This window comes from Sitodiplosis mosellana, unplaced genomic scaffold, assembly GCF_009176505.1.
Source record: "Sitodiplosis mosellana isolate CC-2019 unplaced genomic scaffold, AAFC_SMos_1.0 Smas_scaffold_1, whole genome shotgun sequence".
Lineage (NCBI taxonomy): Eukaryota > Metazoa > Arthropoda > Insecta > Diptera > Cecidomyiidae > Sitodiplosis > Sitodiplosis mosellana.
Window position 1 is genome coordinate 20431755 of NW_022595244.1, and position 144179 is coordinate 20575933.

The 144179-nt window shown below is 35.7% G+C and overlaps 9 protein-coding genes across 17 annotated transcripts; 1 reads left to right on the plus strand and 8 right to left on the minus strand.

Moving 5' to 3' along the window:
* Positions 1 to 1798: 1798 nt before the first annotated feature.
* LOC129565773 (organic anion transporter 3) lies at positions 1799 to 7298 on the minus strand. Its single transcript, XM_055440991.1, has 7 exons — positions 4991 to 7298; positions 4776 to 4905; positions 4590 to 4614; positions 4358 to 4526; positions 3942 to 4267; positions 3730 to 3864; positions 1799 to 3624 (listed from the first exon to the last, which is right to left on the minus strand). Exons 1-7 carry the CDS (start codon positions 5566 to 5568, stop codon positions 3230 to 3232), a joined length of 1758 nt encoding a protein of 585 aa, XP_055296966.1. The 5' UTR covers positions 5569 to 7298; the 3' UTR covers positions 1799 to 3229.
* A 227-nt stretch (positions 7299 to 7525) lies between these two features.
* LOC129565782 (solute carrier family 22 member 3-like) lies at positions 7526 to 13313 on the minus strand. 4 transcript variants are annotated; one of them, XM_055441012.1, is made up of 5 exons: positions 13215 to 13313; positions 9325 to 9930; positions 9096 to 9250; positions 8153 to 8791; positions 7526 to 8024 (listed from the first exon to the last, which is right to left on the minus strand). In XM_055441012.1, the coding sequence occupies exons 2-5, from the start codon at positions 9864 to 9866 to the stop codon at positions 7660 to 7662; spliced, it is 1701 nt and encodes a 566-aa protein (XP_055296987.1). In that variant the 5' UTR covers positions 9867 to 9930; positions 13215 to 13313; the 3' UTR covers positions 7526 to 7659. The 4 variants fall into 4 exon arrangements, with proteins under 4 accessions (XP_055296987.1, XP_055296996.1, XP_055297004.1 ...); XM_055441021.1 differs by having other exon boundaries at positions 9325 to 9926; positions 13215 to 13283; XM_055441029.1 differs by lacking the exon at positions 13215 to 13313 and adding an exon at positions 11993 to 12105.
* Positions 13314 to 13768: 455 nt separating this feature from the next.
* On the minus strand, positions 13769 to 17445 carry LOC129565804 (organic cation transporter protein-like). 2 transcript variants are annotated; one of them, XM_055441041.1, is made up of 9 exons: positions 17372 to 17445; positions 16149 to 17302; positions 15709 to 16066; positions 15472 to 15626; positions 15161 to 15329; positions 14952 to 15095; positions 14644 to 14873; positions 14495 to 14575; positions 13769 to 14385 (listed from the first exon to the last, which is right to left on the minus strand). In XM_055441041.1, the coding sequence occupies exons 2-9, from the start codon at positions 16309 to 16311 to the stop codon at positions 13889 to 13891; spliced, it is 1797 nt and encodes a 598-aa protein (XP_055297016.1). In that variant the 5' UTR covers positions 16312 to 17302; positions 17372 to 17445; the 3' UTR covers positions 13769 to 13888. The 2 variants fall into 2 exon arrangements, with proteins under 2 accessions (XP_055297016.1, XP_055297025.1); XM_055441050.1 differs by lacking the exon at positions 17372 to 17445 and having other exon boundaries at positions 16149 to 17359.
* Positions 17446 to 17975: 530 nt separating this feature from the next.
* Positions 17976 to 23567, minus strand: LOC129577769 (poly [ADP-ribose] polymerase-like). Its single transcript, XM_055465312.1, has 13 exons — positions 22488 to 23567; positions 22139 to 22280; positions 21760 to 22075; positions 21453 to 21648; positions 21078 to 21361; positions 20700 to 21000; positions 20535 to 20631; positions 20292 to 20463; positions 19911 to 20208; positions 19517 to 19662; positions 19002 to 19447; positions 18610 to 18917; positions 17976 to 18543 (listed from the first exon to the last, which is right to left on the minus strand). Exons 1-13 carry the CDS (start codon positions 22596 to 22598, stop codon positions 18478 to 18480), a joined length of 2883 nt encoding a protein of 960 aa, XP_055321287.1. The 5' UTR covers positions 22599 to 23567; the 3' UTR covers positions 17976 to 18477.
* Positions 22962 to 26695, minus strand: LOC129577768 (poly [ADP-ribose] polymerase-like). Its single transcript, XM_055465296.1, has 8 exons — positions 26394 to 26695; positions 26116 to 26257; positions 25715 to 26048; positions 25444 to 25636; positions 25086 to 25369; positions 24714 to 25014; positions 24374 to 24651; positions 22962 to 24299 (listed from the first exon to the last, which is right to left on the minus strand). The coding sequence occupies exons 1-8, from the start codon at positions 26505 to 26507 to the stop codon at positions 23030 to 23032; spliced, it is 2916 nt and encodes a 971-aa protein (XP_055321271.1). The 5' UTR covers positions 26508 to 26695; the 3' UTR covers positions 22962 to 23029.
* A 614-nt stretch (positions 26696 to 27309) lies between these two features.
* Positions 27310 to 87573, minus strand: LOC129566496 (aryl hydrocarbon receptor protein 1). Of its 5 annotated transcripts, none has more exons than XM_055442533.1 (14): positions 87285 to 87573; positions 85438 to 86326; positions 53570 to 53760; positions 39729 to 39850; positions 33435 to 33524; positions 32248 to 32268; positions 31697 to 32183; positions 31407 to 31597; positions 31069 to 31299; positions 30593 to 30991; positions 30386 to 30521; positions 29610 to 30285; positions 29150 to 29299; positions 27310 to 29043 (listed from the first exon to the last, which is right to left on the minus strand). In XM_055442533.1, exons 2-14 carry the CDS (start codon positions 85707 to 85709, stop codon positions 28983 to 28985), a joined length of 3027 nt encoding a protein of 1008 aa, XP_055298508.1. In that variant the 5' UTR covers positions 85710 to 86326; positions 87285 to 87573; the 3' UTR covers positions 27310 to 28982. The 5 variants fall into 5 exon arrangements, with proteins under 5 accessions (XP_055298508.1, XP_055298526.1, XP_055298500.1 ...); XM_055442551.1 differs by having other exon boundaries at positions 29921 to 30285; positions 39729 to 39853; XM_055442525.1 differs by having other exon boundaries at positions 85438 to 87554.
* Positions 76504 to 77644, minus strand: LOC129566522 (protein trunk). Its single transcript, XM_055442564.1, has one exon. The coding sequence runs from the start codon at positions 77503 to 77505 to the stop codon at positions 76732 to 76734; it is 774 nt and encodes a 257-aa protein (XP_055298539.1). The 5' UTR covers positions 77506 to 77644; the 3' UTR covers positions 76504 to 76731.
* A 31325-nt stretch (positions 87574 to 118898) lies between the features above and the next one.
* On the minus strand, positions 118899 to 120870 carry LOC129567393 (putative serine protease K12H4.7). Its single transcript, XM_055444251.1, has 6 exons — positions 120645 to 120870; positions 120342 to 120526; positions 119748 to 120215; positions 119345 to 119680; positions 119116 to 119285; positions 118899 to 119041 (listed from the first exon to the last, which is right to left on the minus strand). Exons 1-6 carry the CDS (start codon positions 120858 to 120860, stop codon positions 118929 to 118931), a joined length of 1488 nt encoding a protein of 495 aa, XP_055300226.1. The 5' UTR covers positions 120861 to 120870; the 3' UTR covers positions 118899 to 118928.
* Positions 120871 to 133554: 12684 nt separating this feature from the next.
* On the plus strand, positions 133555 to 134689 carry LOC129580469 (chymotrypsin-2-like). Its single transcript, XM_055470915.1, has 4 exons — positions 133555 to 133787; positions 133880 to 134171; positions 134252 to 134497; positions 134560 to 134689. Exons 1-4 carry the CDS (start codon positions 133555 to 133557, stop codon positions 134671 to 134673), a joined length of 885 nt encoding a protein of 294 aa, XP_055326890.1. The 3' UTR covers positions 134674 to 134689.
* The last annotated feature ends 9490 nt before the right edge of the window (positions 134690 to 144179 follow it).

Consider the following 144179-nt stretch of genomic DNA (forward strand, 5'->3'; position numbering starts at 1 on the left):
AACGAGTCATCAAAAGAGTAATTGTGAATCAAAAGAACAAACATATAATGCAAATTAAAAACTTTGAAACTTTTGCTGCAAAATTAGACAATTTTTGCCGAGAAAATTTACCATATCTGGTGTTTGTGGGTCATATACTTTTCTTCGTGTCATGCATTGAAGATATTATAAGTTTATTGGTAATAATTTCAAATAATATATTGAAATAAAACAGTGGTTCATTTCATGTAATCAATTATTTCAGAACTCTTTCTGTGGATGTAGACCTTTTGAAACTTACGTTGGCATAATTTGGGCCTTTCTAACTATTCTCACAAGTAATTGACATAATATTTTGCAAGCATGTCCGTGCGCGCCTCCTGCAAGCCAGTTCCTCAGTATGTGAGCACTCATAACCTAAATGATCCAGCTCTCTCTCTCTAGGCCGAGCGAACATGCTTGAAATTTTGGCGTTTTTTTACAAATCATTAATCTTATGTTTTGTTTATAGCTTCGGTTTTCTTTTTCATGGGATGTTTTGAACTAAAATGTGAAAATCATCGAACTCGAACAATCTACCATGGCGTAATGTTTGTTCTTTGTGAACTTTCCGTCTTCATCTCAATCCCAATTATAGCAACGGATGTGGCAAAGAATGGATTTAATGCCTCCAAAATTAGAATAATTTTGTTAATTTTTCCATATGGCCTGATGAATACAATGAACCATATATCATTACTTAGAAGTACTTTGCAGGTTAGTTACGATTACTCTCTCATGTTTTATGTGTGTGTGCAAAACTAAAAATTTATCTGTTGTTTTTATATTCTAGAAAAGGACCCTTCAAATTCATTCGATGCTTAGAACTTCATTCAGATACATTTTACTTATTTACGGTGTAATCTTGTATATGGCATCATTAATCATGTACATCTCTCAATTAGAGACTGCGAATGAGTTTCATCGTATTACCGGTTTTATTTGTTTTCAGAGTAAGTATTTGAAAGTTGCAGAACTTTATTAACTAAAATTAATGCTACAAATTTTAATTCTTACAGACGTCTTATGTGCTTACCACACATTAGTTGGCGAAGAATCTAAAAAACAAAATAGATTGATAAACTTTGTCAAAAAACGTGATTATGAATATTTCAAATATTTTTTTGTGTTTTATATGGCTTTTGGTATTTGTAATCTCTCTATGATTGTCTATTTTCCTGAAAAGCTCCAAATGATGCAAATGGAGAATATAAAAGATCACAGTGGAGCCATATTCTACTTGTTCACCTTATTCTACGGTAAATTATTTTCATTACATTTATAACATAGCATACTCAATTTGTATAATTCTCTTTACACTTTATATTTTATAGTTCGTGACATTTTTTTGAAAGAGACTATGGACCCATGTAAAGATCAGCCCAACAAGCTTAGAATGGTTTTATTCAGATCCGATTTTTAATGAATTCGAATGCGATCAATCAAAATGTGTTTGCCGTGACGAATTATTATGATTAGCGAAACTGCTTTTATCTATAGGTTAGAAATGGGATTAAAGATTTGAAAAAAATTAAATGTATCGAAATAGTGTAGAGATCCATGGAGATTTGGAAAGTCATGTTTTAACTGATAGTGATTTTGTTTGATCACATTGTATTTTCAATCTGTCACTTTGACAAATTCATAAAGATTAGAATAGCTAAATTTACCTTTTTCGTCCTGTTGTCTACCCCCTAGGCTTCCCTGTGGAAAAACCTAATAAATTTAAATTGATTTGCACCCTAAACATATTTGAATCCGAAAATAAACACGCATCTTATTTGCAACATTTTTATGGTGTTTAGTTTATTAATTCAATTTATTGAATCAAATATTTGATGACACATTTTATTCATTCATTATTCACAGCAAATGTATAGATACATAATAATACGTACATGGGCAAGGGTCAGTAAGACGAAACCACACAAAAAATGTTTCCACGGAGCAGAAAAATATATTAACGTCGTTCGATCGCAATGAATTTTTGCATAGCACTAAATTCTTTATTTCCGAATTATAGTACGGTTTCAACTGAAAATCCATATTACTATCCATATTTTCAAATTAGACGCCAATTTTCATTAGACACGATGTATGCTGGTGTCAAATGTGACAAATACTTGAATCAATATGGAAAGAATATTCGTTGCGAAAAACTCAACATGTGTTGGAATTTGACATTTTCAAATATTTTGCTACGTAAAAATCAACTCAGTTTTCTCTGTGCACTTTTCAGGCCTTTTAGTACTATGGAAAATCATTAACTCATTTGGCCCCGCGTTGCGAAAACACAACACTTGGATTTTCCCCACCTGGAGCCATTCAGATACGGAATTTTCGAAGATTTCTAAAGAGGAAATGTGGTTTATCTCAAAATCTAATCTAACTGTTTTTGCGTTTTGGCTAATTTTAATATCTGGGGTGTTGATTGGAGGTCGCCAGGCCCATCTGTTCGAAAATTCGGAAAATTGGCAAAAAAACGTCAAGAAACCCAGGATCTTGGAAAATTGGATTTTTTTTTTCGAAGTAGAGGAGAGGTTGGAATCTATTTTTCCATATTATGCCCAAACTACTAAATACACAACTTCTATTTAGAAATAAAACTTTGTCATATATTTTATTGAAATTCCCTTATATCTGAATGATTATCACATTTCACATTTTTCATGAAAATAAATAGTGCGGTAGAATGGAGATTCCAAATCAGAACTAATTTCATATTTTGCCACAAAAACCCCCATAAAATTGTCAATCACGCTTTAAATTCTTGTTTCGCAATCGGAATGCAAATAAAGGGAAATTTTGGGCAACTTCATATTCTCGGACTATTCTTAGAGAAATGAAATTCTATCGATATGGAATTTAGACTCTATAATAGGTTCGGTATTTTCTCTTCATAAAAAAAAGATTCAGATAAGTATTTCGACGAACTGTACGAAATCCGTTATCGTTTTCGTACGTCGTGCTTAAGGTATTGCGGCCGATAAGAATTAGATAACTTCTTATAATCCATTTATAAATAATCCGAGAAACATGTACAATTCACAATTCGCTTCGTAGGCTCACAACGGAGCAAATGTCGAACGACTCAGCTCATATTCTCAACCATTATCGCTGGTGAGAGCTGGTGCTGGAGAAACATTTGTACGTTTGTAACAAACTTTGGTTTCATCGTAACACAATCGGCATATGAACCGAAAATCATCACTTATACTTTACATTTGTCGCCAGTATTTAGACTATCAAAATTTTTAATTGTGTAAATCTCTGGATAAATTTCTTTTGGAAGATTTGAATGTTTGACGGATGTGGCTATGGTACGAGGACTACTTATTAATGTGCTTATAACTCCACCGATTATGGACATTGTTGAGAATGCGGTTTGTGGAATTAATTGACCATAAACGATTGTTGCACCGATGAATGGACCACCAAGTAACCACATTCTCGCGTAGACAATCGTTGAAAATCCACAGATTTTCTTTTTCTCGCTACCAACCAATTCAGTGGTGCATGTTGTTAAAATGGATAGCGTTGAAGAGATGGCAATCTTGGAAACCATCGATGAGCACATCAATAGGACTACTCTCAAGTCTGTTTCCACTGAAAATATTCAAGAACATGTGAATAAATGAAAAATTAGTAAATGATAATTGCATCTGAAATGATTTGTGAAGGATTGTTTTATGAAAAAAAAGGTTAACTCACTATCCAAAGGAATCAGCCATGCGCTATACGCAATTAATCCTGCGATGACATTGAATAATCCAGTGTACAGCCACTTTCGTCTTGTGTACAGAATTAGAAGAAGGCCACAGAACACACCAAGAATTTCACATAAACCTATTCAAATAAATGATAAATGAAAGAGATGCGTAGAATTTTTAGTTTTAAAAATGAATATTTTGTCCGATTCGTACCTGCGATCATCGTGTTAATCTCTAAATGCTCTCGACTGTAGGCCCGAATGTTCAGTAGCATTCCGTAATAAGTGATGATGTAGATTGACCAACAAATGTGAACACAAATCATGTGTCGAATTGCTTTTGGCCCCTTCCAAAGCGTCCACCATCCAGCCGGCGGTGGTTCATTTTGCATATTGTACGCTTGTTGTCTCAGCAAATACTCCAAATTTGATGGTAAAACATGCTTACGATCGTTCACGATTGCCGATTCAATCAAGATATCTCTTGCTTCATCTATTCTACCGCGTGCGACCAGCCAACGAGGGGAATTTGGAATCCATCTATATGGTTAGAAATGTTTATTATTTTGATCAATATCTTCCAAGTTCTATTTCACTTTGATTTGTGTTTTTGTCGAATACTTAACATACCTCCACAGAATGATTAAAACTATGGTAGGCCATGATATCGCCATATAAAGGTGAGACCAGCTTTGAACGAAACGGGCTAAAACCGGCAGGAGAATCACCCCAACGGACCAAAATGATTCAAACAGTGTTGTTACGATTGTTTTTGGCTTTCCAGATGTTATGTCAGAAACTGTCGGGACGAAGCGTTCATTTTAAAAGCACAAAAATTATACAATGTAACTGAATCACTTACATATCATAGAACCCGCAGTATACATCTATACACATTGGGGGAGAGAGAGAGAGATGTAAAATATTAATGTATGCATACCAATATATCATATTTTATTCATTTATTCAAAGCAAGTATAAAAACACGTACGTATATCGAATAATGTAAATATTAATAGTATTTTATTAGTAATCGATTATATTTTACCTGGCAGCAGCATATAGCCGAAAGACATCGGAAAAAGACATGCAATTCGTATGTGTTCACCAAACCGGTCATATTGCCGCAAAAAATTTGAGTGATCATTCCAAAGAGCATGACACTTTTTGGACTAAAGCTGAACAAATGAATTGTCAATATGAGTAATTTTGCAATGATTATTATCGATCCAAATACAACAACGGTCAAGTGGCAACACTTACTGCTTTAATAAGTACGTGGCGACCAATCCTCCCGTTAGAACACCAAATAGGTGAAAGGATTGAGTGCTTGAAATCAAAATATCTTTCGAACAAACCAAATTGTAATCGGTTACAAGCGACACATAATCGGTATGATGATAAAATCGATCACACGGCACAATTTCACTGTCATTTCGCTCAGGTGTATTCCAATCTTCTGTAATCTGCGAAATTGAGTGAAAGTATTGTTCGGACACTTGATGACTATCGGAATAAATGTTGCAAAAATCGATTTTTTCAAATCCACCCCCATCGATTTGAACTGGATGCAGCATCCGAACCCATGCAGTCTTGTTGAAGTCGAGCATTCGTTCAAATTTTTCTTGTGTCCGTGTATTCAGAACTTTTGACGATGGATGACAAAAAAACTCTCCATCTCTTGGTGCTGGTGCTGTAAAAATGATGCAAGCCATAAACCAAGCCGATGGTATTTTGCACAGGAAAATCAATAGCACGGTTCGCAGTTGCCATTTTCCGAAATCACCATTGATGCGACCGATTATGTCCGCATTCTCGATTTTACAATTTAGATTTTCCATCGAATTTCGATTAGCAGTTGGCCGATGATTTTGAAGATTTTCGATTCCGATTGGGCATTGAGTTGAAGACGATGCTTGTTGGTCGGTATTCAGTAGATCACATTCACTATTACCAGACCTCCAGCCTGAATCCGCCTATATTTTCAAGATGAAAATTTCGATTTATTTCCACAGATTTTTCTCTTTGTTTTGTAATTCTCTTGAGTTCTTTTTTCTCGATTTCAAATCTCATTTAGTGCGATTAGATTTTTTTTTTGTTCAACGGAAAATGTGATGAGTATCATAAATCAAAGGATAGCCTTGCGCAGCGATCACTTCAAAACACGCATTATCGTGCAACAACAACTAAAAAAGAATGCAACAATAAACTTTCTAGCACTTTTAACAATTAAAACAGGAACGAAGCACACAGGTTTGAGTCTACAATTCGGTACGACTGACAAAGAACAACTGAAGCGATATCGGGTTAGTGAAAAGTGTCGGTTTTCTGATTTCTTTTTTCTAAACTTGTAAAAGTAAATACACTGATAGAAAAAAGCAACGGAAACGAGCAACGTTCGCTGTGTCTGCTCACTTCGACCGAGATTGCTTTGCGAGTGTTGGGACTGTGAGCGTTACCCACCATTTAAGTACGGTTTACTTGTTTGTGTAACTAATTAAGCGGAGTAAAGCACAAAGGAAACAACAATATCGATGAAGAATTGTTACGTCTGATCGACTATATTATTGCCGTTCTCTTTTGTCCGAAAAAAAAAAACTGTTTTGCTGCGCCATTGCAGATGGTGTCATATTGTCATGATTACGACTTTCAGGTGCGGATTCGGTCCTTGAATCACGTATAAAACATCTTAACTTATTAATTTAAATCACTTAGCGAAATCGTCCAATTTACAACAATTTTCAACAATTTCCCATTTCAAACGGAATTAATGTGGTGAATAAGGTAAATAAGGTAACAATGATAATAAGGTGGCTATATTCTAATGGTTACTATGCGCATAGAAAAATCCATTCATTCAAGAAATGATATTTTCTTTTTCTTCAAATGTTTATTCATGCCGAAGTAAAGCTGTGAAAATATTTGCTGAAGAAAACAATTTTAAAAGAGTCAACAATAGAAACGTGTAGTGATTGTGAATGGGATCAAACGTTCTGCTTTATTAGTTCTGAGGAAACAGAAATTATTCTGATCGATATTGAAATTCCATTTGAATACATATAATGACAAAGTGAAAATTTGATGCACCTTATTGTGCACAGCTTGCACTGCAAACAGTCAAAGACTTTGTTGATGCGCAAAAAAATGTTTACATCATTAATTAAATCAAAACCACCCACAATCATGCGGTCGAAATTCATTTGATTTGTGCTCGATAGACTTGAAAATTGGCAACTGCTAATTAAATTACGTTCGATTGTGAGACGCTTCTCAGTCGATTAATTATGACGACATTTCTTTTCAGGATTTTAAATTATGATTCATTCCTCTTTCATAAGAAATGAGAACCACGAACGGTCATTCTTGGAATGTCTTCATATTAAAAGATTACTAAAAGAATTAGTGGTTGGAACCAAAAATGATTAGAAGTCTGTGGTCTTCGTGGAATCCACACGGACCATTTGCGTAGCTACTGAAACGTCTCAACGATTGCATCATTCCAATAAATCCCGTTTGAGATTCCACCTCCTATCATTGCATTAGTAAACATCCATCAAATTGATCACTAATTGATTTATATGCAATAATTGAACTAAGTGGCAAATCGGTATCACGTGCACCTTTCAGATGACGCTTTTCGCACGCGTGTTTGGTTCATTTAGCAGTTTGGTGTTCTTTCTTCTTCTCATGTTTCAATGGAAACTTTTTGTGCTAGATCATTAAGACATCCAACCATTTGACATAGCTCACATGAAAACATTAGTTATGAGAATTGAAAATGCACATAGACGATAAATATGAAATTGTAGATGAATTGATTGTCAATTTATTAGTCAAATATTATCATCAAAGTATTAAAGCAGATTAACCTAATCCATGTTATGTTGACTTAAAATCTAAACGTTTCGATTGAAATCTCGTGTGAAAGAAAATCACATATGGGTCGTTGTAACTCCTTGATTGTCTTTAAATACTTCATTTGCGTTTTTGTCGATTTTTGCCAACGATGCGTTGTGTATCCGATCGATGACACAGGAGCAAATGCCGCCACACAATTCAATTAGCCCGAACGCAGCCAACGGAAATAGATTATGCACAAATGTTAAAGCACCAACGAACGGTGCCGTTAGTAGCCATATGCGTGCCCATACCACACACGAAAACATGCATATTTTTTGCCTTGTCGTTGGCACCAGTTCACTTGTACACGTAAATAAAACTGCCTGCGAACAAGTTGTTGCTATTTTTGAAATCATTGCCAATGTCATACCAAGCGCTACGTATGTGGTTTCCGAAACTATTTCGTATGTGTTTTTAGATGTAACAAAAATAAAAAACAAACAATGGACGGTGAATGAACAGAAAATTCTGGATTTGGAATGTTTGTTTGGTTTCTCATTGAGAAAAATGTACGACGATACTCACGTGTGCTGGGAAAAGTGAATCCGAGAAAACTCAAAATACCTGCAATCACATTAAATAGGCCAGAACATAGAAATTTGTGGTTGTTAGCGTTCATAACGATAAACCATGCAGTTAGAACACCAATTATCTCACAACATCCACACACAACGGTGTTTATAATCAGATAATTTCGACCAAAAACGCGAATATTCAAAAGCATCCCATTATAATTTGTTACATCAACGGCCCAAGCGCTGTGCAACGCAATCATCATGATGATTTGCGTTTTCGTCGACCACAACGTTGTCCAGTTCTCTGGTTTTGGGGCCTTTGAATATGTGACCGCCTCGAGCTGAAGGAAACTGTCAAAATTCGATGGCAAACGGGAAGTTCGTTTATTGACTCGCATTGCATAGAAGAGGCAATTTTTTGCCGCACTTATTTCACCATGCGCAAGAAGCCATTTGGGCGAATCGGGAATCCAAAACCAGACTAAAATATATGCAACGGTCGGCAGCGAAATGGCAAGATAAATCGATGTCCATGACCATGATGGCAATAAGTTTGCGATGAGCGGCAACAATATGACGCCAATGCCCCAGAACGATTCAAATAAACAGATCACCGATTTTCGATATTTTCCACCCGTTATATCGGAAACTGAAATAAATGTTTCACAATTAGACGTAAAAATAGATCGGTTATATATATATATGAATGGTGTAAAACTCTTTTCAAAAAGACACACACAATATTCATTGCGATGGCAACAAGAAAAACCAGTTTCACTGATGAATTTTAAACATAAATAAAGATCGACCGGCTTAAAGGCGTATTTGAAATCTTTTTTCATTAGGTTGCAGGTCAGTCACTTGTTTCAAGTGGAAAAATCCACACAGCCTGTTTCTCGAAAGAGTTTTACACATGTCAAATGAATCACTTTAAATGCAATGATGTCACTTACAGATCACCACACCTGGTGTGTACATCAAAGCACAGCAAACAGCGGCCAAATATCGGAAGAAAACGTGTAAACTAAAATTGTTGATGAGCCCAGTTAAACACCCGGAAATAATTTGCGTCAACATTCCAATGAGCATGACATTTCGTGGGCTAACGCTGAAAATGAATAGAAATCAATTGTTAATTCCGATAATAAATGAATATCAATTAAAAGGAAAATTTCTTCTTACAAATCAAGTAATTTTGTTGCTAGGATTCCTCCACAGAGAACTCCACACAAATGGAAGAATTGTGTCACAGCAATCAGAATGGTCCGTGAGCAAATTAAATCGAATTGTGTGACCAGGGAATCGAACACGGAAAAATGTTCGAATGTGTCGCAATTTTGCGTGTCTGATGTGCTTGAGACAATTAGTCGCTGCTGCTGCTGCTGTTGCCATTCCAAAAGTGCCTCCGATCGATTTTTATAAACGCGGCAAAAGTCGAATTGATCGTCTTGCGTCGTAGGATGAGCAATGTTTATCCATTCGGTGTGATTTGCTGGTGTTAATCCCGTATTCGGTTGCTGGCAAAAAAATTCACCGTATTTGGCAAACGGAGCAGTAAAAATGATACACGCCATAAACCAAGCGGCTGGGATTTTGCACAAAAATATAAGGAAGACTGTTCGTCGTTGCCATGGTCCCCATTCGCCGATCAAATCAATTATCGAATATTTGGGTTTCGATGCAGTAGATTCCGATTGTAAATCGCCATTAACTGTCGAGCACATAATTCGTATGTATTTCTCACGTTGCGAATTCCAGTTCACTGCCTCGTAAAAGTGCTCTCACTAACTTTATGAGGAAAATTGAAAAAAAAAAACAGATAAGGAAAAATCGACGCATGTAAAACATCCAAGCTATTTGCATTTCGATTTCTTTGCATTTTTTTTATTTCATTCGTTTCTCCAGAAGCAATATGAATTTATTTGGATCTTTGGCGATGCATGCTGCCCCCACCAAACCAGCCTCACCGTATTCTCCGTTGCAAAAATGCAAAATGTCGGTCGTTACTTGCTTTTAATTGATCAAGAGATAAACGTTTATTTGCTGGTGTATTAAAATTCTTTTGTGGAACGTTTTAAGCAAAAAAAAAATATTGCGTGATTTAAGTGTTCTTTCCAAACACTGTAATCTGTTTGCATTGAAGTATAGGTCATTCGTTTTGGTTGCTGCAATCACTCCGAACGTGGCTCAGTATAACGACGATAATAGGCGTTGCTGTGTGCTTTATTTTTTCTTTCGAATTCGAATCACATGAAATTGCTTAGCCAAAATCAAAGAATTTTGCATACATAGTCGGTAGTCTCACGTGGTCACATGATATTTGACTAGACTTTTTATTGCTTAACGTTGTTATATCTGTGTTAATTGTGTTGCGGAAAAGAGTGAGGCGCATGCTTAATATATGCATAGATGATTTGATAGAAGCCAAAATACGGCTGAAATTTCGAGACAAAAATTGAAAATAATAGGCAAACGCATTCCATATGAGAATATCTCATTTCACTTAATCAATTGATTACAATTTGCGGACAAAATCGTAATTCAAAAATGTTGAACACAAACATAAAATAGTCACTCGAATTGGGTACTGCATCATTTAACGATTTATTTATTTTTTGCATTAGCTTTGCCCACTTTGTACTTGTACTTGAATGTGCAATATAAAAAGAATATTGTGCCTATACAATACAGCACACTCCACACAAATCTATTTGAACTTTTTCACGCAGCTTGCCACGCAAACACTGGTTCCATGCATTTATAGCTTCTAAAATGATTGCAATTAGCAAATAAATAAACAAATACTCGATGCGGATGTAAACTTCAAAAGAATTTACGATTTTTTTTCGTAATTGATGCAAATCGTTTCGGTTAATTTTCAATGGATTAATTGAAAATCGTTGAGATTCCGAAAAAAATGAAATGCGATTTTTTTTTATCAACTTTTTCGAAAGTCTCATCATTTTACTATAGGCTTTTGTAACTAATAGTAACTTCACAGAATTAGATCACTTAAATTAATCATGCATGTTAGCACATTACAGATGGCATGTCTCATGCAGTGAATGAAGAGCACTGAACTTGAATTATTATCTCGCTGAAAATCACGTCTAATTTTCAATATCTGTATGAATTTAATCTTCACTCCAAATTACCTTCAATTCAGAGATATCGTCGTTTGTTATTGCCGCCGTTTTGGATAATATTATGGAATATCACCTTATCAATATGGCTTTAATAAGAGCGAAGTAGTAAAATTCGTTGATTTTAGATCTGATTTTCACGTGGGGTAATTGTTATAAAATATTCTTCGTATTTTCAAGTGATTATTTCAACCGATTTAACACAGCGGATAATTGTCGTTTGAAGATTCAAGTGCTGATAAATAAAAAAGTGAAATGCTGAAGAGGTGCGAAAATTAATTAGATTTTTCGATGAGTGCTTCTATTTTCTATCGTCAATTTGTTTCTCGTGGAGATAGACAAAACTCATCGCAAATCTAGTAACGTGAGTCGACTAGAAGGGTTGCTGCCAAAATTATAATTTATAGTTCGTCGGCTTGAATTTAATTTTAGTTTACAACCCGAAACTTTACGATGATTGAATTTGGGAATCGGGCGAAATTTGTATGTGAACCAAAATTTAATGTTCCCCACCCTAGCCACGACTTCTTTGTTTTTATCTTTTTGGGTTTTACATTGCAAATTTGCTTTCTCGTATATGTTTGGCATATGCTTTGCTTCAAATGTTCTAGCTTTGATCTAAAAAAATTCGATGGATTGCGAAAAAGTATTTGAGCGCTAATTCAATTTTTTGTATCCAATAAGCATCAAGTTTCTTGCTTCCTTACACCGTTTTGATTTAAAACTTCTGAAAAACTAAATCAATTAACGTTAATTTGTTTAACGAAATACAAATCCTTTCGAATGAAAAGCTCAACTCAAGCGACAGCTCGACACAATCTCAAGCTTTATTCTATTAACATCGGTTTTATAGTTATATAGGCCATTAGCCTTGAGTTAATGAATTTTGGCGACAAACGTCGCATCGTTTGAATACATCGTGAAGTTTTCAAACGTCCAAGAATTTGAAGCAATAAAATTCGGTCTGTCGCATTTTTCCGACAGCGTCGTCGGGTGCACTCATGCTACGAGTCACGCGAATGTGTCTGATATGTTTTTTCTATTCATATTTTGAATTTAAAGTTCAATGTCAATGTAATCATTTGTATTCGGCGCAAGTGCCGTTAAATTAGAACGAAGAAGTATGTTTCGAATGCAATCGTTTTCAATCAATCATTTTGTTTAAAACCGTGTTTCTGTTTTTTTTTTTTTATCACAATCAACAAGTTTGTCTGTATCAGTACATTTGATCTGCGTAGAATGTGGAAATGAATGTTAATTAATTACTTGAATATGAAATGCGATTTTGCATCGATAACGAAGGCAAGTCTAATAGCTTCCGAAATTTCCGATTCCTGGGGAAATTCGACAAAAAAAGGGTTCAAAACAAGTGAGAAATGATCGAAACCATTTCAATTGCATGTAAATTATCGTTTATTTGGAACGCAGCCAAAAATCGTAAGCTAAGCACGCGAAAATTCTACACTGCCTCAGCTGATTTGTGCTGATGAAATTCAAATGATGACGTATGCATGCTATTAGGTTTACAATCATAAAACAGCTATAGCACCATAGTATATCGTTTCAAATGGAAACGTCATCGCTTAAGTAATTGATGATAATTCATTCAATAAAACCGTGTCGACGAAATTCATACGACTCACTACGATTTGACGACACAAACTGCGAGCGTATGGGAATTTGATAGCAACACAGTAAAAATTCGCATGAGCTTCCGCACGCGCCAAAAATGCCTATTTATATATCACGCTCACAGTTGTTTCCTACATTTGCAGCATATGGCACAAACAAATGTCGCCACAACGATTTGGCGACTATTCGAAATAATCTATGTATTCACGGGAAACGAACAAAATCGCAAGAAAATCAAAGCAAAATTTATATAGTATCTCTACTAGCTATTGACCATTTTAACGTCGAATCGTTTACCTGGGCAATAATTGCTAATCGGCATATATGAGGTTCCTTTGAGAAAAAGAATCGCGAGTATTATTCCACTGCAGTACATGAATATTCAAAGATTTTCCATTTGTGTCACTCTTACTCTTTACGTTGACGACGAATAAATAGTATTTGATTCAAAGTTGTTCATTTGATGAAGGATGGCGGTCAACTGAACTGCAGATTCGTTACTCCATCGAAACAATGGCCGCGTTTTACTTACGACAGAAATAAAATAAAAAGTAATAAAACTTAATCGATTCTAATTGACTTGCGTGCTATCAACACACTCGCACCAGTGAAATAATGATAAATCACTAATATCATCAATACTTGTCGTATATATCGAAGATGTGTCGCTGATGAGGAATGTACTCAACTAAATTGAATTTTTTTTCTGTTGAATGGCGGCGTTATTTGAATCCCAACTGAATTTTACGATCATGATAATTAGCGAACAGAACGGTCGTCTGTTGATGTTTAAACCTCTTCCGCAGTTTACCAGAAAATTAAAGTTGAAGAAAAGCAATAAAACGAATTCATTTGTTTTTATGAAATCATTGATGGTGTGATATATTTTGAGCTTTCCGGCAGCTGTTAAAAAATAAATACTATGAAAGAACTGCTTAACTTAATTCTTAATTTCTACAGTGCAATAGAAATCACATTCGCTGACTGTTGGGTTCCTGATCATTGACGATCGACTTTCTTCGAGTTTCTTCAGCGTCATACACCGACTTTCGTCTAACCTCTTCAATGTCATACACACTTGATCTGCGAACACTTTTGATCCAGTCTAATCCGGCATTGGATATCGTTCGCACTGCTCTCATCGCTTGAATGCGTTGTTCACAGTCTTCCAAATAGGCTTTGTATTGATTTTGATGAATGAACACCATCAAAACGCCACCGACAACACTCAATGTTGCAAAAATAGTCAGCGGCAAGACAACGTCATATGTTTTGAGTACAAATATAAAGGGAGCCCACAGAAACCATGCCCGTGCCCAAACAGTTGACGAGAACATTAGAATCTTCTTCCGTTCGGCACACACTAATTCAACTGTGCACACCATTAACACGCACATACCGATCGACGTGGCCGTCTTGATTGCTAACGTTGGAGCCATCTCCAAAGCAACCACATGCGACTCTTTCACTGCAGAAAAAAAAGAAGAGAAAAATAACAAGACAATATTTAGAAAAACAATCCTTAGTTAAATCGAAACAATGGTGTTTGTCTTTCACTTTTGTGTTTGTTTGCTTACATGTCTCGGGAATAAGCCATGTAAAGTACGCAAGTATGCCGCATCCAATGCCACACAGACCAGCCCAAAGCCATCTTCGTGCTGTATGGAAGAAAAATTGCGACTGAGTTCCATGCAAATATTTGAGGTTGCATACTCTAAATACATACACGTGTACAGTACAAAATATATTCCAACAAAAACACCCAATATTTCACTAAAACCAATGGCAACCGTGTTGATACTAAGGTGATCTCTGCCATAAGCGCGAATATTTAATACGACACAGTTGAAGTTCAACACATACACCGACCACGCATAATGAATGGCCAATATATAAATTTTTGCTGGTTTTCCGTCCCAAATCGAACACCAACTTGCCTCAGGTGGATTCGCAGCTCTGTAATACGAAATGAGCATATAGAAATTAGAATTAGTCATTAAATTGAACTAAGCAAATTGTAGGTGTTTTACTTGCCCCGTGTTGTAATCCGATTTCAATAGCTCCTCTAAATTGATTGGCACTCGACGTTTGTTTTTATTACCACCATCGATGAGGATTTGTCGTGTTTCTTCGATTCGACCGTGGCGCAGCAACCATCTTGGGCTGTCCGGAAGGTATCTATTTTTGGAAATAAACATATTTTCTACATTTTCTGCTTCAGTTTGTAATGTGAGAATAGTTACTTGATCAAAAAAATCAAGCAAATTGTCGGCATTGATATTGCAATGTACAGATTCCACCAGTCTTCAATAAACACACTAAATATAGGTAGTAGAATTAGGCCAATCGACCAAAAGAATTCGAACACTAGCGATGTAATTGTTTTTGCCGCCCCGCTTGTGATGTCAACAACTATTTTGGAAATAAACATATTTTCATTAAAATATTCTTCACTATTCATTATGTCAACAACTGAAACATTTCAAAACACTTGGAATAAAAAAAAGATAAAATGAATGAAAACAATGGATTCGAAATGTAAACGTAAACGTACATATCATTGATCCAGATGTGTACATTAGTGCACATGAAGCGGCGGTGAGCCAACGGAAAAGTACATGAAACTCATATATCCTAACAACACCAACCAAATTCCCGAAAATTATTTGCGCCGAAACACCCATGATCATTACATTTCTCGGGCTTATGCTAAAATGCACGGAAAAATGAATTTTAATTCAGAAAAAACGCGCAGATTCAGTTTAAGCAGGGCAATTAGGTTAACACTCACTATTTCAGCATAAAATAGGCAATAATGCCACCAACAAGCAAACCAAATATGTGAAAACACTGACTTAATGGCAGCAGAAGTTCGCGACCACATATGAGATTGAAATCGGCCACCAATGAATGATAATCTGGATTGAATGTGTAGTTTGTACATTTTATCGTGCTTAAATTTTTCGTAACAATTGTTGTGTGATTTGGTCCAAAGTATTTTAGTGGATTCTCCCAGAACTCTGTAAATACTTCGCAATAGTCCATTTTTGAGCGATTATGATGATCCACTTTTATTGGATGGGCTCTGGCGATCCAATCGGCTACCAATTCGGTTGGCAGCTCTGGCGGTGGTGTACACCAAAAATCACCTGTTTGATAATATTTTAGAAATAAATCACGGCGCTTTCACTAGATTCAATAATAAATTGGAAAGAAATGACAGAGCATTACCGGGATTTGGAGCGGGTGCTGTAAACAATATAATTGCCATAAACCATGAGGTTGGAACTTTGCACAGAAAAATGATGAGCATTGCACTGAGTTGCCATTTTCCAAAATTGCCTAGAACCTTTGTGATAGGATCGACGCGCAATGTGGACGGAGCTGTTGCCATGTGGAAAAGAATTAAGTGGTTTACACTTGCTTCAAATAAATCGCACCGATTCAATTGATCAGATCGAGTACACAGAGAACACTCTCTAAATTAAAAACGAACTAAACGTTCAACTTGAACCACACAGTCAAGCCACAGAATTTATATCGAACTGAAGACACTGCGCATCGACCGCGGTGTTATACTTTTCGAATGTTTATTTTTTCAATCAAATGTAGGCAAATTCAACGAAGGAATCACCACCTTTGGTAAATATGTGCACATCAACTTAAAATACAATGGTGAATAATTTTGACTTAGGCTTTTTTCTACCTAGATTTAGTTTCTCTATTTGTTCACTTGAAAAAATTATTGAACTTGACAATTATGCAAATGTAGCAATGTTCTATTGAGTCAGATCGCGCGGTCTTTAAAATCACACATGCGTAAACCACCGAGAGAGCGACGAACATTAAGTGTGGTGAACGCTTTAGAGCACACTGGGCCGAAAATTGAAATTATCATTTGCTAATTTATTTTTATTGATCGATTGACAATTTTTGTCTCAAAAATGCACAATTTTTTTGTTTCATGCCATTGATTTTAACATATGTCAATATTTCACCTTTTTGTTTCAACCGTTTTCAAGAAACGAATCATTGAATAAAATGCTAATTACAAAATGCGCAACAAAACATCCAGCCTGTCCATTTGATCAACATTCGATTGTTCGGAATTCTGAATCGACACACCGTGGTGTCGTATATACAATGAAAAGAAACTGAAAAATACGATTATTTCAATATTGGATAATTATTCCGTAGACTTTTATTTGCCGTGTGTCTTGTATATTGTCATGACCCGCACAACGATCTATCCGCACCGTTGGTTGCTGCTAGACTAAAGCACTCTCGGCTGCAAACCGTACTTTCATTCGAATATTTTCTTACTGCCTTCCAATACGAACGGAATCTTTCGAACGAACAGCCATTTTTCTTTCACAAACAGTAAACTGAATTTTGGAAAAAAAAATTCAATGTTTTATCTTATCGATAAAATTAGATAAATGTTGTCTCTGTACCAAAATAACTATTTCCAAATATTGATATAATCGGAGTTTTTGTCTGGAGTCATATGCTTTAGCGCCTATCGATTTCGTCTTTTGTTTTCATTAGATACCTATTATATATACCGTTCATCATCATGTGGTCTAAAACAATGAGTAGTTTTGTTACAATCGTTTGAAACGCTCACGATTCGGTTTTTTTTTTCTTCTCATCTCATCGAAGCACGTACACTGTTGAAACAATGATGGGAGTCGAAATGCGAGCAAGAAATATCTAAATTAAACATTTAGTTTGAGCATATTTGTACGTGTGCACCATTCATTGTGTGACGTGTAAATGGTGAGCATTTATATATTATGAATATCTTTTACATTCACTCAAACTTCGCAGAAGACTCCAAAGAAAAAAAACTTTAGGAATAAGTTTATTGTAACTTACCTACGTTTACACCATCATCTGAAATAAATCCTTCAAGTCGGAAATGTTTGCTTAAAATAAAAACCGCTTTCGGTGTTCTTAACGGTGTATTCTTGCAGCACGTGCCTTCAATAAATTCTCATTTGCACACGTACATACTATTTAAATGGTCACAAGACTCAAAATAATACCCATTCACGATTCGGTCAAGAACACCAGTAATGGTTGCGTATTTATTTATTTTTTAAATAGACTTCATTTTTAATAAATTCACGATTGACTAACATATATTCAATAATATCTCTTAATAATGATAATTACTACCTACTACTACCCAATGGTTTTGATCATGATTGCTTCTCAACACGAACAAAAATTAACTGCTTGATTTTACTCGTTTCGTGTGAAACATATAAAATTTCTTTTCGGACACATCTTCTCACGTAATACATGGTTTGGTTAATCTTAATACGAATATAGAGAGTAGATTTTTTTTTTCAGATCATGATAAGTATCCTCGATTCAACACAGAAATGTCTATAAAACGAGTACAAAAATATTTCTTCCTTGGAGATTATTGGTTCATCTTACTTGCTATTAAATAAAACTATAATTATATCGTTTTCACCGAAAATATATAGAAAAAATTGGAATACGAAATGATTAATACGCTGAGATATATCGAAACTTAAATCCTGTCTGCTTATTTGTGATTGAACTTCATTTTGGCCAAATACTTGATTTTCACTTGTGCTGGGTCATAGACGACCTAAAATGGCGAAGAAAAAACAAATTATGAGCAATGTTCCGAGTATGCTTCATTCAAGTGACTTACGTATTCGTTGTAGTGAAGAGCGGTTGGGAATTGAGCTCGACACAGATTGCCTGATGCCACATACACACCGTCGACCATTGAATACCTCGTTGGAAATGTAGCGCCACACGCTCGAACGGACTGTTGTTGCTGATTCGGGAGTCCGGTAATGTTGCCATTTGCAAAATAAAGATCTTGTGTTTGCCCCAATGCAACTTCGCATAGTAACATTAATCCAATGTTATTGGTTCGATTCGTCAGGCAATAGTTGGCCGCTTTACTGATGACATCAGCAAAATAAATTCCCTTCCCAAACATATAGCCAGTAACTGTAAATGGAATTTAACATAATTTAAGCTTATTAAGGCACGCCTTCTATTTATTATTCATCATAAGTGTGGAGAATATTTTACCTGGTGCTTCTGGTGGGGCAATTTTCAATCCACTCGACAAAATGCTGACGTAATTTGTGAGACGCGATCCATGCCAGAGCAGCTGATGGTTTGTGAGACTGTTGTATGCCTGAAAACGGTTGTCTTCTCCTTCCCGTGTGACTTTAAAAAGTTCTAGGATTTCAAGTGTATACTGATTGTGGGTGGCCCCGTGAGTGTTCTGCACAATATTATAAATTTCAATGTATGTGGCTGAGTGCTTTTCGACTGGTTCGATGTCGGCTTTCAATTTCAGATAACAAGCGTCAAGCGGATTACATTTGTCATTATTTCCACCAAGAAATTCATAGATCAGTTCCATGTTGAGTAAACTCTCCAACAACTCATTCTTTTCATTCACCGTTTGGATGGAGTCTATAATTGGTGGCCTTGAAACACCAAAACCGTGGGGTATCAAAGTGTAAAGCCTGGCAAAGTGTAAGAAAATGTAAGAATTAATAAGTAAGTGTAATAATTAATTAATTCTTTACACTTACTTATTCGAAGCCTCTCGAAGTTTGGCGAGCGTTCCGTTTCGCGAAATCAATTTCGAAATCTCCTTGAGCACGGTCATCGCTGATCGAATTTGATTCGCACTGATTTTTCCTAGTGGCATCTGCTTAAGATCAAGATCACAGCTGACCTAGGGGGTAGACACGATTAGTAAATTAGAATCTAATACAATAAATTAGAGAATATTAGAAAATATTAGAAACTGAAATGTTTGATGACTTTGACATGGCAAATGCTATGCCAATACAATTCTTCATGAAGATTTTTGTTTTGTTTGATGAAACAAAACGGTAAACAATACCGTTATTTGTCAACAAATCTGCCAATTTCAACGCATTACCACTGTGCATAATACCGAGACGTAAAATGTTCGCTCACCATCATGTTTTCCATTTGCTTAAGATCGAAAAGCATTTGCATTAGCTGATAGACGGGTAGCCTCAATTTGCTTTGAATCATTGTATCCAATGCCTGTTTGGATGGGCCAAATTCAATGTCAAGATGGTAATAATGACCGGTGCGCTTGATGAATCTTATGTTTCCAAAATTATTCCCCGTTTTCTCCTTGAACAGCACCTTGAAACGTTCAATGGCATCTTTTAGCCGGCCATAATTTGTGAGGCGCTTTGAGCCAATGCAAGTGGATATACGACCCCATGATTCAAATATCCAATACCTCATTGAAGAAGAAGAAGAAGTAAAAGTAAAAGTAAAATTTAAACGCAAAATCCATGTGCATTTGCCAATCGAATTACTCACAATTTTAGTTCGTTAGATTCCAGTAACTGGATACGATAATAGGAATTCTTGTCATTTTCAATGTCAACGAGCCCCAAAATCACCGAGAATTTCACTCGTCTTCCGTTCATTGATTGGCTGTATACGTGAGCATTATCCTCCAAACCACACTCGGGATCGACGGCGCAACCGTCTGTAATGATAACATTAGATTGCATTAGTTTTCGTGGTTCGCATTTTATGTGTTGATAAATTTCACTTTACCTTTCCATTTGTAGGTCATTTTGTCAGGTAGTGATTTCGTGTAAAATTCCGCATCTCGTCTAGAAACCACATCACTTTGTTCGATACGAGCATACGGCTGAAGCAGAACGAATGAAAATTATCATCTCCAAAATGATAGGAAGTACCCAAATAGATACTACTTACATCTCCACCCCAATCGGTTAGACTTCGGCTAATTATGTATAGCATTGGATCGGCCACAACTGCCTCAGACAAAAACTCAACGGAGATCACTTGAATATTGTATTTTTTTGCCTGAACCATTTGAAATCCCATTTTTTTAACTTCCTGTGGGTTCGAGATGACTGCGGCCAGTTTGTCATGAATTATTGACACCACTTTACCTCCAAGTTTTCGAATTGATTTCTCAATTTCTTGTTCTGGTTTTCCCAAGTTGCCGACCAGGGCAAATTCCATATTGAATAGTGGTGGATGCCGGTATGGCCTGTGGAAATCGGTTACAATTTTTTGTTTTTGTAAAAATAATTTCAATTACGAATAGATGATGAGAAGACAACTTACGTATGAACCAAATCTTGACCATTTTCATCGGTCAGGCGAAAAGAATGCAGTGCTCGCGTACGAACGGGTTGATCGGTTTTCAGGAACGGATACTTGGCCAGCAAATGATCGGCTATAACTGTGCTACGTCGTTGTGGTTCTTTCACGTCATTGCTGCATTTGGACCAAGCTGAGATGTGCGAACACACATATGTGGAATTGACAAAAATCAATTCGCCTGTTCCGCAGCTTTCACATGGGTTTAGCGCGCCAAAATAAATGACATCAGTCAAATGATGTAGAAGCTGCGCATGAAAAGAAAACGAATCAGTTGAATAATCGAAAGAAAAAAAAAATCCAAAGAATTTTTTAGCAATTGGTACAATTACCACCAACCTCAGTTCTGGAGTTTGGTATCATTTGGATGTTGGCACGCAGCATAAGGATTTGATCTTCATCTGAAACGTACTTGGCAAGGTTATCGTATAGCTCGTAGTATTCATTATTTTGAACTTCAATGAGCTTCTCTAAATCAACTTGATTTGGATTGGTTCTGGTTTCGGTGGGCTTATACAGTTCTCGACTGATCATACTACATTCCATTGTGTCGAAGAAAAAAAAAAAGAAACATTTTAATTTGTTTGTTCAACTTACTGAATCGACTTTCATTGAAAATAGCACAAATTGTGTGTAGCAAACTTACGGTATTTGGTTGTTCACAATTTCTTTGTCCTCTTCGGACAGTCGTTTGAAGCCAGGCAGTGATTCGGCGGATTGTAGCCAACCGAGTTCAGTTCTTACTCCCACAAAACATATCACATGATACCACATTGCTCTGCCATCATATGCTGTATTCCGACTTATGTCGTAGGCAACGTTCATTATGCGTATTTCATCTTTTTTGATTTTTTGTTGGCATGCTGCGCATGAATCTTGTTCTTTTTTCGCATATTCAATGCCAAAATCGGGTAACTTTGGTGTTCGAATGGTTTCAATTTCCGGTTCGATTTCCAATGTGCCTGAAAGAGTAAACGAATGAATTGAAAAATGACGCCGACAAAATACATTTTACGCATCCTAACCTAAATGCACTTTTATCGCGAGTTGATGTTCGTAGCGTAGATTGGCAAAACCGTCAAATGCGGCTTCTGTTCGAGGTAGACACGTCTTGAAGAAACACTTCATATGATACCATTCTGGAAAATGACAATCGTCGTCATCCGACTAAATCAAACGAAACCAAAACAAATGAAATGAAGTGGAAAAAGTTTGATTAGCAAATGAAAGGTTATGATCGAATATGAATTTCACAATATTTTGCAATTCGGTGCTACTGAAGCAGTTGAAATTGATATTTGGTTATTGAAATTTAATTAAAATTTTTATTGGTCAAATTCAAGAATTTTTATGTTTCCGAGGAATATGAATTACCTGAATCATAATTGCCATTTGCAATCGATTGGGTTGAATGATTTTGGTACATTTTTTACAGCATGTATCACCGGGAGAATAAAGAACTTTGTACGGTAGTGAATTGTTCATATTTGGCACTTTTTCATTTGGCTATCACAAAAATTCAGATTGTTGGAACGAACAATTCGTCGGAAACGAGCATTACAAAGCTATAATCACAAACACAAATGTTTGCAGTCTATAAAAAGCATGTCGTTTGTGTGTTGACGAATCTATGACTGGTTAGTACGTGCGTTCAGCAAACACTCATTTATAATACTGTTATTATCTGTTTGCTGTCATGCATTTGAACGCGGTGAACTGTCAAACTTTGTTTATGTTCAATATGTTAACAGGTTGCCTACAATTTGGCGCTTGACAGAATTGTTTTCGTTGCATCGGGAAACACGGTTGGTTCGTAGTACGAATGGGAATTGAATTCAAATGCGATAATTTCGTTAATTCAACGATTTTTATTTTTGGAAATTAAATTGACAATTGACAATTGACTATCTATTTGTTCATTTTTTGTAGTTAAATTTTAATTTGACCAAGTATTTCATTTTCACTTGTGAAATATCGTAAACAACGTATTCGTTGTACTGTAGAGCTGTGGGAAAATCGGCTTTTTGAAGACCACCAACTGCTACTTTCACACCATCAAGCGTTGAATATTCGGTTGGAAATGTTTGGCCACAACCCTTAACCGACTGTTCAATTTCATTCGGCAGACCTTTCAAATTTGCTGCGTATTTTGGATTCCGACTTTTTCCTAATGCAACATCACACAACAGCATCAAACCAATGTTATCTCCGTAGGTTGGATGACAATAATTTGCTGATTTACTGACAATATCCGCGAAGTAAATTCCCTTGCCGAACATAAAGCCGGTGGACGGAGCCTCTTTTGGTGCGATTCGCAGGCCTTTGGACAGAATACTAACAAAGTTGGTCACACCAGAGCCATGCCAAAGCATTTGGTGGTTTTCAAGTTGTTTGTATGTACGAGAACGAATATCTTCTCGTTTTCTCTTAACTTTAAACACGTCAATCACTTCCAGAGTATATAAATTATGTGATGCCCCGTGCGTATTACGTACAATTTCACAGATTTTTCTAAATTCAATGGCAGTTTTATCGATTGGATGGATTCCAGTTTTCATCTTCTCGTAGCAAGCGTCTAATGGATTAGTTTTTTCGCCATTTTCACCTTCCAAAAAGCCATAGATTACGCCCATGTTGAGCAAACTCTCCAACATTTCATTCTTTGCCTTGACCATGTCGATGGAATCGATAATTGGTGGCCTTTTAACGGAAAATCCATGTGGTAACAATGTGTAGAACTGATTTGAGGCATCTCGGAGCTGTCCAAGCGTTCCGTTATTGGTGATTAATGTGGCAATAACCTTGAGAACCCCCATCGCCGAGTGAATCTGATTCGAATCAATATTACCTAACGGCATTTGCTTGAGGTCAAGGTCACAGCACATCTGTTTCATATGCTTCGTATCAAAAATCAATGACATGAGCTGATAGATGGACGGACTCAGTTTCGTTTCAATATACTTCTTGGGCATCTGTTGTGTCAGACCAAAGTCGATTTGCAAATGGTAAAATTTATTTGGTTGTTTGTAACCATAACCATAAGTTAATTTTCCAAATTCGTTTCCACTTTTCTCCAAGTAAAGAGCATGGAATTTTGCACGAGCTTCCTCTACGGTTGGATAGACAGTGAGTAATTTGCTGCCAATTACCGTCGATATTCTTCCCCATGACTCAAATATCCAATACCTTGAATGAAAAACAAACGATTTTATTTGATAAAATCAGAGTTGATCAATTCCATCACAATAAATTCAACATACGTTTTAAGGTCATTTGCTTCTAACAATTGCATCCGATAATATGAATTTCTATTATATTGAATGTCAACAAGGCCGAGAACAACGATGTACTTAAATTGCTTCCCTTTCCATTCGCCACAGTAAATATGGGCTTCCTCTTGTAATCCGCTGTCAGCATCAACCAGATTTTGATCGTTGTTGGCATTCAATTTAATTGTGATTTTTTCCGGTAATGATTTTGTATAGTAATTTGTTTCTCTCCTGGACTTTACAACATTTTGTTCGATACGAAGATATGGCTGAAAATTTAAATTTAGATGCCATGAAATTGTCTATTCAAAACTTCATTGATTCAACATACATTTCCTCCCCAATCACTCAGACTACAACTGATAATGTAGCTAAACGGATCGACAGTCTCCAATTGGGATAAAAAATCTTCTGAAATTACTTGAACGTTGCATGCTTTAGCCTCAGTCATTTTCGAACTCATCTTTTCAATTTCTTCTTGATTCGAAATTACAGCAGCAAGTTTATCATGGATTCCATTTACAATACGACCTCCACTCTTTTTAATTAGGCTCTCGATATCTTTGCGCGACATTTTAAGTTTACCAATTAATGTAAATTCCATATTGAAAAGTGGTGGATTTTTGTATGACCTTAAAAATAATTTAAAAAAAAAAAAAGTTATGAGACTCGAAAAACGCAAAGTCACAGTCGATCAACTTACACATTCACCAAATCAACACCATTTTCGTCTTCAAACCTAAAATGATGTAATGCACGAGTGCGCACAAGTGATGATATTGGCAAAAATGGATACTTTTTGTGGAGTTGATAACCAACATAAGCGCTACGTCGTTTTGGTTCTTTTACGTCGTTATTGCATTTGCCCCAACATGTGTAATTCGAACAAGAATATGTGGTGTTGTTGAAAAACATTGTCCCTATGTAGCATTTAGCACAATATTGCAGCGCGCCGAAGTAAAGAGTATCGGTCAACTGATGAAGAATCTAAATGGAAAATCATGTTGAGAAACAAATGGAGTCGTGTAGATTAAGGAATTAATTTGTCAGCCTAATCTAACCTCGGTTTTAGTTTTGGGCACCAATTGTGAGTTTCTCTCCAAGATTTCAATTTGCTCTTTTTTGGAAACGTTCTTTGCCAATTTATCGTAAAGTGTATAGTATTCATGATTTTGAGTTTCAATGAGTTTTTCCAGCTCGGACGAGTTTGCATCACCACAGACAGTTGACGTATAGAACTTTCGCTTTATAATCCTAATTTACGAATCGAATTTTTCTCAATTAACTAATAAATGAATTTATATTTAATTTTGAGACGCTTAGTACACTTACGGAATTTGTTTCTTAACGATTTGTTTATCATCTTCTGAAAGCCGTTTGAATCCAGGTAATGATTCAGCTGATTCTAACCACCCCAAATCATGTCTTGAACGAACAAAACATGGAATATGATACCATGTCGCCTTGCCACCAAATGAAAAATTTTCAACCGTCAGATCGGTTACATACTGTACATTCATTACACGCAGTTCGGGCACACGAATCATTTGCTTACATCCCGTACATGCATCTCGTTCCGATCTTGTGTATTCGATATGAAAATCGGGTAGTTTTGCTTTCTCCTGTTGTTTTTTCTGAACAGTTTTCAATTCGTTTTCAACGTTACCTGACATAATGACAAATGGTTCTTTAAAGAGACTTTCCTTACGAAAAAAGGATTGATGATAATGTACCTAGTTGCACTTTTATTGACTGTTGATCGGCATAGCGCAGTTTAGCGAATCCATCAAAAGCGGCTTCGGTTTGTGGCAAACGGACTTTGAAGAAACATTTCGTATGATACCACACGGGATATTGACAGTCGTCGTCTTCGGACTGGACAGTGAAAATATTACAAGAAATTGAATGTCATCAATACAAAGTATACTCACACTTTTCAATAGAATTTCCATTGAAAAATCTTCCAACTATGTTAATGTTCTATTTTGTGTGAACTCTTGTTTTCTATTACCTGCATCATAATGGCTATTTTCAAGGCTCCTGATCGAATCTTTTTCTCACATTTTTTACAATTCTGCTCACCAACAGAATATTCAACTTTATACGGTAACGAATTGTAGTTCATTTCGACAATTATAAAATGTTTGGCACGTTTTGAATAAAATTTCGAATTTTTGTTATATTCACGTCAAGGTTCAACTCTGATTGATCGTTTCTTTATTTCTTCATATGTTACGATGAATACTTTTAAATCAAATCTGCTGTCATTTACGGGGTTGATGTGAACTGTCATCAAACTGCACTTTGTTCTTGAACTCGTCCTTCATGTGGCAACACTGTATAATTCCAATGAATAATCCGCATGTTGCCGAGAATGTTCAAATAGCAAATGGCTGTTTAAAAAAAAATAATAACGAACATGTATGTCACAATGAAAATACAAAATTCTTTATGATAGAAAATAAGAAGAAAATCAATAAATCAAAAAAATATAAATAAATAAATGTTTGGATATATTTAATTGTAGTAATATGCGTTACTTTTTATTAATTAATTCAATTCAAAGATGTAATAAAAATTACAATGTTATTATTTGTTTAAACTAATTTAATTGTTTATACATACACAAGAAGGACTAGATTTATCGATATATATATAAAGTTTCATTGTTGTGTTCCTTCGAAACCATGATCTTTCAGAGCCTTAGTATTCGTTATGTCATTCAGGTTGTTTTTCCATTGGTTTTTGATATTATTCTCTTTTAATTGATTCGATTGAAGTGTTTAACATTGTATGTGTGGGTTTGTGTGTCGTTTTGAAAAATAGTTCAAGTTGACTTGATCATTTTGATATTTGTTTCTGGTGAATTTCGACGAATGAACGAGAGTCAATAATAAGTCAACATGTATTTAGTATAGTTTGCGGCGTTTTTTTTTCATTCTCTCTTAAATTAACATTTATTTCATCTAAAAGTTGTGTGTATTTGGATAGCAAATGCGGAGAAATCCAGTAGTAATTTATTGTTTATCATCTCGACGAATGGATGAAATGCATCAGGGTTTATTCAATGACTTAGCTATTGTTTTCTTTTGTATATTTCTCACTATATATGTGTGTGTGTGTGTGTGTGTGTGTGTGTGATAAAATTTCAATTCGAGTGAGTTGACATTGAGTTTATAATTCTCTTTGCGCTTTGTCGAAATCGCAGCTTGATTGTGGTATATAAAATTGGCAACGTGAAAATATCAGTTTATGGCAATCGGTATTGGATGTATTTGTGTCATTGAATGATATCAGTTTTCCAAACGAAAAAAGGGGGGGGGGAGAGTAAATCGCGCAAAGAAACTAAAACATCAAGTCAATCACTTTTGCGCTATTTGTTTTATAGTATATGGACTATGGTCAATAATTCTATGGTTGTTGTCTCGTGTGGTTTATATTTCAGTTGTATGTCGTATTTTTGGTTATCACAGAAAAGAAAAATTATAATAATGTATTACATTTCATATTTCATTTTTTGGGGTCATTAAAAATAAAATACTGTTTCATTTCTTTCTCTCTCTATCTTTTTCATTATGTCGGGATATGTTGCTTTCGTTTTGTTTCATTCTTCTGAGGGGCGGCTATGTCTATATATACTATATATATTTTTTATGCTGAGACAGAAACACAGTTATTAAATGATGATCGCATGATGTTTTTGATAATAGTAATATTGGCGGCTAATTTCATTTAAAATATGTACACTGTTTTCGGATAATTTATCTAAAGGGAAATTTTTTTTCATTCATGCATTGATTTTAAATAGTAATTTTTTTTTAGACAATCAAAATTAATGTTTCGTTTCGCATTGAATTACAATAAAGTTCTTAGCTTAGCTAATAAATAGTAGAATCTTACAATATTTTTCTGAAAAAGTGCCGATGTCGATTTTAGTACATGTTTCAAATCCAAGTGATTTAACGTAGCAATTGGAATATCAATTTTTTCTCTCTCGATTTGGAGTTTATTTTACAAAAAAAAAATCATGTATCAATGTAAGTTTCAAAGATGTTTTTGATTTATTTATAACAATCCGAAATTTTCTTCTTCAAAGAAGTAATTTGAAAAGGATCTTTTCATTGAATAAACGTTGAGATTTTGTGTGGTTGTGTTGTGTGTCCTCCTTTTGGTTCTATGATTGTGCTTAGGTTTGCGAACATCTCTCTTTCTCTCTTTTCTCATATAATAATTTAGTGTTCATGTTTGATAAGAGGATGCGTGAATGAGGGAAAAAATTTATGCGTACATGTTACATTACAATAATCCTAGTAATTAATTTTTAAAATGTTAGATACACAATTGCACACGAAAAGGATTACTTAGAAAAACAAACTGGGATTCCCATTAAACTGTACCAATAGAATGGATTTTCTTGCAATTTCGCTTAATTTTCTAACAAACAAAAAACATGATGATTACTTCTTCCTTTCACAATTGGGATGATAAATAGTGTATTGCGTTCCGAATTCGGAATTCCAACGTGGTGCATTAGCATTGTTGATCGTTCACCGGTCCACAATATTGCATGTCTATTGATTTAAAAGTGTCATTGTGTTTGTCACCTCAGAGAGGGACAGCAAAGGACTCCCGTTCGCGTGATCGATGTACGCGTTGGATGGCTGCAATAAAAATGGTGCAAATGTGAGCAAATCAATTTTTCTGTATACATTTGTGTGTGTTGTGTGTGGCTTAATAAGCATTGGGTTGGATGTGTTGTGAACTTACAACTGGGTATGCGACAGCTGTGTGAGCTGTGAGATTGGCGATATGGTGCCGTGCTGTTGATGATGGTGGTGGACTGCAGGATGATCCATGTAACCGTTGCTGCGCGATGGACAATGTGATTGGTTGGTATCGACCAACATCGATGATGACCTGATTTTGAATTTAAAACCCATCAGAACAAATCATCAAATGACACGAAAAACAAGACAAGCTAATTAGTGCTAATGTTTTACAAATAGAACAATAGTGAAATCACACATGAAAAAACGCTAGTTTCGTGAATATTTTGCTGGTCAATGTAAATTAATCACAAACGCTAACAAGAAAAAATCGTGAAAGTGTGACTAAAATCAAAGTAACACAAAATATAGATAAAAACAAAGATAGACAATGGTAGAGAAAGAGATAGACAGACAGACTGAGAGGCGTAATAAACAAAACAAAAATTCTTGACACTCACTGAGTGTTTGCGTGCTGTGGAGCTGGGTGATAAGTGAAATATTGGTATTGCGAGTAGGCAGGACTCCATACCTCGCAACTACTGCCAATCGTTTGCTGTGTCACATGTTGATGGTTTTGCGACGGTGTAGCGCTACTGTGCTCGGGCGACACAATGTGACCACCGCTTGATGCAGCCACCGACGAAGACGAGTGATGTGTTAGGTGCGGAGAATGTGCTACGTGTGCATACATGGATGAAGCATCAACTGCGGCCGATGCCGAGTCGGTTTGATGCGAATGGATCTGATAAAGTGGAACGCCGGCACTTACAGGTATTTCCTTTGTCGATCCACCTTCTGACCACTTCATATGACCGCCAGATTGCGACGAATTATGATGCGAATGCTGCTGTTGTTCGCTTGGCGACAACACTATCTGATTAGATAGTTTCATGTGACTGTTTTCCGTTGGATAGAGTCCATTTGAAGTGGGCGTAGATGCCGAAGGTGAACGATTCGTGGAATTATTATGGCTCGATGTACCCCACATTAAAACGGTTTGCCTCTCATAATGCTCTGTTGGTGGCGATGGTTCCATTTTCGGTGTGACTGCCAATGTGCTATTGCTATTCGAATTCGATCCGTTGGTAACGTTTGCATTGGAAGAATTGGTAACATTGTTTGATGTTAGGACACCTGAAACATACAAATGATCTTACTATTTTCCCCCCAAAAGTTCTGATTTCCATCGTGAGGACGAGTGGTGGACAAAGAGATTTTCAAAGAGAAAACTCACCAGCATCATTTCGGCTATTATTATTGTTGTTGGTGCTGTTAGCGCTGTGCGCTGGCGAGTGATTGCCTGGTGAACAGGAAACGGGATCCATGTTCGGTGGCGATGCTTTAGGTGTTTTCAATGTTGATTGGATAATCTGAAATAGAAAATATGAGTTCAAGCCTTGCTGAATGGTTCGAGCAATTCCAGCATTATTCAAATTCAAACCTGTGAATGACCTGTTGGGCTGCCATACTCCGAGTACATGCTACGACTAGTTACATCATGACCTGGATAATATTTTCCGCCATCTTGCCATTTTTCTTCTTTGGTTGAGATGCCATAGCTGTCGTACGGCAAAAATCCGTTTGCTACGTATGACGTTGGCACCGATGAATGGTGATAGTCACCCGGATAGTAACCGCTCACACCTTGCAAGCGATATTGATGATATAAATTCTCTGTGACTGGATAAAAATTCGATGAATGCACCGAAGGAGTCATATACAGATTGTCCGTCGATGATGGATACGGTGACGTTGCATACATCGGATTTAGATTTGTGTAGGCGGCCGAGATCGCAGCCGCATCTGGTATATATTCCACCACTGGTGTTGGAGGAGTTATCTACGTATGGAAAAATAAAATCATTCAGTCAATTTTTAATAAAAAAAAAAAAAATGCGTTTTCCCATGTCAACTCACTTGGCCCATATTTGAATTCGATTGATGCTGTGGCTGTGCTTGCTGGAGTTTACGCTTCGATCGACATGTCGATAGAAAATCACGTAATTGAGTTTTATACCGTCTCGCAGGCCTTTGCGGCGTTGCTGCCGATGTTTGAGATAAAGAGTTTGGTGATCCACTCGATGGCATAACCAACTGATCCGCCTCCGAGAAGTAAGTCGAAGCCAATCCAGTATCCAAATAACTAACCTGTTTTTTTTTTTAAATTAAAAATTGTTGATTAAAATTATTCTGTAGATGTGTTTGAGAATAATTGAAGCCAAATTATTGAAAAGTCGAGTATTCTGGTTACAAACCTTAAAGTCCATGGTGCGTTTCCCCAATAAGTCCTTTCCTTCTTCTTCCATCAATTGGCGGTGTGTGCTGATAACAAAGTCTGGTTTTGAATTCTTGTAAACTAGTCGAGAGCTGGTCTGAAGCCATTGCCATTCTCCGTCCTTCTTTTGGTATCGATATGCAATCATGCCAGAGGCGCCCGTTTTTAGAACTGTAACACAAAATGCGATAAAATACGTTAATTATTATTTATTTCAATTCGATCAAGACCATCCATTAAAAGCGATTTATACAGAAAACTGAAACATACGTTCTTGATGTGCGCTAGCAACATAAGCCAAATCATCAAAATGCACTAAACTATAGCCGCCCATTGTGGCCAATTCACCGTCTGAATAACCTAGAATCATTTTGCCGCGTTGATCCATCGACACAAGTGACAAATCGAGTTTGTGCTTTGATTTAAACATATTCTCCTTCTGAGGTATACTTTCCATCAAACTAGGGGGGCCAAATGGTGTGCAGTATGCAAATAATCCTAATGGAGGTTCTTCGGTTTTGCGATTTTGCCCGTGCAAAATCTTAACACGACCACGTATATCCAAACGCAAAAATCCCGACGTATTGTCAAGCAAACATCGAAAGCGTACGGTAAAACTGCGCTCCAAATAGACCGATTTATCAGGTGATAATGCTTCATTCAATGGCATTCCAGCTGCATCAGCTGGAAGAAATGAATTCCATAACAATTGTCGCTGTAATTCTTCACGATCCTCCGAATGGACCAGCTCATACACCTGAAAGAGAAAAATTCTTTGAAATCGTATACAGTTTGTTGTTAGTGTTAATCAAAGTGCTTACCGACTGGTGCACAATGTCCGACTGAAACGAAACAAAACGAGAAGAGACACATTTTAAAATACCATAAAATTGAATGTTGTTCATAAAATTTTCAATAAGAATTCAGATCGCAACTTATATTCGAATTAACATTACAACGAATAAATCGTCTAAAAATGCAATTTCAATGAAACGAAGAGCAAAACGCTGAAAATCGTTAACAAGATAAAGCAGACGATACGCAGCAGGATGCTCGTATCATTGTGTGAATTTCGGGTTTGCCGTTTGTACTGGATGCATACTACGTATGTAAAATGCAAAAGTCATTGATGGGACCACATGATCGAGTCATAAATTATCGACAATTACTACACAGATGCATACAGCGCCATTCGTTTGGTGATCGTTACGCCTTGCTGTTCATTTGCTTTTCTGTGTTCGCCGTTGACTGTAGCCCAGTGGAAATTCAATGTACTCGTGTGCACGGTGCATTCTGTGTGTGACTGCAAATTTGCGGCAGTTAGCTTAATGGTCCTGCAGAAAGATCCATTTCGTCTTAAAGTTAAATCTCGGTCGATCCCAAAGTGTACTGCAAACACCGTTTATCATTTTCATGCAAACAAGCAAATCGATTACAACTAAATTGAGTTGTATGCAGAACAAACTTTCGGGCCCATCTACTGGATAGAACGAGCCGTTTTCCATTCTGTTTCTGTTTACTTGTTTTTTTTTTTAAATTCGTTCGCCTTGTACGAAATTTGTCTCAGCACGCCTAACTCAATTCGAACTACACGTGCACGAATAAATCTTCAGCCATCCGATTTATTTGCATTTCATATTTGCTTTCTCTCTGACTGCTTCTTTCCTCGCGCACCTTCTTTTTTTCTTGCACCAAAAGTTGGCTAAATGAATTCTTGCCGTCGTCGTCGTCCTCGTCGAGGAAGAAAACTAATTAAAAATGGAAAAATCCACAGAACTTTTGTCTTTCGACGCCCAGTCATTTTTATCTAGATTGTAATTGATTCTGTAAGTCGGAAAATAATTCGAAGCAATTCATTTTGAATCAAACTAGATCATCAATATCGCATCTGTATGAAACTCATTCAATTTCCAGTTGCAATGAATCAAGTCCATTAAAATTGCATTCCCTTTATTGCTATATTTAAATTGTAATGATTCAATTCGTTGTTCTAGCATTTAGAACTCACCTGATGAAAACCCAAGTAACTTTCGATGCTGTGAGTAGCAAAGAATACTTCGCCATCGCAGGTCAATATCATGAGAAACCCATTTAGAGCCTGAAATAGAAACAAATATCGTATGTTAACTCATCAAACGAAAATAGTACATACAAATAAATATCAATTCGACAGATCGGCGACACAAAGACCAATTTTGAGCCGCCCAACGATATTAATCAATTCCATTATGTTGAGTATTTCCTAGAAAAATACACAATTTCATTTTTCAAACGAATTCTATAGTTTAGCGAGACAGAGAGTGAAAAAAATATGAACGGATATTTCGATAATTTGAAATGATTTCCCGCGAAAAAAAAATGCGTGTCATATGTTGATTCCAGTATTGAGATAATAGAAATACAATGGTGAAATTGACGATGATTTATTAAATTGCTAGAGAAAAAAAAACGCAAACAATTGCATATAATCACTGTTGGTCACTAAAAGTTCAATAAACTTGCTGCTAGTTCATTTGTCGCCACGAGGTTTGACTGGCGTAGCATATTGAGACATTACCATCTGGATGGTGTGTGAACAAAAAAAAACGAAAATTGAATAGACAAAGTGAGGAGAATTCGCCATGTCTCTTTTGTTGGCCTTTGATTTAATTCGCATCTGCATGTTGCTCAAAACATTGGACGATATATTATGTAATCGAATTAGCATATGGAAAGTTGATCACAAAACACACACGCACAAACACGAAAGAAAATAGGTTAGCTTGATTTGGGTTCAAATTAAAATTAAATCAGCGTCCATTTATTCAGCGCCAACTGCAAATTATACGAATAATCACAAAGCGTAAACCAAACACAACGCACATCAAATGCATTTGGCCGATTTTATGGGATCTCCAACATACTTGTGTGTATGCAAATTAACGCATATGCGACTATATTCAATAGCGATCCCTTCTCAGTGCTTTTTTATTGACTCATTTCGCTCTCTTTTTTTTTTTGTTCATTTGCCTACAAATATTACAAAATACATTACTTTGGCTTTTGTCAATTCGAACCACAGCGAATGAGGTAATGAAACCTACTGCGTTGATTGGCCAATTTAGTTTTTTGAATGGAATTTTACGAAAAACTCTGACTCGACAACAAAACAAAACAAAAAAGTTAAATAGAACTGAAAAAAAGACTTTGATACAAAGTTGTTGTGTTTTATTTTTCGGGGGTAGCGAAGTAGTTAACATCAAAAATGTAAAAAAGAATTATCGCATAACAAGGCAGGGTATAAATTCCTTATCGTATTCTTCTATTTCCAAAGTTTGATTGCAGACGGCTCCCCTTTTTCCATATGGGGTATTTTTTTTATGGCTTTCAGCCAATAAATAAGCAGAAATATGGCTTTTCATTGATTGTGGTTGCTCCGCATTTCAGAGAAAGTAGTTATTTTTGGCTCGATGTTATTGTTGCTGCTGCTGTTGTCGTCGACGTCGCTGGCATTTGGTTCTGTGTTTGTATGTGTATGTGGCAAGGCTGTCGTTACATTGTTTGTGTTTATGGTTAGCGGGTAGACGAATTGGCTCAAAGAACTTTTATGCAAATTTTTCGCCCGAACGAAATATCGAATGAATTATTGACGTGGAAAAAAAAGGAAAGTATGCAAGAGATCGGGTGAGCATTTGCTGTTGGTTGAAATTTTTTATTGGCTTTATTTATGGCGAACCGTATAAGTGTTTTTTGGTATGGATGTTGTTGCTGTGTCGGCACAGTTCACCGACGGCTACAAAGTTTGTCCGAATTAACCTTTCGTTCACAAGAATTTCAGAACTGTTGTGAATCACATTTTGCTAATGCAATGTTTATTTTATCGCATTACTAAAAGAAAATTTTCAATTACGATTTGTCCGTGTCGAAAGGCGATAATTGAATTAACGCTGATTAAACCGTTCAATAATTAAACTGTAAAGTGAGTGACGAATGACAACCATCAAAATGTCTAAATATCACCGAACAACAAATGTGTGAATCGCCATCATCAGCGGGCCGTGTTTTAACATCATTTATTCCGACCAATTTAACAAATGTAATTGATAATTTGGTACGCATTGGTAGTTCAAACGAAATAATCGATGCTTTCCTTTCCAATGCGCAAAGCATTTTGTGTGCGCCATTGATTTTCTGGATCACAAAAAAAAAAAAACGATGATGCGATTGCTGCCAATTCATTTTCAATCGAAAGAATATAATAATTGCACGAATAAATCTCGATGAAATACAGCACGTAAATAAACTGATCATTGATTTTCTCTATCTCCCTCGCACACAAACAAACACATCATGATCATAAATAAATCGACAAAACTCAAGTCAAATGAAATATTACGATTCGCATTCTCACATTTCAATTTATGTACTAACTCAATTATTCAGTGCCTTACGCGCACATGATACAAATATCTATATTGCCTATTATTATAAATGCTCCACTTAATGAATATTACACCAATTTTTTGTGTGTCTGTGTGTGTGTATTCATTCAATGTTTGATTTAATTGTTTTCTTTTTGAATGGTTGAAATCAGTTGTTGTTGTTGTTTGGCATTGTCTGAACAATTCTTTGTGATAGAAATCGAGTGAAGCAAATTGAAAAGTGAATTATTAGATATATATGAATCGGTTTGATTTCGATTCTCTTTTTTTTTCGATAAAGATATCATTTCATAGTATCTCTTTTTTTTTATTTCGAGCAATATATATTAAGTAAAGACTCCGGAGATTGTATTCAATGTAAATGATGGCTTATCAACAAAGTTGTAATGAAATAGCAGTTATTCCGTGTCAACTGTCAAATTCGTTGTGATTTTCGCACGCAACCAAAATTCATTGGAATTGACCCAATTCCAATTGAATGAAGCAATTCCGGTGAAAATTTCACAGCACTTTGATAATAAGTACGTGATAACGAACAAATAGAACTACTTGATGAATGATTTTATTGAAATATTTTGATAAAGTTGAATACATTCAATAAATATTGGATGCATGCATATCATGATTGTTCGATTGAAATTCTCAAAACAAAACTGTATTCATTTTCATTGTTATGTGCCACAAAAGACTGGCTGCTTACTTTTAATTTTTGGGTTATTCAATGTGGTCATTGGCATCATGATATCAAATAAATCTTACACCAAATTAGCGTCGTTGGCCCATAAATTCACACAAACACATTGCATCGGTTTGAAAACAAAACAGAAAAAAACTCAGCGACGCGGTCATCAATAGCCCACAACAGTAGGCAATCGCCCGGTGCTTTGTTCCGTTTTCTTTTGATATGGATACATTTAATCACCAGACATCTCATTCCACGTGCAATGATTATTAAAATCACATTAGGTGATGTATTTCTTTTTTGTTTTTTTTTCTCTCTCTCTCTCTCTCAACATTTTACTGTCTTTTTGTCTGAATACTTTTTTTGGGCAGACGTTCGGAATCAATGTCAGACGAAAATATGTTTCTTCATTTTTTGTTACAGGGAGACATTCTTGTGAAAACTATCCGCTGAAACAGTGAATAAAGCGACAAAATTCTTTGGATCAAATACATCGAATGGTAAAATCTTGATCAATTTATGCATGTAATTGACAAATTCGCTATTTACGCACACTTTTTTCCACCGCCAATATGGTTTCAACCGACAAGGCAACAAAAACACAGGAAAACCATCATCAATTTAAATGCTGGTCATTTAATCTAATCATGGTTTTCTTTTTCGGTTCATCATTTGATTCGAATTTGTTCGTTTGTGATTACCGATTACATCTCTTCATTCATAAGAAAAGAATAATATAGGCTGCAGATATCTATCAAAATGTATTCATATATACACTATACAGTGTATTGTATAACCTTTAATTTGAGAGAGTGAATTTTTTTCCCGAGAAGTAGAAGCACTAATCGTTTGCATTTACTCTTGAATTAAGGAACGAACTTTTGATATGATCTTGATTTTCGATGCCCGCTCATCATCAATTGGTGTCATTGGTTCAGGCGGAAGAGATCGTTTGTCATTTCGAGAGAGTATACTTATAAATGAGTAGAGTAAGTGGTCTTGCCGCGAGACATATTTTGAATGAAAAATAGTGATAATTGGCGTTCACTGTTTCCACAGCTTTGATTTTAAATCCAATTTCTACAACAGCAAAGAATATTTCTGCCATGAAAAAATCTTCATTCTCAATAAACTTTTTTTCAATTGAATACGTAAATCAATCCATTTTGCTGGAGGAGATCTATGAAGGATAAAAAAAAATGAAGAAGAAAATCTAAATTTAAAAGTGGCGTTTTGCGTGGTAAACGTGGGTGCCTCTTGAATCCCGATCAATTCCAGTTCATTTTCTGTTCACTTTTCCATTTCACAAAACGTTAAACGTCTATTACGATTTTATGTCATGGACGAAGCAAATTTTGCGATTCAAATGCATAAAAGATTCAGCATATCAAACAGGTTTGCATCGGTGTCCGTCAGCGTGCGCTCACGCTCTGGAAAATTGAATGGTAGAAGCGTGATTTGGTCGATTATAATTTTTCAGGTTTCTTTGATGGTGTTCTATGGTTAGTTACTGATGAACGCGTTTAGCCTTTCAAACCACTTAAGTTACATGTTTGAGTTTTCCTCGACGGTACTATCACTTACAAGTGACGAGCAAGCGAGCAAATGAACGCTCACACACATACATAACTCGAAGCCACGGACTTGGACAAAGTTTAAAGAGCACCTCATAATAATAAAACATTTAATCGAAAGCTTACGATCTGCACGCAATGGCGAATAGAAGGATATTGAAAGGAACTGGGGAAAAAAAATCCCAGTTTGAGCACATACGCGCGCGACATTGTACATTGCTAATGTGTTATATTGATGTCTTTTAATGCAATGCATTCAAAATTACATCGAGATTTTCAGCGTTTTCTTGGTGCATTTTTAGTTGCTAATAAACGGTGTGTACACTTCAATTGCCGGTTTTCGATCGCAAATTAATGTGCGCCTGGGAAGCAAGCGAGAAAGAGAGAGAGAGAGAGAGAGAGAGAGAGAGAGAAAGAAAGACGAAATGCGTGATTTCCCAATAAGTTGGCAGCTGCTGATTTCAGCATGGCACTTCATTGGAATATATAATTGTTTCATGTCAAATGCCATATCAAACATAGTTGTTATGTTAATGTGCTCTGCGATATGATGTAATGCGGTTACAATTGGGCATTTCGGGTGATTTGACGCTGGTTAGAATTGTTGCTAGCTACATGGCTCGGAAGCCGATGTAAATGTGTTGTTGCTTTGACCACGCGACAGCAACAGGTTAAAATTGTCGAAGAAACCATAATTAGTCGCCAAAAATGGCGTGATTTTGTAGGGGCATCGAATTGACCAGCGTCAGCGAGTCATATATCCCGTCAACATATGTCCTCTTGATTCGCAAATAATCATTCATCTTGGTCATAGTTTGGCTTAAAGGAGAGTTTTAATTGCATACATCGCATTGAATGCATGTGTTGTTGGGTTAACCCAACATTACTACTGCATTCTGGAATGGGTTTGAAGAATTGGAGCCGTTTTTACTGGCAAACTAATGGCAGGCAATTACATGAAAATCCATTGAGTGTTTAAGTGTACCGTCGACTAATCGATATGCACGACGACTGTAACAGTGTAACATAACGTAGCACCTTTTCGTTCGCATCGGTTTTGACTGGTGGTTTATAATTTGTCTTCGATCGTTGTGCAACTCCTACTTGCTGTTTTTTTTTTCTCGCCGTAATTAAATGCATATATGAATTACTCGATTGGAAAATATATGCAAAACGCAGCTCGATACAGGCGACAAATACGTATATCGTTATTGGGTATCTACATTACGAGTGTAAATCGTAAATGTGACAACATTATTTAACTTTGTTTAACCCCGCCATTTTGCATGAAGCTGATGAAAAGAGATAGATTAACGTATTTTAATCTCGAAATTGCGTACATTTCTGAACTGAATCATGTTAAAACTTTGTTTGCTTGTTTTTTTTTTCTTGCGTAGCATTTTTTCCATTGCCTTCTGTTGTTCAATGAAATTCAATAAGATTCCCATTAAATGTATAACGATAATTATCGCCAGTGGTTATACAAGTGGAAATCTTTGTGTCCCCTTCTTTTTGACTTATTGCTTTTGGATTCGCTCGAAGATGCAAATTAAAATCAACCTCTTCGATTCGAAACGGAGAGTGAACAAAATAAAAAACCAAACAAAAACAATTAAAGCACTTACCTGTAAAAACATATCACCATCGGAAAGACTGTGCTCGAATGTGCTCAATTCCCTACTTCGATACGCGTCATGATGATGCATGTGTGATAATAATCCATTTTCTTCTTTTTCCTTATGCATTACTACTGCACGGCAAACAGATCGGGCGACAAAGAAGAAAAAAAATCGCACGGTACGAAGGAGCGATAGAGAAAGAGAGAGAGAGAGAGAGAGAGAGAGAAAAAAAAAATGTGAGTTGAGTTAATGGCTGATTTAAAAATTTATTATCTAAGTAAGTTTATCAATTTTTCAGGCTACTGTTTGGCTTGTGTTTGCATTCTCATCGCTCGAAAGAGACGATTCGCTTTGCGAGCACACACAAATAAATCAAGTAGAAGACCAATATTAAAACAAAATGGTTGAATCTCTCGGTGTATATATTCGTACATATATGTACTTATATACATATATAGCTCTGCGTTTGCAGAACGATATTTCAACATTCGACAGACAGGGCTATTTCATTCTCAAGCTCTTCGCCAGCGCCAATATTAGTGCTAAAAGCACCCAACAAAACAAATAAATTCTTTTTTCAGACAAATGAACGGAGCGCAGCGCACTCAGTAATTTATCCCTCATTTACTCTGTTTTGTCTTGTATTTTTTTTCCTCAGCTTTTTGCTTCGCCTTAAAATGACCGTCTACAAATGTATCGTAAATTACGAATTTCGAGCATTTCGGGTGCTCAGACGAGAAGCATTTTGAGCTGGCGAAAATTACGGATTTCATCCATATTCTTTTTTTCAGTGTTCGCATTCACTTTGGCTGGATCCATTTCCTTTCGCAACAACTGACATTTGGTACATCGACGATTGTATTTTCCGCTGAATTTATTTTCGTTGTTGTCTTCTCCGCCTTGGTCGACTCCCTTGACTTGCTAATAGAGTGTGTGCGCTCAATGACTGATAGCACTGGCTGGTATGTTATTTCCTTTTGCCAAGTTAAATATTCATTGTTTTGATTTTCGGTGTTTAGTCGTCCAAATCCTTTTCGGGAAGACGAACGGAAAAAAAGTGTTCCATTCTTCCGAACCGTTACAATCATTTTGATCGTCATAGATACATTTCAATGCACACATACAAAATAACAACTACAGCACGTATCCCACAACAAACGCAGACAAATTCAAATAGAAATAAACTCAAAAATGAAAAAAAAAAAAAAAAAAAAACCAAGCGCAATGTGAAAAAAGAAAGAAGAAAAAACGGAGAAAAAAATCCTCCTAAAATTTATACGAATATAAAAACAGAAGTCCTTTTGATATTCATTTTGCCCCCAATGTGTTCGCCGAACGAAGAAAACAAGTTCTCTACTTGATACGGACAGAGAAAGTGAAATACAAAAAGAAAGATCGGAAAAAATGCCCCGAAATGAAAAAGAAAAATAGAAAATATTTCGCTTGGGAACAAAGAAACAAATAAAGAAGAAAGAACAAAAAATGCCGGAGAAAATGGAATGGGAGCCGAAATGGAATTGGCTTTGATAGCTTTTATGCTTGATGTATGCTGAACGACCTTTGAATATGTATGTGTGTGCTTCTTGAATTGGATTTGGTTGCTTGTTTCGGTTGTTGTTTTTTTTTTCTGTTCATTTCGATGAAACGTTACTGAAGCGTTGTTTGCATTCGGGTGGTTAGTCTTACGGAAAATGTATAAAAAATGTATGCGGCGAAGGTAAGAAATACGTGTATTATTAACTAGTGTTTGTTGGGGGGGGTTGGCGCGATTTCACATAGCAATTGGATTCATTTCCGATTCTTCATTTCCTTTCATTTGGAAGTTGTTGTTGTTTTTTGTTCCTTTGTGCGCTCTGTGCGCTCTTTGTATCGTCTCCGTCGTCCGCCATCTTGGCTATCACTCCTTTTCGAAGCTCACTCTACCGCAACCAATTTGGTGAAACGCACTTTCTTCTATTAGCAAATCGATGTCGATTTTCATTTGCAGATAAATTTATTGGTCGGTCGAAATGGATTCGCCATCGTCAATTCATGCGAATGACGATATTAGGGTTAAACTCGTGTGTTCACAGACTCTCTTTGTGTTTGGCCACTAAAATTGATAAAATTCCGCACATAAGTCGCGAAGAAATCAATTTGGACATGAGTAAGTAATAAATCTTGTGTTGACATTGCACCAAATACCACCATAAATCCTAATTAAGTCATAATATTTCTTCTTGTCAAAATATATGCAGAGTTCTTTTTTTTTTAATGCGATTTAAGGTTAATTGATCGCTTCTGGCATGAGCTTGTGAAGAACGCACTTCACATCGACTCAATTGAACCTTCTCGCAACACACGAATGTTAAAATAAATACTGGAAATTCTATAATACGATTACGATTTACAGTGTTCGTTATATGTATGTTATGGCCAAGGTGCAATTTCAATGTTTACACTCGAAAACCGCTGCCACAATGAGGTCCATGAAACAGAGTGTCATACATATGCATAATACATCGACAAAAGGGCACCGAGCGAACGGCTTACTCTCACGAACAACAATATTCGAAATGACAACGAAAGCTATTTAAAAAAAAAAGAAAACCTTAATCGGAAATAGTTTTCAGTGTGTTCATTTGTCCAGGGCACCAAACGTATACCGAATAGAATAGAAAAACTTATCTGACCGCCGTCCGATCCACACTTTGGTCACGTGTGTGCCGCATAAATTTTTCGTTCGATTTCCTTTTGTTGGGTATTTTATTTTGATTTTCAAAATCGTGGTTGTTATGATTGAGGTGAATATCGAATTGACGAAACACATGTTTTATGCACTAGAACCGTTCGGACATCGATATGTCTGACCAATTTCGACGGGCACACGACGGTAAATAAACCGTAGGCAATATAAAATGTCTCTCCGAAACAAAAGACACGTAACATAAAACGGCTTTTAAATGGTTCCGGCGTCTCTGATCCGTGATCCGGGTCACTTTATGCTTATCTGATGACGAATAATCGAAATTAAAGCGGTTTGCAAGTCCAAATTAAACCGATTCATCGATGCTCGATTCACATTTTGTTTTTTTTTTGCAAAAAGATAAGCACATAAATGCCGCAGTATATGTATGCTTAAAGTGGAAATCCTCTTTCTATTCTACAGCCAACACTTACATTTTGAACTCACCGATGTTTTTTTTGCATTTGTATGCATCCAATCAATTAATTCAAGTGACATTAATATCACTGATTGTTTGCCGAAAGCATTCTTAGTGTGGCTGATTGAATCGAATCGCTGCCACTGTTCATGAGCATTAAACCCCGAGAAATAGGCTTAAATGTATGAGAAATAGCCATTTTCATTCAATTTACTGTTGTTGAATTTTAGCAATAATAAAACCTACAAAATGCGTCATGAATCATTTCACACTTGTTATGCGGCTTCACACTGACCGTGTATTCTGACTCAAAATCTTTTGATAATAAAGTTTTACACTAGTGAACTGAAAGTGCTCCATACATTATTCTATTTAATTTTTTTTCAATTTAATAATAAATCAAGCAAAATACTTATTAATGAGAGGAGCAAACCGCTTTCAACTTTGGCGGCAAGTTTCATGGAAAACTTGTTGGCTACAATCGTTCGAAAAGACTTCTATATTCGAATGCTCTCTAATTTGATAGTTTTTTCGGAAATGTTTTGAACTTTGTCGTTCTTACCATTAAACATCCTCCCTTTGAGTGTGCCAACCTAACAATTAAACATTGGAACTGAGCACTTTTCAAATGAAAAAGCGTGGGCTGACTACAAACTAACACCGGGAATATTTCGTTTCATTTCGATGATAACGAGACGGAGAGTTAGTGAGTTAGTGAACTGTTCAATTTTTGTTAAATTTCCCAAATGTATCATTATAAAACGTCCATTTCCGCAGCCGCTTTTTCTGTGGTAACTGCGGCTTAGTTGCAATTCCCAAACGCATTCAGTTCTCATCAACATTGAGATATTTTGTCAATTTCATTCATATATCAAGTCGTTGGCTAACGACAATCGACACTTTCGACAATTTCAGTACCATCCCCAAATATTGTGTTGTGGTCATTAATTTATTTGTTCGGAAATGGGCAACTCATCAAATGCTCTTGAAAGAAAAGCAACAACAAGAACCGAACAAATCATGTTGGCTTCCCTTGTCTTATATGGAAGAGATCGACCAGGAAAACATATGCGCAACGCGTGTGCCAACGTTTTTAAGTAACATTTGATGAGCAAATAGAGGCAATTGTGCGCATAAACACTAAATTGAATTTGATGTAATAATCGTTTATAGTAAAAAATCTTATGGTGCGATCGAAGAGTCGAGGCCAACGCTGATCGATTGCTGTTGTTATTGTTGATGATGATGTGCATTTCATCATGCGGTCACACTGAAATGCATTCGGTAGGTGAGTCGAAAATCTGTACGCTTGCCGATTGTACGGTGGTCGGGGGTAAAATTTGCTTGGTCATTTGCTTGACGTGTACAACAACACAACGAAAAAATTGAGATGTATAATTTTCGAAAGCAATTTGTGGAAGTAATCGAACCTGATAAATTGATTTAAATTGATTGTTCTCATTTTCTGGTGTTTTGTTTTGTAATTGTTCTTTGTTGTATCAAAGCCCATTGTGCATTACCTAATGACGTTGTTTCGGATGATTTTACTATATTTATTGGTCAAGGCGATTTTTGTCTTGGCTCCATATAAATTCAACCGGCAAACATATAAATTAACGATTCAACGCATGGACAGAGTATAACGGTCGACACACTCAACATTATTGGAATGCAATTTGGCGGGGCCAACAATGTTGGCCCAACATTGTTTTATTTTTCATGGGAGTGTTCTCAAAGGATAGCGCCGAACACCACACGTCTGTCTATCGAAACATTTTCCGTAATGAACATTTAAACAATGATTAAACTGCATTTTTTCGGCTCTTTTTTTATACATCAAATATGCGGTTTGGGGTTTTCGTTGCTCTAATGGAACAATTTACCATTCAATATGGTATTTTTAATGATTTTTTTTCAGTTAGAGTTCATAATAATTGCGTTTACATGAATTCAGGTGTGGTTCACAGTCCAATTTCTACTCAAGCCAGTTTCAAATGTGGACAATTTTTGTGGTCATTCCGAAAAAATGCAACATTTTTTTTTTACAAACGAGTTATGTGTTCAGTTTAACGTAGAAAAATTTAATTGCGTCGAACACAAACGATCGTTATCACTGGCAACAGACATTCGAATCAACTTTATCCAAGTTCCAATTATATTTGACGCATTCCGAATCAAACTGACAAAATTAATTTGCTAATTTTGCTTTTCGATATCTTCCTCCCTTCGCCCTTCCCTCGCATAAAATCCTTCGCAGGATTTCGTCACGAAACATTTTGTGTTCGGACAACAACTAACTAACTAACGATACCATACAAAATTACATATTGATGAACTCAACTCTCATTCACTCAATTGTGTGTAACACATTTTGGGTTCCATATCATTTTCTTGCTCGCAATTTAATTTAATGTGAATTGGATGAAATAATGTGACGAGTGGTTTCTGGTGTTTGATCCTCATGATGAATATGGTGAACGCTCATTTTGTGCGCTGGTACAGAACTAGATAATTTCCCTTAATGTGACTGTTTCACCGGTGAAACAGACTCACGTGTGTTATTGTTACATATGTTACAAAGCCGTTGCGAAACATCGTTCGAATGCAGCGGCAGGACCATTTCACCGAAAATTGATTAATAAATTAACCATGAAAATTCGACATACGCCACGACCCCTCCCGCTGTGCGGGTGTATATCGGTATCGGTACATATCATGTGTGTGCGCATCGATCACAGGCTTTTTCATTCCTCTTAACGTTCTATACGAATTCATAACATTCGAATGAATGAACTCATTCCCTATGAATTATTGAGGAACTAGGTTTTATTTACGCTCATCAGATTCGTCTCACTCGGAATTTTTATTTCAGTTCAAATCTAATCGACAATTACAAATTGCATTTTAAATAAGTTCATTTTTTTCGTATATTTTTCATTGCCCATTCATTTAGTGAGAAACCGTCGTAATTCCTTTGACCGAAAGCCACCCGGTATTGATTATAGTTTCCAGATGGAATCCAAGAATAAGTAATTATTAATATAAGTTAGATGCTAATAACATTGTCATTTGAATTGTATTTGTGCTTTCAAAAGTTGAATATTTCATTTGGAAACAAAATTAAAGAGAATTTGGGCCATTCTTGAAGAAGTAGTCCAACTTTCTTTGTAATGTCAAGTAGCTCCTCCAGAAAATTACCGTGTATGCAATAAAGGAGAGGAGTGAAAAAGAAAATGTAGGCATTCAATGCCAGAGAAATAAACATACTTGAAAAAAGAAAAAAACTATTCGTAAAACCCACAAAGCGGAGAGGTTTTTAATCGGAAATAGATGGAAATTATAGTTTCTTTCTAATTCTTTTTTTATCATATATTCAGAATCACCGTTTCCTTTGATTTTTTTTTTTCATCAAAGTTTCATTTGTTGTTTTTCCTTCTACCTGACTTAGTATTTTCCCCATTTAATTCCGTTTTAAAAATATGTTTCTTCGTACTTGAGACAGAATGTTTCTATTTCTTTTTTGTTTGCAGATTCAAATGTTTCTTTTTAGAAATTGAATCGAATATACTATGCATAAAATAGGATTTGATATGCTAAATTTCAATCTTTTTTTTTCACAAATTTAGGTAATTTTCATTCAGTTTATTCCTTTTTCCTGAACGAGAACGAAATGAGGAGGAAAATGTTACTATTGCTTCGCTGAGCGATGGGTGGCGTTTAGTCCGCCTTCTAATTCGGTACATTGGTTTCCGTTTTTCTTTTTTATATAATATATTTTCTTTTTCGGCTTTCTTTTCGGTTCCGTTTTGGGCCATAAACAACCGAATGTAATCGTGTATCTTCCATAAAATTATTGGAGCCAGAGCATACAATGGAGTGAGCATTCGGTATCTTGTTTTTTTTTCTGCAATGATACAAAATTACATTTTATACTAAACACAATAAGAACCATACACATAACCACACATAACCACACAGACACGAATTTGGATCGGTGTGTACTGTATCGAATAAACAATGCCGAAATGGCAATGTATACAACGGGAGAGCGTTTTTACGCAACCAGAATCACCCAAAAGTGGAACTCATCCGAAAAAGGCAGGAAATACGACTGCGATACCTTTTGAATTATGCTTGAGCCACATAAATATTTAATGCTATTTCGACGTATCCTCTCCGCTCGCTCTCTCTCTCTCTCTCTCTCTCTCTCTCTCTCTCTCTCTCTCTCTCTTCCTCTGCCGGTGTATGTGTGTGTGTGTGTGTCGGCCGTGCCTGGTATCGAAGCACCAAAAACCGTTACCATATGGATTTTCAAAATGTATTTCGTAACAATTGAACACGGTAACGCGTTATTTATGCGCCATAGAGTCGTTGATTATGAGGTTTATATAGCCCAAAAATACCAGGAACAAAAAAAAATATATATATTTGTGCTGTAAAAGCCCGGCGCTAGCCGGCAACTGGCGTTGAAGGCAACGGTAAGAAATAAAAATGAAAATAATCATAATAAAATATCATTAAGATAACACTCGAAATCGAGTGTGCGTCGACTCACATACATCCAGCACAGAAAGGATATACAATTCTGCAGCATTTTATTGTTTTCATTGAACAGAAAGTAGCGAGCGGCGTTAAAGAAGGAAAAAGAAATGGAAAATGTAATAAAACCTAACGAAACTACAAACTATAAATTGGATGTATTAATAAAATGTATATAGATATTTTATTTGGCCGACTAATAATGAGGATAATACAGAAAAGATAACACAAACAGCATATATGGATGGTAGTCTGTTTATTAGGCACAATTCGATTAATTGAGACCATAGCACTCACTTTGACCTCTCGTATGCACTCACACTGAATTCATTATTATAATATGACTCACAACTGATAATATCAAGGCTCAATACCTTTGACAATGAACGATATGTGACATACAATCAGCTGAAGTAGAATCTACTCTTAAATAATGTACTGTCAAAAACACAAATAATTAGGATATATACGTACATATTCGAATGGGTCATTAATTTTCGACTCTCAGAAAAAGGATGTTATGGAGTATTTAAATTAATGAAAATGAAACACTCCCAAAATCTAAGTTTATCTTAATGTGAACACACAGAAACGGCTAGAATAACTTTATTCGTAATTAAAAGTGCCTAATTTTAATCATGTTTTGCGAATATTGAAATGAAAATATCCAACAGTCGTCTTTTTTTTTGTTGGATTAAAGTTCAGGTCATTACTTTGTGTATGGAAGTGGTGTAACAATAAAAACCAACACACAATGGGCATTAGGCTCATAAATTGTGCTGAAACGTGCTTTCAGTCACCAATCCCCTTCAAGCTTCAATGTAATGGAGAGAAAAACGCTTGTGGGCTCCGACTGAATTTGGTCAATAAAAAGCCACGGAAAAAAAAATTGAATAAACCGCTATGAAACATTTTTTGGATATTTTACGATAATTTATAGCTGGGTTTATTTGTGAAAAATGAATTGTTTGGATTTCAATTGCATGTGCTCAGGATTTGTTTTGACGATTCGGCAGGGAACTGCGCGTCCCCGAAAAAAAAAACCACACATATATAGGAAATATATATGCATTTCGGTACTTAACGGCCCGGTTCCATGGAGTCTCATGCCGACAAATGCTTATTTCAATGTGTTGATGAATTTTGATAGTGGACACGAGCCGCTAAGCATTATGTTAATAAATTGTGTGGATTTTTTTTTATGTTTGGCCGACCTCATAAATTTTCGGCGTGATATCAGATTTAATATTAATTTAGAATTTTTTCTTCTGTTTCTTTTTTGTGTATGTGTGTGTGTGGTGTGTACGCGACATTTATTAATTCATTTAAATTTATTTTATTCGGTCTGTCCATGAGGTTGTCGTCGAAAAATTTCGTGAATGAAGTCAAAATACAACTAGATTTTCTTTTGGTTAATTTTTCTTTTCTTTTTTTATCGTGCGTTTCGTTTCATCTATTTCTCTTTGGTATGGTGCGACAAGTCAAAACATCTGACGAATGAAAAAAAAAAATAAAACCCAAAGCAAAGAGCGACAAAGAGGGTATATATATAACACAAGTTCGTATATGCCGCGGCCGTAAATTCTTAAATGATTTAAATGAAATGTCCAGCGATGTAGAAAGGAAAAAAATGAGTCAACGAGCATAAGCCACACATGAGAATATGAATAAAATCAACGGCAGCGGTAACATTCAACAATATGTATGACTTTATTTGGTTGGGATGTAAAAGAAAAATCGTGCTAATCAAAACGGTGGCGACAACAAACCACTATACCAACAGCGAAATTAATATGCTAAAATGCTTTTTAACTAGCTCTCATTTGAGTTTCATTTACACGGCTTTTAACATTTGGTGCGGCTGTTGTAGTGATGGTGCGGTTTTCCAAACGCTGCTTATCCACAATTTTCTTGTAGTTATAATTTTTTTTTCGCCATATGATAACAACACCTTATCTGGACGAGGAGCGATAAAGTAAGCTCAACATAATAAATAAGAACACAACAAGAAATTATGACCGAAGAAAGAAAAATACTACGAAGCGAATCATAATAATAAATTTTTCCCATTGTGTGTTTTTTTATGTAAAGAGATAAGTGGGTAGTGCACACATTTTATTAACTTTTTTTCTTTACATTTCTTTTTCTCTTTCAGGACAAATACAAACTTTCTTTGAGCAAGGAACAACACTGTTTTAGCAGTGCAAAATGCGACAACGCCACTCTTGGGCGAATCAAAGAGGATAATAAATGAAATAATAGTTAAGCGCACAGCTACATAAATCACAAAACTAATTAAATGTTTTGGGACGCGCATATTAAAAACAAGAAATAGAGTATAAAATTCCAATGGAATGGGCTCGCGTACATGAGAGACAGGGAGAGAGAGAGAGAGAGAGAGAGAGGGAGGGAGAGCAAAGAAGAAAACCGTAAGCCACCATCAGCGTCAATGCCTAGAAATGTTGTTGTAAATTCTCTATAAATAATAAAAATAACTGTATTGCGTATTATTTTCCTTCGAGTCATACTTTCTCATTAACTTCGTTCTTTAGCCCGGCCTGTATGTTTCCCTTGCGCGCTTTTTCTCCTTGTTTGCACTGGTAAATGAAACAATAAAAAGAAAACCCGCTACTGCAGATATTAAGCGAAATTTTTACTATCGCAACTATAATAATTTGTCTCCACAATTTCTTGTTGTATGTGTAATACTGCAAGATTTTTCACTGCATATTTTCAATGTGACGATGAACGGGGTATGACATCATTTCGAGAATGTCATGGGGTATCATGGTTTTGACCTTTGTGCACTGCAAATCGCTTCAAAAAATCTCATTGAAGTTGTAAATATAATTGCTTTATTGAAGTGAAATTCTTACACACCCGCACACACACGCACACAACATGAACGAACAAGAAAAAAAGTTGGTTGTGGTCATTTCTTTTACATCAATTTTAAATTGAAGTTAATATCATTGAATTCGAAGGGAGGAGGATAGAGGGATTAATGCCAAAATTCAATAATGTCGAATATTTAACATGCGTTACTGATCGTTCGTCGACTCTCGACCACATGGACACACGGCAAATGTGTGTTTTTTTTTAGGAGCCGACACAAGCAAAAACCATAAGCAAAAGTTAAATGGAACGCAGCGGAGGCCAGGTGGTTGCTGTCTCATACATAAAATATGTTGTTTGATATGTGTCTATTCGGAATTTTCATCGCAACAATGAAGCAAGAACATTGCCTTTTGTTTCACAATTATAAAACTTCAATAACAGCAAAGCGAAAAATAACGCACAGAAAGATAGAGAACGGTGAACAGAGAGGAAGAAATGAACAGGAAAAAAAAAAATTGACACAGAAATGATTAGAGGCGAAGCAGCGAAACGAGCGCAGCTCAACAACACCGAGGGTGAAACTATTGAAAATGTGATATATCTAATAAAATAAATTACACATGGAACAAAACAGTTTGCCATGGAGGTATTAGCCGTTTGCTCAGTTTTGTTATTCTTAACACCGTGCTGTTGATTTTGCCGATGCATTTGACTGCGTCAGTTGTTCCTAAAACAAAACAACAAACATCGAGCCTCCGTCTGCAATGCAAAGCGGCAAGGAGCTCGAACATACTGAAAAAAAAAAAACTAGGCAAATGCAGTTAAACCCATCAAAATGTCACATATTTTAACATTTTTTGATTAAAATGCGACTCAGCTGAAGCAAACTAGTTGGATTTAATGAAATCACACGAAGGAGAAAAAAAAAACCAAACGTGCACACACTTCCTTATGTACACCGAGCTCCGGGGCATAACTCACAGTGGAACACCGTGTTTACCAATTAAAAAATCGATACGAATGCAAACTGCGATGTATAATTTCTTTATTTTGATTTGCAAGTACAAACAGAGTTCGCTATGATTGAGCGCTGAGCAAACATCCAATTTTCGAACGTGCAATGAATGAATATCAGGCCGTGATTCATTTGCTTTTCTTCTTTTTTTTTTTGGCAAAAACAAACAGTAGTTGGGGAGGTTGAGCTCTGTCAGTTATAAAATAAGGGCAAAGTTATTGAAGTAGAGGGAAAATTGCGCATTTCCACCATTTTCATTTCATCTCTGGCCGTTGAGAGACTTGGGATGTGAAATTTATCTACTTGTGTGCTGCTCGACTTGCACGTTAACAATGGCGGCGTCGATTTATTTTGTTTGTGAATCGCCCACACATAAGTTGTGTGCTGCAAATGTGCTCCCATTTTTCGTCCAATCTATTATCGGGGAATGACAGACGAATAGCAATCGCTCTCTTGCTCTCCCGGGTGCCGTGCACACAGCAGCACCAAGGAAAGTACACACACAATGAGCACAATATCCGAAACAGACACACAAATTCGAATGCGAATGGGAACATAGCGCATATATAAGACCGTAAAAATGTGGAGTGCATCCGACGCTATTCAATATTTATTTTCGCTTTTGCCAATTGCTTTTATGCTTTTCCATTTCCCTTTGTCTATCTATCTTAGAGTATTGGTATAATGCTTATTTAACGGTGTATTCGTCTTTCGGATCCATGAATTGCTCGGGTTCATGCTTTGTCCCACTCTCTCTCTCTCCCGTTCATTCTCTTGCCCGTTCTCGTCTCCGTCTTTCGGTGCTCCGTATTTTCGGCAGTTTGTGATGAACACGCGATGGCGTCGTTAAAGATGTCTTTGCGCTTGCGTTACATAACAAGGGTGTAAACTGCTAGACAATGCCAATAAATACGAATGCTCTCCTATTCGAAATTCAATGGTGTGCTAAAGTTTCTCTACGCCAGCATCGAATTAGAGTTTTGACAAAATTCATGACCCACAGTTGTCTCTATTCCTTTAGCATTGAATTCGTAGAATGTGCAAAGTTTGCCAACGTCAATTCAGGTACTTTATTTCGTTACGAACGTAGGCATATAAATTGGAAGCATAAACAAACTTTTGTTCGGCAAATGAAAAGTTAAGAACGGGCATATATTTTCATGAAAAATCACCTTTCACTTGTGAAATGGATATATTTTCTCCATCGAAATCAATAGATGGAATGGGAATGTTCCTGTTGGCTTGGTACTTGTGCCATCGATTTTTTCGCATATTTGGAAAACCTGGTGAATGAAAGTGGCTACGAAGAAGTGATTTTCTCACACACATTCGATATTGATTAGCGTTTCATGGAATTTCCCTTCGGCTCCGTTCTGATAATATGCCTCATATCTTTAATTTATTTACTTTGGCTTTGGCATTTCTTCGAAACAGAAACGCTGAAATCCTTCCACGTCCATTCAAATATCGAGTAGAAAAACTTTCATTCGCTCCCTTTTGTTTTGGATCGCACACTTTTTCGCCGCAAACGGATTGAATTATGCTATCGAAATTCTCGATAGCAAAACACGTTTTCTTTCTCTTTCTCTTATTATGAAATACACATTCAATATTCGCTAACTTTGAATATATGTATTCCGAGTGTGTCTAGCACCAGGCAGCGCCAAAAGGCTAACATCGATTTCAAAAAGAAAAAAAAACAACAACCACAAAAAACAGTTCATAGCTTTGCCCAGTAGCCGCGGTATATATACACGTATGTTGTTTTGTGAATTTGGGGCGAGGTCAATTTATGCACATTCGTTGCTGGGCTCTTCGAAACCATACCGCGCAAACAAAATACAAAGAAAACAGAGAGCGAGAGAGAGAGAGAGAGAGAGAGAGAGAGAAAACGGAATTACCAGAGAAACAATATGTTCGATGTGTGTTCAAAATGATTTATTCGGTTGTTTACGTTAATATTGTTGAATCAAAGGATCAACGATTCGTATATATGCACGTCGACACACTGTGTCTGTGTGTTATGTCTGCTCGATTACGCGCAATTTACAATGCAAACGGGAAATATTTTCGATTTACTCTACATCAAACTATGAAAATGAATGTCGGGCCTGTTCGGTCTTTTTCTGATTAAACTCACTTTTGGCTATTTGAATATTCATTGAAATCCAACTTTCATGGAAGAAAATTACATTCGAACGAATTCCAAAAACACCGCAGCAAACATTTTGAAAAATACAATACGAAATGAAAATTGCTCTAATTTTCGGTATTTTCAAAGACAACCGATTCCGTTGTTTCATTTCACTTACCTTGAAAATAGCTTTTCGTCCTTAAATAGCTAACAGCTAACCTAAGAATACTCAGTCGGTCCAATTTACTTAAAATATTTTGCTCGAATGGCAGCAATGAAGCTAAAAGATCTAGTTCAGCGTTTAACCGTTCTCGATGCCGTTTCGATGGATTGCTTTTGGTAACACCGTCTTTTGGTGGTGGCTTAAGACTGTGAATAAAAAAAAGAAAATAAAGAAATTGTGAATGATTTGCTTCTGTTTGTATCTTCTGTACTTTTCTGGCTTCTGCAATAAACCCAACTAAACCCGAGAAAAAAATTAAGCAATAAATTCGCATCCGTTCACAGTTAAAGCAAATATTGTAAACATGTAGAATTTATGTGTATGTAAACAAAATCGATGAAAAGAGTGAGATAGACAGACAGACAGACCAAAGAAGAAAAAAATATTGGCAAGAAGAAGAGATGAAGGCACGAATACGGAGAAGTAGAAAAAAATCAACAACATTTCATCGATTCATTTAATATTTTTTTAATGAACTAAATGAAAAGCACACAAACAACACCACGGTAATACATCAACAAATGCCGGAGAACGGTAACAAAGGAAACAATATCATTGGAACGACGACGATGGCTACAAAAGCAGCAGCAACAGCCGCAGCCTAACTGATATACTGGGAGAATCGAGTATAAACTTCACATTTATTATCTGTAAATCTCTTTAATGCATTAAAATATTAAGTGGTTGGTTTGTTCATTAGTCGCGCACCGAATCATCAGCGTCTTTTGTGCACAAAATACGAAAAAAAAAAAACTCAAAAAAATCCGAACGTGAACACTGAAAGAGAAAAAACACACAGAGATTGACTTGCAGTAGGAATATGGTCAAAATGTACACCCAGTGTAATAGCAATCATAATCATAAGCCGAGAGGAAGAAAGAGAAAGAGCAAAAAGAAAACGAACGCTTGAGCGATTAGAGGCCAAGGGAGAAATATACGGTGACTAAATGAAAAATGTTTTTTTCCTCTATACTTCTTGTTCGCGGCTGCTGTCTTTCGGTATCTCGCATTTACTTTTTTTATGCGGAGAATTAAATTCCGAAAACGATATGTATTGATGTACGTTTTCGCTTATATTGCCATTGAATGTTGCATTGTGTCGTGTGTGTAAGCTTTAGCATAGCCAAAATACACACATGAATGAATAACTCTCAGTGACATCCAAAAACGACGTTGAAAACTGAAAAAAAAAATCCGTCAAAGTCATTTGTGTATATACCTCGGATCGAAGTGTTCTCTTCTATTTCACTCACAATCGTAATATATTATTATAAAAATATTATCATTTTCGTTTCCTCTACTGCATTACATTTAGTTTGTTTTTTCTTTCTTTTTCAATTGCTTCTTGATTTGTAATTTTGTTTTGCTTCACCTACAACTCCTTCAATGAAAAAAAAAGCAACTCTTTTGGAAAAAGAAGAAGAAGAAGAAGAAAAAACACGCGCGTCGAGAAACAGAGACGATTAAATTTATTTTCCCAACACCTCATTTGGTTCATTTTCGAAATGAGGAAAAAAAACGAGCCCAGACCTTAGATCGTCTTTTTTTTGTCTCTGGCAATCTGGCTGCCATGCACAGAAGCAGTACACACAAATGAAATGAAGAAAATAAAATCTTCGGTTGAAATTAAATTTCCGAATGCCGCAGTTTTTTACACACCAGGGAAAAAAGCATAAGTAAAACACTGAAAAGTTTCCAATTATTTCGTACAATTTCATATCGAACGGAAGAATCTCGGTGTTTTTTTCCTCTGCTCCGTACAATAGTTGCAGTTTGGCCAAAGCGAAATACCATAAGGTTTGTGTTGCCACAAGTTTTGAGTCATTCATTTTGGGTGCATTAATAGCATTCATTGAAAGATGCAATCACGAATCTGAAATAAAAACAGCGCAAATACAAACACACAAAAAACAGCACTGCGCGAACAGGATACATCTATGCGTCAACACAAAAACCCGAGTTGTTTTGACTACTGTTTGTTGTTTGTTTGACTAAATTCTAAAACCTACTATGAAACGAGACGAAAACGAAGAAGAGAAAACAACGAGACAATGCGACGAAATTGTCAATAATCAATTTGCTTGGCATTACATTTCATTCGAGTCATTTCGATGAGTCAGCAGCGGCTCGCAAAACCACTGAATCAATTCAAAATACTGTTTTCATCGCATCAAATTGCTGTTTCTCTCTCATTCACACGTTTGCATAAGGTGTGTGTGTCTCATTAACAACAACAATTTATCAGGTAAACAATTGTGTTGTTATTTCTGTTCGCCTGTTCATTTCGTGAACTGTCCCCTCTGTCTTGTATGTACACTTATTTTTTAGGTGTACTCTTCTGGCATCGGCACAATCTTGTTGTACTCAATCCGCTTGGTTTTGTTTATTCATTACACATTTTATCATTATTCAGTGCAGAGTTCAGTCGATGATTACTGATCAAACGGTAGCAATTAACATGAAGGTGAGAAAACGATTTTCTCAGTTATATACACTTTTTTCTCGTTGGTTTCGTTTGTCTGCGTTTTATTTTGCGTATATTGGCCGTGAAATAAGAATCAATGAAACCAGGTTGCGCGCGAAGATGGGAATTGGAATGTTAAAAAAAAAACGAAAATCACGACCAATGAGAACAGTAAAAGACATAAAACCGAGTGTATTGCGATAAGAGTTGCTGCCGTTTTTTAGAACGACAGTGAAACAGGGACAAGCAATGAAATCGAAAATACAACATCATCGTCACCGTCATGAAAATATTCTTCTCTCGCATTTTGGCCACTTACTCGCTTTCTCAGTCATCGATCGATCGATCGAAGCAACACATGAATTTCACACACAGCTTTACAGCTTTCTGAATCGTTCGAAACGTTTTGCTTCTTGGCAAAATTCAAATTGTGATTGAGATCTGAACGGTAAGCAAAGTGCAATAAGAGCTGCCGTTGAGTGTTCACATTTGGATTTGCATTGTGTGACTTGTCCACAATCGATCGCTGTACGAGCATACGACGAGAATTTACTGCGAATCACAGTTTTGCGAACAAAAGCCACAAACTGCTGAAATATTTATTGGCGGAAAAACAATTTCGATGCAGTTAATTAAATACATTTTTGTCGTTTCGGTTCGCGCATTGCTTAGCACATTTTTACCAGTCATTTTGCATTGTCACATAATGCGAAGCATAAAATGCCGATTTAATTTTTTTTAATGGGTTCGCTCGCACCCGCGCCTATGTTCCAAGAAGATTGCTCACATCGATTGCACTTACACACAAGCGGCCCGTTAATAAGACATTTATTGATTACAATTGAGTGATAGAATGCATGGAAAAAGTCAGAGTGGTTCTACAAATCGCATTTCAATTAATTCTTAATTTGTTGAAATTCGAAGAATTTCGACTTTTTCGAAATACGTTTAGAATTTTACCAATGCGACTAGCTTACTACAACGGAAGACTTTTCCTTTTCGGGTCAATTCAATTGCAATTCTTCACGAAACAAATACATAAATTACGATCTATTTGTCATGACTATCGATTTCAAACGACACTCACCGAAGCGAATCAATCAAAACAATCATTTATCTACCGGTGTGTACACTTAACACTTTCTAAATATGCATATTCAGAATGTATATCATCGCAGACCAACGAATTGGTTAAATGAGTGATTTTCGTGAAATGAATGATGCAGTGCGCATTGAAATCAAGTACGGTGTGAATATGATTAATGAATTGCGTGTGATGGCAACACGGAATCGGTCACACAAAATCCAAAGTGAGAAAGACAATTTCATGCGATATCAAAGCGTTTGTTATACTACATGGTTGATACATCAAGCCGTGTGAAACGGTAATGCTGATTACCGGGTCTTGTGTCAACGATTACGTTCATATGCGGCACTCTGTTGTTTTGCAGTGAAGCATGCTCAATACGGGCACACACATTATTTGATTGACAATTGAATTGAAGCATTTTCTTTTCCAGAACAATGATTAAATAAACATCAATTTGGTTCGGTTTGTTAAAACCATTCGCTTGCGGTTCAATCAATGATTGTTCGACCGCAAATGGAGCATATTTTCAGCAACAATAGCTCACCGCAATGCTTATTTGCAACGCCTCTCAGGCGGTTTCACCCATTCAACAACCACAACAAGCAAAAAAAAAAAGACTCAAGAAAATCATTAGCTTATGCAACGGTCATTTGCGGCCAAAATGCAGGAAAATAAACTGTCGACACATTCATCAAACACTCTCCCAGCAACACAACCGTATCACTTGTGTCGAATTGCTATTTTTAGTGGCTCATGAATTCAGCTATAAATTATGAACAAACAACCCCGAAGCCGACGTTCAGTCTTTGCTGCGTATTGTTTGACAGCATATGACATATTTTCACCTAAAATGTTTACCATCGCTTCTTTGAATACAGAGAGACAGAGAGAGGGAGAGACCCAAATGAAGAAAACGTTAACGTTTCGCATATCATCACATTGTCACAGCTTGCAGGAGGTAGAGTGGTTAATAACACTCTCATTATAAATGCATTTAATGTTTTGCATAAAAATGAATTTTAATTGAATTTTGCCTGCGATCGTTGCATTTTTGACTACTGGCGGCGGTCTCGTGCTCAACGAAAGAGAGAAAAAAAACCAGCGACTATCTCAAGAACGGATGCATTTTTTTTTTCGTACGCAAAAAATAAGACATAAATCGCTTCATCAGAACGAAATTGGCATCAGCAGTAGTGCGGCATTTTTGCTTTGGTTCGCTGTCTCTCTCAATTCAAATGGAACATCAATTGGGATCTTTAAAGGCGAAAGGTGCACATTTTGAAACTAGATCTGTTCAAAAGCAATTAACTGATATTAATATGCAAATTTATGTAAAATACAACCTGTACCTGTGAGAGAGTGATCGAATGTGTGGAAAAAGGATGCACGGAAACGAATATCAACGTAACGTGCGATTTCCATTGAGCCGAGAACCACAGACTACGTTTACCATTCCAACGAATCAATTTTATCTGGCGTTTTTAGCCTTTTTTGTCGCTCACTAGTGATCGCACCATACACAGGTTTTTTTTCCCATTCAATTTATTCACCGTATTTTTGCCATTTGCTTAAGATTTAAAATGGCATCAACAAGATGTCTTAATTATATTTATTGTAAACTTTTCAGTTTGATACGTGCGCGTGCAATAGAATGACTTTGTTGGTTTCTTTTTCACGCGCTCTCCCTCTCGATCGCACTTGGTAATATGTGTGATGTTGGCAGAATGTGTGTTTTTGATCAATTTGGCGCAACGGTCACAAGGTGATGAATTTAAATGTCTATCGATTAATGTTGAAGCTGTTTTTTATGTCCTACACATCTTTTATTTTGCATTTCTGATTCTGTTTCATTTTCGTTATTCGTCGTGCAAGCATTTTGTCCGAGACTCGTTGCTACGGTTTCGTTTTTGTGGTACTTTATTTTGCCATTATATTATCGTGATCGTTGCGCAAACTCATCAATTCCCAGTGGATCATCAATGCATGTGAATGAATGAGTTGAACAAAAATAACAACAACAGCAGCAGCAGAAGCAGCATAAGAAAAAAAAATCAGTGGATATCAAAATAAAATTGAGATTCAAAACAGAAAAGTATTTTGTTAGGTTAAACGGCAGACAAGGTGTTGTTGTACGTAAAAAGCAAATGAATGTCATTTAATTCCCCGAGAGAGCAGAGAGAAAATAACATTCTACAAACACAAACACGAGACAAATGGAAATAAATTTTCAACAAATATGCCGCCGTCGCAACCAAATGAGGTCCGATTTATGCAAGATGCACGCAGTTAAAGTGTTGAGTCCAAGTGAAACCACAATTTATGCATTAACAGCGAATTATATGATAACAAGTGGCCAAGACGGATTTAGTAAGTGAGTCTTTAAAATGTGCACATGATAGCCATAAATGATTCTGCTTAGCAGCTTCTGTTTTCTGTGTATCGTATCGAAACAGAGGAAGAAAGAATTAGGTTTCACTTTTTTTTTGTACCAATCGACGCACAGTAATCGCGAAACTTTGAATTTATCGTTAAATTCCGCCAATAAAATTGATTATAAAAAATACCTTTAAATAATTTCTTTCTTCTTCCTCTCTTTTCTTAAGTGTGCTCTCTGTCGATCGTTAAAAACTGCTTCCAAAGATACTCGCGAACGGTAATTGCATAATGAACTAAATAAACAATAGTTATTTTCTAATTAACTAAACATCGTCGAGGAATATTCATGCTGACGACCAATAAAACCTAATTCACTTCTGTCTTTGTCTTTTTTTTAAATGAAAAGTACAGACAAATAAATTGCTTATTTTAAATGTTTTTCACATTAAATATTGGGACGGTGGCGTCTGTGTGTGTGTGAACTGTGTGAAGCCCATCAATTTTTACCCCTTTTTGTTCGATCTTCAACACCCACTGAATGTGCAAGTTTGCAATTGTACGAACAATGAATTAATACGTGAGTCAATAAAACATTAATCATGTCGATTCGAACGGGTGTCGTTTCGATACCTATAATATCAATGACACCGTTCAAACGACTGACGGTCATTCGTGAAGCCGGCGCCACCTCTTCACCCATACAGTGCGCACATTGATGAGCATGACCACGAGACAGCAACTAGCTAACACACGAGTTTGTTTAGAAAACACACGAAATTTTTCTTTGCACTCTGCAAAATGCACGCCACCATTTATTCACATTTTATTGATCAAAGTGGTCATTAAATTTAATATTTACGACGCTTGCTACATAAAAGTTCAAACTCTATTAAAAAGAGCCGGCCAATGTTCTTTTCTGCTGTAGTCCATCCAATTTGTTTCGATATGTTTGTGTATAACCTGCTCAGGTCAATAATTGCATTAATTAACCAAATAGACGATTGAATCTACAAACTTCTATTTTTGTATTGACAAGACGAGAGAAAACAAGAGAAAACACGGAATAGAGACGCAAACACGACTCGATGGCTATGAAATAACGAACAATTAACTCGAGCTTTGTTACTATTCCAATGAACAGTTTTAATTGACGATAATTAATTTTAGGATTTTTTTCCTCGATAATTCAAGGGCTTCAATGAAGGTGAAAAAAAAAACTTCTGTTTTTTTTTCCTCTTCTGTGTGGTTTTTTCCACTTCTCAGATATCATTGATTAACTCCATTCTTTTTCGAATATTTAGGCTTTGTTGCTTCTCTTCAACTAGAATTCTTCAAACATCCTCACTCAAGTGGAACTAATCGGTTGAAAGGTCCGAAAGTCACACTATTCGATGTGTTAAAATGTGAAATCGAGCAGAAAATTGTAACGCCTTCCATGGCTATTATCGGTTTAAATTATTGAAATTGTGTCAAAACATCGGTAAATGTTTTTGGGTATCGAAATTCACATGTTGAATGGCTATCAGTATCAGTGGCTTACAAACGCACATTACGGTTAAAACGGCATTTTAAATCAATGAATTCGAGCCTTTCGTGATGTTGTTCCATTTGGAATGCCATAAAACTTATTCTTACGTGACACAATCAAATCATTTCATGTTCCGTTTCTCAATTTTTTTTTTTTGTGTGTTCTGTGTGCGGTGTGTTTGGTTGCTTTTTGAAATTTTCGATTTTCATTTGCACAAAATGCCGTGTGCTTTTATTTAAAATGGAAAAGGGTCAATAAATAGCACGTGCTTGATCGTGCGTCTTTCGAGTTGTCGGCACGAAAATCATTAAATCCACAAATCCTTTGCCTCGTCCGCACGGCACTGTTCAGTATAGTGTCGCAACGCACGACACATTGTGTCTTAATGAAAGCGCAATGTCAATAACCAGATTCATTATATCCTTTTAAATGTGAACGCAGGTTATTCGGGCTCGTTTACATTTTCGATATAGGATTTTCCTGTTGCTCCATCGACTCAGCGGCGGCTCGGCCACTAGCGGCTATTTTCGGAATTCCAATCAAATTCAATTTGCTCCTTCGATTTATTCTAGACATAATTTACGCGGACAACCCGTGAGATTTATTAGTTCATAGCACACACGTGTGTGCCGCCGTGTCTGTTTTTTAATGTCTTGACAAATGACGTGTTGCAAAATATACTCGATGCGGCTAAAATGGCTTTAGACATGAACACCGAATTCAACACGTTGTTGCACTTTTTACATCACAACGTCACGATCACAGTCGCGCCAGCGATTGCGATATATTGTTTTTAATACACGCTTAAAATCGCGCGCGGCCGATGACGAAACACACACACACGCTGACTGATATGTGTGCATCAACATCGCACATATGAGTGTTTCGTGATTCACATGAATTTTGATACTTGAATTTTTAATGTCATTGTCGCATCTTACGATGATTCATTTGATAACAGTTTGCCGTTATGAACAACGATCATATTTAACAAATGGGGTAGGAAAGGCAGCGATTCAACACACAATGGTTGGACCGTTCACAGAATATTCGCCTTTAGTTTGAAGGAAACCAAAACAACCATCGACGACGACACGATACATAAGGAACCGATACCTTTCTACTGCATTTCCACACTCATTTGATTATTCTTTGTATAAATTACGGCTCAAACACAAAATTACTAAACGCAAAATAGCGTGCAAGTGAACTTTTCAGTTCACTGGGTCAGGTTTTTTTTTCTTGTTGCTGTTCATTCTGAATGATTGTTGTTTGACGCCATACATGTGGCGATGTATGTGTAGATGTTATTGTTTTTATTGTGAAAATGTGGTGTGCCTCTGGCTATTCCGATTCGAACGGCAACAATATTATTGAACGCATGCAAAAGTTCAGTGTTAGTGATTTCAGCGTCATCGTTGTTGTTGCTGTTGTTGTTGTGTTTGATTCTTCCTTGCTAATGGCAATCAAAAATTTCGTTTTCTCATACGAATATTCTCTTGTTTTGGTTTTGGCATTTAGCGGCCTGTATTTTCATTGACTGGTGTGCAAGTACTTTGCTCGGCGCGACACAGTCTCGTGATGTAAGGTGCTAAAAGTTGTGTTGCTTAGTTTTTGTTTCGGTTAATTTTGTATATGACGTGGGATCATTGATTACGGCACGATCCCGTTAAACGGCTTGATGTTGGTATGTCGTGCTAACCAACTATGCCGTTTAATTAAATTTAAATGATAAATTCATGGATTACTCCTAAATATCTTAATCTTTTGTTTGGTTCTTTGTTGTTATTTTTTCAACTTCTTTTCATTTTCGATATGTCATTTTGACCGGCGAAACACACATTCGAAGACTTTTACAACAATAAATGCTTCGTTCAAGTATTTGATTTCTACTCAAAAACTTTGTGGAAATATTCAATTCAAGCCGAATTCTTTCCTGTCAAACATTGTGCATTTTTCATTTCAATTAACCATTAGAGTGGTCCAAAAGGTATATGCTCCCAATAGCTAAACATTAAATTGGGCACAAAACTAGCTGATTCCCATATTCAGATAAAAAAAAAAGTTAAAATCTAGTGGTCGATACAGCCGTAAACACTACTAGAAAATTTTAGTTCTGAGATTATTCGATTTTTGTCATCAGCATAGTCAATCTTAAAAAAATGTGTAGCGCTGAGTTCAAATTTGGTGTTAAATATACACTTGGAACCATGTATTATTGCGATATGGCTGAATTTGTTTAAAAAAAAACCTGTTTTACTAAAACTTTTTTAAAAAGCAACATTAGCTAATTTTTGACAACGGATTCGTGTTTAGCGTCCCAAAAAACTCTAAAAATGATATGTCACCAGATTCGATTTGAATAACCTATTGGTTTTCTATCAATATATATGTTGAAAAATAGGTCAAAAACAGCCATTTTAAGTACAGCTCTATCAACCACTACATTTTAACATTTTTTTGATCTGAATATGGGAATCAGCTAGTTTTGAGCCCAATTTAATGTTTAGCTATTGGGAGCATATAACTTACCATGATAAATGAGTTTGAACCACCCTATTAACCATATTTCATTCGAAATGAACAATAAAACCGATGACCAAGAAGACCATTCGCTCTCCGTTTGATTGGTATTATCTGGACCCCGTTCTGTATGTTATACTTCAGTTCATTGTGAGCAACGGGTAGAAGAGCGTGCCATATGGTTCAACACAATCCGTTTCCATTAATGCATTAATGGAAACGGTTTGTTTGAAGTCCGTTTTCAAAATTTTGCTCGTTTTTGCTGCATATAGTAGCTCAAGGTCCGTTCAATCCTTATCAAGCGATCAACTTAAAAATGATTGAGAAATATTATGCCCATCATCTGTGTATTTTGACAACAGAAAAATGCACACACCAATTCAACCGCTATATCCGCATTAATTTGCTACGTTGTTCTGTGGAATTGTTGCTGTTGTCGCTCTTAAAATTCACATCTGATCATGGATTATGCAGCATAGAACAAGGTGACAACGACACAACACAAATATGCGCGCACTGAAGTGTGTTTATCGTGGAAAAAAGTAAAGAAAAAACGGCAATCGGCGGCATTCATTAAACCCGATGCTTACTGACCATGAGCTCAAGAGCCAGCTGACACATTTTTACGTTTTTGTCGTTGTTGTTCGCGTCAGGCAGTGGCGGACGTTGTCGCTGTACAATGACCGTTTGTCACAACTATTTGATGTTATGTATATGATTAAATTCATTTTCGTATAATTTATTTTGTGACTTTGTTATTAAGTTCCTTATGCAATAATAAAAATAATCGCGCAAGATGCACGACCGATTCGAATGGAAAGCATCCAAATCAGTTGCATTATTTATAGCCCTGATCGTAATGCAATGTGCAGCAACAAAAAATACAGCTACGACAACCAAATTAAAGCAATTTCCCAAAAGTGGATCAATTTTTGGTGTCTTAAAACGAAGAATGACCACGAAAATTGACAGCAATAATCGATATTAGCGATCAGTGTTGCAGAACTCGAATAGAAAGGGGAAAGTGCGAATAAAAGTGAAATTCGACATTGCAACAACGCCAAACTATCAAATTAACTGCACACACACACACACACACACACACACCAGAAAAGCAGATAAGAATTTAATAATAATTCTCTAGCTTTTTTGTTCATTCCATTTTTTTTCTTCATTCCAATGTGTTTATAATTTAAATAATATTCGCAGTATGAAGTTGTGACAGAGTTTTTTGTGTACATAATTATGTACAATTGTACGTCGTTCTTATGAAATGCTCATTTTTCTTGTATTCTCTTTCGTTTTACTACAGAGCGACAAAGTCAAATTATAGCGTTTGTGAGCATTGTTTACGTTTTTCTTTTCTTCTTCTTTTCCTGTTCCATGATGAATACTACACATATGAATTCACCTGCTCAATTCTCTGTTCGCCCGTTTTACTACGGCAGTGCCGTCGCATTTTTGCTCGATAAATATTCGGCGTGTCTGTTTATTTCGATTGGTTTCTTAATTTATTTACACGCTGTAGCACGAGTTCAGTCGCTCTGTCCATGTACATTGTTCACACACACACACATGCACAACACACCGAGACTGACTGACTGGGTTGCCGGCTAAATTGAACCAATTGCCAAGTAAATTGCATAAAGCGCATTGATAATGAATTCACAGAGACAATGTTGCGTGTGTGTGTTTTTTTTTCTTCTGTCGTTCTTTGCCGTAGTGATGAGTGAAGCCAAATGAAAAATTGAACAATTCAAAAAGTTAATGGCATGTCACACACAATATCGCTATTTACGGTGTATATAAATCATCAATATTCATTCACATGTTCGATTAAATTCAGAAAATATGATTATATGGAATTATTTACACTTTTTCGCCTAAGTGTTTGCAACTGTGCGCGTAGCTTGACTAGAGCACCAACAAGACAAGACAACAGAGTGAATATAACAAAAGGACAGGTAAAAGAAACAGCAACAACGCCGAACAATACAAATGAATATGGATTATGCTCGAGCCAAATTATTTACAATTCACACAGTTGAATCAGAAGTCGGTTCTGATCGCAATCCACGTTTTGTGTGTATGTGTGTCGATGTGTATTATGTGTTTGAGAAAGCGCGTGGAACGTGACAACCATAATAATAGGTCTTGTATAGATAAGTCATATTATTTAAGGTATTGCAGAATGTGAGCACATGGAGGTAACGGTGTGTTACTTTTGTTTTACATCGGCCACAACATTGAAAACTGAACTCGCATTTGTGCGCAAAAATTACAATGTGCGTTGTTTTTGCTGCTGCAGTTTCCCATTCGAAGAACCACACTCACGGCCGATGTTATGTCGATACTTATGGTCTTTGCGTTTCGGCATATGCACCGGGCACATACATGCTCACACCAATGCCATGAATCATAATATCGGCGAAAGAGGAAAACACGTCAAATTGAAGCGATGATGAAAATAAAAGTTTTGCCTGATGCAAATAAATTTGAAGAAGATTTTGCGAGATAGTAATTCGTCAAAATTATTTTGACTCACTCAAATGTTTTCATTCAAATCCAAATTGCAAACTAAAACAATATTCTACGATCGAAAAGAAGGTTAAATTGTTCGTCATGTGTCGGGGGCATCAAATTTTGTATGCAAATGGCATTGTTGAAAAATCCGTTGAATTTTGAGGTAAAATCGTGGGTTTTTGTATTTCCTTGCTCCATTGTGTCTGTTTGTGACGTGTTTCTACTAATAGCGATCCACCAGCTTTATCATTATTTGTTCTGTACGTATGTTTTCTCCTTGAGATCTTCTCTCTCTCTCTCAGTATCTGCTAATTTTTGTTTCAGAAAACTACTTGATATTTAACAATTAGGCAAAACTAAAATGGTAGTGAGCGAAAATGTAAGCAATTTTAGTTTTGCTCAATTTCGTACCGCGAGACTCGATTGTACAGGGCGCCCGTTTCCACAGAATCTTTTGTGTGACACAATGATTATACGAACGAATCGGAAATTAGCCACAACCACTTTAGGTTTCGCTGTTTTCTTCTTTTAATTGCTATCTATTCATTCATTGTTTCGTATTGTGCTGTTCACTCCATTCCCCTTTGTCCAATTGACTCCAATATGCATTCTGTTGTTGTTTTTTTTCTCTACCTCCTCCGCGACCACTCATAATTACTGGATATTAAAATTTTATGCTGTGCATATTTGTTTTTCCACCTAAGTAAAGTTTTTCTTCGTCGTGTATACATTTTTGTTTCGTTTCTCATCTTTCGAATTTTAATTGCGATTGAAAACAATACAACACAATTGAACGAAAAAAACATCATCATATGAAAATGAAGAGATAGAACGAAAGAAAAAAACATATGTGAATTCCAAACGAATCGACCATCGTACTAATTTGTCGCATCGGAATAACAATACATGGTCTGATAATAGTGGTTTAGCTATGGGTCAGCAGACGCGGTCACCATATGTACAGCTAACGCGGTTGCTTTATTTGACTTTTAGCTACAATGTAAGGGCACATATTTTTATATATATTTTTTCCATTTGGAAGTTCGACGAACGACACCACATTCCTTCTGGCCGCCTGGTCGGCTCAGACTTTTCTCTTTCTCTTTCGAAATTCCGCTCTCTCTTGAGAACTTGACAGATAGTTTTCATTTTCGTTGAATAGAACTTTTGAAATTTTAATGGTCACTCAACCTTACCGGTTTACACTGTTACCGTTCAATGCGAACATGTCTAGTTTTCAATCGGAATACACTTCGGTGACGTAGAATTAAATGAAATGGTGTTAGACACGCAAAAGTAATATTAATCTTCGACCGTAATTACGCGGACACATTTATGCAAAAGCGCACCGCACGCATGCGATTGCTGCCGACTGCAAAACAAAAAAACTGCACATTGTGACGTCACTTGAATCGGAATGAGTGTTATATATTCAATTTGGTGAAATGAAGTGGGCTACATTTGAATTTTCAGTGTTTTTTGGCCAATCAGAAGGAATGAATAGCTCGAAAAAAAGGGAAAATACACATGAAACCGACCGCTAGACACTCTATTTTTACTAATCGATTGTCTGACTCTTTCAACACGTTCAGCCGACGAAAATTATGCATTTTTTGTGATATATTATATTGTTTGAAAGTGAATGCCGAAATGAACACACAATGTTATACACACCATATGGCATATCATAACAAAGCGAACGGCGCACAAACTCCCAAAAAAATACAAACATTCTCGGGTCGATTATATCAACGTGTACCTATTATTAACGACAACGGCGTTCACCGGCAATGATAGCATTCACAATGTCCACTATGTTTGGATATATAGCATTTATCAACAACAATGTCTCAAAAGTTATTCTCAGTTCGAATTTGAATTCTATAGTTGTTGTCACAATGAATTTAAGAATTTTTCGAAATGAAAATGAATTAGACGTGGTTATTTCTTACTCACAGAAAAAAAGAACTGGAAGAAATCGATGCATAATTATAGGCTCATTTCAATCGCTTAAGAAGAATTGACTACTGAAAATTTTCATCCATTGTGATGGGTTGTAAGCGTACAATAATTGCTTCTTCCGTTCGGTGGCAATAGGAAATGTTGGAATAAACTAATTACAAAAGCCAAAATTCAACTTGGCCAAGTTTCATTCGTCTAACCAAAAATATATAATTTAGTAGTTTGTATTATAGTATAGTAGTTTACTATTATTAAGTAGTTTGGGGAAATACAATTTTGGGGCGTTTAACATTTATTCGCGTGTATTTTCTATCGATATTTTCGCAATTTACACATGGAATCCATTCTTCAGCTAAGAATCATTTGGATTTCTCCAGTATAAACCTTTCGAAAAATCGATTCTAAACACATGGATTACCACAATTATAAATCGATGGATTTTGTTCTTGAAATACTCAAATAGAAGAAGGAAAATATTTCAATCGATTTACTTTTCGAACCAAAATGTATTTCAGATCCACATCGGAATGAAGTTCTGTTTTGGAGATAATTTGAATTAAAAAACGATTTCTTTAGCACAAAAGTTTGATTCTTTTAGTGGAATTACCGTTTAAAGGATCGCCTTCAATGCGAACACGCAATCCAGTCATTTTTCAGTGGTTTTCTTCAACTTGATTCGATTTAAGTGTATCATTCCATTGTCCGCTTGCTCTCCTAAACCATTTATTTTAACCGTAAATCTTGAGAATGCCATTATTATTATATTCAGCGAATGTAATGATGTATCCTAACTAAATGCACCGTTAGTAGGCATATTGTGAGAATGAAATGAACGCCCCGAAACAAATCGTTAAATTTTTAAATGATTCGTGAAACAAATCAAAATACCATGAAATCAGTGATATCGATTGGAATTGAATGTTTTCAGCAAAATTTTCTAAAAAAAAAAAACTATCTACTCAAATGATGAAATATTGTGCAGTTGATCAAGAGCAGCACCGCAATTGGAGCTCTCCGTTGGCGTCTTCAATTGAACAAGCATCAAATATTTTTATGTGTGCTGTGAAAATCAGAGCGAACAATACGATGTGCAGAAAAATCAGCGATTAAACTAACCAAATCGAAATATTTCTCGCTTGAAACCAAACCAGCACTCGGCTCGGCACAACGGCTGCAATATGCTTTAACAGTGAAGAGAAGAGAAAAAAAAAACACACAGAACGAACCACAGCAAACGAGTGAAGAGAGAAAGAAAGAAAAAAGAAACGCATCAAAATCTATGATATAAATGAAAAATTGCACGTAATTAATATCAATAAAAATTCAACGAGTCGCTGTGGCTGCTGCCTAGCGAGCCCACACTCTGCGTGTGTCTATGTGTAAAAGTGGTTGTAAAGTACGTAATTAACACACGAAATACACAAATACAATTGTTGCGTGCCCATTTGAAACGGTTATATGCACCATTTTTTTCTCATTCATTCATAAAATCGATTAGTTTACGTTTTTTTTTTCGAGTACTGCTGTTGCCACTGTTACGATTGTCTCGCACATTTGTTGTGCTCGTTTAGCTCGAATTATTCAAGAGTACGCGAATATTCAAATGATTCCGATGTGTGACGCTGCCACATCATATTTAATTCAAATTTGCTTAAAAAAAGGCAAACACCGAAAAAATACTACTGTCAACGACCAATGACCATGCCGCGTGTTGCCCCGGTTCTAATTGTCCAACTTGACAAAATCTCATTTAAAAGCAAATGGTCATGAAAAAAGTTCAAGCGAAATGTGTATCACGCAAATGCCGGCTAATTCGAAACGATTAAGGCGACGATTGGACAATAAAGAAACAAAATCATCACCACTTTTGGTAAATTATAATTTTTCTTTCATTCCGTCATTGTTTTGGTTAGTTTTTTTTTTTTACAACTGACGACGCATGAAGATATCGGTGCGAGAAATTTTTTTTTTAAATCGGTTTAAGCAACCGAAACATTCATAAATAGGTTCAATTTATGTTTTTAAAGCCATCTCCCGGAGAAAAAAATGACTGAAATGGTGTTTTGATTGTTATAAATTGTGTATTTAGCCGGAATTTGACAGGCTGATCAGTCAAAAAATTTAAATGATATTCAACATTATCGCAACGTATTTGTGTCAGAGTTTTTGGTGTCAACACGGGGAATGAAGAACCACATGCAATGGATCAATGTTGAAGAATTTAATCCCACATCAGACAAAACATGTTTAAATATGAATAAAATATGAAAACATGTCAAAAAGGTGAACAAATTCCGGCCACTGACTCTCTCACTCTCTCGCACATTTTCTGGTGGAATGTCTGACGATGTCATGAAATTTTAATCTAGGCTTTCAACCCTGGTGTCTTAATTTGACTCAGCGCGCTTCAGGCTAATTTAAGTTTACGCTATGAGAAAAGAGTATGTTTCATTTAAAAATAAAAGTTGTGAGGTTCGCGTGTCCAAAGTTTGCCGTCACCAGACACGTTCAAGCTATAGGGTGCAATGTACTTATTAAATAAGCTCATTAAATAGCCAAACTTGGTGTGTAAATTACTTCATTGAGCTTTTCCCTTCTAGAAGAAGAAGAAACTTTGCATTATTTTTTTTTTTAAGAAAATGGATCCCTGGTTTCTTTCTTTCTGTTGCTATAATTTTAGACCAGTTTAATTATGATTGATAGGCAAAATAAGCGGCTCTTGAAACTAACGACATCTGAAAAGATCTTTGATCAGTTTTGCCTATGACGAATAGCAGCGTTCAGGCAGTTAATTTGTTTGCTCATAATTGGTTTCTCACTCCACTCCCTCTCAGTGCCTTTGGTCAACAGTACAATTAACGGCATAGTAAATGACAGTGATGGAATGGCAAAATATCGTTGGTACTCTCCGAAAATACTTCATCATATTTGATTGGTTAATTTCAATCCAATTGGAGCAAAGCGTATGGAAAATTAACATGATCACCGAATTAGAATGCCCGCATTTACTGAACACTCGCTCATTCACGCCATTCGAAACCCAACATTTCGATCTGCTTTGGGCCAATTATATAATGCTTGTGCCATTTCCAAAATTATGATTGATTGATTCGAAACGTTTATGAAATGAATACTTTTCTCTCTTTGATCAGCAATTTGTCCAGAAATTACGAGTCCGTTTTTAATGATATCAGGAAATTGCCTTTCAACTCGAATTTCGATCGAGTGAATTTGACCTCGAAATGAAACGACTGGTAAATTGTATCCATTTATTGATTCAATTTAAAGCGTATGGAGAAAAGTTGAGCGGAAATCCCGCTGCGGAATGGAGAAAAATGTTTGTTGCTATTTTGCTGAAATATCTCGTTCAAATTGAGTTTATTTGCATAATCTTGATATGAATTACAAAACAGAGTGTACGAAATAATGCGGTGAAAACTGTCGCCTGCTTTACAAGTAAATTGCCCGATGCAAGACACCTTCTATAAAATGTATTGAGCAAGACGTTAGAAATTCATCGATATGTGATTTATTTATTGCTTTTCACCATTTTCCTTGCTTATTAATTTTTTGTCCAATGTACAAAAGAAGTCCGAGCCTTTGGGAAATTCAAGTGTCGTGTGAATCAGGCGTGTGACACCATTTCAAATAGAATTAAACGTGTACAAATGCTGGAATAACTCATCTTTTGATAAGACCATGAATTTTAAATGATATTTAAAAACTATTTCGATATTTCCACATAACTTCCCCATATATTATTCAGTATCACTTCAAGTGTCAATTAACTTGAAGAAAAACTGACGGCTATCAAAGTCGATTTTCTCCCTTGCTTTTGTCCGTGTGCGCGATTGCTCATGCATAGAAAATTATAATCATAAGTAAAGTATGTTTACAGTTTTTTTTTAGCTGGTACTTTTTTTTTTCATTCGCTATATGAATATACATTATACACGTCCAAGTGCAATAACGCTTCTTTGGATATTATGGTATCTATTATAATGTAAGTATTTTTTTTGTCCTTTGTTGTTTAATCGATACTGGTTTCAAGTGGAATGGAACTTCGTAGAACATAGCAAATAAACAAATCGACTAAATACGAATATAAGGAGCGTACGTAATCAGAACTACTGCATTTCTCTACCATTTGGAAATATCTTCTCTTTTCCTTAAAAAAAAAACGTTAAAAAAACTTGTGCATGTGTCTGTGGTAGAACGACCCACTTTGAGTAGAACTTTTACAAAATAAACTCAGCATTTTCATATTGATATATATGATTTTTGTGCAATGAATGGAAAATACAAATATCAACATTTTGACATTTATTTCTCGATTTGCATTTTTCTGTCACCTTTACCCACCAATTTATGAAATGATCTATGGGAGTAGTAAACGAATTGAACAAATTTTGGGTGAGATATTTTTTTCTTTGGATTTCTACCACTCGAAATTTTAAACCTCATTTCGAGGAGAAAAACGTTTTTTTTCCGTTCCGCACCCGCTTTGAAATAAATGCGTCTGACCATTCACATGATTTATTCCATGTCAATTAACGAATAATTTTAGCACACCAGATTAGAATCAAAGGCAAAACCAAAACCATCGTGCGTCAATTTGCAACAATGTATAACTTCATTGTTTGCGAGATAAATAAGTCTTGGGAAACATTTAACAAGTAGTAAAAGTTGTTTCAATAATAAAAGTGAATTGTTCGAGACGGAGGAGGAAGTCGGTTTCAGTATGGCACATATCTGCATTTACCTTCACTGAATCATTAATATAAATCGAGAAAATTATATCAAATGATAAGTTCTGCTAATCTGTGCAGCAGAAAAAAAAAACAGTTTGCCGTCACATCTATGCTGAAGCACATCTAAGCCCATGCAATTCAACACAAAGAATACAGTAGACATTCATTAAAATGGCATAAAACCATGAAATTTATTGAAATAACACAGTGTAATGATCAATCTTGTCATAATTCCGACATGATCGAATGAATCATGGCCATTCAGACGAAAATCAGATTTTTCCCGCATTTCATTCGGTTGTAATCGAGATCAATTTGAGGTAGTATGACTGTAATTGGGCGTAAATTGAAATTCATACCACTCTCTGATGCGCATTGGTGTCTGGTTTGGTAGTAGATTGGTTGAAGTCGATTCAGTTCTATGTTCCGGATTTTTCTCGCTTTTAATGGTAAACTTGTTGTAGTGAATGCTTAATATATAATTACGTTAATCATGCTCTGTGTGCAGCGCGCAAAACTACACAAAGACATTGCGATTTTTTCGCATATAAAGACGCGCTGTTCGTTTTCTTCATCCAAATGTGTTTAAATTACATATGAATAAAGTGGAAATAAAATACAAGAAATGGCATCGGAAGCAGCGAATACACAACACAAGCGAACAGATGCAATGAAAATGTTAACTTTTTAGAACCCCATTTCGCGACAAGTATGGAAAAAGAATGCGAATCGTTGATCACACAGTCAAAACAATGAGTTAGAACACACATATTTTATATTTCAATTCAGAGAAAAGAAAAAGTCGGGTAAAAAAGAACCAAAACTGAAAACATGAATTGCTTGCACAAAGTAGAGTAAAAAGAGTGCGAGAAAAAGAGAGAGAAAGAAGAAAATAAAAACGTTTGCGCTTGGCACATTGCATCAAATAAGTCTAATTAACATATTAATTTGTTTGAATTTTGTGCTTATCTATGCATTATACGCTATGCATGTGTGTACGCGAATTACAATAAAAATTCATATAAATTATGCTCAACCGATAAAATATTCTTTGTTATGATGTGTTTTCATGCGCACAACCATTTTTCTAGCCGCACACCGACGTTTTTCGTTCATAAATAATAATTGGGTGCGTAAATGAAAAGGAAAGAAACAATTTTTTTTTGCCACAAACACACACACACACACACACACGGTTTTTTTAGAACGTTTTTCTTGTACTTACACCTTAAGCTGATTATCTTTGTCTCTCTCTCTCTCTAAAAAGAACAGCGAACATGCACACATACAAAAAAAAAACTAAAACCATATGCGATTGTTTCGGGCGATAATGTGCGATTAAAATTTATGCTCAGTCAAAGAGATACTGAAATAAAATGCACAATGGGCATTGGTTTGCATAGAAATCACTTGTTTTCAGTCACTGTCATAAATAAATTCCAGTTGTTTATTCGAATTGTGAAAAATACAATTTTTTTTCTCTCAAAACATTGACAACTGGTTGACAGGTACAGAAATCGTTCCAAATGACTTAATTCGGCGGGAGAATAATGGACGAAAATGGGATTTTTATGCGGAATCGATGAACAACAGCACAATGTATTTGCATTAGCTATGGCCGCAACCGAGAAAACCAGTCGAGATAATTCATCATTATTTCCGTTGCGTTTCCACTGAACTGAGATTTGTAATAGCACGAAATATTTATTACTTTATTATGAACGAGATGCACAATTGGCGATTCTTTCCCCGATGTTTTCTACGCAGTTATTTTTTGAAGAGCAACAAAAAACAACAAAATAGAAATTAGTAATTTTGCGAATTCTTTTATTTTTATAGCAGTGATTCGGTTTTAGTATTTGCGCTCATGGAATGCTTATCAGTCCAATGAAATGGAATTAGTGGATGCGAAAAATGAAAAAATTCAAACTAAATAATCACTTCAAAGTCATAAAATCTAACAACCGAATGCATCGAAACAAAAAACAGACTAATCAAACGCTACATATGAGATGAGTGGAAACAAAAGCCAAAATGCAATAAATAAAAATAACATGGTTAAATAGATGCCGTTCGATGATCATCTTATGATATATTTTTTTTTCTTCTCTCGTTGCGATACTCATACTCATATACAAAAAAAAGGAACGGAGAGTCAAAAACACACAAAAAACAACAACAACTATTCGCGAATTCTCCGTTCGTTTTATACGCACACTTAATTGTGTGGAATGTTTTTTTTTTCTTTTTTCTCTTTCGTCGGCCACATACGATCGATACCTATTTATATTGTTATGCTGACTTGCTGACGGTGCCGATGCTAACTATCGCTTCTTCTTTCTCCTTCTCTTTTTTTTCCATGTTTATCTTGTATTCAGTTACACAAAGACCTGAAATGTTAGCCTTAGCTTGTGACTGACTCTCGGTTCGAATCCAAAAATAAAAAATGTATTGCAGTGAATAGCCATCGATTTAGTGAGAGAAATTGGTTTTTAAATGAAGACTCTCTCAAACCAAAAACCAATTCATATTGATTAGATGCGATGAGAAAACCCAAAATTACCAGATCAATGAAAATTGCCACTTCACATTAAAATATCATTTAATTTTGCGCCTTTAATAACGGTGATACAATTTGATTCGGTTGGAATGCGATAAACAGTTAACTGCTTGAACCGAATGTAGACAGTGTTCAAAACGAAAATATTGTCGGGTATTGAATTTTTGCAGCAATTCTTCGGCGTATTAAAACACAGTGTTTGACTAATGACAGACAAATTTGATGGTGAATAACCATGAATTAAATCGTGTTCCAAAAAATTCCTTCTTTTATTCTATCCTCAAATTGATCTTAATTTCAAGGCTAAAAACGGCATAATTTGAAACGGAGCGTTCAACATTTGAATACACATCAGCCTCTTGTCCGTTGTTGCTTCACTCTTTGATTGTTGTTTGTCCTGGTTGGCTGTTGCAATTGTAATTGGTGGCCGCTAAAATTATTCGGAATGACTCCATCTAGCACATTTGCGATATCCCGCAAAAAATGCGTAAATGGTGTAAACACACCGGAATAGTATGATGTGGCTTGAGGCACATTGTACGTTCCACGAGGAAATGATTTCACTGGCAATGGAACAAACTGACGGCCGAAAAGTAGATCCAAAAGTGATAACGTATTTGCCTGATAGAACAAATGAAGGAACAATTATTTACACCTATTTTGAAAGGAAAAAATTACAACAAAATATTCACTTGGGCACTGGCGATCAAGAATAAAGTCAACAAAATTTGGCTCATTTTTACAAATCCACCGCAATTCATTTTTTTCTTCTTCAACGACACTTCTCGGTTGGACAGAACAAGAGCAACTGTTTTTGGAGTTAGAAAAAATGTGCGTGATAGACCGTTATTCAATAGTAGCATCACATTTTGAATGTGTATTGTTGAGCGATCCCATTGTTTTCACAAATGAAGAAGAAAAAACGCTATTGTCAATCAAAACAAACGAAACTGACAGCAAAAAAAAAGTATACATAAGAAATAAGTTCAATACATTGGAATGTAAACGTAAAAGTGTCGTACTCAATGCAAACACACAAGTCACATTGATCTGGTGACAATGAAGCTGCGTAATCAATGAATAAGTCAAGTTAAAATCAATAAACAAGAGACTTTCGCTATGAATGTACAGAATAGGACATGTAAAAATCGAATATTATTCTTTATTAGACTAAACAAACATTAAAGCCTATCAAACATTTGACATTTCAACATGAATATACGTCAGAGTATATTTTGGTTTTTAACTTATTTGTAGATATCGCACACATAAAAAAATGAATCAAAACTATACACTAAACATTGTTCTTTTTTTCTCGTCTCGTCTCCTCTTGACTAAATCTAATAATATTTCTTCGATGCGACACAATCACAACAGAAATTGACGGCCACTTCAACCCATTCCCAAACTTCAGCATATTCGCCCGTAAATCCATAGGTTTTGAGACTGGCTGCGTCTGCACACGCACCTCGACGTCGCTGCAATATTCGAACGGCAAAATGTCTTGGCTTACAGTCATACATATTGTAATAGCATTTCGGCTGCGTACATTCGACACTTCGTAAATGAGACGGATGATAATCGTCTCCAAGGTTTATCCATTTAACCTTCCTTTCGCATTGCCATGGCTCGTTGCGTGCTCGAATTTGTCGTTTGCTTCGGTTCAATGTATCCAATTGTTGGTGTACCGATTTGGTTGGATCCTCACCGATTGGTAATAGGCTTCGTTTTCGGCGTTTTTGACTTGTGATTTTTGTTTCAAATGATTCCCATTCAATGTTCCATGCCGGTTCTTCACTCAACACTTCAGTATGATCACCTGTCATGTAGAATGATGGCCGTTTCGAATCGGCATTTCGTTTGCGACCCGTTGTATCCAATGGATCTGATATGCTATCGTCATCATCCGATGGCTGCGTTATACTCATGTAACGAGCATCAAATGCTGGCCCGTGCAGTCGTCGCAATATGTTCACTGACAATTGCTCACAGTTCTTTATCGCTTGGCTTTCTTTCGATTTTTTCTCACTTATTGACATTGTTGTGCACAAATTGCCCAAAAAAGCACCGCACATGATTAAAAAAATGATTTTTTTGATTATATAAGCTAACATCTCTGCTCGACACACAATTTAAGACTAAATGTAAGGACGAAAATGGTATTTCAATAAATATATGGGTAATTAGATCGTGTTTGACATTTCTCGGTGCCTCTGTGTGCTTGTGTGTCTTCCAACAAATCACTTCGCACAAATGTTCATTTGCTACTGCTTACAACATTCTTGGAATTATTTCGCTCAACACGTTGTGAGAGCAATGGTATACACTGTGTGTGTGTGTGTGAGTGTCATACAGACTAATGCTCACAAACACAAGCCGCAGGTAGTGAGACGCTGTCGCTGTGATTTCGATGTGACAGTTAGACACACAGAGTGTATGGGGACAGAAAGGGACGGCCACATGTTGCATTTTATTTTTGGCAAATAACAAGAAATGGAGAAAGAGGGAAGAATGCAAATCTATTAATGTGCGGCAAATATGATTTCTTTTTAAATTTTACCTGGCGCGCACACGAAAGGTGAACAAAGATTAGAATTTTGTCAGGGAAATTTGGAGAATAGTTGTAAAATTAAATCTTTTGTTTGCCAAAAAAAGGTGTAATTACGTTTCGATTATTGTCTGTTCGGCATATACAGAAAATATTGCACTTACACACACGGATAGTATGCAAAGGTCATCGACAGCTATACTGTAGTCACATTTGGAGTCACGTTCATTTTTGGATAAAGAAGAGAGAGTCTCTTTTCATTTGTCATTTAGCGGTTTGTAGTAAATGTTTATCTCATTTTCTTTATCCCTAAATAACCCTTTTTCGATTAGCCACCTTCGCTACATGTTTTAGCATCGACCAATTCGACAGTAATGTCACAAAATGAGAGGATAAAAATTACGCTTAAACTGTGTTTATTTGTATCGACAAAAAAGGTAACGTTTCACTATAAAATAGTCTACCTACTTATGAACATTTCTCTTTTTTTTACTCTAGCTAGTAGTGCTTGACTATGTGTTTGACATTTTTAGGGCTAATAAAAAACGTTATGCTATTAGCTGACTTTTTGTTGTTAGTACTTTTTCAAATTTAGATTTTTATTGTTGTTTTTTTCTTTCTTTCTGTAGGTGAAAATGTTATCTTGTATCGTCACTTTGAGCTTTGATTGGTTATCGGTTTAAGTTGGTAATGCGATAAGGTTTTTTCTTGTTTCTTGTCTGTTTTGGGTTTCGTTTTGAATTTTCATTTTTATTACGTGATGCTCGATCATTTCGTACATTCGACACTTTGGCGAAATCACTCAAACTTTGCAAATCATCAGTGTCGTCCGTTGGAACACTGGAACTGTTCGGAAGGAATGGATGCAATAAGTCTGCAATATTCGGCAAGCCATTGATTGTAATTTTTGGCCGTGGTATTGCTTTCAGCACTCGAGCAACATTTTTGGTCACTCTATTTGCAATGCGCCAACCATTTGGTGCGGCCACTCGTCGTGATGGCACTAGGTCAAAGCATCCTTTCATCTATTTAGTTTTTTAAATTATTTGTTTTATAAAATTGAATCATTTTTTTTTTTTTGACAAACACATTTTCCCATGTGAAAATTATTTATACCTCTTGAATAGTAAACAAGTAGAAAATGGAAACGCACAGAAGTGAGCGCGTTTTAGGTAGCATCTTCACTGCAAAACGTGTAAAATTGAACTGATGAAACAATTGCGAGCAAATTTCCAATTAGTATTCAGAACTAATTATAAAGAAATAATTGGAGCAGCATGTGTTAATGTAAATGTCGGTTTTTAATTTGATGTAATTTTTACATTTGAATCTTTATAATATCGGCAATTCAGCGAATTGCAATAAAATGATGATAGCAAATTTTGAGATGAAAATTGTTGAGTATCAAAATATTTGTCGACTGCGTCCAAAACGATTCAAATTTGTCACTCGATACGGTTTGTTGGTAGTTCTTGATATTCTCAATGCACGTCTTACAACTTTGCCACTGGTCATTGGATTCGTAGTATTAGAGTTGACGACAGTAGGCCATCTCACTTGGGGGGACCGTCTTCTTGATCGGGTTATTTCAAAGCATCCATTTATCTACTTTTTCATATATTTTTTTTTAAATCGAATTATTCATTTTGTGATTAACTGCAAAATTAATTGGTGCCAAATTCGTTAATACCTCTTGAACAATAAACAAGTACAGAAATAAAACGGTAGAAAATATCCACATTTTAGGTAGCATCTTCACTACAAAGGATGTAAAATCGAACTGGCGCAAGAGTTCGGAGAAAAGTCGAATTTCCAATTATGAAAGTTATTAAAGCAACACACTTGTATGATTTTTAAAACGATTTTTTTTATTGGAAACAACTTAATGAGTTTTGTTAAACACTTGAATTCCAATGAAATGGAAATTTCAACCAGAATTATTCTGAAATGATATTTTTTGGTGGCAAAATTTAATACAGTAGAATGTGTCAAATTTAGTTTCGATCTCATTTGAAACCATTGAAATAAAATTTATTAGTTTAATCAAGGGTTTTGAGAAGCGTGCGTGGTTTCGTGGTCATTGCTGCGACTGATATTATGTTATTGATTTACTGGTAGAATTAGCTCGTTTAGGTCGTACTGGCCAACTTACTCGTCGCGAAGATCTTCTTGATCCATAAGAATCATAATCACAAAAACAATCCCAGCACGCATCTGCCTGCTATAATTATGCAGAAAAATTATTCATTATCAGAAGGTAAGGACTTTCAGAACTTTATCGAGCGGTTGTACTAGTATATTACAATTTACCTCGTATTGAACGAACAGATATAGAATGCAAACAAACACAATTGACCAAAATATTTTCATTTTGAAAACTTCTTTGTATTGATCGAATGGAAACGTACTTGTCTAGTGAATCTCGATTAAAAACTTGAGTAGAAAAAATGACTGTTGCTTTTATAGCCCTTTTCATCTTTTCAATCGGTATTATTTAGGAACCCTGAAATCATTTGAATTACTTTAAATCCAAAGAATTTTCTTGAAGGTCTCTCTATTTTGTAGATGTGTTCAGTTGGCATTATCATTATTATTTTTATTCATTTGAATCAATATTTGTTGCTCAATTGTCTTGAGTCAACCAACAAAAGCAATTGGTTTCAAAAAGACGCAAACAGAAGGCATGACGTTAGCAAGTTGTTGAAGTCTAATTTGAATTTAATTGGAACAAATATCACTTTCAAAGTGTATACAGCACAGACTCAATACAAAATTGTTGACATATTTGACTCGACATTGGAACAGTACGAAGGGCTGTAACAGTGATTTGATCGGCACATGAGCACCATCTCTACTGATTGCCATTATTGCAATGTAAATGTATACAATGTCTACTTCTTCTTCTTCATATTCTCAACATCAATTACATACGACTTATGGTAACTCTCCGCAATCATTAGAGGTGGCGCTACTTATGCGTATCAAATGACTTTTGCATTAGCTCTTATGTACTGTGCGTGCCTTTTGGAACAGTATCACTGAAATTGAAAGATTTATTCAAAACCATCATTACGACATTTACATCTTCAAAAATGATAACTTTTTTTTTAAAGATTTCACTTAAACACTTCACAGTTAGTTTATTGAAGCCATTATGCTATTAAATAAATGTTGCAGAGGTCTGCAATTTCGTAATGGAAAGATTATCTTCGCAAAAGATCGCGTAATTCTTGAAACAATTCACCAATTCTACTGGTTGTTACATTTGGTCGAGGGAACGAAGGAAATCCGATACCTCCACCAATTGCTGGATAGCCAGGGTACGGATAGTTGTTTCTGATATCATCATCATCGTCATCGCAGTCGAAAAGATCGAGACATGCTTCAGTCTTAAATTTCAGCACGAGAATGACTTATTCATTACTGACTTCGAAAGAAATAGTTTACTGCTTTAAATTTTAGTTTTACCTTATATTGAATGGGTAGCAATAAAATGATAGCATTTGCTGTTACACAAAATAAATTCATTTTGAGCTGAGTCTCCTTCTCACTAGATGGATCAATCTGTACTGATTGACAAAACCAAAACTGAATAAATGGAGAACTGTGAAATGTAACTCAATATCGAATATTATGCATTTTAAGAAAACCTTGAAACAGTTGGGATTACTGTTTGAGCATAGCAAATGGATATGATTTAATGTATCTATTGTAATGATTTAATTGATTTGATGGTTTTGTTGTTCAATTGTCCAAAGTTTCTTTTGCAATGACATAGGCAATTCTGTACGAAATGAAAAAAACAAAGAATGGATAGAAAGAGCAGCGATATCTGTTCATCCTATTCATCCATCTAATTCGAAATTAATTGTAATGAGAATAATTTCGGGAATTGATACACTGCTACAGAAATCGACCGCAGATATATTCATTCAAATATATCATTGGATCACAAGAATTTAGAGGAAGAAGGAAATGAACTGATGCAAGAAGTGAATGGTGGTGTTCTGGATGGTTTTTGAAGGCTCATTGTATGTATTTAACCGCAGGCATTTTAATGAAAGTATGATGAACGATCCCAAGAAATTAAAATACCAATAGACGCGGTGTTCGCGACAGCAGAAAAAAACACACACATAGTAGCCAAGAAATGAATCAAAACAAGTGTAATTAAGTTACAATCATCATTAAAGAATGCTTTCAGTTTCCGTTGACGGCCTCCTAAATCTATGCTCCTTGAGAAATGCCTACGCAACGAAAAAGCAAATTCGAAAAAAGATCGAAAACAAGAAACGCCCGAAGGAATCATAAATGTGTAACATAAATCCCAAGACCCGTTACTCCAGGCAACAATAAGAAAAACACCGAGATCATTCGTGCAGTTTTTCTTCACGCAGATTTGTGTCCAATCCCGTTATTCCATTTAGAAAATCGCCTACCAAATTAATCCATGCTCATGAGGAGGTGATGACAGTTTCTATATGATATTTCATTAACTTTTTTTTCTAGCAGCACTTTTAAATCAATTTTTTAATGGTATCACATCAATATTCCACACTCAATTGATTTTCTCATAGAACTCATTTGTCTCGGCTCATTCAAAAGTAGAGAGAAAAGAAGTCGAAAAATTAAAACAGATAACATTTTTGCACTGGATCGTTCGAATCGTTCTCAGAGCAATCTGAATACGTAATTGCTTGGCATTCGTTCTTTCATCTTCGCAATTTGTGTGTTGAGAATCGTAGAATACCGTCGTTCATCCGTTTGTTTGTTTTGCAATCTTTTTCTTTTTCATTCGGCCACTGTGTGCGCGACGGTTTCAATGCCGATTCCATAGTTTTTTTCTGCTTTTATTAAATGTTGCTCGGACGTTAAACCAAATGAGAATTGGTTTCAAACAAATGATGTGCCGAGCTGTGGCGATTCAGGTACATTGTTATTGGAATGAAATGGCAGAGTATATCGTTAAATTCGAAATGATTCAGCAGAAATGAAACCTATATATCGCTTATCGCAGATAGACGCACCTCCTGAACACTCCACGCCGATGGAGAAAAAATAAGAATGAATGAGCGGGAAGAGAGAGAAAAGCAGACCAGCAATGACGATTAAAGCGAAAACTAATTGCTTGTGATTGTGGGCATTTTTCATATTTTACCAAGTGCGCAAACTTTGATTGCGTCTCGGTCGCGACTGAGAATCACGGTACAGTGGCCGTCGCTGTCGTCATCGTCATCGTTAACACTAAGTAGCACCTCGGAATGCAAGAATGCAATATACTTGAGCCAATTTTTCAATACTTCATTTGGTTACAAATCAAATGCTGTGTTTTCTCGTTCGAATTCGAAATTCTCTCCATAATTTTTTTTCCATTTGGCCGTCATAAATCATTTTCTTGTTTTCAAATGTAAATAACTTAATTACTCTTGCACGACACATACACACACACGGAGAGCCGGGAAATGGAATGAAATTGAGCGAAATGTAATTTTCTCAATTATGCATAGAAAAGTCAACTGAATGGTGCGCCAACGAAATGCGTTGGATGGATTTTGCGTCGTGAGAACTACGCGAACATTTACGACAAACCAAATATTTACCAAGCAAATCTATTTCAAACGATCTGTTCGAGACGAGTGCCGATTACGCAAAAGTTTAATTACTCCGTATTTATATAAATGGCAAAGTATATTTGATTAGCGATTTTTCTTCATTACCTGGGCTATGGGGTGAAATTTCAGTGTACACACAGCGAAAGAGAGAGAGAAAGAGAGTCCAGTCTGTGTCAAACGCAAGTACACTGCTACAAATCCCTCGAATCGAGAATCATATGGTTCTTCTGCACGCAATCCCAAGCCGATCAAACGGTGGCTCCAAATGGGTAGGTGATGATTGATAATAGGATCAAAATGAAATAAATGCATTCATTACGGTGAATCGCTCAAACACACTTGATGTATGGATGCGATTTCGATTTTGCATTTTCATTTCACAAATTGATGAAAATAAATAATAATTTGCGAGAAGCGAATAAAAAAAAAACCACACATCGCTTATGCGCTTAAATCATTCGTTACAATTGGTATCATGTGAATTGCAGCCGGACCGAACCAGTGAGGTATTTTAACGATCCATAATTTGTTTAGATTTACCTCATTTTTCTCAATTCTCAAGCAACGTATCAAGTAGCTGATAAAACGCAATAATTAAATAGTTCTGGATGTTTGAATGGAATTTTTGCGCGGGCCAATTTTCAATTGCAACTTGTTTCGGTTGTGTGCAATCGACGGCCGCAAGAGAAAAGGCGAAACAGATACGGTTTGCAATTAAGTGTGAGCGTGCACACAACATGAGCGGATTAACATTCTGATTAATCATCAGACCTTATGATTAGCGCTATTTAACAAATTTTCTGAATGTACTAATGAACATTGAAATCAATTTTTCAAACATTGTAGCCAATTTCGTTGTGTCGTAATCGAATAACGGACAACCCCGTGCTCGTGATGGTAAAAAAATAAGTTCCCTTTGTCTTTGTCCGCTCTTTGTAGTCGCGTTGTTTTCTCGGTAAATTCAAGTAGCCGCAACAAGAAATGCATCGAACAAAATTCAAACGGTTTTCACTGTTTGGTGAGTTTTCAAAAGATTGCGTCTTTTTTTTTCTTCAAATTTAACGCGATATTACTTAACTCACTCTTCGCTGAGTTCAAGCAAATTTTCTGGTCCATTCGGTATCTCAGTTTTTTTTTTATTACTGACGAAAAAGAGATAAAAAGGAATTACAACTTTTTGCTGTTCAAACATGCCAAAAAATTTAGGATTTTTTTTTTCGCTCTTCACTTTTTCAACGGACCTTTACGTTTTTACGAACATACGCTGCAAACACACTATGCTGAAAAAAAAAAAATCACACATTTGGCCCTTTTCACTCGTTTTGCCAAAACGCACAACACTTGAATGCATCGCACACGCTGCCCAAGATATTAAATGTCTTGAGACACCGACTCAACGTTCGATGGAACAAAAAATGATGAACGATCGTCAAGCTTCTGGTATTTTATGCACTTTTTACACGTGTTCCGCGTTTCTTTATTCCCCAAACACTAAATACCACGTCCACTTTAATCAATCACTTTAATCTGAATACACGAGAAGAGGATTTCGATCACGAAATATGATATTGCATTGTTTGAACGGATGCAAATATGAAAGAAAATATCAATTTTTTTTTTCTATAAAGGAAACATCATATCTCCTGAGCATTCTCGCTAATGATGTTAAATGTCTTTATTTTCAACACTATCATTTTTTCAAGTTCGAATAAGAAAATTTAATGTTTATTGAAGTACTTATTGGATTTTAATTTTTTTTTTCTTAACAAATATGATTTTGCTTCTGAATTTCATTAAAAAGAATGAGAAAAAAAGTGAATAAAAAAATCACTCGCTTTGAAATGCTCAAGAGTTATGGGAAATGTTTTGAATTGAATGTGACTTACCTTTTGCCATTTCTACGCCGTCTTTTTGTTGCATAAACTGTGCTCAGTTGGCTCATAGTTAGCGAGCTGATTTTCGTTTGATTATTCGATGAATGGCAATTACTACCGCTGATATTGTTGCTATGACCGATGATTGCGTTTAGTTGTGCAACGTGCATAGACGACGATTTAATATCGTACGTGGTTGCCAAATTTGGATGTTGATATGGTTTTGAATGGGGTAGCAATTGCGTCGGTTGATGCAAAATCGAGTTTGAATTGATTGTGGTCATGCATGGAGCGGATGCGACAGCCGTTAACCGGCCATCGATCGTTGATGTTGTATCGATAAAACCATTTTTTCTCACTGGATCCAGTGTGATAAAAAAAAAAGAAGAAATTTACTCGGTTTCAATCACACAATTTTTTTTTTAATTTAAGAATGTTTCTCGTGCAGCTACACACAGAGAACTGCTGTCTATTCAATATCACCCAAATAATTGAACGGTAGTTCTGTTCGGTTTTCACATTCAATGGTTTTGAGTTTTTGTTCACGCGTCAAACATGCAAACAAAAATTCAGTCTATAGAGCTGGAAACGATGAAATTATGTCATTTAACAGCCGAAAAATTGTGTTTAGATGAAAATTCTGACACCGTTTTGGGCAATTAGCTATCCGCCCACTATACCGAAATGGTTTTAAATACAGTGTCAAATGCCACGCAATTCACAGTTATCGATGTTACGATTCGTTCGTATTTTCGGATGATCACACGGTTTTGTCACACTATAATGTTACTCCTTCTTCTTCTTCTTCTTCTTTTTTTCTTTTTCTCTCTCAGAAAATGTTTTTTCCAGCTAATTTTTTTTCGAGAACTCGTCTTTGTTCGATGATGTATAAGTATCACCTCTGAAATAATTGATAACATTAATTTTCACCAAGTATTTTATTTGATCTTTTCAACGCTTTTAGATGCAGAAAATTCGTAGACATCAGTCGCACCACGAATATAATTCCTATTATTAATCCAATCTTCGAATATTTTTTTTTTACTTTTTGACATATGATTATTTTAAATGGAAAGGATATGTGAACTCAGCATTGCATGAAGAATAGCCACAGCATGATAGTTCAATCAATACTTCATTTAACAATGGTGTCGTAATTGTTTCGCGTAATGAGATGTATCGGTTTCCGACACCAACATCGGAAAGTTAGCTGATGAGAATTTTAATGAGCTTGACACTGCTACATTAAATTATAGTATTTCGATAACAATACCCTATGCAATGATTTAGTCTAATGACTGACTATCGCTCGGGCACAAAATCTAATTTTACCAAAAGTAACTCATTTTTTTTTCTTTCAAATTAACATGGGCTGATGGTCACACCCCGAAATGTTCAAATATCGAAGTCTAGCCTCGAAACACAATAAATAATTGGATGAAAATGAATCTATAAATTATTTCAGATTTTCAGGTGAAACGCGATAATTTCCATTCGAATGATGAGAGATTCGAAATTAATTCACACTTCAATTTTCAAGCAAAAAATCAACAAATGTTGTGTCGAGTTCGGAGTTAGAATTCAAATGGTTGTTTGCGCAACAGCATTCTGCAATGCCGTCGGGAGTTCAAGTTTTCTTTTTTCGTGACACATTAAACAATTCACAATGATTTCATACAACTCCACGGCGAAGAAAAAATCCAACAACGAAAAATCTTATAAGATTTTCGTTTGTTTTTCAATTTGATCAAACTATTTAGGATCGTGTTCAAGTTTTCATTTGATTTCAGTTCATCACATTTTACACACAATCACGAAATCTGAACGGCTTTTCTATTGACAATCATTCAAATACTCACACCAAGAAAAATATTCTGCACTTTTTGAATTTGAAAATTGTCACTTTAATTCTGCACAGTTCACTGATCGATAAAATTCGAAGTGGTTCAATGTTCATAATAAATCGCCAAATCAAATGGCAAGAGGCAACACATCAGCGATGCGTCGATTACTCCAAAGCAATTTGTTGTTTCAACGAAATCCCCCCAAAAAAAAAAAATTTGAAAAAGAAGAAAAACAAATTCAGTTTGGCGAGAGTGCTTATTGATATTAGACATGTACGAACTCAACGAAACATTCAACTGAACTGAAACGGATGGATTTTTAGTGTGTAGCAAAGGTGTGTGTTGTGTTTGGTCGATGCTATAGCTTATTAATCAATTGTGGGCGCCTGACACATAATTGCATGCGAGCTAGAAAGAGAAAAGCACAACAAACCACAACGAACAATGTGAATAGGGAGAGAAGTATACCAAGACAAGAATATACATCGCGCACGCACACACACATACACAAAGACATATGCTGCTCGTTGTGCTTGAGAAGACCACGGTACGAACATGTGTTGAATAAACACGATTGCCGAACATAGACTGACCACAACAACGACGACGACGATGACGATGTTGGTGTTGCGTTTTTGTGTTTGCTACACACGGTGCGGCGCAGGATAGAGTGAAATAAACTTAAATTGTGAAGGAAAAAAAAAACATACGATGTTATGCTGTGTATGCTGTAGAAGGCAATAATAACACTATCATGAAATACTTCCAGTGGTAGGCAGTGTGTCATTGGGAAAGCTTCTTCAAACGGTGTGAATATCTCAACAATAGCTTCAACTGCCGTACAGATCTATTGAAATTCCACGAGCGCCACTAAACAACAGCTAGATTGAATGGGAGGTTTTGCTTGTATCATATTTTTTTTCACGGCATTTTTCTGGCATTCAAAAATTCATTTTCATTCAAAAGTATAATTAAAAGACAAAAAAGACTTTTTTATCTCAAATCTATTCAGAGGTGAAATAAATTCAAACGTACTGTGAGTTTTGGCTCACTAGAACTGATTTAATGATGCAAAAATGTTCAATGATATGTTAAAAATTCACATCTATGCACAGCATCCTTTCACCTCGAGGTTATGATGTCGATGGTTTTCGGAAGTCCATAGAGAATATTCGATTCAGAACTATTAACCACGCCTCCGAACACTTGAATAGAATGTTTTCTTAGTGTTCAATAGGTGAAGAGGCCGACAGCACATTACTGTGTTACGAGCGTGTGTGTGTGTGTGAATGTGTGTTCATAGGTTAAAGCGATTGTGCGGCGTTGAATGAAGCGTGCACATGTATTGCACTCTTTCGCACCAATCAACGGAATCGTGCTATTTCACACGTCCACACGGCTTGAATGCATTATACATGTGCAATAGGGGAAAATTCCAGTTTGTGTTCAATGTAGAATCATGCTGACTGGAAGTGTGTGTGTGTAAAGTTAATAACTCTCAGCATACTGCATTTCATAATGAAACGCTGCTATTGAAATGCCATGCCTAGCTATGACCATTGCTTTTGTTTTTCCCAATCGCTTAATTTGAATGATAATTTACTTACAATTTTTATCACTTGAAACCAAACACAAAATAGAAACAAGTAGCAATTGAAATAAATTTTTAAATTAGTAATTTTCCTTCCCATTTTCAGCATTTGAGCAACACAAAAACTACTCGCTCCTGATCATAATGAAGATAATACGAGAACAAAAAAAAATAATTCCAAGGAAATCGAAAATTATATGCTTTGGCTAAAAGAACAATAACAACGTGCAAGTTTGTGCAAGTGGAATGAAATGAAAGCTTGAGAGATATTTGAGCGCAAGAGGAGAGAAGATTAACAGAATTGAAATGAGTGAATATTCGAAGCAATTAAAAATCACTGACGCCACCACGTTTATATCAAGATCAGTCAAAGTGCACACAGAACGTCGAGTAGGAAGCGGAGCACGAACACAATAGCAGCTGATTTATCTACGCCATAATCGTTATGTTAAAAGATTGAGAAATGCTTCTGAATGGCGAACAGTTTCGAGACGACATGGAACTTTTCATGACTTATCAGTTCATTGAGCAGGCGAATGTGAACGAGCCCCGGTCGGTTGGTTGGTTGGTTGGCTGGTTATTGTATGAGCAAAATTTGTGTGTCAGGCGATGTATAAAAAAAAGGAAAATGTCGTTTAACTTTCCAGTTCAAACATGCAACACAAACAGGTCGAGTAATCTTTCGGCGGTGAACATGAAGATATGTGTGTGTGTGTGCCACTTCATTCAATTTTCCACAATTGAAGCTGTTTTATCAATCAAAAGAATTTCAGTGCGTAGAATAATCGAACAGCAGCAGTCCATACTACAAAGGGAAAAGACCCACTCATACGAATGTTTATTTGTTTTGCTTTTTTGTTTAACGTGTGTATAAAATGGTTTGGGTTTTCATGATCACACGATTCCAAATCGGATATTTTCCTTTTGAAATCGTCGACTGCACGCAAGTTAGCATGAAAATGCCTAGAACCGATGATCTTTTCGTATGCACTTGTGCGTGTGAATATATGATATGGACGCGTGCAAGACGCCACTCACACACACCACGAAATGCTCTCTCGCATTTTGCGCACCACCTCGAATTCCACAATTGTCCCACAATTTTGTTCACGGCAAAGAGACATAGAATTTCATTCATGACCATGATCACACAAACACAGTGTTTTCTTTCGGGCTCGTTCAGCTCTCGGTTCTGGGTCGTGCGTGTAGAGCAAATCTATCGACTAAGTAACTCTTTCTCTCACTCGCATCAATTTTGATTCGGTTTCAGTTTCGTGCAAATAATATACTTGCACAAACCAACCACGAACCGTTACTGTATTTCATGCAAATCGAACTTATTCCGACTAACCTACAAAACTTTTTTGATGACGTTTTCAACCAATGTAGAGATGGAACATTCGATCCCCGGAAAATTGTCTGTCACAAAGAAAAATTTGTGTCGGTGTAACAAAAATGTGCCTTTTCGTAAATTAGTTGCTTGTTCACACGATAGTCTGTAGCCGTTATCTTCATTGCAACTCTCGATGCATACATTGACGAAAAAACTGCTTAAATAACTGCGATCACAACGAAACCTTGGGCAAATAATATGTTGTACAAGCAAAAATAATTGTTTTTTTTTCTGCCTTTTTGCTACTTTTCACACCTTACAAACGGTGCATACAGTGTTGTTTCTTTCTTAGCTCGTTTGTTCATGTTTATGTATTTTTGAATTTCGATAGAGAATTACCTACGTACGATTTTAATTATTTTCGTGTTATCCACCATGCTTTTCATCCTCTCGATCGTGTTCGCATATGCAATATTTTCCAGCATTCTGCTGCAGTTCTGAAGAACGTAAAAGAAATATGGATGAAATTTTAAGTGTAGATCGTAAAAATACTTGTGACAAATTTTTCCATGGACAATTTTGTTGAGCGAAGGTTAAATTTATTGAAGAAAATTATTCAGATGTACGCAAAAGTTACACAGAAACTGCAAAATCCAGTTGAGCAAAGAGAGAGAGAGAGAGAGAGAGAGAGAGAGAGGAAGAGGAGGAGGAGGAGAAGGGGGTAGAACGTCGTCCAACAAATGTGATATAATTTACAATGCAAATGCATTTTCAGCCGTTCATTGAGGCCTCAATCAAAATAAATTGCATTGACATTTATGATTCAATTCGCTTAAATGGCAACAATTGACAATTACGATTAAAATGCAGTTTATTTCAAGCGTTTAACTTCCATTAAATTGCTTGAAACGTCCTTCTCTCCGTTTGGTTGCGATTGCATTGAAATATTCTTCTTTTTTATATAAATAAAAATAGAACCTAAAGCCAGTTCTCTTCTGTTAATCTTTTATGGTGGACGTTTGCTAAAGACTCTCCTTTCCACATTACGTCTTTCGATCGATATGCCAAAGTCGATTGAAAAGGTTTTTGTTTTTGGTTTTCGTTCGTTGTGGTATTCTCTCGAATCGGCTTCTGATTGGACGACAGGATAATTGCGGAAGGGTACCTTCAATTTGATTGATCGCAGCGATTCGATCGACAGCAAATCTTTCGATTTTTTATCGACATCAAAACCATGGCTAAATTATAGATTGATACACTGGCTAACGGCTTCTCAAAATTCTGCATCTTATTCAAATTGCTGGGTTGAGTTTTTGGTTTATGTTCGATTTCAGCATTTTATCCATCGCCCGAAACAATTTGTTGGTTTACTATCTCAAATGAAGAGAGACCAGCCAACAAAGATGGCTTTTAAAAAGGCGGCCGTTCAATCCAACTTCTCTGCTTAACGATAGTCAAATTATAATATTTGCTTTCATCATTCACAACAAACGCTCTCATATCCGTTGAAATTGGCTCAATTTTTTTTCCCTTCCATTTCATGTGTGCTGTTGAAAATATGCGCATTTTTGTGTGTCACGGGTGATAGGTATCCGACTCTCACTTGCCATTTTTCTTCGACGGCCCAACGTCAATAATGATATTATATGGCAAACGCGAAAGGGAAAAACGATGACTTTTTAAAGAAATTAAAATAATTACGCTACGTATAAATAATTTGTGGTCGGTCGATCGTCTTCACCATCTCGTTTTCTTTGTTAGCTGCCACTTTTTTTTGTTTTTAGTTTTAAGGTTGTGTACGCATACATAGTGTTTGTGTATGTGTGTGCGGATTGCAAACAGAAAAATTAACATAATTGACCAATTTCGGTTAAATTTTTATCTAAACGGTTTCTGAATAATACAAACACATCGAAAGAGACGAACCAGCAAAAATATATTGAATACACGGTATTCCGTTCTTATGTTTGTTAGACTGTGTTATTTCAATCGTCATAGAAAAGCAATGGAAAAGAAAGAAGAAACGAAAATTTAAGTAAAAAAAATTCAAAGAAAACACAATAGAAAAAAAAAACCACCGAGAATTAAAGTAACGGAGAAGAAAATATATCTATTTTTTTTGTTATTTTATAATGACGAATAATAGGGCGCAGAAAGACTCAAATGGAAGACGTGCGCATTTCGAAAATCTGTTTTTTGTGGCTTTTATATTTCCAGCTAAAAATATAATCAACAACAACAAAAAAAAAATGAGCGACGAAAAAAATGGATTCGTTTGAAACTATGAATCGTATCCACCTCTTTTTTATTTTCATGTAGACAATGTTTTTGATGTGAACGGTTTTTTTTTTATTCGCCACGTTCACTAAAGGCTACAGCAATGCATACAGAAACAACAAAAGCAACAACGACACAAAAAAAAACTTGTCTACGAAGGTTTTGTGTATGTGTCTATTTTGTTTTTGTCAAAGTATTATTCAACATCGTCGTTTCAACAACAATTCATTTTTCTACACTAAATCGAGATTCCACAGAGAATACGACACACAAGATGAAATAGCCTTATTATTTTATAAATATTTATTCAAAAATTTAAATTGATATTAATTAGGATAATTGTTTCGTATACCTCGTTCAGTAGCCGCAAGTAGAGTTTTTGTCGGCGTGCAAAACACTTTTCAACGGAATTACGAAAAAAATTACTCTCACAAATAAAATAAAACATCTTTCTTTTCGTCGGTTTAAATAAATAATAATTTATGAACAGTTTCAATTTGGAAGTTGTTGGTTTTTTTTTTAATGAAAACCAGAATTGGTGAAGTTCTTTTATAAGTTACAGGAGGGGTTACCTTGCACCTCGTCAAATTAGACTTGATAAGAAATTCATGACCAACAAAAATGCTTAGACATTTCAAAGAACCATCTCGAATGGTAGGCTAGCAAACAGTCGGCCGATCGATCACATCGTTAATTTTTAAATCGTTTTAAATGAGCAAAATTAACGAAAATTAGACTATAGCAATCAATTTGTAATTTTTATATCTGTTTCTCTACATCGGTCACCATTCGTTCACCTTCATGGAAAATCCACTCGCATTGTGTATTATAAAGTTTATGGTGGAATTTAAAATTGGTTACGAACAACAACAAAAAAACTGTATGGGACGAATGGAAGAAAATAAAACATCGGAGTTGTAGACACTACAGACGTCCACATCGTACGAAACCGATGAAAAAAGACAGAAATTGTATACAACAGCGTCGACTGAGATTGTAAAAAAAAGGTACATTACAACGGGAATGATTGACAGGCAAATCATCGATAATTTGCTCACAATATCCACCGAAGAAAAGTAAAAATGAGGGAGAAAAAAAAAAATATATGAACGTAGACGCCAATACATTGGGAAAAAAGCAGTCAAATCAAACTTTATTGAAGGTTTCTGTATTGAACGGAAACATGAACCTGTATTTCGTCGGCTAGTAAGAGTGTAAGCCGGTGCAGGATTTTGTTTTCAGTTGCAAAACCCAGTTTGGTTTCAGCTTTTCAAAGATAAACCGAATGTTTTCTCGTTCTTTTTATTGCCCAAAGTGTAGAATCAATTGCCGGATTAATAAAGGACACGGTTCTTGGAATCGCACCAAATTTCTACCGAACGAAGTCGATTATTAAATTAGAGTCGTCGGTTTTCAGTTTATTGGGTTGTTATGTTATTTTTTTGGCAGAACAAAAGTTTGTTTGTAGCGTCATTCCGAACACCGACACCATTGCACCGTGAACTCTGATTGAGTAGAAACCGAGAAGAAAGGCGTGTACATTTTGAATTGAATTATTCATGCACGGCGCATGTTCACTTCGACGGTTATTTTGCACTCATGCGACAGTCGTCGTCTTCGTCGTCAACACTCAACGTTGTGTGTACGATAGAGCTCGTACAAACGGCTTTTCTCGTTCAAACAATGCAGCAAGCGTGCCCGGTTTTTGGTTTGCTGCGGTTTATTGGTTCGTCATATTTAAAACTATGTAATTATTTGATTGACACGCATATAAAGCGTTAGTACGCGAAATAGTTGCGATATTATGCAAAAACTGACACGCAGAATGTGCGTTGCGCGCCCATAAATTCATCATCACAAAGTGTGATGGAGTGAATGCATTTGTCATGTCGAGCGTTTCATTTGCATCAATTGCATTTTAACCAATCCGGCACCCAAAAACATTCGGACACGGTCAAACACTCCATCTGTGCCCATGTTTAAGTGCTGTCTCCGTTTAATGCGCACCCGACACACGACCAAAACGATACAGTAAAATATGCGCAGTTTTTCCATTTTAGAATCGCCAACAACTTTACATGAGCATTTTTTGCATGTTTTTTGTGTTGTATTTATGAACATTTGTACTTGATGTTGGTCGAACCTTCTAAAGACAACGCTCAGAATATTCCTTCCCTTCATTGCCACCACACACTTGATATTAAGTATACTCGATAAGCGTTTGTATTGCTTGGAATTGGTTCAATTCTTTGATTCTCAATTAAATTTATTCCATTTCACTACTTTTGTGATGATAAAAAAAAGAATGCGAAAATGTCGAGAAACAGACGAGCAACTCAAAAAGGTCCATAGACACATTTGCTTGCGCATTGCGCTGCTTTTATAAGTGCTGCATTTATAAAGTTATAAATTCATAAATGTTTTAATTAACAACTGTTATGAAACGAGTGCAAATTGAAATAAGCCAGCGAACAAGCAGGCTTGATATTGCCATTGTGTGTTTCGAGTGAGCGTTGAACAACGAAAAAAAAGCGGAACAAAAACTAGCGCAAATAAAACAATAAAACGTTTTTACCATTTTTATTAGAAGCCAGTTTCTCTCCTCTCTTTCTCTCTCTCTCTCTCTCTCTCTCTAGTTTGTTCTACGAGTCGTTGCTCCACCGCACGGCAACTCGCTTCGCGGATGGAGTGAGTAAAGCGAAGAAAGAAGAAATACACGGAGGTTTTTTTCTTACCCGGCCATTTCATAAAATCGCATAACGAACGATACAAATGCACACCGCCACACATTCTATATTCCACCACTTGATCGTATTTTAATAAACATGTATGGGGTTCAAAAATATTTAATTATTATGCATTTCTGCAAGTTTTCGAGAGCGTAGACGGCAAAAAATAGACGACCAAAAGAAAAATTTCCCTATAAATATTCCATAATTTATTCCAACTTTCTATTGGTGAGTGTATGTGTGCAAAATGTGTAAGCGGCTGATTTGCACATAGAATATTTGATTCAATTTAGCAAAAACTATCGGCCATTATATAAGTGCACAGTGTGAAGGTAATGAAAGAATAGAGAATTCGAGTTTTTTCTTCGTTTGACAAGTTTGATTGAATCCATTTGAACGATTGATTTTCTCCATTTAAATTTACATCATTTTTTTTTCTTCTAAACCTAACTAATATACATATTTTTAAATTATTATTCGAATTGAGTCATCACTTTTTCCCGCTGTAAATTATTATATTCAAATTATTGAAGATAGTATCGGCAGAAATGGTGAATTAAAAATATAACATTAGAAAGTTGTCGCTGCTGTGATTTTGCCCGAAATTAAAAATAATTGCTTTGTCGGCGGCTCTTCAATCGCTTTGGAAGAATCGGTAAATAGAAAATTGATAAAAAAATAACCACGGCCACAGTAAGATAGTGTAAAAAATATTACAGCACACATAATGCTGCACATTGCGTGATAAAGTCCTATTTGAACTCAATTTATCAAATACATAATAATAAAAGATCCATTCCATTCACTCGTATGCCATGAGAAGCTTACTCACGTCGATTCATCTCTCGCTCTGTTCCACATACACCGATTCATAGCGAACCGAAAAGAATTTCCAATAGAAATATAATAAAACCAGCACAATGATGGGGGAGGGGGGAAATATTGAACATCAAATCCAAGTCAACCGCCAAAATGAAATATATAAAGAAAATAATTGAGAAACTATGAGGTAAAACGACATCTTTTGACTTGATTCATTGTGCTAAAAATGATAGAAAACGATATTTTGAAGAAAATTCTTATGAAAACTAACTTCATTTGGAGGCATTCAATGGGTTTAATTGATAATCTTTATATTTTTGTAGGCTATTGTCCGTCATGAATTTTCTTTCTTAAATTTACAAAATTGATTTTCTTCTAAAAATCATGAACAAACAGCATCCTGCTATTGCTGATCTGATTATAAATTCAACTTTAGGGAAATTAAACCAAAACCAAATATAAATATTTATATCAAATTTTATGGCTCATAAAATCGTAGACAAGATAATTCGAAAATTTCTTTCAAATTGATTTCTCTTCACAACGTTCTTGCACACATAAAACAAAATGGAGTGTTCAATTGCAATAAAGAAGAGTTATTTTGCAAAAAACAGAGCAATTGTCAAGCGAAACAAATCAAAAGTCATATCGTTGTTAGTTTTGTGGAAAATTAAGGTTAATTTTGTCGTTAAGCGAGTTTGTGACGGTCGCTTGTGATTGGTTGTAGGCAGAGGCTAATTAAAATCATCGTTTCATATCGGCATTGCAATCATACGTCCCCGGTTCGATCAGTTAGTGTTTGTGTTTGTCTTGTTGTCATTGTCGTTGTCGTTCCATGCAATAAATTGATAAAAATCACTCGAAGAACTGGAACAAATGGCAAGTCGATGCCCACAAACCATGGCGTCAAGCTTTTGTAAAACATTTCCTACTGTTGTTATCTATTGATGGCATTTTCATAAGCCCAGAGCTGTTGGGTCTGGGCAAATAAACCATTCTCCTGTTGTTGCTGGTTTTTTTTTTGCCTGTTGGTTATTAATTTTATAGTGCTTTAGTTTACTTTGCCGGATGGAAATGTGTGTCGGTGGTGGCGGCGGCGACGGTTTTAACCAATCAATTTGCCTTTTGTCGAATGCACTTTCAAATAATCCAAACAAGAGGAAAAAGGCCCGCATTTTATAACAAAGAATAGCTTGAAAATAGTCTAAATTATGCACCATACACCGCAGAGGCGCTCACCAGCGCAAAATTACAATAAAAATCCAACAAACAGAAAATGACGATAATGAGCAAGATAAACATTTTGAACATGTTTTTGTTCACTCTTTAATTTTAGTACAGCGTTTTCTTGTTGTTGCCATAATGCCTTTTTGCATTGCCATTATTATTTATTTTTTTATCAATGGTTGTGTTTACAATGTACACTCGGCTCTACAGCACAAAATTCCAATTAAAAGCAATTATCTGCAGCTACATAGAACTTGTGTTAAGGTTTCGGGCTGCTCTTTATTGCCTTTCTATTTATAATCATATAGTGTGTCGACACATCGTCTCTCTTTCCCTCTCTCCCCCAATCGCTCCATCTCTTTTCCCATTCGTTGGCTACATACAAATTCGTCAAATTTGCGCTTTTTTTGCTGTTTAATAAATAATTGAAACATTAGAATTGTTCATAATGTGGCATAAAATATGACCAAAGCTTAATGCAGATAAATGGCAAGCTCAAAACTAATGACTCATATGAATTTATTGGTGATTTTGAAGTCTTACAATGTTACGATTCGTCAACATTAAATCAATATTTATGACATCAATTTTCAGGATAAATTCTTTGGAGTAATGATCCTCTTTCAATCTAATCGACTCAGAAAACCTTTAGTATGTTTCTACTTTACTTCTAGGTTAATTGAATTTCAAATTTCGAAAACCAAAAATAGAATTTAACAATTGCATTATATAATATATATACAAAATTTTCAAAAATATTCACGCATAAGCCGTTCCATCCTTTATTTTCCAAGTTCCTATGTATCCGTTGAATATTGTTTCAATTTTATTTTTTTGTTATAAAGTCACTTTATTAAAGTGCATACATACAAACTAATTTATGGGCAAAGAAAGCAATGGATCGTTGTGGTAATATGTAAAACTCGAAGAAAGAAAGGAAAAGACAACGAAAATAAAAATGCGCAAAGATTTATGCAGAAACTCAATTCATTTGGTAATTAATTTAATATTGTCTTTGGTTGTTTTTGGTGTGTATGCCGTTCATTTGCTGCCGATTGTATGCTGTAGCATTCATGGCATGAATGAAATGTGTGAATGGTAACATAATAATTTTCGTTGGCTGAATTCGATATTTCGGTGTATCATTTTGGCTGTGATGAGTTCTTCTCGCTATATTTCGAATGTTGGTTTCTCGATTGGTTTCACGATGAAAACAAAAAAACATTGAAATTTACGCAGTTTTGTCTCCAATCACGAATCGAACCGTACGCAGTGTAAGTGGGGGGCATATTTACAATTTTTTGGACAAACGAAAATCAGCCGAACCAAACTCATACACACGCTAACCACCCATTGCGTTTCTTATTCATAAATTTCGGGGTCTGATGGTGAGTTACAAACATTCAGCCGCAACGAGTTTGATCAAAGAGCCACAAGAAAGAGAGAGAGAGAGACAGAGAAAATTAATGAAAAAATATCGTTGCAGAGGTGAACCAAGGGAAAAAAGATGTACGTAGAAACACCAGCAGCATTTCACATTTTTTCGGTCGGTAAATAAATTTTCGTTTGCATTTTTGATGCTGCATTTTGATTTAGTGCGCATCTCAGCACCAAAATATGTTCACATGCCGTTTTCAGTTTGTTTGTTTTTTGTTCAGTTCTTTCTCCGATATGCTTTCGATAAAAAGTAATTAAATTCTTTTTCAATCGATTTCATCGCATTCGGTGTCGTTGGTTTGCCACTAACAATTCTTCAAACAACTGAACAATAATCAAATAATAGCCTTAATCTAAAATAACGATGCTCACCGGTAATTTCATAAGAAATATTTAGCAAAATTTATCCAAAATGAAGATGTTTGAATAATTATTTGTGTTCATCTTTTAATTAAACAAAAATATATTTATTGAAATCATTTATTCCATACGTCTAATTGGGACTCATGTGTGTTGTCATTTCGCATATACACACTAGCCGCATACCATTCGGTTTTTGAATTGGTTTTTCATTGAAAACGGCAGTATGCTTGATCGTTGAATGCTTTCGATTTTCATCGGTGCTTGCATTTGATTCTGTTATGCGGCAAAATGTGTCGAAAGAATGAACAAATCACTGAAGTCAATATCAAGCGTCACGAAATGTGCTTCTACGATTCTTGCATGTGATGCAGAGGAAGTTGAACTTGTTGAAGGATTCAAAACTCGTACAGTTTAAAAAGTGTCAAGAATTACACGATTCACACAAATAGACACACGTAATGGATACGTCGTACTAAGTGTACCTTTACCGTCTTCAGATTTCGTGTATATCAAAGAATGTGTCTCGTCATTTTTCTGATCTTTTCTCTACGTGTGTGCCTTGACACGCACATCTCATGCACGAGATTCAGTTTAAGAAGCAAAAAAAAAACGGTATCAGTCTATAGTTTTATTTATAATCAGACCGAAAAAAGAACAGCAACAACAACAGCGTTAAGCTTGACTTTAAAATTGTCATTATGTTCATTCATTCAAAACAGAGCGCAGCCAGATTTGGCTGCATTGTCGCTAAGGGAGCTTTGATTCCATTCATACGTTTTCGATTGTGACAACTTGGAGAAAAGATCAAAACAAACAGACGAAAGTTTTTTACGTGTTGCTGTCTTCTGTTGTTATTGTTGTTGTTGTTATTGTTGTTATTATTATTGGGTGCATTCCGTGTCGCTTTGATGTTTTACTATACTATACTATACAAAAATGAACACAAATCCGAAGAGAAATCCGAACAAATAGTGGTGAACAAACAAAAATAAAGTATAGCGTGTGACTCGCAAGTTGTCGTGTCGCGCAGAAATTTTCAAGTGAAATATGAACTCTGCGCCACAGATAAACAATAAAATAACCAAAACATCACATCCAAACGTCTTAATCCAATATTTTGCTCAGCGAATTGGTTTTTTTTTTAAATTTGTGTTTCATTTAAATATATAGAGCAACATGGATTGTAGAATAATTCACATTTTGACGGAATTACGGAATAGTTCGCATATTAATGACAGACAAAGAAAGCAAGTGACACTCGAAATGATTTATATAATTGATATCACTGCCGCCATTCCCATATTGTGTTACACTTCAAACTATTCCCGGATTACTATAAATATTCTCGTTTGTTCAACCCAGTCTAGCCTCCTATATCGCTAACTGAACTATACTGCTGAAAATTCTAAGCTCCACTTTTGATTGTTCTTAAAAAAAAATACAAATTCTTCTGTTAGTACCACCAAAAGTATTCCGTCACACATAGTCAACTGTTCTCAAATAGCGTTTCAGACATTAAGATCGATACAAAAATCATTAAAAATACATGAAAATGACGCATGAATCGTTAAATGTTAATATTGATCGGTGTCTGATACGTTAAACTGACCATAAATAGACCTTAAAAGAGGAAAAAAAACCTTTTTTTTATAACTTTAATTAAAACTGAACGAATATATTTGATTATAGTAATTTCAACACTAAAATATTAATTGCGTGTATTGAAGAAAATAAAATTTGTCAAAGCATTACTTGCGTTGACATATTCATCATCAATTTATGTCGGAACAAGCTGTCGAAAAATGGAATAATTTGATGTTTTATTAATATTGTATTGGACGATATGAAAGGTTTGAACAATTATTAAATACATGTTACATCAGCCTAGTTGCATGAATTTTTACGCAAAAATTCCTGTTGAACAATCTGCAACGAGTGCAATCTGGCAAAACATGATGATTGAATACCACCGCATGCAAATAATGATAAAAACCAGTTAATTGAATTAACCACATAATTAATTATATAGATTTTCTGCGTTGGTGACAAAAACGGTTGTAACCGCATTTATAAATGTCAATGCATATGACAGCGCATTTAATTTCATTAGTTCATGTGCGGCACAGCGGCAGCATGACAGTGTTCCGACAACACCAAATCAATTCGAAAGAAAAATGGATTGAATGAAAGACAAAAAAAAAGAACATTTTATGCAAAAATGGTATGTATTGTCGTCGCCTGATTGTCATGTTGTGTCAACCAACGCTTAGATTAGGTCGGAATCATTCACGACTTGAATTCAGCATTTTCTTTGCTCTGTTCGTTTTCGATCATGGTGACAGGTGGTGAATAATTAATCCAATTTATGCAGTTCACATATTGAAGATGTCTTCGCTCGTGTCTTTCGACATGTTTCAATGTTCATTTCCATATCAATATGAGTGAGTCCGTTTGGCTTTTTTATTTTTTCCACATTTGGATGGCGCTGTTCAGTTTTAGCGACTGCATTTAAAAGCATTGATAATGATAAAGTAAAAAGTCATTCGATCCATTTTTACGTTGCAAATGATAAATGTTTGCATTGCTTCTAAATTAAAATATTCTCAAAAAAATCAATAAAGCAGACGTAAACGAGTGCATGCTACTTTTTGCATTCCCATTTTTCAACCAAAACAAAACGGAAAAAAAAGAAGAAAAGAGAAAAACGTTTTATTGAATTAACGAGCGAGTTTCAAAGAAACGAACCCTTTTGCGATCAACACCTCAACAAGCTGAGAAGAAAAAAAAATGAAGAAAAAGTTATGCTAATTTCGAAATACGATTAATCCGCAAGTTATCGCTTCTTAAATTAGACCACGTTCAGTTTGCAGCTTTATTGTTGAGTGAGTCATTTTTGCATCGCGGCGCATGCATTTATTGAGTGTATATCATGTACGCTCTGCTCTGGCATTATCGTAAAATGGTTCTTTTTAGTGCTTTCGTGCACATGTCACTCACAAGCCGAATTAAATATGAGAGAGAGAGAGCGAATAAAACAAACAAACAAACAAAAGAAGTTCACTTTTCGTCATTGTGCTTGCACACACACACACACACACACCAACCGCCAGTATGCCTGGCTGTTAATGAGGCTGTTAAACTTTATAGCGAACTAAATGTGAACAAGACAGTGCGAGTGAGGGAGCGAGCGAGAAAATTCACAGAATATACTGAGGCGCAAAATGTAGAGAACATCAGTCTAGTTTAAGCATAAATTTAAGTGAATTGTGAGCCGATATATTTCTTTTTTGTGATGATGCACTGCTGCTTTTTGTTGATGGTTGCTCTGGTTTTTCGTGTAAAAATTGAAGTCGCGATTTCCTAGGGGTTTCACGCAAACTCGAAGGCCGAAGATTTTACTAAATAGCTGGAAATAAAACCATTTTATGTGTAAACTATAGATATTGCTTCTTTTTGTTCATAAACTCGAATTTTTTAGAATTTTTTGAATCTAAAAATTCTGGAAGTGGGTTTTGGTGGATCCTCAGGATTGTTCAAAACCGCTCCTGGTTCTGGAAGTGGATCCTCAGGATGGACCAGGGCATTGTCAAACCCAGTCTGATCCATCCTGAAGATCCACCAAAACCCACTTCCAGAACCGGGAGCAGTTTTGAACGATCCTGGGGATCCACCAAAACCCACTTCCAGAACATAATTTTCAAGGTGAATGTTGAAATATTTCGAAATAATACGGATTTTGGTGAATCCCAGAGAATTTTAGAGAAAAGAGAGAAATATTGAAATTTTAGATGAATTTTAAGTTGCGTGAAACCCCTAGGCGATTTCTACATAAAGTGCTATTATACACAAAATTTAGTATTTCCGCTTCTGTTTGTGCGTTTTCCTATTTTGGATTCAAATTTTCATCGGCACGAAAGAATTGCGCTTCCATTTTCACAAACGACCAGATTTGAAAATCACTCGACTTTAAAATTTCCTGCGAAATGTCATCTACATCAGTTTCGATAGATTATACCATTCATATTTGACAAGCGTTGGAAAATAAGTTGTGCATTTGCAATGTTTTGGCAAGTTCCAAGAAAAGTGTTGATGGAAGAAAATGCTTTAAACCTGAGAATTAGCCCATGCGATTGAATTTCGTGTGCATTCAATCCGAATCAAACTGATTTCATATTAGATGCCTTTTGCAGTATATGCAATTTATTAACTGGTATTTGGTTTCTGTGCGCGCGCATACGTTGGCCGCGCTTCAGCAGATACAATTTCTCACATTTATATATCGATTGAAGACAGTTTCACTTGTAATTTTGCACTTTAAAATGCTCATTTGAACACTTCGAGTGAGAGAGGGAGAAAGGGGGAGAGAGAGAGAAAGTGAGAGGGAGATGGAGATAAAGAAATTACCAAGGCGTAAAGTAGCTTGTAAACATGTCCGCCTTTTCGATCTTTCCAACGCCATTGATGCGGTCGCATCGCTTAATATTTTACCATGGAGTGCAATTTTTGTTTATGCGAAATTCTTCCATTGTACTCCTATGGATCAAACTGAAATTTTCATGATCCTAAAACTGTTCACCCAAACATAAAGCAAATTCGTTAAGTTCTAGCCAATAAAAAGCGATTCCGTTTTAGATTATTTTTTTCGAACAATATGAGGCTTGCAAAAGTATCCGAAGTGTATAAACTTTATTGTTTATTAAGCACTTTGTCCAGTGTGCGCCCATTGTTTAGTTCATAGTCGAGATGATTTATGTACAGAATATGTAAACGAGGAAAAAATTTAAATAAAATTGTTAATGCAATATGCTTTGCAGTTTCTCACACAGATGAATGGGTACTTGTCGTTCTTATTCAATAGCGCTTGTCGGAATTTTAATGTAAACGCTGCCAATGTACATACACACACACACACACACACACACATCCACAGAGCCTCGTTAATAGCTGCCGCCACTGCGGGATTGGTTATATACGCAGTTATCACATTACCATTCACGCATAATTATTAGCAAAAAAAAAGTTAACTCAAACAAGAGAGTCTAAATAGCAAAAAAAAGCGCTTCATCGCTCTCCGCAGTATTGTTCATTTCCATAGCGAATGCATTTTGCTACTGAATCTGCCAGAATCCCCCGATGAAAATAGATAAATAGGCAATTATAATTCACACATTCAACATTCTACGCACTTATCATTTGCGCGCGCTGGATTTTCCATTTACATTCATTATTAATTGCAATTATCATTTCTCAAATGCGAGGATTTTTTTTATTCATCACACTTCTGACTTTTGTTTTTCGTTTCGTTGCATAAAAATATTCCGAGTGCACTATCGAAATAGAATGGTACGAGTTAAATATTCAAATCCATTTGAATGGGCGCCGTGCCACCAATGCCGAAAAACGATATTTCAACCCGTCCATCATATTGATTTGATTTTCCCCGAAATTAGCCGACCACTTTTCAAAGCACACACACACACACATGGTCTTAAATCTTTTTTTCTTCGATACGATGAAATTGAGTTTATTTGATTTTCAAATTGAATTTACTCACAATTTCGTTGGAATTGATCGAGTGAGTGTAGTTGAACAATTGAAACACAGTGAACCGCCGCCACACAGAAATCAATACGGAACAGAAAATAAAACATGATTTCAAAAACGTTGTGCGGTCATCAGTGGTGTATGTTTCAAACGAATGCCGTCTTACAGCATACTGTGTCCACTATGTACAAGATCGCAGATGAAATAAGAATAAGGTGGAAAAAAAAAACACGGTAACTATAAAGAGCAGTTTTGTTATTTCTGAAGCGAGTTTTCTACAGGTCCGACTGTTTGAAGGTGCTTTTTTTTCACTTGTCAAATAAATTATGGCGTAAACAAAAACCCTGAACCCAGGGAACATACAATCAAAATTGGTACTTAACATTTGAATGCAAGGGAAAGACGAATGATTGACACATTTTTGACACATTGATAACGGTTTCATAACCACCAAAAATGATTGGTTATGGTTTCCTGTGTTTTCCTATTTCTATGCATAAACTAAGCATTCGAAAATATGAAGCAAAAAAAGTGGTTAAGAGAAAGAGCGGAGGAGAGAGAAGGATGGAGAGAGAAAGAGAGAGAGAGAGAGAAAATGAAAGAACGAAGCAATATGCGCCTGAGCGGTTAAGAACAAAGCACCTCATCTCGAAATAGTTTCTACAATGGACAAAGAGTGACAATTTGAAAATGTTCAAAGCAACACTCGACCGAAAAAAAGGTGCAAAGAGAGGCCATATCAAATTAGTAATTTCTCTACAGGTGCTACAACACTTTATTAAGATTGATTGCGTAACAATGGGATAACATGCCATTTGAACTATGCTCTCTCTCACCACAAATCCAGCCCATTTCAAAGCATTCGCAATATTTTCACTGTCAACGAATATGACGAATGTCGACGGTTTCATTCCTTTTTAAGCGAATTTACAAGTTGGATCATAGTAAATGTGCGTAGTTTTGCATAAGTGTGGAACAAAATCGACTTTAATTCAAACTTAATGCACATAAAATCAAAACACAGTATCACAGAAGAAAAAAAAGTGAAACAAGCACGAGATACGCTGACACGCACGCAATCACGCACAATTTTATTTACAACTTACTTTTTTTTCCATATGGAAATATGCAATGAATTAAGAAAGCAATCGTACATATGGATCGAAGACAATGAATTCAAAACACAGCGACGCAGCAACATTGATTCCAAGCGTCGCTAGAATTGCTGAGCTAGTTTGCATGTATGAGTGTGTGTGCATTTGTGTGAGAAAGATGACGGTTCTCGTTTCATGTAAATAATAAGAAAGAGAAACATACATATGCAAAGAATCGCATTGTGCCAATTTCGTGTGTAGAAAAAGAGTCTGCACCATTAGGATCGCATTTTTTTGCTTTTACGTAATTTTCATCAAAATGACGTCGAACCCGAATCAACTCAACACACAATCGAATCACTACATGAAAGGCGTCAAAACAACGAATACCAATGAAACAATCTTTCTTCCTGTTTTTTTCTTTTTGCAAACTTTGCTGTTGTAATAAAGATTTGGAGAGCAATAAACAGTTTAGGTTTTAGCGAGAAATGAAATCGAAATTCAACGAAAAGAAAATAAACTCAACACAATCATGACAATGAAAACGAAACCAAAATATGACGTAGTTTGGGATTTCGTGTGCAGTTTTTTTTCTGTCTCTCTTTGTACTAAATCACGTATTGATTTGGTTAATGTGACAAGGGTTTGATGTGTGCTGAACATTTTTATACGATTTGCGGTTGTATGGCATGCATAAAAAATATGATGCGATTTGCAATCGAGCGTGTGTGTGTGCGCGATCGCGTAAGTGAACGTCATCGTTTGTAAATATAACATATTTTTTGTCTCATTCGCGAAGATCAATGCGCACCTGGCGCATTTGCTGCATTTGTGTCGTTGAGTGATCAAGCGAAAAAGTCAAGACGAAGTTCTGAAAATGAAAAAAACATACATTTACGAAACCGTAGGGTAAGGTGGGGCGGAGTGGCGCACTTTTGTCCCTAAATTAATAACTCCGTAAAAAATTGGAAAAAATCATGAAATGTTGGTTTCATATTCTAGTTCGATTCAATACCTAACTTTTGTAGAAGAACACTTTTTGATTTGACCCCTTTTTGGGTCCGATATTGCCCTTCGGGCGGAGAGCCATTTTTTTGGCCATGCAAAAAATGGTGGGGTGAAGTGGCGCACCCCATGGGGCGAAGTCGCGCACCTGTATTTTCAGTGTTTTAAATGTGTTTATCATCCGAAATAGTGTTAGTGTTAGATTAGTACATCCTTCGCCGATGTTGTGTCAAAATTTCATGAAATTTGGACCGCTAGAAGCGAAGTTATTACGCCTAAAGTGACACTACCTTTTCATCGGTCGACAGGCAAAATTCGAAAAAATGACTTTGCGCCGATTTTTATTTTTCTAAGAAGTAGTCCACGCATTGTCAAACTCGGGGTACCGTTGGAAAGGTAATTGATGGTGCTACAAAAATACTCAGTCAACCACCCCTTCCGACCCCATTGAGGTCCCCAAAACGCCTAAAGTGACACTACCTATTTTCATCGGTCGACAGGCGAATTTTGGCCCAAAATTCGAAAAAATGACTTTGCGCCGATTTTTATTTATCTAAGAAGTAGTCCACGCATTGTCAAACCCGTGGTACCGTTGGAAAGGTAATTGAAGGTGCTACAAAAATACTCAGTCAACCACCCCTTTCACACGCGAATAAGCGATAAATAGCAATACATAAGGTGCGCCACTTCGCCCCATATGTTTGTGCGCGACTTCGCTCCAACACCTATCTTTCAGTCCGGAGCTCGATTCAACCACAAATATTAAAAATATTCAAAATAAACTTATTTCCATTTGAAAGAGCTCGTCTTAAGCTGCAAAATACACTCACCAGTTTTCAAAAAATATTAAATTATAATGGTCAAAACTTAAATTCCGTAGACACAAAAATGTTTTCAAAAACTAGCACAAAACACGTGTATGCCTGTAGATTGTCTGTACTCGAATGAAAAATGTCGAGTATACCAACCAAATATGGAGTTTTTAATGCTCTTTCAAATGACATACGGGTTGCCATAGCTAGGAATTGCCAGTTTCGAGAAAAGGCCGGTGCGCGACTTCGCCCCACGCGCCACTTCGCCCCACCTTACCCTATGCTATTCGCGACGGTGTCACGCTTGAATGGTGTCCTTAGCCATGGTTTGCTCGTAAGAGGCAACGAGCAATGACATTCGATGATGATAATTATGTTGCTGCCACGGGCACAACACCAAAGAGTTTTTTTTTTGTTGTTGTTTCTTTGTCTTTTGATTTTGACCGATTTATTGGATTGGCAACTGCTGGCGCATTATAATTCTCAGCATTCTTCGGACAAATCGATTAATTGATATTAAATCCACTTGAAATTTATAGCCTCTGAGGTTAAAAAACCATCCAACGGGAAATAATTCAAACACAATGTTCGGCCGTGTAAAATCGCAAATTGAAATCAATTTCTAAGCTTTACGCCAAATGTGTATCTTGTTATTTACCTGCATTCAGTTTCCTCTATATTTTCTCTTCGAATGAATTAAGTTTTATCGATGCAATCAGCCAGTTCATATCTCGCACTTATTGTTTCAGTGAGCGCCCATATTTAAAGATCCATTTGTTTTCCAGAATTAAAATCATTCCGCATTAATATTGTTGTCGGTTTTACTTTTTTTCTTCTGTTCGTTCGTTGTGTTTACGGGATGCCGATAAGCAGCGTGGCGGTTAAAGGTGCACACACAAGCACCGCAAATGTTGATGTTGCCATTGTTCACGGTTGCCTTTATGACGGATTCTTCTTTACTCCTCTCAATATTTTAAGAAGCGTTTGCTTTAGCGCAATAGTTAACGCTTCTAAAGTTATACATTCGACAGGCAATAACCATTCTATGCAATTCGATTCCGCAGATCTCTCTCAGCCTATACAAATATACGAACCATTTCTCGCATAGATTATTGCCAATATTTTCGTTTCCACCGTTAAAACAATGAACCATAAATTTTCAGATTACTAAGTTCGTAACACATAGAGGAAATTTTCGGTATGTATGCAGTCGCGCACAATCTTGATAACAAAAATGTTTGTTGGCTCAAATTAAGCAGCTCACAAATATGCGAAATCTGCAGATTCCGACTAAAAGGAGGAACTGAAATATACAATATGTAAAAAGAAAAAGAAACCAATCCGACTCATCTTCTGAATACGAAAAGATTCACAACTGACTGCTGTAATAAAAAGGCGACGGCCGACATGTATCGTATTGCTTCGGTTTATGTTGTTGTTTTGCGGCTTTTTGTTCATTTCGAATGCAATTGGCAGAGATTCTTGTTTTCGTACGGAATGAAAAAAAATAACTGCACATAACTGCGTTTAGTGTGTTTTTGATGATGAACGGTGGCGATAATATTGTCTACGATTGGTATGCCCTCTTCTAAATGAGACTGAAGACTTCCAATATATTGGTATTTCTTTTTCAATCATATTTTGACCGTTTTCAGATTGGTTCCTAAAACAGTTCATGCATCAGAGATTGGTTTATTAAATGGAATATAATTATAATTTACTCAACACTCAATAGAACTCAAAATTTATTGAATTGAACATATTTGAGCAAACGTGAAATAGATTTCGTATGGGAAATTCTGGTCGGGTGGGATCTGTTGTTGAAAAACAACTGGACAAATTGAAGAAGTTGGACAATTTATCGGTACATCGATTTGGTTGTTAGCAAAATCATCTATTCTGCATGTACAAGACAAATACAGCTTCAGCTCAAAGATATTTTGCACCACGGAAATATATTTGATGAAGCTTAAGTAACTCTAAGCTAAAGCATATTTTGTTCGCAGGCTATCGCGTCGAAGAAGTGAGACACAATCTCAAGACGCTTGTGTTTTCTGTTCAAAGCAAAACAAATGAATTTTTCTCTCTCTCTCTCTTCATGTGTACGGAACATGGCGATTCAATCTATGAAACGGCCAAGAAAGAAATTTAATCTGATTTACATACATTTTGCTAGCCATTTACTTCAATTTGTTATTTTTCCCCGTAAAATACCACAAACACTTTGAATTTATTTATTGGCATTTTTATTATGATTTAAACGGAAAACGGTGAGATTAACGGCGAGAGGCTTATTTCAACTGTGAGCCGTGAACAACTTTTCTCATCAAAAGCTAATAATTTTAATTTGATTATCGCGCTCAATGCAATATGCGCCATGGATCGGATGGAGAGAGAGAGAGAGAGTGGATTGTGCGGTGTATAGTGTTTGGGTTTATTAACCCTCAACTGCATGAATTTTTCCTAGGACTGGGAGCACTGGTATTTGGTTGATTTTTGGCCATAGATAACGAAAAAAATATTCATAATCCTAGATTTCCCATGGTTTAGTCAGGAAATGCGATAGAAATAAGTCAGAGAACAATGAAATCCATTGTTCAAAAGTGTCAAAAATATGTCTAATTTGGAAACCGAATAATTTATTTTGTCAAATTTTCGTTTTCGTGCACATTTTTGTTTATAACTCACCAATCGTACGACATAGACAAATGACGCCAAAGACAAAAATAAAGAAAAAACATTGACAAATAAAAATTCCCCTTGAAGCAATGTCATCCGCCGTACGATTCACATTATACAGGTGTTTAAATGATGCCCGCCAAAAGGCGGGCTTATGCAGTTGAGGGTTAAAAGTGTATACGTTGTGCAATTCGAAAGGTAAGGGGGGGGGCATGGATATCAAAAGGTTATGGTTGATCGCGTGGCCTCTTGTAAAATTAATATTTTCATCTTTCTGTGTCCATGTCCAACGTGAGTGTGCCTCGAAACGCCTAATACATTACAAATGTATCTCTATTAACGACGGCGTCTCAATTCCTAGTCTCGTTCATACGATCTGCGCATTTTGACCATTTTTCAAAACAAACAATCGCCACATCGATTCGATGCCTCATACTCGAAAAAATAATTTCAATAAAATTGACCAGTTGGATACTACGATTCAATCAAACGATTTCTTTTAATGAATTTTTTTTTTCCTGAAATTCATTACAACATTTTTCAAACACATTTTTGTTTCCTCTCTCCATCTCTCACTCGTTTTCTCGCGAAACACAAATTTTCGAATGCGAAAAAAATGCTATTAATTTTCGATTCGATCAGAATTTGTTGCGCGCACGCGGTCACTAAAAGAAATTGCAGGCAGCAAAAGCCTTGGAAATTAATACGTTCAATAAACAAAACCATCAAAAGCCAGATACAAATCAGACGCGAATATTTGGTTACTCCGTCAGCGAAACGGAATGAGGAAAAATGCAAAAGACGAGAAAAAAAAAACGAAATTCAGCTGGCAGTGCAATCATTCTGGGTGTCGTATTATACATGTGATATTCAAACCAGGCCTCGGATGTAACAACACCGAAAAAAGGACACAGAAGAAAATAAAACAATTTTACGCCTGCTGTATGGATGCAACCGTACGTATAAATTCAATTGAAAGCCAAGTATTTAATAACTTGAATTTGTTCGAAATAATTCGGACGCATCTGATCACCGCCGTAATTGCACATAATTTGACCAACAAGGTAACCGTGCATGCATACAAACACACCACAAACCATCACATCACACCGCACCGCACACCGATGACAAAGACGATGCAACCAACAGCCCAATAACAAACTCAAATTGGTACGTATTGATTCCTTCCGCGAGAGCAGCCGCTGAAAATTTGCGGCTAACTCAACAAATAAATTTGTAATACGAACACCAGCGATGTGTTCGCTGCGCGAAGACAATATCAAATCGTTTAATCGCGATTATTGAATTCTTTAGTTTTACCAGGGAGAGGAAATGTTCTTCTCATATTTTTCGTGCGACAATGTTCTGCTCTGTAAAAATCGAATTATCATCTCTGTTTGTCCAATGCGTTGTGTTGTACAAATACGATATAACAGTCGTTAGAGAAAAAAAACGACGATCTCTTTTTTCTATTGCTCAATAAAATAAACTAGATTCTATACGCTGACTTGACACATTAGACAAGAGAGAATGCATTTAACGAGGTAGAGAAAAATAATTGGTTCATGGTATTTCCTCGTTAAGTTCTCGGAAAGCCGTGTGGCATCGGCCGATTGGAATGGATTGCGCGCGAATCGGGTGCGAATGCAAATGCAAATTGGAAAATGCAATTTAAATTTGAAAAAAAAAGAAAGAAAAAAAAACAGAGTACAAGAATATATGCAATTGCCATTTGAAATGTATGAGAGAGAGATATTAAAATGCGATTAAAATTGCGTAAATGTGCGTAATACAAGGTGCACGCAACGGCGCGTCATTACCATAAATTCTTTGGACGCGTGTTCGAGCGCCCATTTAGTCGTCGCTTATCCACAATTGAATATTGGTCACTTACACACAATTTCACATCGTGTGTTTCTTATTAATCCATCGCAAAACAACTGCGACGCGTACAAATCGCAATAACGGACGAAAAATATGCGGAGGTAATTGAACGTAAAACGCAAATACTACGCACAATTTCACCTTTTTTTTTGTTCGCACTCGTTCGCTCTCGCATTTTTCACGATTAACTGATGAACTGATAACGTGGTAGTGTTCGTGCACTATATCGTGAGATGCGAATATGCAGACAGAGTGCCGTCACAGTCAGCCCGACACCGAGTTCAATAGTGATTTTTCGATAAGAGCAAAGAGCGCACATAATCACACCCGATTCGCATTAGGCGTCAATTTGATGGAAATCGAACATCGGCGAAAATGATTCAACGATAAACATTAAACCCTGTTCAATCATTTTCAATTCATTTGATTCGAAATTTTCAGTTCGTATTTCGAACAGTTTAAAAACATTGTTTCGAATTGATCGATCATAAAAAATTGGCGGACATTTTTTGGTTTAAATGAATGTGTATAAGAACTAGTCGAGTGTTTCTTCGCACTTTTCGTGTCAATCGAAATAAAAACATCAAGTATATTTCTGTTGTAAACCTTTATTGTGCCTCACAGATGTTGGGCTTTGTGTCCATGGACACACTTGAAAAAGTAAATCAACTTATGCGAAGCATGTAAACGAGTGTGCCTTTTTTTATGTTTAATTCCATCAATAAAAAGTTAAAATGAAAGGTTTAAAATGAAAAGTACATGAACACAATTTCGATTGTATGACGAGGTAAGGTATTAATCCTTTACACTCAGCCTAATTGCATATGATTAAATGTGTTTGATTCCTTTGTGCTGCAACAATGTTATCCGATTGTTTGTGCGTATTTGTTGAAAATCAATTCATTGCACCAAATCAATATTGAATACTAAATATGAACAATTGAACATTCTTTTCACTCTTCCTGTTATTTATCTTATTTATTAAGATTGACAATTGGATGTTTTTCTTTAAAAGCGAAATTGAATAACAAAAGACAAGTGCAACAATGTAGCAATCCAACCATATTCACCAATTTTATGATCAACATTTCGACTTGCTTGGATAATAAAATAACAAAAGATCACGAGGTAATTGGCATTTTCTCTCTCTCTCTCTCTCTCTCTCTCTCTCTCTCATTTGATGGAGTGAATGATTGTAATTGTGAAACTCCTAAAGGTTTACAATTTACGATGAATGAAAGCCACTGGCTAAGTACATCAATAAACGCTAAGTTAAAATTTTAACGGTTAAAGTAACTCGCTGTAAAATCGCCAGACCAAAATCTAGCGAATCGGAAACAATTCTGTGCTCAGTTCTGTATTCAGACTTTTTTTTTCACTTGAATTGTAATTACGTTGATTGGATCTGCTTAGAAAATGAGTGTGAAAAAAGATCAAGATGAAACCATAAAATGGATATAGTGATTTGGACCGCAGCGAGAATAGAGAAATAACGCCCCAAAACATATCATATAACTAACTCACTCAGATATGAATTGAATATTCCGACTTATTATGACGAACCAACACAGTTACGGAGATAGAGCGAATAACAGTTTGCCATCAATTAACCTTTTTCTATGAAGTCAAGCGTCAATAAATATGGCGCTCAAACTGCTCTACTCAGCTCCAAACAATGTTCTAGACTCCGAAAAATTTCAATATCGTTTCGAGAAATTGAACGAAAATCAAACAAATTTGAATTTCATGCTCAAGTAAATCACCATCAAGCAAATAATATGTTAAATAAATTTCAGGTAATTTGCCATTGGAACTAAGCAACTAGACTGTTTGCGCTTTAGCATTTTTCAACGACAAACAAATAAGAGAGAAAAAAAGCCATTTTCAACGTGAATAATTGATACTGTTTTCATGTTAAAAGTTACAACGTAATTTTGTGCACGGGAGCCAAAGCAATCAGTACACTCAATAAATTAAGTGAATTTACATTTTTAATCAATTTTCGAATAATTAATTTCAAATGAAATTGATTAGTTTTGATTCACAATGAAAACGGCCAGGCAATACGAATGAAACAAAATTGAAACAAACGCTGAGAACAATGAATTTTAAATATTCTTAAACACTGGAAATTGTGTGTTGCTTTTGTTTGAGCTGTGTTGTTGTTGCTGCTGCTGCTGCTGCTGTATTTCATGAGTGAGAAAAAAACCCCAAAACCGACAATTATTTCAATTTATTTGTTTTTTTTTTTTAAATTCTATAACATTGTGTGTTTGAAGCGACTGAAATATGCTGACGATGCTAAATTGCCCACTTCGTTGAATGAACACTTCCATTGGAATGACTTCCAACGTTCGACGCGAACGATATGTGTGAGTGTGCACGGTGTGCTAGCGACAGCGAATACACAGAGAGAATACGGAGAAGTTAATTCTTCATACTGGATTTCACACTCATTTGAATTCGGCTACTGTGTTTCGCTCCCTCGTACACATTAATTGTCATAATTTCAGTTTGTAAATCACCAAATTATTTGCCTGGCTGGAGGAGCTTAAGGTGGCCGATTCGTATGAATTTTTAAATTTAAAATAAAATAATTAGTACATTAATATGGGTAGAATTAGTGGCTACTTCCTTTTTTCAGCCTCTAAAATAAGGCCAATCATATGAAATTATCCGCTGCATAATAACCAGATTTTTTTGTTGTTGAAATTGTACAATTTCGACGGCAAAAGAATTGCAAGCAAAAATTGTGTTTTGCATTTTTATTTTTTTAAATGACGCACAAAATAATAATTAGGTTTTCGTCGATGGTAAATATAAGTTTTTTTTTTCCTAGCCAAAATTAAAACACAGCCACGATATGATCTAATGCCGTTGAGTTGCCATTTTGCAATTCAGTCTCTCGTGTGTCTGAACGCTTTAAGTGAGAGAACGAAAAATAAAACACATAACGCAATTGATATTAAAATATGGAAAGAAAGACGCACGAAACGCTTCAGATTCAAATATATGTGTTCCACCTTACAGAAATACATGGTTTGGTTGCAAATTATGACGTTTGATAAAACTTCTGGTGAATATTTTTTTTGTTGCTCGTTTTTTTCTCGTTCCGTCTTTCTTCAGTCGAGACCGAGTAACAAAGAGGCTTAAGCACATGTTTCGGGCCATTGAGATTGCTATAGTTTAAAAAAAAAGAAGTTAAGCCTTCAAAGCAATTGCACACCCAAAACCTAATTTACATTTAAACGATTTTTGAATTCAGCCATTGAAACTTCAACGGTAATATAAAAATATGAAATGCTTCGCTTTGAATGAGGCCGTCTCGTTTAGTCGCGTCAGCGAACCTCGTCTTTGTCGCACATCAAATTGTGCTCGAGCACTAGTGTTCCACACCAGTTTTCGACGAAAGTGTATTGCCAACGGATTATTTCCACCGTCTGCATATCGAGTAATATTTTGCTTTGTTTCCCTGACGATGAGAGCTGGCCCATTTCAAATAGCAACCGCGCGCTCACTTGCTCTCTCAGCATTCAAATGCTTGGAAACCGAAAATAATTATTCTCAAAAATAATAACGTGTAATCATTTTCATTTGGCTTTTGTTTTCTGTATCTTTTTTTTTTCCTTTTATTTTTGGTTTTCTCTGTCATGATCTCACTGTCTTTTGTTTTTATGGTACAAAATGGCGGTTTCTTCTGTCTTTTAGAAACATGAATTTCATCCAAAGCAAATGCTGAGAAAATTAATTTCGGCTTCCATTGAATTTTGGATCGAAAATGAACTAACAACATGTTGTTTGCACAAAACGATTCCAAATTTATATCACCGCCATAAAAAAAAAATGGGTTGCAAAAGCGTAGCAATCAAATCAAATTGTGTAAGAAATATGCTTGTATAAATATCCTGGCCGTGAAGGCTATTTGTAATTAGTTTATCGGCATACACAACGCGATGTCTAAGCATCTACGAAATCAGACATTTAGAATAGAATATTAAGCCGTAGCAATGGCAACGGACGAAGACAACCGCTCAAACGAAGAAAACTTGAGCATTGTGTCTAGTGAATTTTGAAAGTTCGGAAAAATGAACGGATAAACGAGAGAGTAAAAAAGTGAGATGAAAATAGAGAGATAGAGAGGTGCTTAGAGGTCCGGCATATAAACACACTGACGATTTCGGATCAGATCCACACAAAATACCACTATAAATGCCATAATAACAATATAATAAGCATTAACAATAGCCAGCAACCGTTTCAAAGCCTACGAACAATAGTGTGCGCCGATGAAAATGGCTAGTACCAGCACCAGCGCACCGGCAGCACAGCGCCTTTCAAATAACACATTGTTCGATCCAATCAAATGCACGCAAACCAAATTATTATTGTAATTTTTGTTTTTGTTCGTATTTCACTCCTCTTTCTCTCTATGCAGTAGATGACTGTTATTATTATACGACCGATCGACAGAACAAACGCAGAAGAGAGAGAGAGAGAGAGAGAGAGAGAGAGAGGGAGAGAGAGAAAGAAAGAAAACACACATACAGAACGTAATATGAAGAAAAATGCCCGCGCGCTGACGCTATCGATTCTCATTTGTATTGTTTTTTTTGCCATTAGTTACTATTTTCTGTTCTCTTTAACTGGCTGCTCGTTTTTCTTTCGCCTTTTTTCCCATTAGTACATTTTCTCTGTCTGTCTTATTCATTCTTTCTCCCTGCTTACAGGCCGGTGCTATCCTCCATCTGGGCTTACACTCACTCACTCTCTTTTGCTCTCTCTATTTCTCTCTATTTACCAGGGGGCCGGTAGTGTGAACGATATGCACGGCCATCAACAAAAACAAAAGCACCTAAACAAAGCAAAATATATGTAAACATCGATTGATCGTTATGTGTAGATTATTGAAGACTGTTGACTGTGTTCCCGACTTTGGGTGCGTATGTAATTGGTATTTTTCTAGCATATGATTACGAACTGTTTTGGGGTTGTTACTGCTCTGTGAGCGTCGTTGTTTTTATTCGGAACGAACTTGGTCGCTCGTAGCTATGGCATTAATGCAAAATGCTTCATTATGGTTGGTAACTGCTTTGCATTGGTGAATGTGTTCGCAATGAACAGTTTTGTCTTTAGCATTACTCAAAATGTGCACCCAAAAGACACACAGAAATCAATCGTGGAAAACACTAACATGAGGAGAGAAATAACGCGGCTGCTCATTCACTTCACCCGTTCATTCGTCTAAGTGACGACCACAATACCACATAATCGCTGCTTGTTCGAATAACAAATATTTGGCCGCAAGCACACACTCTCGCTCTCTCTTTCTCTAAATTCAAAATGGTGCTGCAACCAATTAACATAATTAACGTTTTTCTTAAGCGAATGCAAATGGCTGAAAAAAAATTCTTTCCTATTTTGTACCCACTTGGCATAATTACTTTTCTCTCTTCACCCAACAACGGTTGTCGACAATTATATCATATTTTTTCCTAACAAATTTTATTATTCATCCAACTCGAGCGCAATTCCAATTCAAAACGTTGAAGTTTTGGTTTTTGCCATGAAAAAACGTTCATTTAAATAACTTGCACAGCAAAGCAACTTGTTATCGAATCGGCATTTAATGGTCAGATATCGATCTTTTTGGATGTGAATAAATGATCGTCTACCGAAAAAATACCGAATATTTGATGTCTATGGCTTCCTTAGCCAGCAAGCTGGTGGCTTCGCCCAAAATATAAACCATATGAAGTCTTATCAGCGCCACCCGCTGTGAATGCTAAAATGTGAAGAAGCATTTTTTTCTTCTCTTCCGAAAAATCGCAACACAAGTCAAATAAACAAAACAGTCAACGAGCCAGCCAGCTAGCCAGACCCACAGATAAAATATACATTGCCAAAATCAGAAGTAAAGGAGAAATAAAGAAGTGAAAACAGATTGTATTATTTATTTCGCTACAAGCCACTGGAATTTTCGCTCATTTTCGACGATTGGCGATTACATGTGTCTCTGATGCAGATAGAAATTATTGCCTCTCTTTTTCATTCATTTTCCAATGAAAAATGAACTTCATTCAAGGACAAACATTGTTTTGTTTTCTGTATGCAAGTTTACTAATTTTAAAATGCTCTTGAGGTTCACAACCAATGCTGGAATTAAGCATATTTAATAATTTTTCACGAAATTACTTACTTTTGACTTATTAGCCATTTCTTTCACTGATTTTTATTTGGGAACAAATTGGCACATCTGAATCAAAAGTACGATTGATTGAACCAAGGATGATGCACAATGAGATACATCTACACAGAACCATTTTGAAGTTTTAGTCCTTCAAAGTATGAATTAGCGGAAATTCACCAGGTTTTTAATCAAGCCGTGAATCTGCAATAACGATGCTTGGGTAATGTTTATTCAAATCTTTCGAAACTTTCTTCCGATTACATGAATCACAATATGATCAATCGTTCATGCTTTACGAAATCCCATTATTCTCAATTTTATAATGGTTTCATGCATGCTGTTCAGAAAATGTTCTATACGTGATTTTAGAGACAAACAAGTCTTACCTAAATAACTTTTTATCTTCGAGATTTCGAAAAAGTAATAAAAAAACAATAGAAGAACAATTTTTACAAAAATCATTCCAATTAAATCCCATTTATGTAGTTCGCACTGTTGATGATTTTATGCAGTGAGTCAAATAGTTCAAGTGAAAAATAATGTGAAGAAAATAATGAAAATGATTTTATTTACGTATATATTTTGTTATTTGTAAATTATTTTCGAGATTTATTACATGAATCACTATAGTGCCCAGGCACGTTTTCAAGTGGAAATGTCTAAATGGTCTCATTTTTAATACTTCAACCATTTCTTCACCAGATTTTGAATGTTCACTTTAGAACTGATCAAAGGTTTCGAGTCTAAGCTATAATTTATTGAGCCCATGTCTCGACAATGTGAAATACCTATGGATACGAATGAACGCAAAGTTGAAGAAAATGTGTGAATGAAAATATAGCTGAAAAAACAAAGTTCAAACCTGGAATAACGGTGCTTGGGGAATGTTCATTCAAATCTTTTAAAACCCCCATTCGATGCCATGGGTCAAGCGAACCATGTGTAAAGTACACATTTGTTACAGCCGGATCAAAGCCACCATACATATCGTTGGTATGATTGATGTTGTTCTCGAATGTTGAATTTTTGAATCTAAAAACAGCACTTAATTCAATGAAAACTATTTGAAAGGGCATCTTCTAATGACTTACACATCGCCGAAAATATCTTGGCAAAGTCTTAGATAAAATTCGACCGGTGATTTTGAGCCGAATGGTTGGTTTTCCGAATCTGTCGTTTGATACCATCCGAATTCCGAGCAAGTTTGATAAAACCATGGCCGAAATGCAAAAGCCAGTGAAGTATTGTCTTTTTTCAGTTCTTTGAGATCGCCTTCGTAGTTCATCGAAACGCACTTTTCACTTGGTGGCAGGAAAATTCGTTGGAATAATTGTGCAAATGGATAAAGTTCGTGACTTTCAATATCATTTGTTGCATTCGAATTTTCGGTGGCAAACACTTTGCAGTAGTATTCGATCAAACCTGGTCTAAAACGTTCAAGCTATTTATTTGATAATCCAAAATTTATGGTATAATTAAAACTATTAAAATTACCTATATCCCTGAACAAAACCCGAAAAAATATTCTTCACCGATGAAATAAAATTCCAAACATCCAGAATATTTTTTATATCAAAATCATCGCAAATTTCGAACAAATTCTCCATCGTATCCGAATCTTCGCTATCAATAAGGCCTTCAATCGATTCGAAAATCCCTTCGATGTTGTTGTAGCACTCATCGCCTCCAATTTTTCGAATCGACTTTCCAACAGTTTCAGTATACTCAAAGTAATTCAATTTTGCCTGTAGTGGAGCACTTGAAGCCCATGCACCTTTCACCAAATGTGGATATTTCTGGCGAAACCAGGCTGCCATTGTCGCTGAGTATGAACCACCCACCACAATCACGCCACCAGTCGCATTCAATTCTTTATCGGATGTGATTTTTCGTACGAAATGAGCCAAATCCGCCAACGATTGTTCAACGGTTAGATACTTGAGATTTTCTGTTGAAGTTGTGCTATGAGGCAGAAAAGGTTATGTGTTAAAATGAATTATATCTAATAAAAGCGCTGATAATGATTTATCTTAGAAACATTATAATCATGCAAAATGTTCAGGTTTATTGTATAAACTCAAAACTAACTTCGTTGGTCTGGTTCTGCCATAGAATCGATGTTCAGTATAAATGAGCAGACCATTATTCTCTTTGGCCATATCATAAATGTGCTGGCCAGGCAAAATATGACCCGGACTGATTTGCCACTCTCCACCGATCATTATAAAAACTGGTCCTCCACTTTTGAAATGAACATCACTTTTTAAGTATCGCTGGAAAAGAGAAATTGGTGTTTTGATTATTGGATGAACTTCAACGTATATAATGTAGTGTAGATTCTTGAATAAAAAAAAAAACTACAAATATTCGAACAGTATTTTCGATTAATACCATTTCAAACGTGCGTTCATTTTGATGATCGAAATTGTCAAGACGCTGCGTAATATAGTGCTCTGTTACTTGATCGGCTCTTTCCAAGTTACTTTCAACCGGTGGTTCATGAAATATCAACGTTTGTCTTTTTAAAGCACTCGTAACAGCTTCCACTTTCGATAAATTTACTGCCAAATACGACAGAGCCAATGAGAGGGCTGATAGTTTGAACATTTTTTTCACTATTCACTTCAATTTCCACAGAATTTAATCGTTTTCGCGATGTCAACATGTGAATGAACCAAAACCAATTGACTCGGATCAAATGAGACGATGTGCTTTTTATTCATTTCGAGAGAATTGATTTATTTAGGGCCCATTATCTGCACACGTTTTTTTTTTAAACCAGAAAAACTGCGACCCCAAAATACAGAAAACGTAATACCCTGATACTTCTGATTTGTTCCGATTAATTGTTTCAAATAAATGAATGATTGAGTCCAAGTGTCGATAAATGCTCACTAATCTCAAGTGATTTAATTAGTTTATAGCACTATATAGTTCGTTGACTACAGTATTCGTTGACGTGATTTCATGTTTAAGCGCGTGTTTGATGCGGGCGTCGAACTTGATACAATTCTGTCACCTGGATGTACTGTATTTCTGTTGTGATCGTGGCACAGAACAAAGACAAATCTCGTGATTTGCTTTAAAATAAAATCTTGTACAATTTGAACTCGGAAGGTCGTTCAAAAACAGAGCAATTGAAAATATGGATCAAATTTGTTGATTGACACGCTTTGTGACTTTATCATGAGCATGAAACTCATTGGACAAACGTAACACATTTTTTGTTTTCGTTTAAGAAACACGCACATTTCGCTTGAGTTGACTATTCTCTATGTTTTTTTGTGTCTTGTCTTATTGAGAATTTATTATCTAATCGATAGTTTGGATGGGTACATGCCGGCTTTTGATAAGAGTATCCGCTTATTTATTTCGGCATCAAGTCGTTATTTCTCCCATTTTTAATATAGATCAAGCTGACAATGTGCGTATTTCAACGATGTTGCTATTTATTAATTGTGCATTATTTCATTTCAGCTAATTCACCATAAAATCCAGAAAATATATATATCGTTGGTGCAGGAGGCTTAAGGAAACACGGCTACAATGTACGATCATAAAGATGTAAGGACGTGCGATCGCGAGAGCGTGCGCGCGCGTCAAAAAAGGAAGAACGGGAACAAGAACAGCGGTGAAAAATTCCGATTTGTTGTTGAAATTTCGATACCTGCTGTGTGGCTTTGTGCCGGTGATTTAGTTGAGGCGCCTTTTATAAACGTTACAAGCATTCTTCTAAGCATGTTGCTTATGTTTATTTATTCTTTTTTTCTGGTGCATTGGACATCATGTTCATCGATACCACGTGATGATGAGCGTGCTCAATGAGTGTGTTGAACAGTCAATTCGTTGTTATATCAATTGGGGATTATTTTTTTTTGTATTTTGTCGACGCGGAAAAAGAGATGATTGTGAACTTGTGGCAAACTTGATTCAAATGAATGAGTGTAATTGTATTTGGTTACAATCACGTATGTGAGTCTCCTGTGTGCGCGCGTTGAACATCGAAAATGAACGTGATCGCAAATGCAGTATCCTCTCTCAATGTATTTATTAATTAATAATTTAGTCTTAAAAATGCAGAGGCCTTATTAAAATGTGGAGGGAGAGAGAGAGGAACAGAGTTGTGTTTGGTCAGCAAGCAAGCAAGAAAGCGTGCAACAAAAGGGAACGACAACTATGGCCAAGAGGAATGAGCAGCGAACAAGATGAAAAAACGAAATTATTATGATAGGCAATGAAATTTATGGTGCATACGCTTTACATGACACATTTTTTCTGAACAAAATTCGTTTTTATTTTTGTTCGTTGGATTGAATTTATTTTTTTTTTTTGAAATCTTTTTCGTCCAATGTTTGCAGATTGAGTGTGCTGTTGAAACGCTAGTCTTGCTCTTTCTCTCGATAAAAAGCGTTCGTGATAATTTTTTTTTTTTTTGTAGAAAATTTATGACTGGTGTAATGATGCATAGACACTTATGGGCAAACATTTAAACCAAGTATTTTCTCTTTCGTTGGCTCGACTCGGCTCAAGTGCGACGGATATAGGATGCAACTTTATGGCGAACAAAAATTTCCTTTCATTATGATAATAGTGCTTGGTGTTCAGCAGTAAAGAATGGTCTATGCAACGATCATTTTTTCTCCGCTGGGAGAGAAATATGTCGAAGCCATCACGTTTGCGGCAGCAATGCAGGTTTACAACCATCGAGGCGTCAAATTCAATTTCTACATCATCCGCACCCACAAGCAACAAATAAAAACGGAGAATATAACACGAAAAAATACTACGCTTATGCGCTCATTCAAAGAATCACATCATTATTCCCATTCCTTTTTACTGGCAGCCGATTTGTGGAAATTCTCCATGCCGCCTAGCTAATGGATAAAAAAAAAAGAAGCGCACACATTTGCTGGGGTTTTGTATAAATGTAAATGTTTTTATTTGTTTGTCATTTGGTAACTTTCTTGGTAATTACACTTAGATAATTGCCAGTATGTTACACCACATATATCATAATTATACGGGGAAGTGCTGTGTGTGTGTATGTGTACTGTGTATACTGTATATAAATAATTGTTATCGATTTTGCCGCCACTTTAGCCGCAAACTCTAAACTTACTTAGCAGAGTGAGAGGTACACACATTTAACATAATTATTCGTGGCAATTAAATATCGGTTGAGGTACAATGAACCAGTATACCAGCGTCGTCATAGTCGGCGACATCATGTATTACCAGGAGACACCAAATTATAAAGACTCTGATATAAATAAATGGAGAAAAAAAAATATATCGAGTCGCTTTGCCATCGAATGAGCGTTTCGATTCAACAACAATGGCACAATTGCCCACGTTGAAACTGATTATGCCAACGAAAAACAACGTGCAATTGAAATTGACTTTTGATTAAGCCCATAAACAGTATATACACAAATTTCATAATGGCGGCGCACATTCGGTCTATGAATAATGAATGCAATTTTATATGCAAACGAAAAAAGGGTTAATTGACATTTCTCTTCTTTTTTTTCTCCATATATTCATATATGCTACACGGTAACAACTAAATTATCAAGTTGAAGCGCATCGCACAAAAAAGGCCATTTTAACAACTCTAAAAACTATAATCGCGTACACACGGACAACCATTTGGATGTCAAAGTAAATGACAAACGAACATCAACGTAACGTATCATCATCACATATTTTTCGCATATTTGAAGTACTCAAATTAAAATGCACCATTGCCGTCGAACACTTGTAATAGCCTACTTTCTGTCGATAGCCAGACAAATTAAATTCAAGTGTTGTTTCCTTTTGCGGGAACTCTATGTGCATATGAAATTGCCTTGAAACGAACAAATGAATGCAGCACCGGACAAGTGCTAGTCGAAGAACACAAGCGAAAGTAATTGCATAACCATCGTGTGTCTGTTCCTCAGCAGTGCCTCTGCCTATGTGTATAGGTGTGTGTGTGTGCGTTTTTTAATGAGAATTTTTACACACTACTCTTTCTTTTCACTTTTCATTGTCGGTTTGGTCATCCTTTTCTGTTTCATTCGGTTGTGGCTGTTTCTCTTTCCTTGTTTGATCATTTTAATTGAGAGCCATGAGCATAACCTACAGATGGATGCATCGATTGTGAAAACGGCCAGAGGTAATAAAAGTGATCTTGAACCCAAAACCAAAAACGTCAACAAATTGATGGACAAATTGTTGGGTTTAGCTCTCTTTCAAGGCTCTTCCATTCTTGTTCATTCTATGCGACCGATACATTTTGCAATTTAGAATCGGAACGAAAGGAAATTCCATTCGAGCGATCTAACATCAAGCGATTGCCGAGGCTGATGCTGTCAATTTCGTTTTTTGATGTGAAGTCAATCTCAATTGCCGATGGACCGATTGAACCCATAATTTCGATGATTTTTCTTAACAGAATCGAGAAGTGGTTGTTGTTTGACAATTTTCAACTTCCTCAATTCTCATTCGAGCAGCTGATGCAAGAATTTTCAACATCTTTGACATCGAATCAAAAATATGATCGAAAGTAATCGCCATTGAAATATGTTAACAAATACATCCACAGAATTATTCCTCTCTTTCTGGCACTAAAAATTGATCAATTATCCGAAATTCAAATGTTTTTCAAACATCTGTTAATATGTGTTCGATTGAGTTCAAAATAATCGAAATAATACCCAATTAATATCCATCATAAAAATGATTGAAAACCCCTTCCCAAATGATTCAAATTACAAACAGCACATTTGTGTGGTGTTCTTGCTGCTGCAGTGTTTGATCGAATGTTAAAACTAACATTGAACAACCCATCAAGCCAACAAGCAATTAGAAATGATCTTATATAATTTGAATGCATAAAAAATATCTTCGAATATCGATCAAAACATCAAATGTTGTAACCGATCAACATTTACAAGTAATTCCTTAGTAATGGACCGTATTTAAATGGTTGTTCATTTTGTTTTCTCACAAGCGAATATGGTAGCTAGCAAGACTTTCAACTGCCAATGAATGAAAAGAAATTTATATCTTGGTCTCGATTATTTTCCATTTTAATTGAACCAATTAAATAGAATTAGATGAAAGCGTCTATTTAATTCGCAGTAAGCGAAACACACACACACACACACACACACACACACACATCACATACACAAACGACGCACGGCAAGCGTTGAACGAAAACGAAAAAAAAAACAACCAAACTTAGATGAAACAAAATTGCTATTTTGTAGAACGGATGAACAAATCAAACATATAGGTTGGTTTGCCTGTGTCTGCCGCTGTCTGCTCAATTCATATGATATTTACGTGGGACCGATCAATTATTGTAATTATTTAACACAGATATGAAACAAAACAAAAACATAATAAACATGAAATTAAATGGTGTACCAAAGTTATTATTAAAAAACCTACTATGGTACGATGAATTCGAGAAAAAAAACATCCAACTAAATATGGACGATGGATAGTAAAACGTTTTAGCCATAGAAGAAATAGCATTTTATCGAAATATGAATGGATTATTACAATCCTCGATTAAATGAAATTAAAGTTTCGATTGCCGACCGAATGAAGGCAATATAAAAGGGTCGACTCAAATTATAGATTGATGTTGCAATGCGATAGGATTTCTTGGCTGCGTTATAGGAAATTGACCTTCTGGAATACTGAAAAGTAATTTTAGCTTCTTCCATCATCATTAAATGGAATCGTATTCCATCTTTCATTGTACGGCTTATTATTCAAATCGAATCTGATTCGTAGATTATCATTCATTACGGCTAGAATAAATTGCCATCATGTTTGAAACCAATCCGATTGGATAATTTCAATGTGGGCCTCATTTACCCTGACGATGGCGAGAATGAAGATTGACATTCGAGAAATATCGTCTTGATGACCAATTGGAATGCCTATTTCGTCACTCGCAACAATGACGACTAGCCCGAAGTTCAAAAGTGCACACAACACCATCATTGAATAATCAAACTTATGGAATTTTACAAATTACTAATCAAAATTTTCCAACATCAAATTTTCAGAATAATTTTCAATTTAATTGCACAATGAGAATCAAGCGCTGCTAGCGTCTTAATCAAATGTTGGTCTATCGAAAACATAACCAACAATTAAAACAGAAATTCCAACTTGTAAATTTTTTTCACTTAATTATTTTCCATAATTTAATGTACCAATGACGTAATACGAATTGCCTTCAATCCGCTAAAAATCTTACGAGAACAAAACATTAAAATCTTGTGCTTAAAACATCTGACTGCATAGAAATAGTCAAACAGAAGCCATAGTGTTCTTTTTTTTTTGTCTTTGTTTTCAACGATAATCGTTCGCTTAGTGTTCAGGGCGTTGCGACTGTTTTTTTTCCTCTGCTCATTAAAACCCTTCGACAGTCACAAGGCACACGAACGAGCGAACAAAGCGTAGCGACTGACTCCGTTGCTTGGAAAACGTACACAACGACATAAAAACACACAACAGCAATGGGCGTGTTCATTGCTCAAACCTCTCTCAAACTCATTCTCCGTTTCATTCGGCTGCGTTGCGGCAAGCGCACTACATACTTACTGCTCTGTTTTGTTCGCTCTCCGCAAGAAAAGACTGCAGTTTGCTAAAAAAAACACACTTCTCTTCTCGGAGATTAACAATTTTTTATCCTCATTGGAATTGAATATTATTTTCTAAAATAATGCTTTGATATGTGGGGATTTCTGGACCAGTTAAAAAGAATTAGATGAGGCAAAGACATGGATGAAACAAGAATGCATTCAATTGAAATAAATCCTGAAGTTTTAATGGCAAAGACTCGCGCTTTAGCTTCTTGATATTGAAAATTTTATCACTGTTTTGCAACAATCGGCTTAAATTTATATCACAATCATTATGGGAATATCGATTCAATCATTTATATTCGATTGAACAATTTTTTTCTTTAAAATTATTAATAATTTCTATTTTAATTTGAAAAAACAATATTCTGGTCACAACTTTATTAAAACTGTAAATCAATCCATTAGAATTCGATCCATAGTCTGAACTTTATTTTCGTCCGATAATATCTTAATTTTGAAGATTCTATTTGGATTTAATTGGCATTGCGTAAATTGAGTAAATACCGTGAACATTGTGAATGTTTGAGTGGTTGGAATAGTAAATCCAAATCCACAATACTTTTCCCTTAGAAAAATGAAATCAGTATTCATTGTTTGTCCACATTTAAATTCATAATTTTCGTAGTAAGTCCATTAATTATCGTCTTGTTGTTTAAGTAGGTTCGAATCTTTGTAGGTTTACCGGGCAATAAAGAAATAACACGAACGCCAAATGTTATTGGTAAAGAAGCGTGGAATATGTCTTTGCGAGTAAAATGAAATTGATGTCTTTATCGTCCGGAATTAAATGCTCAAACGAAGCATTGTAAGATGAAAACCGTGTAGCAAACTGCAATTGCTACCGTCTTTGAAAATGGAAAAATTCTGTGTTCGAAGCGTATACACAAAGCGAAATGGGCAAAGATATGTGCTATTATTATGCAACAGACGCTCTTTCCGAATAATTTTCACATTTCAACGGCGCTTCTGTACCATTTCATTCGCATTGCAATCGACATTTTATTCAGGGCGCGCAAGCGAGTCACTGCAATTATTCAATTCTCATTATATTTTTCATTTTTATTTAATAAGTTTTCGTTGAGCATTCACATTATTGAGTGTGCATTTGCGATAAAATGGCGCCATTGAATTTAATTGTGTGAATGTGTGATATAATAAAACAAAAACCAAGATGCACCGAATAGCGAATTGCCAAACATGTGTTGACGATACGGAATCAACCATTGAATTTCAAATGGAATGACTAAATTTATGAGCATCGAGATGGATTACACGCATCAGAAGTATCGGTAGTGATTTTCAGAGTGCTCGTATATCTCACTCAAACGCACAATAAAAAGTGATAAATATGCCAAGTCGACGGAATATGCCGGTGCTTTGCATGATTTTTTAATTGAGACATTAATCTTTGAAAAAAGTGAAATTTTTTAATTCTTTTCTGGGCTCCGGCAAATACAAGCTCAGCCAAAAAAACAATGCATGATTTCTAAATGCAATGCTAACACTTTTTTCTTGCTGTGTGTGCGCAGACGTTTTTCTTGTTTATTTGCTTCAATTTTGCAGTTGATGAGAATCATTCATTCATGTTTATTTCCGATCTCATTCGTTTTGGTTTGTTCTAATGGTGGCATTTAAGATTTAAATCATGCCATAAAAAATCAAGCCACAAACAAAAACGCGTTTTATTTCCTGTTGTACAAAAATAAAAAATGCACTTCATCGTGATTTAATGAATTCTCATTTGAAGAGTGTGTGTGAGGGAGAGAGAGAGAGAGATTCATTTGTTCGAAATTTGTTCGGCCACCACCTTAACACTTTCTTTAAACCACGTTTTCAATGTCCGTTTCACAAATGGAAATGGTCATTGCATTCGCGTGAATATTCATCAGTCTCTTCGATTGCAAGTCTCAGTCTCAACAAAGCACTTGTTCACTTGCGGCATTGAATGAGTGTATTTTTTATATATCGTTATTATAAATTTAATGTGAATAATAAAATATTCTGGCGTATTAGATATCTTGATCAGAAAACTTAGCCATTTATTTATCTCAATCTAAATTGGAGTAAAAGCTATTATTTAATTCAATAAGAAAAACCATATTTATGCTGGATTGGTGTGTCTAGTGCCTTTGTTGTGGTAGTATGTTTTCGTGGTCTTAATCGTATCATCGCATACATAAAAAACGAACGACTGAATGTCAAGCAAAGTAATTCATTACCGCAACATTTTCATGACATATGTAATAACAATGATAATGTAAATTTATGCTAACAAGAATTCTACGGGCGTTCGGTGAGTCTTTCTCATGTTTGCATCATTTGCAGATCTGCGGCTAAAAGAAGCTAGCAAATATTATGATATTTCAAAATTATGCAACTTTTGTTCCGTTAACTGCTTTTTTATGTCGATGTTATCACATGGCCAATTGTATGTGCTCTCGTCCGTTTGGCTATGATTATTTCAATGGTTCAGAAATGTATGTGATGCAAAATATAGATTTTTTTCATCGTTTTCATCAGATAAATATATTTACATTTCTGACTTTTATATAAATTAATAACATTACGATCGGAAGATAATTTCCGTGTTGGAAATTCGTCATCGCATTCGTTCAATCGTCGTGGAAACAAAAAAACTTTTATTTCCGTTATGCAGTTTTTAATTGTATGGCCCCAGCTGAATTTAATACACGGTACCAGTCTGAAATAAAACGGAATTCAAGCGAAATTGAAAACGACAAAAAAATGCTCGACTCGTGTCATTTTTGCCTTTAACTGCATTCTTTTTTTTTATCTGGCGTGTGCACGTAATTAATACAGATCCTTATGACGGAAAAATATTGCCCAAACTCGCCCATTCCAATTAACACACACACACCGAATGCCAAAATTTTTGGGATGAAAAAATTGCACAGCACTCAACACACGAACTAAGCAAAGAAAAAAGCTGCAAACGAACTCATTGACCGAATCTACATCTGCACATGTCGATCACACTGAACTGACACCAATGACCATTTAATGGGTAAAATAAATATTGTTCTGATATGTTGAGAAGAGACAGTGAAAACGTATACGTTGAAATTGGCGTTTTAATGATCTGAAAAACATGTCATTAACTTGAAATTCATCAAATATTTCCGATCACATCAATTTTTGCACAGTGGCTAAATGTTACCATAAAAATGAACATTCGATTGCTCTAGACTTCGCAAGTCATAAAACGGCCATAAATGTAAACGAATACTAATTTTAAAGAATCCGTGAAATTTATCATTGAAAAAAATTGGATGTATTTTCATGTTTAAACTCAATCGAATGCCATAACCATTTGTAGCTTTAAATTAACAGCTTGAGAACCAATTTTTTCGGTTGACTTTGAAATGAATTTTTTCTGCAAGTTGACGTCGACTTTGTGCATTTCTCTTTAATGACTGTCAGCGTGAGTGTATTGCCATACCAAAATATGTCAAATTAGATAAAAGCGGCTTGAGTTTTGAAGGTCTTTTGAGAAAACAAGCAAGAGTTCTACTTCAGCTGTATTTATCCTATGATTCGTAATAAATTCATTACATTGATATTTATTTTCACGCTTTGCACACCGTCACCGAACATTTTGTTGTTTCATTGAAATAATGTGCTGGGCTTTCTTCCGCTCTCCTTCAATTGCACAAACGCAATCGAGGGAAGAACGATGAAATGTAACCAAAAGAAAGAAAAATTATATTTGTAAAAATGGCACGAAACCTATATTAAGGGCATGTAATTCATGTAAAATTTACTGTTGACGTGAATTTATATAGTGTTCAAATGCACATTGAATACCGCATTAATTTGGTGCAAATACAATAAAAACAATTTAAAAAAACATTTATATAGCGCTAAATAAACGAGACCGGCGGATCACTGCGAGCCATTCACACCAGCCACCCACAATGTACACCATGAATCTGATCAAAGAGATGAATGTTCGATATATGTATTGTATAAACAAATAAATCAGTCAATGTATTTAGTTCTCACTAAGCATTTCTGCTCTTTGGAAATCGAAAACAGTTTTTTTTAGCATCATTTGGGTGAAGTCTGAGCACCATTTGGTCAAAGTCTTGGGTAAATACTGAATTAATACATAAATATCTAGGCTAATTTGTACGGAAAATTACAAAATCAAATCAATAATAAATAAGAAAACAGCCGGTTCAGCTATCATATTGCCGTACAGAAACATTTCTGACTGAGAATTTTCTGTTTACTTGTGATTTGATTGTGTAATTTTCCGTAGAAATTAGCCTAGATATTTATGTATTTATTCAGTATTTACTCAAGACTTCACCGAAAGAAGCTCAGACAAAAAAAAAAACTGTGATCGATTTCCAAAGAGCAAAAATGCTTAGTGAGAAGTACAATGACTGATTTATTTGTTTCTTTAGCTAAGTACACAGTTCCTCGTGAAATGAAAAAATTTCTCCGGTGAAATGTTCACAGGTGATATCTGTATGGTGTTTTTTATTTTCGAATTGCAAGCATAATGATTTTTGATGTATGAAACAGTTAACTCCCTCCAATATCATGAACAAATTTGAATTTTGAATTCTTTCTTTAATGTATTTTGGTCTTTCTTATTTTTTTTTTTAAATTTCGCGTACATTTTGCACGCGAAATATTTTTCACGACCGTGAAAAAAATTTGTTCAGACAAAACACATAGAAGAATGAACTCAAAAACCGAATTTGTTCATGTGTCGTGTTGACATTGGAAGGAGTTAACTGTTTCATGCATCAAAAATCATTATGCTTGCAATTCGAAAATAAAAAAATACCATACAAATATCACCTGTGAAGATTTCACCAGCGAAATTTTTTCATTTCACAAGGAACTGTGTACTTAGCTTTTGATGTGACAAGAGCACAACATATGATCGACAATAGGAACTACTTTCCAATGCAAAAACTGACCACCGATGAACGAATCTGAAAATAAAAATTACAATGTCGTGATGTACCCAGATCGCTGTCAGACTAAATTGAAAGTAGACAAAAAATATTATTGATCTCAAAACTAGTAGGATCCATACTAGGAATTATTCCATTTTAACCCTTTGTAATTGATCAAAACTATAAAATGTAAAATTTATGGTGTAATATTGAACTCATAGCACTCTGCAAACAACATGGATCTGTCTAATCTGACATAAAACTTCTCGTCAATTTATCTACGGTATAAATTGAATGATGACTTTTGCAATCCTAAAGTCACAAACAAAACATGTACAACATTTAACTCTTCACATAGTCTTTGTCCTTTTTGGAAAGGTTCATCAATGGTTATTCTGAACCGTTTACTATCTGACTACTTCCAAGCATTTCCTTCTTGGTTGTATGACCTAGGTTTTTGTTTAATAATTTATGAAAAGAGCCAAACCTTTAAACCATAAAAACTACTTTATTTAGAAAAATTAAAAAAAATATTTGAAAAAAACAATTAATTTTTTTCTTTCGTGATTTGTGCTGATATTTCATTGTTGCGCACCGAGCAAAAGATCATTTCCGTTCACTTTGTTTAATCAATTGCCTTGCCGACCTGGCAATGGCTCATGTGTTATTTCTAAATATGCAGAACTACGCACGATCGACCTTGAAACACATATTAAGAGGTGTAAAAAACGAAATTCCAAAGAATCGGTTGTGTACACAACTGTCCAGTTAATGTGGGGCACTGTTTGACCGATTCAGTTTAATTTTTCATATGATTTTCTATAAATTTCTTTTGATATTCAAAAATATTTGTTATGTATAATTTCTTTTCTCTCAAGGTAGATCACTGGCAGACGTATCTAATCCAAATTAGGAGCTATTTGTGGACACCGTGTCTTGGAGAATAGCTAAAATTCTCATATATTTTACTCAGCTCACATAAATGTATGAAAGTAAACAATTTTGATTTCAGTGCACACACACTCAATATTATAGCGACATCTATTATTAAAATAGCTTGTAGTAAACGCATTCATAGCATTTCACTGTAGTTGCGATGTTACCAATTAAATTCCCCTGTGGTATGTAGTTAACAAGTGTCAAACATGAATGTGTCAGTACTACAAGGGAACTTAATAGGAAACATCGCAACTACAGGGAAATGCTATGAATGCATTTACTACAAGCTATTTTAATAATAGATGTCGCTATAATATTGAGTGTGCAAAAGGTAAAAATAATCACTGTCGTGACTCACATGGCCAACAATTGAAATGAGAGAGCAAGTGCCAGACTTGGATTGGACTGATATTTTAAATTGAGGTTTTCAATAAATGATGAGTCTTATTTGCATTCTTTTCTCATTTTATTGTTTCAGCTTTTTTAAGCAATCAACAATTTCTGTAGATAAAAAAAAACTCATCTAAAGCTACTCACTTACTCACAATGATTCGTAGTCGTGATTTATTTATTAAAATCGGGTCATTTTTTCTGGAGTTCGAGTTCAAGGCAACATCATGGTTTTAGTGTAAATAACGGCAGCATGTGTTTTTTATCTGTTGATAAACAATCTTATTCATTTTGCTGTAGATTAAATTTACTATAAAAAGATGATGAGATGTTCCATTCATTAGCATTTGTAGAATTTGCATTTCAGTGATTAAAACGTTTAAGATGGAGACTTTAAAGTTGTTCTTTTTAGCAGTTTGTTTCGCCTGTGTAGCAGCAGACACAGAATTCGAACGGTTTTTTGATTGGCCAGACAATGAAACCGTCAAAGATGACGCTACCCCAATGACGCGAATTGTTGGTGGCAGAGCAGCATTCGATGGCCAATTCCCCTATCAAGTTTCGCTCCGAAAGTGGATGTCATATGACCATTATTGCGGAGCTGCTATTCTAAATAGGTAAGTAATCGGCAAAATAAGCAGCCATAAATGAAATCGAAGAAAAAATTAACAAAAAAAGAAAATAAAATGCTTTAAATTCCGATACGTAGCCGGTTCATATTGACAGCAGCACATTGTACCAGAGGTCAATACTCACAAGCTAGTAGCTTGTATGCTGTGGTTGGATGGACCGGACAAGGAGCCAAAGGCAAAGCTTACACTTTGGAAGAGATTACTCCACATCCAGCGTTCGATATAAGCATCTTCAGCAATGACATCTCATTGATCCGAACCCATCAAGAGATTCAATTCTCATCGCAAGTCTGGCCCATCAATTTACCATTCTCAAACACAGAAAGTAACGCTCCAGTTGTAATTGCTGGATGGGGGCTACCTTCTGGTGTAAGTATTGAGAATATTTTGAGGATTTTTCATTTTCCAACAAATTCGTAATGATGTTCAATCTTCACCTTTCTCTCTAGGATCCGGGCCATACTTTGTCACCAATTTTGAATTACCTTCAGCTTCGCACGCTTGATCTTAGTACGTGTATTCGTCGGTTTGAAGGGAAAAACTTGAAAGCAAATCTGAATGATGCAGTCATTTGCACAACAAGTACGTATACAAGTGGAATGGGCACATGTATGGGAGATAGCGGCGGACCATTGGTTGATATATCCGATCCAAATAACAAAGTTTTGGCTGGCGTTGTTTCTTGGGGTGTTCCGGTAAGTTAAGGATTATCAAAAACGTAAAAAATGTTCTAAAAATGAAGTTTTTCACTTTACAGTGTGCCAGAGGATTTCCAGATGTTTTCACTCGAGTTCATTCACATCTTTACTGGATCCTCAGCCAAATGAGCCAACAAGTACCTGGATCGGTTAAATATATTTATTATGACTAATTAAAGTAGTTTTCACAATGGGATACACTTTCTCTGATGACATAATAAAATATGTGCAAACAAAAAATCTCAGACTTTCAAATAAGATAAGGTTTACATGTGAATAATGATAAGATACAAATGCCTGCCTTCTATTAATTTAATAACATATGCTATGTATAGTATACAGACCGATTCGGTTCTAACTCCGTTTCAAAATGTAGGCCAACCGCCGTGGGGCTGGTGACAAGTCGTTCAAAAGAAACGATAACGGAAGAAGGCAAAAACAGCAGAAAAAGTTCTTCCGACCTGTGAAACGATAAATTGTGTCATAATTTTGAATTATTATGCATCAAGTGTCGTAATAAAGCATCTTGAGCGCCCATATCAAAATCAAGTTGACTGTGCCGCCACAACGAACGAACGAACGAGTGAGTGAGTGAGTGAACGAACAAAAACTTCTGAATATTTTTTTATATTAATCGATCATCATAAATCATAAAATCGTTGTGGTCACGTATGCGCTTTGCAGTGAAATGCCATCATTTGCATTTTTTGTCCCGCATCAAACTAGTACACGATGGAGAATGGTTGAGTGCATTTATATGAACGAATATGGTGTTATTTTATTCGGGAATTTTGCCTTGGCTTCCGCTTTTTTCGTGTCGCAAGTGACACAAAAACTTTGGAATTTTTCAGTTGCTTTTTATAATTGCTTTCGCTGAGCATGTTAATCGTGGTGTCGTGGTGAGTGTAGGAAAAACATTGTATGTGGGGTATTCGATGTTGGTTTTCAATCTCTTCATTTCATCAGTGCACATCAATAAGGATAGTTGAGATGAAGGCCAATTGAAATCGTGACACCAATTTTGCCAGTTGCTGTTTAGCTTTGTGCGTGAATTATAACGGCTCCATACATTTAATTACTGTATTCGACGTTCTGTTCGACTGGTGTGTGCGTGCACCACATATGATCTGGCGGCTACAATGTGTGCCAAGCGTCGTGTGGTCAGGTGACGAGGTGATAAATGCGACTTATTTGTTGTCACATTTAATTTATGACATTATTGAACGTTATTAAAACTTAAGCTTCTGTATGCGACGGGCAGGACATTAATGCATAACTTTGCATAAATTTTCATTTTGGCGATCAAATTTTGATAAGAATCACGGCTATAACGGTTTACTACAACTGGTCAATGTTCATTGCCAAAGTCCATTTCGTTCATGGGCTGGTTTGTGCGATTTAATTGCGCCGGGATGTGTTACACATGTCGATGCCAATATTGGCAATGTTTTCAATTTTTTTTTAATTGGCATTTTCATGAATTAATTTTATTCATAGATTATAATTTATGAAGTCGTTCTGAGTGCAATTGTGGTGAATCGAATTGAAATCGTTAATTTTCTTATTTAAATTTATTTGATACGATTAAGGCGATAAATTTTTAGTTTCCATCTGTACGATTGGTGTGTGTGCATATAGATATTTGACATGGCCCGGCTCAGCGAAATATTCCTTATGATATAAATGAACAACGAGCTAGCAAAACAGATGCTCAAGTCAGAAAAAGTCGCCGATTGTCCTTCGTGACGTTACAATTACCAAAACAAAAGTCATAAAACGTGAATAAAATATGTATTTATCAAAGGATGAAACGGAATGAACAAAAGGCGTAAAGCAATTTACCATTTCAATTATTTATTCCTTTGCAATTGAACCATTCTTCGTGGTTTCGCTATGTTTTAATCTGAAAACATACGAATGGAAAGATATGTACGAATAAAGATGAAGATATATAATTGTGAATGCATATTCTGACGGGATCCGATTAAATTTAATGACCTTTGCAACCATCTAATTGCGACTTTTATTTAAAATCGAAGTAATTGCTGTGAATCGAATTACCAACTTTTGCCCCAAAATCGAATCAATTCCTTGAATAATAAAAAAACACTATTTTTAATCCTTCTTCTAATTCGTTGTGCTGCGTTTCGCGTTTCTTTTTCTATTGATAATTCCGATTCGATAAACATTATTCAATCGATCAATACAAGGATAAAAGTCAATTGGATTTAAAATGTAAAAAAAAAATGTTCTTGAAAGAAAAACATTTTTTTTCTCTTCAAAATGAGCTCATCCTTGGGCAACATTTTATTCCAAGGACTCAATTTTAAACACACAAACATTCAACATTGAACGACAACACCAGCAACAATTCCAGTGGTATTCGGCACAAAACAAGCGCATACTTTGAAATTGGTACAATCGAATTAAGGAATTGGCCCGGAATTTGAATTATGGCGTTGTGTTGCTATTTCCAATTAAAGCATTTAAAACTGGTTTCAGTCCGGCGCTCTTCAAAGGAAATTGCAGTCGAGTGCTTTGTGTGGCGGGCCGCGGTTACTGTTTCAAACGCCTTCGTATATTTTTGATTGCTAAATTGGATTGATTGCTGGCACACACACTTGCAGACACTGCCTTCTGTTTGGATGCTGAGCATCAATGCTCGTCATCAAAGGCAGCTCAAATTGAATAATTTATGTTTGCTGCGTGCAGTGTGACCCCGACAGCGCATTGTGATCATTGCTGATGATAAGTTAATTAATGTTGACCAATTTTTGTTTCGTTGGAATTGCCTTTAATTCAGTCGTTTGGTCAAACAATTGTTTTAGTTGAATTGCTGCATTTAATTTGCGGCGGTTTTAATTCCATTCGCCACTGGTCATTAATTTCGCGAGTGATTTACTGTGGGAAATGCCATAAATCAACTGGATTGACAGATCGCTTTCATACAGAGTGGCTTGCATTTTATTGAATTCATTTTCGTTGTCAAATGCAAATTTCGTTCAGCGGTGACAATTTCTTGTCCATTTCAACGGGATCCTTTTCAATTCATGTGTTTAAAATCAAAATAAATGGGTTTTTAAACGATGGAATCTGGACGTGAATTCTCATTTAAAAACCGTTTATTTCGCAATCAAGTGATTTGCTCCAATGTAACAGTCCAATGATAAATCACATCCATTCGCGATTTCTAGCTTTCTCAAATATTTACAATGATCGTGCATTGTGCGCCGCAACATAAATCGCTAATGTGCGCCGATTAGCGTCTTTCCTGTTGAAAGTGCACAGAGCAGAGAGATACGCAAAAAAGGATTACAATTACACTTTTATCTTGATTATTCTTTGCGTTTGCGCTGCGATGTATTTACATTTGGCCAATTTGTTGTTGCCGACAGGTGAATGGTAATTTAATTGCGATTTAATAGGCTTGATTAGGATATGTTCCTTTTTAAGTCGATTAAATGAATGAACATTTTGTTCTCTTCCTTTTTTTTTTTGTTCGCCGAGTGAACTTTATCGTTATTGTTATTGTTATTTCGTGATTTACCTCTTTTGCAACGCGAGTATATGTGTTATGATGCCGGAACATTTTCAACGATATGAGGATTAATGGATATTTAATGAATTGCCAAATGTATTCTTTGGCCATTTTCTAAATTAGCTCGTCTTTTTTTTTTCTGTTTTGCACCATCATACAAACGAATGCATTCTATTCTCGTCATTAGCTCATAGATTCCCGACCAAAAGAGAAAATAAAAACTCAAGCATTTTCATCAATTTAATTATCGTCTTTCGGCTATTTCTCAGATTCGCACTCTCGACTCCTTTTACATTGTTGAAATGTTTTCGTTTCGACAATGTTACACAGCGAGGCAAAAAAAAACGAGCAAATATCAGATGTTAGCGGCTTTTGCGAGAAACATCTAATTTACAATATAACGAGTAATTGATATTGACCGCTTGAATCATATAAAAAGGAAATTTAAACACCGAATATGGGCAGGTGAAACGCGATTTAATATCACATTTCCGAATTATGTTGACGAGCGACTGTCTCTTATCCCGATCCACATAAATGCGATAAAAAGCAGATTGTTTTTATATTGTTGTTGCTTCTGCGCTGTTGCGTTTCGGTTGTGGTTTTATGAACTGCGATGAAACATTGACGCATTTTTTTTTGGCGAGTCTTTCAGTTGAAACACAAAAATGTACTTAAGTAAATGTTTCTAATAAAAACATCGCGATGGCGATAAAATCTTGAACGCATCGACATCAAGAAGTTATAATTCAACATGAAATATTGCTCAGTATAATGGTTGGTTCATGCTGTTAATGGTCCTGTGATTATCGGTTTGAGTCGATTTCCGTTGGTTACAATAACATTGAGCAATCTTTTTTTTTGCAAAAACATCGATGTAATTACGTATATTCGGGAACACTTTCAGCCCGCGAAATGCATTTAAAATCGTGTTGTGCTCATCAGTTCAGTAGCCAAATGTGTTCCTTGTAATCTCACCTATTTTATTAGCCATAATCACAATCTCGATAACATTTGATCGGTATCTATTATATGAAAATCAATATGATGCCGAAATGTGAACAAAAATCACCTTGGATGACAAATGCCATGCAAAACGTTTGCCAGAGGCACTGAATTTGAGCATGAAATTTACATATTAACCACTTACTTTGGTCGACCGAAACCAACAAAAAAAGAAGAAGAAATTGAACTAAAGGTGATTGCATTGACGTTATTGAATTTTGATGGTCAATTCATTTTTCTCTCGCAAAATTGATACATTCCTTGGAGTTGACGTGTATTTTATTGACACGTGACACTCCGTCTACCGTACTGTGTGTGTGGTGAGCGTACGCGCGCACATCAGCAGCACTGAAATGTCCGTACACCTGCACTTAATTTTTACGCGCTCCAAAAAACATCAACGAAAACAAAGCGAATGCATGGTATCAAAATCATATTCATGGCTATGTAATCTTGAGTGAGCATGTGCCAGCACCATTCGCACATGGCAACGTTTATCGCAAGTATCATGCAGGCATATCTTGCCAATGTTATTGTTATTGAAGTGCAATTATGCCGAAAATTGCGAGGAGCGTGTGTACTTAATAAAAAGGAAAGTTGACCAATTCAATTCGTTTGGCTCAACAGATCGTCACTTTCAATTGCAAATTCCCGATAAATATAGGCTTTTTACTTGCGACAAGTGAACAGTCATGAACACAACTGAAACTCAATACACATACACACACACACGTTTGGTCATTTCAATGCTAATACCAAAAGTAATCATTTCTTGGCAATCATTTCCAATTAAACTAATCAATGACATAAACACATTAAAATTGGATGTGCGCTCATATTTTTCCGGCTGAAGTGCACGGGAATTCTTGGTAGCTTCATTTAAAATAACGTTTTCACCAATTATGTATGTAAATATGCATATCGTTGGTTTTTTCTTCTTTTTCATTAATATTATTTATGCAATGCTTTCGATGCGATGGTGACACCGGTTGCTGAATTCAAAGTTACCGTTTAATCGCTATTAATGTGGTTCAAGTATCTTGTTTTATATCACATTGACCATTGGAATTGGCTGAAAGTCTGCATGCGCACAAGAAGGTTAACGTGAAGGAGACAATGTAAGAGAGCAGAGAAATTGCATGACTTACCGAATTACAAAAGTGTTGAGCAAATTTGATTGCGTTTCACCGATATTGAATGTGACGATCCAGAATCAAGACATTTTCGCCTAATGAGTTATGAGTGACAAAACTAAATTACGATGACATCAATAGCAAAATAATTAGATAATTTGCGCCACGTGGCTAATTCACACTCATTTTAAATTGATTCGGAATTAATTTAAATGGAAACCAGTTTGCATACCAACTTTGCGGCTCACGTTGGCACACTTTCAACGCATTCGTTTGGCTCCAAATGCACTCGTGCTCACTCATCTGGTCAATTGTTTACAATAATGCGATTACATGGAATGGGATGGCTTGATTTGCCGCGAAAAAAATGGATTGAAAAGCAAAGCATCCATCAGAGAGAGAGAGAGAGAGAAAGAGAGAGAGAGAGAGAGAGAGAGAGAGAGAGAGAGAGGGAGAGAGAGAGAGAGAGAGAACCAATTTATTTCAACCATTCGAATTTTAATTTTAATTCAGAGCATGTTCATATCATAAAGAAAAGCAACAGATATAAAACAGATTTCGGAACGAAAAATATTTTTCTGTTTCTTACTACATCTTATTTGGGGAATGTGAAAACAGCATCACGTTCGATGAGATTGGCAGCCTGCTTTCATTTCATTTGGTTGTTTAATTCGATTGATCGCTGTCAATACACATGCGTACTTCGAAACGTTTATTTGGATGCATGATATCGATGTTTGTCGCATCTTATTCGAATTGTATATACATTCAAAATATGCATTCGAATCGAATCCAATCAGCTTATGTATATTTTTGCACCTTAAAGTGCACAAACCAATGGTTGGTCACCAATGAATAATGCTAAAAATACAAAGGTAATTACACCCCATTTAAATGCATTAAATATAAATAATTGATTTTTAGTTTGTGGCATCCTATCCATTTAGCGGCTATTGTAAAAAAACGCGGCACAGGCCAATTTAAATTATGCTTACCATGTACTTCTGATCAGTCAATCGTTTTTTCTTTCAACTTTTGTTTTCTTCTGAAAGTTTTACCATTTTGATGTGAATATCGAATGCAAAATTTCCATATGTGTGAATATCGGTTTCATGTAGCCTGTACCGGTAATTCATATTCACATGGCATAAAAAAGTGCTGTCCCTAAAATTTATGTTTGGAAAAAACGCGATGGCCATCAGAATTAATTTAATCGCTTAAAAACTCTAAAACTGGTAGAACGGCGGTTTGACTTTATTTTTCGCGTATATGTGTGTGTTTTAGTTTTCGCACAGCAAACACAATGTGCACCGTTGTGGGTGTAAGCATTCGTTGCAATTATTATTGGGCGGACGCAATTACCTTTGCTTAAATGCGCACATTATTTCAGACGGTTTCTTCTCCATCGCACACAACAATAGACACATTTTCATTCGCTAATTTTCTTCGCAATGCATTTGAGGAGAAGGGCAAAAGTGAATAATTACACGGCAAAAAGCACTACCCAAAAGTGGCAGACAGATTATCGTTTGGATTAGCGCATAAGATAAGTGAAATTAATTCATTTGAATGCGCAAAATATCACACCATTTCGGCGATGGCGTGCAAAAAATTATTAAAACCTACGTTGCACAATAAACCCGCACACACACACACACAAACACACTCAGAGCACACAGTGGAGAAATAAAGACGGTGGAAAGCTTTAATTCACTGAAAACTTCTAGCATAAAGACCAAATGGAGAAAAAAAATTCTGAACATTGTCGGCGGCATCAGTGTACTATAAAAATTACACAATGTGCGAAAGAAAAACTACTTGCTAAATGAAAAAGATTTTCAAACTCTAGAGGAGAATGACTTTTTAAATATGGCAATATCATTTTCACCATTGTAAAAAAAATCCATACAGAGGACATGGAGAGAATCTTAGAATAAATTTATTTAGTACTAGTTTGTTAAAAAAAAAAAAACTATAATTGTAAATATCACATGAATTGGTGAAAAATAGAAGAAAGAATGAAAGAATTTGATTTTTGTTTATTATGTTTTTATGGTAATTCTATTTGCTATAAAGGAAAATCTGATTATTGTTCCTGGGTGAACTAATAAAAGGTAACAGTTTGATGTCTTCGGAAAAATTGTGCTGTACGACTTTGCCTCAAAAAGTTATCTCTTTGGCGCAAAAAAGAAAGTTCGTTTTCATTACATGTAGAGGAAAAATCTCTAAAAGCAACGAGTTGTGCTTCAATTCACTTTATTTCAAATTGTTATTGGTGGTATATAATATTTTTGAATCTTCCGAAATATTGGATTCAATGTGAAATTATCCTGCATTTTTACCATACAATACGGAGATTTACCATACAATTGAATCTTAGATTTTTTACATGCGTAAATATGGTTGTGAACCATTAAATGATTCAACGTATATCTTTGCGTTACATTCAAGCTTATGTATTATAAATGCATTGGCTTGTTTAATAGCTAGGGTGTTAGTGAGCTGAAGGGTATAACACATACAGGGTGTAACAAAACTCTGTGGAGGTACTTTAACCACATGATTTTTTTTCGATTTTCTTCCGATTTTGAAAAGTCAATTTATATGGAAAATGACAAAATTCAATTTTTGTGAGGTATTGGCATTACATTTTTGAAATCAACGGAATTGTTCAAATATATATCACTGTGTAACATTCCTCGTCTATGAGTTTATTTGGATTTTTTCAATTCTTACCTATGTTCACTCGTTGATGAACGTATGGTCTATTGAAAAAAAAATATAGAAGTGATGCAGAGTATGCTCAAAATGAGAAGCCTTCTGGATATATTCCATTTATAATAATGATTGGATATATTATTTGTTCACACTGGACAAAGAACACATTCGCACACGTCTTATTGTGTCGGCGCAAGATTTTTGCTGTAAGTAAACTTGAAAAACAACCCAAAACAACTCAATTTGATAGAAGTCCCGGGAAGTCTGCAACGTGGTTTCTACCTTGTTGTATATCAACGTGTTGTAAAACCGTTTTTTTTAAAAAGACAGTTTTTAATTTTATTTATTTCAGATACTAGTAATTGATTGATTGGTTTAGTATTTTAATTTTATTGCACGTTTAAAAGCAAATTCACAATTATTTGTTTCAATTTAAATTGCAATAAATAATTTGAAGAATTGACAATTTTCCAATTCTCTCAAACGAGATTCAAATTTTGGTCGATTGCCATAAATACATTTGCATAAAGTGTAAAAAGAACAACGCGTACATTGACAACACGCTTAGCAACAACAATTAAAAAGTGAAAATTATTCATTTCAAACAAAATCATTATGCAGAGCACCAAAATATTAGTTGAATTTTTTCTAAATTTAGAATAGTATCATTACAGATGCAGAATAATCATTTTGTGAGAAATATGATTAGATTTTTTGAATATTTGCAACATTTAAAAATGTCAAGATTCAATAAAATACTTCACACTTCAAAAAAGCTAAATATGCCCAATTTGTATCGGTGAGTGGGAAGAGAAAGCAAAATGAAAACGCCATAAAATTTTACCATCCAAAGACTCGATCAGCGCATTCACTCAACTCATCATCAGTTGATAGAATTGATTAATACTTAAATAAACGCCGAAATATATTCGATAATCTTGTGATTTTGTGCACATGATTTATTCATTTTGCACTTCCACTTTATTCGGAGAATTTTTTTTTATTTCGGCACAATACATCCAAAACAGATTCAAGCCAACAGTATTTAAATTTTGGGATAAGTTTAACAATAGCCTCGAAAAGAAAATTTATATAAATAACACGATCTAGTAAACAACAATTTTTTTTCCCATTTCGAGATGTTCCATTCAATGAATTTTTTTTTAAAGATTGAACGTTCAGTAAATGTGTCAATCACATCGTAAGCTAGTTTTCGTTTTGAGTTTTCGTATTTCGATAGATTTTTAAATTTTTTCTTAACTTTATTTATCAACGAAGCTTCAAA

What these genes read in the sequence shown, in the direction of transcription:
- LOC129565773 (XM_055440991.1), bottom strand. Translation starts at nt 5,568, where the DNA reads ATGGAAAATCTAAATTGTAAAATCGAGAATGCGGACATAATCGGTCGC. An exon ending in CGGCTATATGCTGCTGCCAG is followed by an intron (nt 4,615 to 4,775) that starts GTAAAATATAAT and finishes CAATGTGTATAG; the next exon opens with ATGTATACTGCGGGTTCTAT. An exon ending in GATTAACACGATGATCGCAG is followed by an intron (nt 3,865 to 3,941) that starts GTACGAATCGGA and finishes TTATTTGAATAG; the next exon opens with GTTTATGTGAAATTCTTGGT.
- LOC129565782 (XM_055441012.1), bottom strand. Translation starts at nt 9,866, where the DNA reads ATGTGCTCGACAGTTAATGGCGATTTACAATCGGAATCTACTGCATCG. An exon ending in GCAACAAAATTACTTGATTT is followed by an intron (nt 9,251 to 9,324) that starts GTAAGAAGAAAT and finishes ATTCATTTTCAG; the next exon opens with CGTTAGCCCACGAAATGTCA. An exon ending in CACACCAGGTGTGGTGATCT is followed by an intron (nt 8,792 to 9,095) that starts GTAAGTGACATC and finishes CATTTATTTCAG; the next exon opens with TTTCCGATATAACGGGTGGA.
- LOC129577769 (XM_055465312.1), bottom strand. Translation starts at nt 22,598, where the DNA reads ATGAACAATTCACTACCGTACAAAGTTCTTTATTCTCCCGGTGATACA. An exon ending in ATTGTGAACAACCAAATACC is followed by an intron (nt 21,649 to 21,759) that starts GTAAGTTTGCTA and finishes AATGGAATGTAG; the next exon opens with TATGATCAGTCGAGAACTGT. An exon ending in GAATCTAACGAACTAAAATT is followed by an intron (nt 20,209 to 20,291) that starts GTGAGTAATTCG and finishes TTCTTCAATGAG; the next exon opens with GTATTGGATATTTGAATCAT.
- LOC129577768 (XM_055465296.1), bottom strand. Translation starts at nt 26,507, where the DNA reads ATGAACTACAATTCGTTACCGTATAAAGTTGAATATTCTGTTGGTGAG. An exon ending in TGCCCAAAACTAAAACCGAG is followed by an intron (nt 25,370 to 25,443) that starts GTTAGATTAGGC and finishes TTTTCCATTTAG; the next exon opens with ATTCTTCATCAGTTGACCGA. An exon ending in GGTGTTGATTTGGTGAATGT is followed by an intron (nt 25,015 to 25,085) that starts GTAAGTTGATCG and finishes ATTATTTTTAAG; the next exon opens with GTCATACAAAAATCCACCAC.
- LOC129567393 (XM_055444251.1), bottom strand. Translation starts at nt 120,860, where the DNA reads ATGTTCAAACTATCAGCCCTCTCATTGGCTCTGTCGTATTTGGCAGTA. An exon ending in GGTTTTGTTCAGGGATATAG is followed by an intron (nt 119,681 to 119,747) that starts GTAATTTTAATA and finishes TGAACGTTTTAG; the next exon opens with ACCAGGTTTGATCGAATACT. An exon ending in CCCAAGCACCGTTATTCCAG is followed by an intron (nt 119,042 to 119,115) that starts GTTTGAACTTTG and finishes TCGTATCCATAG; the next exon opens with GTATTTCACATTGTCGAGAC.
- LOC129580469 (XM_055470915.1), top strand. Translation starts at nt 133,555, where the DNA reads ATGGAGACTTTAAAGTTGTTCTTTTTAGCAGTTTGTTTCGCCTGTGTA. An exon ending in GATGGGGGCTACCTTCTGGT is followed by an intron (nt 134,172 to 134,251) that starts GTAAGTATTGAG and finishes CTTTCTCTCTAG; the next exon opens with GATCCGGGCCATACTTTGTC. An exon ending in TTGTTTCTTGGGGTGTTCCG is followed by an intron (nt 134,498 to 134,559) that starts GTAAGTTAAGGA and finishes TTCACTTTACAG; the next exon opens with TGTGCCAGAGGATTTCCAGA.
- LOC129566522 (XM_055442564.1), bottom strand. Translation starts at nt 77,505, where the DNA reads ATGTTAGCTTATATAATCAAAAAAATCATTTTTTTAATCATGTGCGGT.
- LOC129565804 (XM_055441041.1), bottom strand. Translation starts at nt 16,311, where the DNA reads ATGGCAACAGCTCCGTCCACATTGCGCGTCGATCCTATCACAAAGGTT. An exon ending in TGCTTGATTTTTTTGATCAA is followed by an intron (nt 15,096 to 15,160) that starts GTAACTATTCTC and finishes TTCCAAAAATAG; the next exon opens with ATACCTTCCGGACAGCCCAA. An exon ending in AAATCGGATTACAACACGGG is followed by an intron (nt 14,874 to 14,951) that starts GCAAGTAAAACA and finishes TTCGTATTACAG; the next exon opens with AGCTGCGAATCCACCTGAGG.
- LOC129566496 (XM_055442517.1), bottom strand. Translation starts at nt 85,709, where the DNA reads ATGACCACAATCAATTCAAACTCGATTTTGCATCAACCGACGCAATTG. An exon ending in GACGAAAAGCTATTTTCAAG is followed by an intron (nt 39,854 to 53,569) that starts GTAAGTGAAATG and finishes TTTGCCGTGCAG; the next exon opens with TAGTAATGCATAAGGAAAAA. An exon ending in CCACAGCACGCAAACACTCA is followed by an intron (nt 29,300 to 29,609) that starts GTGAGTGTCAAG and finishes ATTCAAAATCAG; the next exon opens with GTCATCATCGATGTTGGTCG.